Genomic DNA, 144,179 nt, shown 5'->3' with positions numbered 1-144,179 from the left:
AACAGTTTGGAATTTGACATTGTTCAGTATGGGTTTTATATTCACAATATGTTACAGCTTTGGTTTAATAAACATATTTGGCATCACCCCTCCCCTCTCCCCCCTCAGAGATATAAGCAGGTGCCCCTCCGACCCTGATCCTAGTGTACCAAGACCAACTGTGCTTTCCTAGCGTGTAGCAGATGGACTCAGAATCAATGGGTATAGTGTACTCCAGTCCTGATAGCAGTTAGAGACGGATCAGATTTCAATCTGATGTCAGCCTCTAGTACATATACCCCTGCAGGAAGTGCAGCTCTTCAGTATTTTCTGTCTCCATAGCAGTGAGGGACTCTATGCACACTAGCACAGCATTAGAGAACATTTTACAAAACAAACCCAAATTAAGAAGAAATCTTACCTCTACAGACGAGCTCCGCTCTCCTGCGGTGACACCCGTTGGGTCCCTCCCCCAGTCGAGATTCCCGAGGTGATTTCCACGATCCCTCGGAGGTGAGCCTTGGTCCGGCGGCCGACCTTCGGCGAGCACCTAGCCCCCAACATCGGGTGAGGCTGGAGGCAGCGGGTGCGACCTCGAGCGCGGCGGTGAAGGTATTTGCCCTCTCCCCCCGCAGCCGGAGACCACCTGGAACGAAACTGGTAAGCGCTGACAAGGTAAGGTAGAAATCTATTTTAAAGTCTCCGGTCTCCGAAGCTCGAAGAGATGCACAGGTCGCCAGCCGGGAACAGTGCCACCGGGTTGATCGGTCCTAGCTGGGCCAGACCCCGGTCAGATCCAAGGGTTCTCCCCCTCAGGGGGTCCCCATCTTGTCCGCGTGGTCGCCTTGCCATCCTAGCCCTGCTCGCCTTCCTGTCCGCTGTCTCGATCCGTGTGCACACAGGCGAGCAGTGCGCACAAAATCCTTGTGCGCACAACTTTACACGCACAAGTGCTGGGCGCACAAGTTAAGCGCATAACCACGAGCTTACCGGGCCTGGTGCACAACTCCGACCCGTGCACACAACTGTATTATACGCGCATAAAACCATGGCTCCACCTGAAATTAAGCCCAAAGCTCAATGCCTTTGCCCAGCATGCCATAACAGAGCGGCACAGCATGAGGAGGCCATGGCCCTGTGCATTCACTGCGAAGAGGCCCTAGAGGACCCAGCTCATGGCCCTCCCCAGCCGGTACTGGACCCCACCCCTTCCAGCGGTACGCCAGACCTGGCACCACACAGTGGGACCCCCACTCAAACGGGGCTCCCTAGGGACCCGGCGCCCCTTAGTCTAGACCCAGCTTCGATCTCCTGGGTGGAATTCTTCAAAGGTCTGCATAACTTCATCCACATGCAACTGGGACCTCCTACAATGCGGCCACAGGCACCACCAGAGGACCCCAACATACCAGGGCCCTCTAAGCCCAGGGAGGTGAGCCCACTGCCCAGAAGCCCCACCTTCGGGGACACAGACATTTCAGAGGATGAGCCAGAACCCCTGGAGGAAGGGTAACTCCCTCCGGGGACAGAGCCTCATCGAACCATGAGATGATTCTTCACCAAGGATGAACTTCCAGACCTAGTCACACAAAGCTTGAAATTGCTTGCCATCTCAGGCACAAGCGCTTCAGGGGAACCTAAGCCGAACCCATTTTTGGAGGGACTTCATCAGACCTCACATCACTTCCCACTATTACAAGCAGTCCAGCAACTAATTGACCTGGAATGGGAGGCCCCAGAAATCACATTCAAAGGGGGCCGGGCTCTGGCAACGATGTACCCTCTGGACCCCGCCGCCAAAGATCTCCTGGCATGCTGAAAGTGGATGCCATGGTCTGTGCGGTCTCAAAGCTCACTACGATCCCAGTGGAAGGAGGAGCAGCGTTCAAGGATGCTCAAGACAGACGTTTGGAATCTATCCTCAAACAGTCTTTTGAGATCTCGGCTATGTCCTTACAGATCGCGGCCTGATGTGCCGTGGTGACATGCTCCTGCTTAGCACAAACTGTTATGTAGCGGGTGATTTAGTGTGCCCATGGGCCTCAGCCCGGTCCCAGAGCTTCAGAGCCAAGCCGAGGGTTGACGGTGGGCTCCGCATGGCTGACGGTCTTCCCTCTGCCAGGCCGGCAAGCTCCCAAAGGCCAATATCCAAGGATGTTGGAAGTTGAATGGTCCTCCGACCATTCTGTGCCCTTTCGGACCTGCCACTAGGATCGGCATGGAGCAGCAGGCCTGGCCTGAGGTTGAGGGCAGACGGAGACCATGACACGAAGACAAGATTATGAAGATTGATGCAACAGTATCACATGACACGAAGACTTGGGTTGATTCGACGGCATCACAGACGAGACTTGGGTTGAAGACATGACAACAGGACTATTGAAGACCTGACACCAAGGCTGATGCGAAGACATCACGGACCAGTGGTCGATGCGACGGCATCCCGGACCAGGGTCGATGCAACGGCATCAGAGACATGACGCTGAAGTGCAGACATAACGAGGAACTTGGAATCCAGTCAAGACGAGAAGTAGGGAAGGCGGACATTGGCACTGGATCTCAGGGCACCCTACTCAGCCCACCTTCACGGGTGGACCCAATGGGCTGGTCGCGGACCACCCTGTCCCACTGCGCGCCCTACACAGCCCTTGGAGGCTGGTCACGGACCACGAGGAGAACGGGACGAGCGCAAGGAAGAATCCAGCCAAGGCAGAACTTCAACGACGGAGCCATAAGTCGCCCGAAGCCCCACAAAGGCTGGCTGGACATGTCGGCTCAAGAGCACAGGGACCCTTCCCTCCTGCAGACCACTCCATTCCCGGGAAAGAAGTCATCTGAGAATCGCAGCCAGATAGGACATGAAGGCTCAGGAGCACCAGACAAAGACACAGGAACGAACATCCAGGAAGGCAAGAACACCAGGACGTAGAAGATCATGACGAGACACCAGGACACCTGGACGAGGACCTCAGGCTATGAAGACATGACATGGCATGATGAGAAGACAAGACGAGATGAGGAGCTCCACGAAGACAATAGAAGACCTGACGGAGCTCTGGCAGGCAGGATCCTCCAGAGTGAAGTAACTCCGATGCAAGGCGAAGAACAGACTGATGAGACAGCTCTTTATAGGGCTAAAGCTGGAAGTCCAATGACAGGTGGGGCCAGCACACTTCCTGTGCCTGGCCCTTTAAATCTTGCAGAGAGGCACGCGCCGGCTCCTAAAAGAAGCAGGAGAAGCTGTGCAGGACCGCGGACAGCGGCCTGCACCGACGTCAACGCACAGAGGAGGCAGGACTGGCCTGAGACGCAGGCCCAACATAGGCAGTGGCTCCAGCCATTGCAGGAGGCCCTGGGGGTGGCTCCGGCCACCAATCCAGCCCGGGGATGCAGCCTTAACGCCACAAAGAAGCTGACAACATCGGGGGCGGTCCCAGCTTCGAAGGAAGGCCATGGCTCCGCCCGCGGAGCAGAAGAGGATCCAGAGCGGCCTCTGGGCCGTGAGGCAGGATAGCCCACGGCTCCAGCCGCACCAAAGGCCCGACAGCGGCGTCCTGCCGCGTCGGGTGAAGAACGTGGGTAAGTGAGCCTGCTCGCGGGGGAACCCGCGGGCAGCATTCATAACACAAACCAGGAACAACACTCCTGGGGAAGCCCTGGAACCAGCCGTATCATTTCTCGTGGATGCTGCTTTGGATCTGGTACGCACGGCAGCTAGAGGAGTCTCATCCGCAGTGGCAGCCAGAAGACAAATCTGGCTCCGAAACTGGTCAGCCGACGCATCCTCCAAAACAAGGCTCACAAGGATGCCCTTCAAGGGACAACTCCTATTCCGAAGCGAACAAGAGAAACTAGCCGACAAGTCGGGCGAGTCCCCACTGCCGCGGCTACCGGAGGACAGGAATAAGAGAAACCAGAAATCCTTCCCTCGGACCTCCAGGGGCAGAGGGTCACAGCGCTTCAACCCATATAGAAGCTCATATCAGGCAGCCCACCCTGCAGGCCGGAGTCAGTCCTTTCGGAACAAGCACAATAAAAGAGGGGCCAGCTTGGGCCCAGGCCCCAGCCGCAACCCACAATGAGAATCAGATGACCCATCCAAAGGAAGAAGCCAAAGGGGGGGGCAGACTGGCCGTATTCTACCAAAGATGGGTCGAGATAACTTCGGAGCGTAGGGTTTCCCTGCTTCCGCAGGGAAACCCTATGCTCGGTAATAAGAGTGATACAACCGGGAGAGTTCCTTACCTCCCAGGATCTGTCGGAGGCCTACCTACACATCCCGATCCATCAAGAGCATCAGCATTTCCTACGCTTCTCGATCCTGGACCGCCACTACCAGTTACAGGCACTACCCTTCGGGTTAGCCACTGCATCCTGGATGTTCACCAAGATCATAGTGGTAGTGGCAGCAGCACTGAGGAAGGAAGGAATCCGCGTGCACCCTTATCTAGATGATTGACTGATCAGAGCAAAATCCCCAGAAGAAAGCCACCAAGCCACCAACAGAGTCAATACAAACAAAAGCTGCCTGCAGCCTTCCCAATCTCTAGAATATCTGGGAGTCCGATTCGACACCAAACGAGACAAGGTCATCCTGACACCGACAAGGAGGTCAAAACTGATGACCCAGTTACGAACCTTGTTGAGCAATCCTCGCCCCACAGCATGGGATTACCTACAAGTTCTCAGCCTCATGGCATCCACACTGGAGGTAGTCCCATGGGCTCACATGAGACCCCTACAATGCTCACTCCGATCACGATGGGATCCTCTGTCCCAGAACTGCACCGTGCGGCTCCAGCTCCCGGACAGAGTTCGGACGCAATTACGATGGTGGCTACTAGAAGCCCATCTGAGCCAGGGAACGAGACTATCCTCCCCAACCTGGATCCTACTCACCACGGATGCCAGCCTATGAGGATGGGGAGCACACTGCCAGGAGCTCACTGCCCAAGGGCAATGGAACGAACAAGAGTCGGGATGGAATATCAATCGCCTAGAAGCCTGGGCAGTCAGACTAGCCTGCCTAAGCTTCGCTCACAGACTCCGAGGCAAAGCGGTCAGAGTAATGTCAGACAACGTCACAACAGTGGCCTACATCAACCGTCAGGGAGGAACCAGAAGCCAACAGGTGTCTCTGGAAATAGACCCCCTAATATCATGGGTAGAAGTGAATCTCCAAGAGATCTTGGCCGTCCACATTGCCGGGAAAGACAATGTCGCAGCGGACTACCTCAGCAGGGAAAGTCTAGATCCAGGAGAATGGAAACTGTCAACCACAGCATTCCAACTGATAGTAAACCATTGGGGAATACCAGCCATGGATCTCCTGGCAAGCCGGTCCAACGCCCAGGTACTCAGTTTCTTCAGCCGCAGGCAGGAACCCCAGTCCCAGGGAATCGATACCATGGTACAGACCTCCACCTTTTGGGCGCGATCATCCACAAGATAGAACACCACAAGGGACCAGTACTTCTAGTGGCCCTGGACTGGTCAAGAAGACCATGGTACACAGACATGCAAAGACTGCTCGCAGGGAACCCCCTGCCACTCCCTCCGCACAGAGACCTGCTCCAACAGGGACCGATCCTTCACGAGGATCCAGCTTGATTCTCTCTTATGGCCTGGCCATTGAGAGGGCTTGCCTAAAGGGGAAAGGTTACTCGGGAGCAGTAATTGATACCCTACTCCGAGCATGCAAATTCTCCACATCCCTAACATACATAAGGGTTTGGAGAGTATTTGAAGCCTGGTGTGAGGACCTCAGCGTCGTGCCACACAGTCAAAATTCCTGCCATTTTGGAATTCCTACAGAACGGACTGCAGAAGGGATTGTCCCTCAACTCCATCAAGGTACAGGTGGCGGCCTTGTCATGCTACGGACCCATGAGCGGGAGCGGTAGCATTGCCTCTCACCCCGGATGTCTCCCGCTTCCTAAAAGGAGCCAAGCACATCTGACCACCCCTAAAGTGGCCGGTGCCTCTTTGGAACCTCAACCTAGTCCTAGATTACTTAGCAGGATCCTCCTTCAGGCCTCTCCGCGGCCTGTTTCTCTGACTATTAATATTGAAAACAGCCTTCCTGCTGGCAGACTGTTCAGCATGTCGTATATCGGGGCTATAAGCACTGTCCTGCTGGGAGCCATTCCTCAGGCTCACCCCGGGAACCATCCAGCTGCGCACAGTTCCGTCGTTCCTCCCCAAAGTGGTCTCTTACTTCCATCTCAACCAAAGCATCTTGCTATGATCGCCAGATGAACAGAAGAATTCATAAGAGGCTCGAAGTCTATGACATCTCAACATCGGCAGTCTCCTAGCCAGATACCTGGAAAGGTCAGAGTCCGTACGAAAGATGGACCATCTATTCATCCTCCACAGTGGAAAGAAGCAGGGGGAAGCGGCCTCGCGGGCAACCATAGCCCGCTGGATCAAAGAAGTCATCAAGGCGGCCTACATGGAAGCAGGCAAGCCACCGCCTTTACAAGTCAAAGCCCATTCTACTAGAGCCCAGGCAGTGTCCTGGACGGAAACCAAGATGCTGTCACACGCCGAGGTCTGCAGGGCGGCGACATGGTCCTCCATCCACACCTTCTCCAGGTTTTACCGCCTGGATGTTAAGGCTCGAGAGGACACAGCATTTGCAAGGACAGTACTAAATGGGCCACAGGCAGCCTTCCACCTGGTTCAGGAGTAGCTTTTATACATCCCATTGGTTCTGAGTCCATCTGCTACACGCTAGGAAATGGAGAAATTACTTACCTGATAATTTCGTTTTCCTTAGAGTAGACAGATGGACTCAGCATCCCACCCACGGCTGCCGTTACTCATGGAATTCTCGGGGGACATCCCCGGGAGTGAGTGAATCAAGGGTAGGCCATGCTTTCCTTCATCTAGGACACCCATCCTACCGGGTGTCGACGTTTCCCGGTTGAGGGCATTGGCAGTCTCCAGCTATAGCCAAGTCAACCAGTTCAAGTTAATCAAGTTATTCAAGTTATGAAGTTATTCTAGTTAGTCAGTCACACATATATCCACAATGCTTTTCGAGGAGAATACTGAAGAGCTGCACTTCCTGCAGGGGTATATGTACTAGGGGCTGACGTCAGATTGAAATCTGATCCATCTCCAACTGCTATCAGGAGTACACTATACCCATTGGTTTTGAGTCCACCTGTCTACACTAAGGAAAACGAAATTATCAGGTAAGTAATTTCTCCAATGGTTTGGCTGATACATGGACTAAAACCTAACCTCCTCCCTCCCAGTTATTTCTCCCCTCCCACCAGCCTTCCAAGCTCTTATCTAAACGCTTAGTTAAAATGCAGCACATGGACTGAAATGTGAATGTAGCCGGAAATGAAATTCAGGAAGAGAGAAGTCCATTAAAAAAAATTGATATTTCAAGCAGTGGCAGCGTTCTGTTATTGGACAGTGAAAGTTTGCCACCTGCTGGAGATGTGCTGAAACTGCAAGAGAGATCCTGAGCAGAAGCTTTCTGCTCTTTGCTGTCTCCACATGCAAGCTGTGCAAGTAGAGGGTGTGAGCTTATTTGTATCTATAAAAATAAAATACTTAACCTTACTTAGGACAAGAAGAGTTCTACAGCTCACATCCCCACTTCATGACACAGCGAGCTTTGTACCTGGTGGTGTTTAATCTCAGCAAAGGAGCTACAGAGGTCGATGCTATTAAGCCATGGCTGTTTAATATAAAGGTAATGGGCATTTTTAAAAATTTAATTTCACATCCACATAGGCTTGAAAATGTAGCACTGTTTTAACATCATAATACTGTGACGTGATCTTTAAGATATTTTCTTCCAAACTTCACAGTTATTTTAATGCATCCTTTTCGTTGCCCGGGGCCTCCCCTGTTATCTTTAAGGCAAAGAGGGTTATTCGCCAACATTCCCTGCATGTAGGGAGTACAAGGCAGGGATGCCCCCAACTGCTCTTATTCGCATTGGATTTGGAGCCTTTAGCAGAGCTGATTAGACGGTTACTGGGGATTCAGGGTATACGAGTAGGGGAGGGGGAATACAAACTATCATCATTTGCGGACAGCGTTTTGTTCACAATAGCTCATCCAGAGACTTCACTAAATCCCTTGCTACTGGAAACAGAGAAATTTGGCAAGGTATCAGGGTATGAAATTAAATGAGGAGATTTCAGTTCAGGAACAGCACATGGCAGAGATCATATGCAGGCTCCCATTTAAGGCAGTAAAGGAGAGGGGGGTGAAATACCTTGGGGTAGGAATTAGAGTGCAGTTGGATCCACTATTCCAGCTGAATTATATGGGTTTGTTGAAGAGAAATGAGCAAGACTTACATCGCTGGGAGAGAGGCGTCTTCAAATGATTTGGCAGAATAGCGATTATAAAAATGAATATTCTGCCGAGATTTGATTGTTACTTTCAAATGCTCCCCATAAGTATTCCAGAAGAATCCCATAAACTATGGCAGAAAACATTTGTTCAGATTTATTTGGTAAAGAAAGCCACCAAGAGTGGCAGGGAGAGTGATGCACCAAATGAGGAGTAGGGGGGACTGAGTGTACCATGTCTCCAATGGTATTATGTATGAGCGATTGTTGACTGACATAAGAGAAACGAGATTAAAAGGTGGGTTCAGCTGGAAAAAGGCATGATGGGAGGAGCAATACTTGAGCTACTACCCTACATCCCAACAAAATCTAGATATCTACCAGCAGCGATGCCATCCACTTCTGGTCTGATATTGGAGATATGGCAGAAATGGAAAACTATAATAGTAGGAGACAAATATTTTCTCCAAATTCTTTCCATTTCAATAGGGAATTTGAAATGGGGACCACCAAGGCTGCTTTTGCTAGATGGAAGGAGAGGAGTGTTATGACTCAGGTGGTGGACCCTTGGTCCGACGTAGTACTTCAAGTTAACGTCGGAAGGCGAGGCCAACTCGGAAGATCTTGTGAGGTAGCAGAGGAAAATCTGGATGCAGGCGCCTCCTGCCGGTCATGTGGTCCAGATAGCTGGCGCCTCCAGCAGGTCGTGAGGTGTAGATAGTTGGTGCCTCCAGCAGGTCGTAACTGCTCTGGCTCATTAACACAGGTAGTCGAGAAAAGTCCAGGGGTAAAGAGACAAAGGATAATCCGCAGCCAGTCCAAGAATCAAGAACCAAAGGATATTCCACAGCCAGTCCAGGAATCAAGAACCAAACGAAGTCAGCAGCCAGTCCAGGAATCAAGAACCAAACGAAGTCAGCAGCCAGTCCAGGAATCGAGCATGGGAGGACAATCAGTGGAACAGGAACAGAACTCAGGAACAACAAACCACAGGAGCCAAGAAGCCAAGGCAAAGTCTGAGGCGCAGACCTTGCCTTAAATAGTCCCCTGGAGATGGAGCTTACAGGAAGGAGCCCAACCCTTATTCCTGTAGTGGCTCCTTTAAATTCAGGCTACTGCTGCATGCGCAGCCCTAGGGGAACCCAGCGGGGGCGGAGCAGGACGCGCATAGGGGAATGCCGCGGCCATCATGGTCGGGCAACAGGCACTGCTGCAGGAAGAACCCGCCGACGCCGAGCCTTCAACGTCGACGGGACAGCCCATCGCGCTGGTGAGTGGCTGGCCCCGGTCGCGGCTTGCCGTGGCCGGTGGCCATAACAGTACCCCCTCCTTTAGGCCTCCCCCTAGAAGGCTTGGGCTTTCCTGGGTGAGTAGGGTTAAAGTTCTTAAGAAGATCCTTATCTAGAATGTTTGCAGCAGGTTCCCAAGAATTCTCTTCTGGCCCAAATCCTTCCCAAGCCAGGAGATATTCCCTTCTATGACCTCGTCTCCGAACATCGAGAACCTCCCAAACTTGATAAGTAGTGTCTTCCTCAACCCTCAGTTGTGGAGAAACAGGAACCTTCCGAGAGGGCCAATTGAGGAGCAAGGGCTTTAAAAGAGACACATGAAAGGAATTGTGGATACGTAGAGTGGCGGGCAGGCGTAGTTGATAGGTCACGGGACCTATTTGTTTAGTCACAGAAAAAGGGCCGATGTAGCGAGGGGCCAATCGCATCGAGGGAACCCGTAGATGGATATATCTGGTGCTGAGCCACACCTTTTCTCCTGGACGAAATTGTGGTGCTGGTCTCCGATGTTGATCAGCGAATTTCTTTGCAGTATGAGCTGCCTTCTGTAGCATCCGTCGAGTATGTATCCAAAGTTGCTTTAATTGAGTGGCGGTAAGCTGGGTCGCTGGAGAAGAGACAGGCAGAGGTAGCGGCACCAGTGGTGCAGGTTGTTGATCGAAAACAATTTGAAGTGGGGAGGCCCCAGTCGAGGTACAGGTATGAAAATTATGGGAAAATTCTGCCCAGGGCAGCAATGCCACCCAATCATCCTGTCAAGCATTAATGTAGGAGCGCAAGAATTGTTTCAGAGCCCAATTAGTTCTCTCTGCCTGCCTGTTGGCCTGAGGGTGAAAGGCGGTGGTGAAGTCTAGTGCAATGTGAAACTTGGTGCAGAGGCTCAGCCAGTATCGGGCCGTGAATTGTGACCCTCAGTCAGATGTGATATGCTGGGGTATTCCATGGAGACGAAAAACATGTAACATAAATAATTGAGCCAGACGGGGAGTGGAGGGGAGGACGGGTAGTGGTGTAAAGTGGGCCATCTTAGAAAATTGATCAACCACTACCCATATCACCGTGTGTCCTTCAGAAGCTGGAAGATCCAACAATGAAATCGGTGGAGATGTGTGTCCAAGGTCGTGTTGGCGCCGGAAGTGGTTGTAACTGCCCCCAAGGACTCCCTGCAGGATTCTTGTGCTGCGCACAAACATGACAGGTGTCTACATATGCGCGAATGTCCTTTTTCATCCCAGGCCACCAGTAATGTTGTTGAAGAAGGTCCTGCGTTCATCTACGTCCTGGGTGCCCAGCCAACTGGGAATCATGTCCCCATTTCAGTACCTTATTATGGAGTCTCCTAGGCACCACTGTCTTACCGACTGGGACCGTGAAAGTCGCCGAGAGAATGATGCGGGCTGGGTCGATAATATTCTGTATAGGCTCTTCCACGTCTTCACGACAAAAGATCGAGACAATGCATCGGCTTTAACATTCTTACTTGCTGGTCAATATCTTAGCTCGAAATCGAAACGTGTAAAGAATAGTGCCCAACGGGCCTGACGTGGGTTCAGGTGTTGAGCTTGTTGTAAGTATATTAGGTTTTTATGGTCCATAAAAATTGTAATACGGTGTTGAGCCCCCTCTAACCACTGTCGCCACTCCTCAAAGGCAAGTTTGATGGCTAACAATTCTTTGTTGCCAATGGAGTAGTTGCGTTCCGCAGGTGAAAATTTCTTCGAAAAATAGGAGCATGGATGGGACGTTCCTGCTGCATTGGTCTGGCTCAGAACCACTCCAATGCCCTCCGTAGAAGCATCAACCTCCACTGTGAATGGGCGACTAGGATCAGGGTGGCGGAGGCAGGGTTGCTGTAGGAAGGAGTCTTTGAGAGCTTGGAATGCTTCTATTGCTTCTACTGGCCAGGTTTTGATATTAACTCCTTTTCATGTAAGTGCAGTAAGTGGCGCATCCAGTTTGGAAAAATTCTTGATGAAATGACGATAGTAATTAGCAAATCAAAGAAACCTTTAGAGTGCACGTAGTCTGTTGGTTTGAGGCTGTTCTTGTATGCATTTCACTTTGGTCGGGTCCATTTGGAAACCTTGCTTGGAGATAATATATCCCAAGAAAGGTAAGGATTCTGTTTCAAAGATACATTTCTCTAGCTTGGCATATAATCGATGTTCTCTTAAGCGTTGCAAAGCTTGCGTAACATGTTGGCGATGCATCTGTAAATCCTTAGAAAAAGTCAAAATATCATCAAGATAAACAACCACACAGATATATAATAAGTCTCTAAAGATCTCATTAATAAAGTGTTGAAAAACAGCAGGAGCGTTAGTTAACCCGAATGGCATAACAAGGTATTTGTAGTGTCCATCTCTGGTGTTAAACGCCGTCTTCTACTCATCCCCTTCCCGAATCCGGACCAAGTTATAGGCTCCTCATAGATCTAATTTGGAGAATACTCGGGCTCCTTGCAGGCAATCAAACAATTCTGCAATAAGAGGCAGGGGATATCGGTCCTTGATGGTGATAGCATTGAGTCCGCGGAAATCAATGCAAGGGTGTAATGTCCCATTTTTTTTCCGACAAAGAAAAATCCAGCCCCCGTGGGAGAGGTGGATTGTTGAATAAATCCTTTCTGTAGATTGTCCTGGATGTATTTGGACATTGCCCGAGTTTCTGCAGCAGATAAGGGATAAACTCTCCCTTGAGGTGGAGTGGACCCCGGAATCAACCTAATAGCGCAGTCAAAATCTCGATACGGGGGTAATGTATCTGCGGCCTCCTTGGAGAATACATCCGCAAATTGTTTGTACTGAGAGGGTAAATTCTGCAAGATGGAGGTGCAGACAAAACTAGGAGTGGAAGTAGTTCCCTTTAAGCAAGTCTCATGGCATCCTGGTCCCCAGCGAATAAGTCTTAAAGAAGTCCAATCAAATTGTGGATTGTGGCGTTGCAACCAGTGAATGGCTTTCTTGAGGACGTAAAAGGTGATCTGTTCTGTGTGGTCGGGCGCAATATGGCAATCTAGAGGTTCCGTGTGGTGAGTTATTCTTCCTGGTAAAGGTTCGCCATGGATAGAAGAGACGATCAATGGCTTTGAACAGAGACGAGTAGGAATCTGGAGTTGATCCACTATTTCTTGTAATATTTATTTATTTATTTATTTTAAGTTTTTCTATACCGGCATTCGCGATAAAAATCTCATCATGTCGGTTTACAATTAACAAGTGGATAGGGAACAAAGTCAAAAAATAACATTTAGTAATAAATAATAATAATAATAGTAGTAAAAAAACATAAAACAAGAGAAGGCTAAGGAATGCAGTTACAATAAAACAAGAAAATAAAATAACTTGGATCGGAGAAAAGAAGCAGGGGTTTAAATAGAAAGAACATATATGCCAGTCAATGTGCTTATAGCATTGATGAATTGCCCTTATGAGGTAGGGATGTTAATTACCATGATTAAGGCAAGGTCTGGGCGACTGGTTGATAATGGAATAGGTTCAGTTTAGTTCAGGAAATGCTTTCATGAATAGCCACGTTTTAAGTCTTTTCCTAAACGTAGGAAGGCATTGCACCGGAGTCCACTAAGGCCAAAGTTGTAAATCCATGTCCTTTAATGTTGAGAGTAACTGGTAAAGTGAGTGGGGGAGCTGGAGATATGAGGCCTAGGGTGACTCCCCCCATAGATCCTAGGCTTTGTAGTTTCCCGGACGGATAGGGCAGGCGGTTATACGATGGCCGGACCCTCAGCAGTATAGACAAAGGCCTGCCTTGCGGCGTCTCTGACGTTCTTTGGGTGCTAAAGATCCTCAGCCTAATTGCATGGGTTCTGCTACCGACCCTTCATTGATAGAAGACTCTCACGAGGTCGTGGAGGTGGAAGGTGGAACATAAGAAATAGCCGGGCATCTCCTTGATCCTAAGGTCTCGCGAGCCCTTTCTTGTAGCCGTCGATCAATTCTGGTGGCTAGTTCAATGAGGGAATTTAAGGAGGACGGAAGTTCCCGAGCGGCCAGCTCATCCTTGATCCTGGCAGATAGTCCCTCCAGGTATATTGTTCGCAGGACGTGTTCCTCCCAATGAAGTTCTGTAGCTAGGGTTCGGAACTCAATATTGTAATCCGTGAGGGATCGCCCTCCTTGACAGAGGTGAAGAAGGTAGGAACTGGTGGTTGCTTGTTTCCCGGGTTCCTCAAACACTGTACGAAATAATTCCAGAAATCGTGGAAAGTCTTGCAATACTGGGTCCGAGCGCTGCCACAGCGGAGAAGCCCAGGCCAGAGCTTTGCCTTCAAGTAAGGATAAAATATAAGTGGTCTTGGTTATATCATCCGGAAACAGGGGCTTTTGCAGACGGAAATGCATACTGCACTGGTCTAGAAATCCCAAACATAATAGAGGATCCCTGGCATATCGGGGTGGAGCTGGTAATGGAAGAACTGGTGGGTTGTAGCCTTGTGTTGCTGGCGGAAATGGTACAGGCGGAGGGGTTGAAGTCAGAGTGCCAGAGTGTGTAGCGACTACTGCGTCCAGCCGAGCATTGAGTCGCTCTATGGAGGCTGCCATAGATTCTAACACACTTTGTTGCTCCATGATCTTCTGAGCCAAACCAGGAATTGCTCTTAGTGCGGAGGCCTCTACCAGGTCCATGGCCTTGGCTTGCTGTTATGACTCAGGCGGTGGACCCTTGGTCCGACGTAGTACTTCAAGTCTCTAACGTCGGAAGACGAGGCCAATTCGGAAGATCTTGTGAGGTAGCAGAGGAAAATCTGGATGCAGGCGCCTCCTGCCGATCGTGTGGTCCAGATAGCTGGCGCCTCCAGCAGGTCGTAACTGCTCTGGTTCACGCACACAGGTATTCGAGAAAAGTCCAGGGGTAAAGAGCCAAAGGATAATCCGCAGCCAGTCTAAGAATCAGGAACCAAAGGATACTCCGCAGCCAGTCCAGGGATCAAGAACCAAGGATACTCCGCAGCCAGTCCAGGGATCAAGAACCAAAGTATATTCTGCAGCCAGTCCAGGAATCAAGAACGAAACGAAGTCAGCAGCCGGTCCAGGAATCAAGCATGGGAGGACAATCAGCGGAACAGGAACAGAACTCAGGAACAACAAACCACAGGAGCCAAGGAGCCAAGGCAAGGTCTGAGGCGCAGACCTTGCCTTAAATAGTCCCCTGGAGACGGAACTTACAGGAAGGAGCCCAACCCTAATTCCTGTAGTGGCTCCTTTAAATTCAGGCTACTGCCGCGCATGCGGCCCTAGGGGAACCCAGCGGGGGTGGAGCAGGACGCACGTAGGGGAACGCTGCGGCATGATGGTCGGGCAGCAGGAACTGCTGCAGGAAGAACCCGCCGACGCCGAGCCTTCAACTTCGATGGGACAGCCCATCGCGCTGGTGAGTGGCTGGCCCCAGTCGCGGCTTGCCACGGCTGGTGGCCATAACAAGGCGATGTACCAGACCAGATCAGATGTGAGAGTGTAAAGAGATGAAACCGTTAGATTCAGTCCAAAGCACTTTATTTTTTTTTTGCCAAGTGTGGATAAGTATTATTATTTGCAGGTACAACATTATATGAAACAGAAATGGATACAGATTTATTAAAAAGGAAAACAATTTTTGAAGAGTTTTGTAACCATGCTAGCTGAATGAAAAGGGTAATATCAAACATCTAGACCATCCTCAATGCTGAATTTAAAGAAAAACCTGGATATATGATAGCATGGGAGCGTGACTTGGGGCAGATACTGGATAAGATTTGGAAATGCTGCTTCCAGTACACTGGGAAGTGCTCTATTTCGTCTCTCTTAATGGAGAGCAATTACAAAGTACAATATCATTAGTATCTGACCCCAGAGGGCATGCCCAAGCTAAATCCAGACGTGGAGAATACTGTTCGAGACAATGTGGTGTAGAGGGTTCATAAGAACATAAGATATGCCATATTGGGTTAGACAAAAGGTCCATCAAGCCCTGTATCCTCTTTCCAACAGTGGCCAATCCAAGTCACAATTACCTGGCAAGTACCCAGACATTAAATTGATCCCTTGCTACTAATGCCAGCAACAAGCAGTGACTATTCCCTATTGATTAATAGCATTCTCATAGGACAAGCAGGATGGTAGTCCTCACACGTGGGTGACATTATCAGATGAAGCCCGGCATGGAAAACTTCTGTCAAAGTTTCTAGAGGCTCAGCATGCTCTAATCCACGTGTCTCTTTTTTTCCACAAAGCTGTCATCTCACGGTCTTGGAGCTTGTGCTCTTTTTTTTGGGAAACAAATCCAGTTTTTGGCTACTTTTTGTCATGATCCTGCGCTGGGTCCTTCTCAGTTCCTCCTGGCCTTAATCAGTCTTGCGGCGCGGTAAGTCTCATTCACAATTGGTTCCCCGTGTTGGAGTGCTTCGGGGCCCGCAGGCCATTGTCCGTTTGTTGGCTCTGCGTTTTGTCATGCCGTCATCTGGTTTTCGTCTGTAACTCCAGTGCCCCATGACTATGTTGATTACAGATCACAAGAGGTGTGCATCCTCTGCCCGGGGCCCTCCCATGACGTTCAGAGGTGCTGCATCTTGTCACTAGATGACCCTCGAGGGCCAGCGAGCCTGCCTGGACAAGATGGAGAAGCTGTTCACCCCTAAAAGGTCCAAGCCTTTGGCATCGGTATCCTCGACACCGAAGGATTGGGGGGGAACTGATGGGTGCCGCTCCTCACCCTCCAACCCCCTCCCCCCCAGTGACGCCGGAGGAGCTGGGGGTTGGGAATCGAGCCTCTTCAGTCTCTTCTAGATCAAAGACATTGGGATTTTCACCTTCCACCTTTGCATTGGGGAAAGACCGGGCTGAGCATTGTGGGAAGTCAAGAAAGCATCGACATCAGTCGCTCTTGGCACATGGAGCAGGGCTCGGGATGGAACCGGCTCTTGCTGTAATACCTCCGAAGTATCCCCGAGGTGAGGAGGTTATGTCCTCCATTGATGCCGGGGCTATGGGGCAGTCCCAACTGAGTCCGGTGCTGGGTACCGACCTCCTTTGAAGCTCCAAGGAGGATCGTGCCACCCCTCTTTCAGCACAGCTGGTTCTAATGTTTCGACCTTCGAGGAGGGGCTGGAGAACAGGGTTCAGTTGGTGGTGGACTGAGCTCTGCAGAGCATCGAGCCCATGCCACCGCTGGCCCCGGTGGCCATGGCCTCCCTGCTGGAGCCACTGTTGGAGTGCCTCAGTGTTCTTCTTGGCATACTCCCTACTCAGCTGGTCTGGTGCCATGGGGGCCATTGATGCCCTGTGGGCCACCATTGCTCCCTCAGCCCGATGTCATCCTCAATCATGGCTCCTCGGATGAGGAAGACCCTTCGAGATCAGTGGCACCACCACACCTTCCCGCTCCTTGGCCCTACCAGGTTTGCCAGTGGGTCCGTTGATGCCTGCGATGCCTTGACCTGGAGCATGCCCAGGCCTGTGTCCCCAATTCAGTTTAGTGAGGATGATGGCCCTTAATGACTCCTGGGATGATGACACCTCTGATTCTTCCTCGGAGGATTCTGAGGGCCTTCCTTTAGACTTGTCTGCCCCAGAGGAACGGTGGAAGTCCCCGCCTGAGGACTTAACCTTTGCAGGTTTTGTGCAGGCCATGGCCGAAGCCATTCCATTCCAACTGATGACTGAGGAGGATGCTAGGCACAAGATGCAGGAAGTCCTCCAGTTTGTGGATGCCCCGAAGGAGGTTGTGGCTCTTCCAATCCATGACATCTTCAAGGAGCTGCTCCTCAGGATCCGGGAGCACCCCCTCACGGTTCCGCCTGTGAATAGGAAGGCGGATGGGGTGTACCTGGTCCAGCATGCCACTGGTTTTGAAAAGCATCAGCTCCCTCTCCAATCGATGGTGGTTGAGTTTGCTATAAAAAAGGCAAGCACTCCCGGACCCATGCCTCTGTTCCCCCGGGGAGGGAACACAGGGCACTGGATGCAGTGGGTAGGAAGCTTTTCAGGGCGCCATGCTGATAGCCCGAAAAGCCTCCTATCAGCTATATATGACGCAGTACGCCTGTATTCTCTGGAAACAAGTTCAGGAGTTAGCCAACTGTCTTCCCCAACAGCATCAAGACGCTCTATTGGTGGTCAGGCATCAGGACCTTGAATGCGGGAAGCATGAAGTACGCTGCACATACAATATCTTTGAGATGGCGGCTGCCGGGACTGATGCCCACAAGTTGGCTTGGCTCTGGGCCTCGGACCTCTGGCCGAAGGTGCAGGAGAGACTCGCTGACTTGCCATGTACTGGCGAAAATCTTTTTGGCGATAAGGTGAGAGATGCAGTGGCTCAGTTCCGAGACCACCATAAGACCCTCCAGTATTTTTCTGCCAGTACTTCTGACCCACCATTCTCAGCCAGGACGTCAAAGTGACAAGGACCACAATGATCGGGAGCAGAAGTATTACCCACCTGCTTCTCACTCCCACCCACAGAGAATGAGCTTTCAGGGCCGTTGAAGGCAGCAGCGAGCTCCCAAGCCAAAGCCAGCTCCCCAGCTCAGTCCCGCTACGTGGTTTTCACTGGTGAGGAGGGAGCAGGAGCCAGCCACTTGTTCCCGTGCTGTGGGACCCTCTGGTTGGATTCTTTGTGGATTGATGGCCAGGAATCATCTTGGACAGGTGGGATTTGTCCATAGTGCGGCAAAGATACCGGCTGAATCTGCTGGATGTCCTGCCAGATTCTCCGCTGAGCCTCTTGCAGGAGCTCTCTGCCCTAGTAACAGTCAGGACAGTTGGGACAGGGTTTCTACTCCTGGTATTTTCTGATTCAAAAGAAAGCTGGGGGTCTTCATCCCATCCAGGATCTGTGGGCCTTGAACAGGTTTCTAAAAAGAGAAAGGTTCAAGATGGTATCTCTAGGCACGTTGATTCCCCTCTTGCAAAAACGGGACTGGCTATGCTCCCCTGACTTAAGACGCCTATAACCACATCTAGATCTTCTGAGGTCACAGGAAGTATCTCCAGTTTATGGTGGACGAATACCATTTTCAGTATTGGATGTTACTGTTCGGCCTGGCCTCCGCACCACGGGTCTTTACCAAGTGCGCAGGCTGGGAGTGCAGGCTTTCCCCTACCTGGACAATTGGCTAGGTGGGGACGATGTGTTTCCTGTGCTTAACCATTCGGGTTCTGGAGTCTTTGGGGTTCATTATCAACTGTCTGAAGTCTCACCTGAGCCCATCAATGTGACTGACTGTATCGGAGTCCTACTTGACACGACACAGGCAAAGGCCTTTCTACCCTACAGCAGGGTGCTGTCTCTAGCATCCTTGGCGGGAGAGGTAAGCAGAGCCAGCGAGTTTCTGCCAGGCAGATGTCGAGGCTGCTTGGGCACATGGCCGCTACTGTCTATGTTACTCCTCTTGCCTGCTTGCATATGCACAGGGCCCAGTGGACTCTGAGGTCTCAGTGGCGTCAGGCCATTTAAATCTTCAGGGTCCGCATAGAGGTTACACAGTCTCTCCGAACTCGCTATCCTGGTGGGGGACTCTCACTGACCTGGAGTGCGGGGTGCCATTTCAGTCTCTCCCTGTCCAGGCTGTGCTCATCACAGATGCCTCCTTTTTTTGTGGTGGAAAGCCCTTGTTCAGGGGCTCCACACTCAAGGCCTGTGGTTCACCCAGGAAGCACAATGCCAAATCAACTTCCTGGAGCTCCAAGCGATCAGGTTCGCCCTCTGGGCTCTGCAGGATTGGTTGGCCAGCAGGATGGTCCTGATCTAGATTGACAACCAGGTTGCTATGTGGTAGATCATAAGAAGGGAGGTACAAGATTGTTCCTTCTGTGCCAGGAAGTGGTCCAGATTTGGTCCTGGACCTTGTCCCAAGGAATGGTGCTCTGAGCCATGTACTTGGCAGAAACGGACAGTATGATAGTGGACCGGCTCAGTCGTGTCTTCCAGCCCCTCAAGTGGTCCCTGAACCAGTCAGTGGCGAACCGGATCTTCCATCTCTGGGGCATTCTGGACATGGATCTGTTTGCATCACCCTGCATCAGCAGGGTGGCTCAGTTCTGCTTTCTGTATCGAGTGGACAGAGTCTCAGCCTCGAATGCCTTTGCCCGCAGCTGGGGCCAGGGCTTTCTGTACGTGTGTACCCTTTGATCCCACTAGTGATGAAGACTCTCTTGAAACTTCACCAGGACCGGGGGACCATGATCCTGGTGGCCCCATATTGGCCAAAGCAGGACTGGCTCCCGCTTCTACAGGATCTCTCCCTTCGAGAAATGATCAGCCTAGAGACTTCCCTGGATCTCATCACTCAGAATCAGAGCAGATTGCGGCATCCCAACTTCTGGGCTGTGTCTCTCATGGCCTGGATGTTGGGATGAGTCTGCGAACCCCCCCCCCCTTGACTTTTTAGATGATGTTTCTCGGGTCCTGGTAGCTTCCAGAAAGCCTTTCACTCAGAAGTCTTATGGGCTGAAGTGGAAGAGGTTTTCGGTGTGGTGTGGGCAACGTGGCCTAGATCCATTTTTTTGTTCCATTCACAAGCTGCTTGATTACCTCTTCTACCTCTCAGAAGCTGGTTTAAAAACAAACTCCGTTAGGGTGCACTTGAGCATAAGAACATAAGAACATGCCATACTGGGTCAGACCAAGGGTCCATCAAGCCCAGCATCCTATCTCCAACAGTGGCCAATCCAGGCCATAAGAACCTGTCAAGTACCCAAAAACTAAGTCTATTTCCTGTTACCGTTGCTAACAATAGCAGTGGCTTTTTTCTAAGTCCACTTAATTAATAGCAGGTAATGGACTTCTCCTCCAAGAACTTATCCAATCCTTTTTTAAACACAGCTATACTAACTGCACTAACCACATCCTCTGGCAACAAATTCCAGAGTTCAATTGTGCGTTGAGTGAAGAAGAACTTTCGCCGATTAGTTTTAAATGTGCCACATGCCAACTTCATGGAGTGCCCCCTAGTCTTTCTATTATCCCTCGGTTATGTGAAATAACCAATTCACATCTACCCGTTCTAGACCTCTCATGATTTTAAACACCTCTATCATATCCCCCCTCAGCCGTCTCTTCTCCAAGCTGAAAAGTCCTAACCTCTTTAGTCTTTCCTCATAGGGGAGCTGTTCCAGTCCCCTTATCATTTTGGTCGCCCTTTTCTGCACCTTCTCCATCGCAATTATATCTTTTTTGAGATGCGGCGACCAGAATTGTACACAGTATTCAAGGTGAAGTCTCACCATGGAGCGATACAGAGGCATTATGACATTTTCTGTTTTATTCACCATTCCCTTCCTAATAATTCCCAACATTCTGTTTGCTTTTTTGACTGCTGCAGCACACTGAACAGACAATTTCAATGTGTTATCCACTATGACGCCTAGATCTCTTTCTTGGGTGGTAGCACCTAATATGGAACCTAACATTGTGTAACTATAGCATGGGTTATTTTTCCCTATATGCATCACCTTGCACTTATCCACATTAAATTTCATCTGCCATTTTGATGGCCAATTTTCCAGTCTCACAAGGTCTTCCTGCAATTTATCACAATCTGCTTGTGATTTAACTACTCCCACCAATTTTGTATCATCTGCAAATTTGATTACCTCATGCATCGTATTTCTTTCCAGATCATTTATAAATATATTGAAAAGTAAGGGTCCCAATCCCGATCCCTAAGGCACTCCACTGCCCACTCCCTTCCACCGAGAAAATTGTCCATTTAATCCTACTCTCTGTTTCCTGTCTTTTAGCCAGTTTGTAATCCACGAGAGGACATCGCCACCTTTACCATGACTTTTTACTTTTCCTAGAAGCCTCTTCCTAGATGGCTCATCCATCTCCTTACAAACTTTGGTGGGTTGTTTCATGCGAGGTCGGCTTCAGTTGAAACCTCGCCTGAAGCCTCCCGCTGTGTTTTGGGACCTCAGTGTGGTGTTGGCCCAGCTAATGAAGGCTCCTTTTGAGCCGCTGAGCTCCTATGACCTGAAACTTCTGACCTGGAAGGTCATCATTTTGGGGCACCTCGGATGCTCTTTTTATAGGGGGACGAGCCTAGTAGTGCTGTACCCCCTGGATCTGGTAAAGGGGTACAACGAGTGAGGTGATCAAATTTGTGGATGACATAAAATTATGCAGAGTAGTTAAATCTCAAGTGGATTGTGATGAATTGCCAGAGAAACTTGCAAGACTGGAAGATTGGGCTTCCAAATGGCAGATAAAATTTAATGTGGACAAGTGCAAAGTGATGCATATAGGGAAAAATAACCCTTGCTGTAGTTACAGTGTTAGGTTCTGTCTTAGGAGTTACCACCCAGGAAAGAGATTTAGGCATCATAGTGGACAATGCACTGAAATCGTCTGCCCAGTGTGCTGTGGCGATCAAAAAAAGCAAACAGAATGTTTGGAATTATTAAGAAGGAATGGAAAATAAAACAGAGGATGTCATAATGCCTCTGAATCGCTCCATGGTGAAGAGGATAAATATATTAAAAAGAACCGGTCCAAGTATAGATCCCTGAGGCACTCCATTGTTTACCTTTTTTCACTGTGAAAACTGACCATTTAATCCTACTCTCTGTTTCCTGTCTTTTAACAAACTTGCATTCCCTGTTCGTACCCGGATCAGTCCAGACAGTGGGTTGAGCCTCCTGTCCAGCAGATGGAGTCAGAGAAAAACTGAAAGGGTATCCTATATCAGGACAGAACCTACCCTGCATCCCTTCAGTATTTCTCTGTCTCCAGCAGATGCAGGCAGCTGAACCTGCGGTTCCCTTCCTTTCTCAAATTGTTTCTCCCTGTGAGATTGTTTCTTCTTGTCTTTGCAGGATCAAGCAAATATTACTTATAATTCTATAATTTAAAAAAAAAAAAAAATACACAAAGCCCCTTGTCAGAATTCAAGACTTCTGCTTTAAGGGAGACAGCTCTGTCTCCCCGCTCTTATGGGATCCTAGGGGGACTTGCTCCTTGTTTATTCAGCCTAGGAATCCCTTCCCGGTGACCTGCTTGTATTGGGGCGATACTGGTGGTCCAGTCACTCCCCGTCTTTGCCTGCGCTGCCCTTGAGATGTTCTATACCAATTCCCCTGCTATCGCTAGAGTAAAATAAATAAATAAATAAATAAATATATCGGAAGGCAAAGACAAGCTAAATTTAGCCCTGCTCTGAGGACAGGGAAAGCAGTGCAGCATGGTTCGTTCGCCTGCTCCCGCTTGCTCGGGCAGCCCAGCTCAGCTGATTCCCTCTCCGCGGCGATTCCTGCCTTTCATCATGCCGCGGTCTAATTGCTGCCTAGCCTGTGGGAAGCCTGCGATTCGGCTCTCCCGCGATGAGCTCTGTTCTGATTGTTTGCCCGGTGGGGAGGATCCCTCCGCGGCGGCAGCGAAGTCGGCAGCCCATGGTCGACCTCCTAAACGCGTGGCTAGGCAGTCCCCTTCATAAACAACATGGGAACGGTGGCCATTTTGGGGGCAGGTTTTTTATCAGACTCTAGGCTGCAGGGCTTAGCAGAGCCTGACTTCACCATTTCTCCACCGGATTTAAGCCCAGTCAGAGCCCTGGAGGGGGTTTTTAACCCTACTCCCTCTCCCCTTCCTCCCTCTTTACCCGGGAAATCCAGGCCTCGTTTTTCTACTGAATTTGTGCTTTTAATGCACAAATCCTATCTGGCTAGCCTGCAGGAAGAGGATGACCCCTCCACAGATCCCCCCCCCCCCCACCCAACTAAAATCCCTCGGGTGCCTGCTCCACAGCCTCCTCCTGTTCCGGAGGGACAGGGCTCCGTCAGGGTCAGGGTGGTGCCGGGAGCCCCAGCCCTTCCAGACCCCCCCCCTCCCCTAACCAGACACGGTCCCTGATCCTGATCCGGACTCTGACTTGCTGCTTCCAGGTCCTCCGCTCGAAGGTGACGATCCACATGTTCTCCTTTTGTTCCAAAGAGAAGAGCTGGATCCACTCATTCCCTTTATTTTGGATGAGCTGGGAATTGAAGTGCCACCCTAGGATACCACTACGGCCTCTATACCAGCTAACATGGACCTGGTCCTAGCGGGACTTAGGGCTCCTCCACTTACATTTCCGTTCCATCCTATGCACAGGCAGCTGTTCCTCCAGGAATGGGAGTCTCTCGAGGCGGGGCTCTGCGTGGGTAGGGCGATGGACAAGCTCTATCCCCTCCCTGATCAATGCCTAGAGATGCTTAAAGTTCCCAAGGTGGACGCTTCCGTCTCTGCTGTCACCAAACACACCACCATCCCAGTGGTGGGAGCCTCAGCCCTGAAAGATATTCAAGACCGCAAACTCGAGCTTTATCTGAAGCGCAGCTTTGAAGTCTTGGCCTTAGGGGTCTGAGCGACAATCTGCAGCAGTCTCATGCAGCTGGCAAGCGTCAGGAGGGTTCAACAATTGTTCACCCAGGACCTCCCATCTGCAGAGGCGGCATGGCGTATGGGGCTGATGCCCTCTATGATTTGCTCAGGGCAATTGCTCAGGGCTATGGTTTCAGCGGTGTTGGCCAGGTGTCTCCTCTGGTTTATTTATTTATTTATTTAACAGTTTTTCTATACAGACATTAAAATACACATCATGTCGGTTTACATGATAACAAAAAGGTGGAAAATACAAATAACGGGGGGGGGGGGGGGGAGATGGGAAGCTAAGAGTAACTGGGGGTCGGGAGGAGACCCCAACAAGTAGGAGGAGAGAAATGAGAGGAACAGAAACATCTAAGTAACAAGGTTAACTATGGTTCAAGAGAAAAATATATTGTTATTGTTAAAGGAGTAGGAGTTTAAATATACAAGGGGTGAATATACAAGGGGTAAATATACAAGGCGCGTACAGGGGGTAGTGAGGAAGCTGGGGAGTCAAAGGAGGTTAATCCGGGAAGGCTTGATGAAAGAGCCACGTTTTTAGTAGTTTTCTAAATTTGAGAGGGCAGGGTTCCATGCGAAGACTGGGTGGTAGGTCATTCCAGCGCGTGGGGTCGGCAATAGAGAAAGCACAATTTCTTGTAACTGAGAGGTGGGCTTTTTTAAAGGGGGGGGGATGAGCAGGGTACATTTGTGGATTGTTCTGGTAGGGCGGGAGGATTGTGTGAGTTGGAGGGGTTCATTGAGCCAGGAGGAGTTGTGTTTGTAGATAGCTTTGTGTAAGATGGTGAAGGTTTTGAACAGGATGCGGAAGGAGATGGGGAGCCAGTGTAGGCTTTTAAGGGCAGGGGTAATGTGCTCAGATTTACTTGTGTTACTAATGATCCTTGCTGTGGCATTTTGCAGGATCTGGAGAGGTCTGATGGTGGAGGAAGGAAGGCCAAGATAGAGGGAATTGCAGTAATCTAGCTTAGATGTGAGTGTGGCATGAATGACAGTTTTGAAGTCGTGGGTGTGGAGGAGTGGCTTGAGCTTTTTCAGGACCGAGAGCTTGTAGAAGCCTCCCTTAATAACAGAGGTGATGTGGTTTTTGAGGTTCAGATGAGGATCGATAAGGACCCTTAAATTTCGAACTGAAGGTTGCGAGAGGAGGGATGTGGTCAAGGGGTCAGTGGGAGTGGCCAGTTTGAATGTGTGGTGGTTGTGAATGAGGAGTAGTTCGGTTTTGGTAGAGTTGAGGGCAAGTTGCATTGAGGTGAGTAAGGTGTTGATGGCAGAAAGGCAGTTTTCCCAGAAACATAGAGTAGCAGCAAGAGAGTCGCGGGTGGGAATAACGATCTGGACGTCGTCAGCGTAAATATAGAATTTGAGTCCAAGTTCTGTTAGAAGATGACAGAGGGGGAGGAGGTAAATGTTAAATAGTGTAGAGGACAGGGAGGAGCCCTGGGGTACACCATGTGAGAGAGTGAAGCGTGAGGATTCAGAGGAGCCAAGTTTAACAGAGAAGCATCTGTTAGATAGATAGGATTTAAACCATAGGAGTGCAGTACCAGAAATGCCAATGTCGGTTAGGCGGGCAATGAGGAGGTCGTGGCTTATGGTGTCGAAGGCGGCGGATATGTTGAGGAAGGCAATGAGGAAATTGTGTCCGTGGTCGAGGCTGGTGAGGAGGAAGTCTGTAAGGGATAGGAGGAGGGTTTCGGTACTCAAAGTTTTGCGAAAACCAAACTGTGCTGTGTGAAGTATGTTGTGGTCCTCAAGGAATGTCATGAGCTGTGTATTGACTACCTTCTCCATGATTTTCGAAATGAAAGGAGATGGGACGGGAGTTCGTAGGGTCTTTGGGGTCTAGAGAGGGCTTCTTGAGCAGGGGCTTGACTATCGCATGTTTAAGGGGGTCAGGGATGGAACCTGTGGAGAGGGAGCAGTTGATTAGGTCAGCTAAGGGAGACGCAATGGTATTGGGGATGGAAATGAGATTTTTAGTGGGTATAGTGTCAGAGGGGTGGGATGCGAGCTTGGATTTTTTAATTATAGCCTCAATTTCCTTGGGTGTGGTGAGTTCTAAGGAGTCGAGGGGGGAGGGATTATGGTGGGTTGTGAGGGAGTGGGGGGTTTGGGGGGTTGTAGGGGGAAAATGGAGGAGTATGTTGGCGATTTTATTGTGGAAGAAAAGAGCAAGTTCTTCACATTTCGTGCTGTGTCGTCTTCAGTAACTTTGGGGGTGAGGGGGTTGGTGAGGGTTGCTACGTAGGAGAAAAGGGCTTTGGGGTTGAAGGTGTATTGGTAGATTTTGGAGGAGTAGTAGTCACGTTTGGTGTTTTGTATGGCTAAGCGATATGTGTGTAGGAGAGATTTATAGGAGATGGAGCGCTGTGGGGTGGGGTCTTTACGCCAAGCTCTTTCTTTCTTTCTAAGGTCGTGTTTCAGGTTGTGTAGTTCTGTAGTGTACCAGGGTTTATGATTAGAGTGGGGGTTGTGTTGTTGTCGAGTGATAAGGGGACAGATTTTGTCAGCTATGTCTTGGGTGGTCTTGACCCAGGAGGTGAGGGCAGTGTCAGGTGAAGAGAGATCGAGATTAGACAGGGTGTCGGAGGGCTGTGGAGAGCTCATCCGATGAGCATGCTTTGCGGTATGAGAAGGAGGTGTTGGTGAGAGGGGGGTTGCAGGAGAGGGATGTGTCAAAGGTGAGGCGAGTCTCAATGAGGGCATGGTCGGACCATGGTACAGGGGTGCAGGTAGGGGGAGAAGGGAGGTGAATATAGGAATTGGTGAAAATGAGATCAAGGGTGTGTTCCATTTTGTGTGTGGGGGTTGAGATGGTTTGAGAGAAGCCAAGGGCTTGGAGGGCTGTAAGGATGGTCTCACAGGAGGGGGAGAGGGAGGGGGGAGTCTACATGGAGATTGAAGTCTCCCAGAAGTATGGCGGGCTTTTCACAGTTTATGTTCTTGGATACAAGTTCAATGAGTGGGGAGGGGTTTTGTTCTAGGAGGCCGGGGGGGGGGGGGGGGGGCGTAGATGAGGCAGACTTGGAGGTTGGAGGATTTGAAAATACCAGCTTCCAGTTTGGATGGAGGGTTAATGTTCAGGGATCTAAGTTTGAGGGGTTTTTTGGCAATAAGGAGGATACCACCCCTTTCTTTTTGGGTCTGGGGAGGGAGAAGATGTCGTGGGAAGAGGTGGGGAGCTGGTTCAAGATGACGGTGTCAGTGCACTTGAGCCAGGTCTCAGTGACTGCACAGATGTCTGGTTGATGGTCTTGAAGGAGGTCGTCAAGGATATGGGTTTTTTTGGTAAGGGAGTGAGCATTGAAAAGCATGAGGGATAAGGTGACGAGGCCGATAAGTTGTGTCAAGGGGGAGACAAGGATGGGTATGAGGGATTTACGTTGGGCTGGAGGGTGGTAGAAGGGCGAGGGTTGTAGTCTGCACAAGGGGAGGTGAATACGGGGAATAGGGAATGAAATGGGATCGGGATGGGCAAGGGGGGGCATGGTGGGGGGTGCAAGAGGGCCTGGGGTTGGATTAGGTGGTCAGAGAGGAAAAGGCGTGGACCAGGCTCCCAGGTAGAGCGGTAGGGTAAGAGGGAGGCAGAAAATGCAATAATAAAATGATGAAAATGGTACAAAATAGTGCAAAATTGCGCAGGATAAGCAAAGGTATGAGGCTTGAAGGAAGCGCACAAAGGGGTGGGCCCCTTTGTCGCGCTCCTTTGGCGCACGACGCTCGGCGCGCGGTGCCGAGAGGAGCTGGGCTTTGAAGCCCTAGAAGAGGATCCCGATTGGCTGCACAGGCCAGTCCCTGGATTGGCCGGCTCTTTCGCGGAAGGGCGGAGCACTGCACACGGACGGCGGACGGCTTCGGGCAAGCGTCGGAGGGAGCCTCGTGGGCGGCCGAGCGGACCCGCTGGGGTAAGTGTTCAAAGTTTAGGCCTTACCCCGGTGGGTTCCTTGCACCGATCGCACAGGCCTGCATGCTCTCCGGGTCAGCAGGGCGAGAAAAGGATGCAGCGCCGAGAGGAACTGGGCTTTGAAGCCCTAGAAGAGGATCCCGATTGGCTGCACAGGCCAGTCCCTGGATTGGCCGGCTCTTTCGCGGAGGGGTGGAGCAATTGGTCTGCGGATTCCTCCTCCAAGTCGCAGTTAGGCACTCTTCTCTTCAAGGGTAAGTTGCTTTTTGGTGAGGACCTTGAACAGCTTATTAAATCCCTAGGAGAGAACAAGGTTCATAAGCCGACGGAGGACTGCCCGAAACAGCCTAAGTTCTTCTTTCCTTCATGCTCTTGCTTTCAAGGTCACGTTGGTATAATAGCAGAGCGCAGGTATCCTTCCCAAGAGGTAACTCCTCCAGATCCCAGTCCTGGTCTCATTCCTTTCATGGCAGTCATCCCTCCCGGGATGGTAACCCACAACTCTTGACCACAAAGTCTTCTCTCCAATGAAATATGGCTGGCCCATTCCTCCATTCCAGACTTAGGTGGATGTCTGACCCAGTTTGTCGAGGAATGGGTCAAAATTATGACGGATCAGTAGGTCCTAGAGGTGATAGAGAAAGGTTATGCATTAGAATTTACTCGGGACCTGCCGGATCTTTACATAATCTCTCCCTGCGAAAGCGGCCAGTGGTCTGCCAGACTCTTGGCAGGCTCCAAGAGCTCGGCGCCATAGTCCCAGTCCCGGTGGAGGAACAAGAGTCCGGCCAGTATTCCATCTACTTCGTCATTCCCAAAAAGGACAGTTCCTTCCATCCAATCTTGGATCTCAAGAAAGTCAACCGGGCTCTCAAGTTTCCCCATTTTTGAATGGAGACCCTGAGGGTGGTGATAGCGGTGGTTCGCTCAGGCAAATATCTGGCCTCGCTCGACTTATTGTAGGCTTACCTGCACATCCCGATATTCCACGACCATCAGAAGTATCTCAGGTTCAATATTCTGGGACAACATTTCCAGTTCTGGGCGCTCCCGTTCGGCCTCGCCACCATGCCCCGCACTTTTACCAAAGTCATGGTGGTGGTGGCAGCCGCTCATCCTTTCCTGGATGATTGGCTCATTCGAGCCAAGTCGGAGACTCTCTGCAAGTTGGCGGTCGACAGGGTCTTGGCTTTCCTAACCTGCCTTGGTTGGATAGTCAACTTTTCCAAGAGCAATCTCCAGCCCTCCCAGGTCCTGAGAGCACGCTTCGACACCCGGGTCGGCAAGGTGTTCCTGCCAGACACTTGGGCGCTCAAACTTATGGATCAAGTGCGCAATTTTCTCTCGCTCTCGCTACCCACGGCCTGGGATTACCTTCAGGTCCTGGGGTCCATGGCTTCCACTATCAATCTGGTTCCTTGGGCTTTTGCGTATATGCGACCATTACAGAAAGCTTTACTGTACCGCTGGAAGCCGGTGTCTGAACAGTTTCGGATGCTTCTCCCTCTCTTCGACTCTACCATCGCTGACATGCCAATGGTGGCTCTTGCTTGCTCACCTCCTGAAAAAGATGCCTCTACAGACTCCTCAGTTGATCATTGTTACGATGGACGCCAGCCTTTCAGGCTGGGGAGCAGTGTGTCAAACTCAGTCTACTCAGGGATACTGGTCCCCAGTTCAATCCCGCTGGCACACCAATTGCCTGGAGACCTGAGCGGTCCATCTGGCACTCAAGGTATTTCTTCCTCTGATCTGTCGCAAGGCGGTGTGGGTGCTCTCGGACAATGCCACCATGGTAGCCTATATCAATCGACAGGGGGGCACCAGAATTCACCTGGTGGCTCTAGAAGCCAGCAAACTGTTCGCCTGGGAGGAGCATCACCTGGATCACTTGGCAGCTTCCCACATTGAGGGGAAGGAAAATGTTCAAGCTGATTTCCTCAGTCGTCGGAGTCTAGACCCCGGAGAGTGGGAGTTGTTCGACGGAGCGATGGATCTGATTGTCCGCAGATGGAGTCCGCCCCACTTAGACTTGATGGCCACTCTGAACAATGCAAAAGCTCCCAGATTCTTCAGCCACAGAAGGGAGCACTGCTCGGAAGGAGTGGATGTCCTGGATCTTCTCTGGCCTCACGACGTTCTCCTGTACGTATTTCCCCCTTTGGCCCCTGGTGGGAAAATTACTCAGAAGAATAGAACTTCATTGGGGACCCATCATTCTCGTGGCACCCGAGTGGCCCCGCAGACCGTGGTACGCGGATCTGGTGAACCTCGTGACAGACGGTCCTCTTCGCCTCGGCCATCTTCCACACCTCCTCTGGCAGGGTCCGGTATTTTTCGATCAGGCGGATCGCTTTTGTCTAGCGGCCTGGCTTTTGAACGGCGGCGACTAAGAAAGAAGGGATATAAAGAAGGGATATAAAGAAGGGATATAAAGAAGAAGAAGTTGCTGGATGCTTGCACCCAGCAAGCATCCAGCAAGCTCTCCAGCAAGCACCCAGCAAGCACCCAGCGGTCATCCACGCTCCAGCAAGCACCCAGCTCTCATCCTTCCACTGCCAGCAAATGTCCAGCACAGAGATGGACAAAGAAATGCTAACACACTATATACCGGTCAGACATCACCGTCTCCACAAAAACATTTATTCTGCGCTAGAATTATCGCCAAGAAGGCACAGATCTCTCATACCAATTATGATCACACCTCTTACCCAGTTCCTAGGGCTCTCCCTACTCTCAGTAACCCTATTCAATGCACAATCCCTAACTAAAAAGACACACATTCTCAACGACTATCTACTTGACTCCGACCCAGACATCTGTGCCATCACAGAAACCTGGTTAAAAAACTCAGATATTGCGTTAATTAACCAATTACCCTTGCACAAGTACGACATTTTAACTACCCACAGACACAAAAAAAGAGGGGGAGGTTTACTTCTAGCTACCAAAAAAGAACTCAGGCTTAAACCTCTTACTATAAAGTCTGAGTCCAATCTGGAACTGGGCTTAGTCAAATCACAACAACTCCAATTACTACTAGTCTATGCCCCACCGGGTTTACTTGAATCTGACTCCTCTCCCCTCATTGAATCCATAGTGAAACACATCGATTCAGACATCCCTACCATGATCATGGGAGACTTCAACTTACACATAGATGCCTCTCCCCGCTCCTCCAATTGCGAAACTCTCCTCAACTCCCTCAAAGCCTTGGGATTCTCGCAGATCATCAACAACCCGACACACAAAGCAGGACACACGCTGGACCTGATCTTTATCAACTCAAATTTCACCTGCTCTATAGCACCCTCCTGTACTCCTGTTCCATGGTCAGATCACTTTCTGATAACCACCAAGGTCTCCACAATACAACAGTCTCACAGCACACAGCACCCATCTACCATCCATTTCAGGAAAACTTGCGCATCTGAGATCCTCAGCGACCATCTTGCGAAAAAACTCTCTAACCTGGATCTATCCAACCCCGATTCAGCTGTTCTCTCATGGCCCAACATCACAGAAGCAGTTGCAAACAACTTATGCCCCGCAGTCTCCAAAACAATAAACCCAGAAAAAAAAGGAAATCAACCTTGGTTCTCCTCTGAACTCAAACGGCTGAAACTAGTCTTACGTCACAAAGAAAATAAATGGCGGAAAACACCAAACTCCTCTACACTATCAACATACAAAGGAACCCTCCATCACTACAGGACCGCAATCCTAAAGTCAAAAAAAGAATACTATGCAAACAAAATTCACCATCTCCAATATGATGCGAAGGTGCTATTCTCGTATGTGTCTCAAATCACAAAGCCTTCCCCATCAACGATACCCGATGATCAGGCACAATCGAAGGCCAATGAGCTCGCTTCTTTCTTCCAACAGAAGATTGCAACTACACTGGCACTCTTACCAACCAAGACTACCTCAAGCTCTACATTCACCAACACTCGCACCCACTCTGGAATCAAGCTCAATAATTTCGAACCAACGTCCTCTAGTGAGATCGAATCCCTCCTCAAGAGACAGAAACCATCTAGCCACCCAGCAGATAACATACCTTCCAAACTTCTGCTACTGATTCCTAACAAGATCTCTGGTCCTTTAGCGAACATCATAAACTGCTCGTTAACCCAAGGGAAGTACCCAGACAGCCTAAAAACCGCGTCTCTTAAACCCCTCCTCAAGAAACACAACTTAGACCCCAAAGAACTGGCCAACTTCCGCCCCATCTCAAATCTCCCCTTCTTAGCCAAACTAACAGAGAAATTGGTTAATACTCAGCTCTCAGAATATCTAGAAGAACACAATATCCTATACCCATCCCAATACGGATTCCGCAAATCTTGCAGTACGGAAACGCTTCTCATATCATTAACAGACCATATCATTATGGGATTAGACAAAGGCTACTCCTTTCTTCTAGTACTCCTAGACATCTCGGCGGCATTCGATACCGTCAACCACTCCATCCTCCTGACTTGCCTGGCAGACATAGGTATAGCCGGATCAGCCCTCAGTTGGTTCACGTCATTCCTTAGTAATAGAAGCTTCAAAGTCAAAATCAACAATAAAGAGTCGGCATCGACTAGTTCCTCACTAGGCGTTCCGCAAGGATCCTCTTTATCACCTACTCTCTTCAACGTCTACCTCCTCCCGCTATGCCAACTTCTAACGGACCTTAACCTAACACATTATCTATATGCTGATGACGTGCAGATTCTGATTCCGATAACAGAATCCATCACAAAATCACTCACGCACTGGAACAACTGCCTAAAATCGATCACCATCCTTCTGAACAGTCTTAATCTGGTTCTGAACGCATCTAAGACCGAACTTCTCCTCATCTCCTCCAATCAAGACAACCATCCTCCTCAGACCATCCTCAATACCCAGCTCACGCACACCCATGTAAGAGACCTCGGGGTCCTACTCAACAACCGCCTAAACTTAAAGAAAACGATCAACAACACAACCAAAGACTGTTTCCATAGACTCCAGGTTCTAAAAAGACTCAAACCTCTACTATTCTTCCACGACTTCAGGACAGTCTTGCAAGCCTTACTATTCGCTAAAATAGACTACTGCAACGCTCTCCTCCTGGGTCTCCCCAGCTCATCCACTAAACCCCTACAATTAATACAGAAAGCTGCGGCAAGAATTCTGACTAGCACCAACCGTGGAGATCACATATCACCTATTCTCCGTAATTTACACTGGCTCCCGGTGAAATACAGAATCCTCCACAAATCACTCACTCTAATTCACAAAGCCATCTACAATCATCTGCATCTGGACCTCAAATTCCCTCTCAATCTCCATAGCACCAACAGACCGACCAGAGAGGCTTATAAAGGAACCCTGCAGGCCCCACCTACAAAAGCTACACGTCTCACCTCGACCAAAGACCGAGCCTTTTCTACAGCAGGTCCAGCTATCTGGAACAACATCCCATCCGACCTCAGACTGGAACCCTGCCTCTTAACATTTAGAAAAAAACTCAAGACCTGGCTTTTCCGCCAGGCCTTCTCAGATCCGCCAGACACTCATTAGACGACAAAAAAGCCATCCCCAAGCTCGATATAAGAGCCTACCCTGACTCTTAAAACAGTTGTTATCATTATCCTAAGCACTTCGTTCCTTAGTCTTTTTCTTTCCAGCAATCTTTGCTTCCAAGTTTACCTCCCTTGTTGAATGTAACTTTGTTCTTCCTGTTACCTACGGTTTCGTTACAGTTCCCCCTTTTTGATGTAAACCGACCTGATATGGTCCCTACCATGAAGGTCGGTATAGAAAAGTGTTAAATAAATAAGTTATATCCACCCTGTTGCGGGCCCGTAAGCCTTCTACCTCTCTCGCTTATGTCCAAGTTTGAAGAGTCTTTGAGACTGTGTGCGCTGAGTCCGGGATGTCGGCACGCAAGGCTCCAGTATCCCAAGTCCTCTCCTTTCTCCAGAATGGTCTTTCCAAGGGTTTGTCTTTCAACTCCTTACAGGTACAGGTTTCTGCTCTTGGGTCCCTCTTAGGCAGTATCGACGGTTACGCAGTGGCGGCTCATTTGGATGTCGTTCGATTCCTCAAGGGGGCCAAACATTTAAATCTGCCCTTCCTGGCTACTTGCCCCTCGTGGAACCTTAACTTGGTACTTCAAATTTTTTTCAGGCACCCTTTGAACCCCTCCGGTGGGCCACGCTTAAGGATCTAACTCTTAAGACAATTTTCCTTGTTTCTGTTTGCTCCACCAGGAGGGTGTCAGAGCTCCAAGCGTTCTCTTGTAGGGAGCCTTTTCTCCGTTTTTCTGATTCATGGGTCTCCCTTAAGATGGTACCATCATTCTTGCCAAAGGTTGTGTCTTCTTTTCACGTCAGTCAGTCAGTGGAGCTCCCTGCTTTTTCTCCTGAGGACATTGCGAACACGCCTGGTGGTGACCTGCGGCGCGTTGATGTAAAAAGAGTACTACTGCGCTATTTATAGGTTACAAACCAGTTTCGAGTCTCTGATCATCTCTTTGTCTTATGGAGTGGTCCAAATGGAGTAAAGAAGGCTTCTAAGGCTACGATTGCTCGCTGGCTAAAGAGGCGATTGCGTTGGCGTATATCTGTCGGGGCTGGACGGTTCCGGAGGGCTTAAAATCCCACTCTTTGCATTCACAGGCTACTTCTTGGGCGGAGAGTCAGTCGGTCTCTCCACAGGAAATTTGCAGAACAGCTACTTGGAAGTCTCTGCATACTTTTGCTCGTCATTATTGCCTCGATGTGCAGGCGCCAGTTTTTGGCTCCTTCAGAAGGCAGGTACTTCGAGCGGGACTGTCTCGGTCCCACCCTATTTAGGGAACCTTTGGTACATCCCACTGTCTGGACTGGTCCGGGTACGTTCAGGGAAAGGAAAATTGGTTCTTACCTGCTAATTTTCATTCCTGTAGTACCACGAATCAGTCCAGACTCCCTCCCGTGCACTGAGTGCTTCGTCCGCTCGAAGCTCTTTTCCTTTTGTTTTTTTACAGTTTCTTGGATTTCTCTGCTTCCTCTCAGAACCTTAAGGCACTGGAAGCATCTACTAGATGGATATAGATATATATGTAAGAGGGTTATTTACAGAGTTTTGAATTGTTCAAATTATCAGTTATTTGTTGCTTGCTTGATCTTATGCTGGTTATCTTTCTATTTATATGCTTTGATTAGGTTTATACTGAAGGGATGCAGGGTAGGCTCTGTTCTGATACAGGATACCCTTTCAGTTTTTCTCTGTCTCTATCTGCTGGACAGGAGGCTCAACCCACAGTCTGGACTGATCTGTGATACTACAGGAACGAAAATTAGCAGGTAAAAACCAATTTTCCACCAAAAGACATCACCTCCTATCCCATGACTTTTTAGTTTTCTTAGAAGCCTCTCATGCAGGACTTTGTCAAGCGCCTTCTGAAAATCCAAATACACCACATCTACCAGTTCACCTTTGGACTCATGTTTATTCACCCCCTTCAAAAAAATGTGTGGCAGTTCTGGTCACCACTTCTCAAAAAGGATATAGCTGCACTGGAGAAAGTGCAGAGAAGGTTGACCAAAATGATAAGGGGCATGGAATGGCTGCCCTATGAGGAAAGGCTAAAGAAGTTAGGGCTGTTCCGTTTGGAGAAGAGATGACTGAGGAGGGTTATGACAGAAGTCTACAAAATCATGAAAGGGCTTGAACAAGTTAATGTAAATCGGTTATTTACTCTCTTAGATAATAGAAGGACCAGGGGGCACTCCATGAAGTTAGCAAGTAGCTCATTTAAAACAAAATGAAGACAATTCTTTTTCACTTGGCACATAGTTAAGCTCTGGAATTCATTGCCAGAGGTTGTGGTTATAGCTGTTAGTGTAACTGGGTTCAAAAAAGGTTTGGATAAGTTCCTAGAGGATAAATCCATAAACTGCTATTACGGTAGTTAATAAGCAATAGTAGCTTGTGATCTGTGTAATGTTTGGGTACTTGCCAGGTACTTGTGACTTGGATTGGCCACTGTTGGAAACAGGATACTGGGCTTGATGGACCCTTGTCCTTACCCATATAGCATTTCTTATGTTTTTATGTACCTTCCCGCTCTTGGCTGTCAGATGGTGGTGTTATTGTACTCCTGAGTGTCTGTGTTTCCGGGAGTTACTGGTAAATGTCAGATCCAGTCCCTAGATTAGTAGTATTACACTCCTTGTCTAACCTCAATGTTTTTTTTGTGTTAAATGATTGTTTGAATGGTTGTCTTAATGGTTATGATCATATATTTTTTAGTTGTCAACAGTTGGTTTTTTCAGACAATACTGGTGGACTGATGACTGTGCAGAGGTATATATACCATGACATCAGCTTTGCTCCGTCTCTATCTGCTGGTAGAGGTGCAAAGCCCAATAGGGATGTGAATCGTTTTTCAACGATTAAAATTATCGTCCGATAATGTTAATATCGTCTTAAATCGTTATAGAACACGATACAATAGAAATTCTAACGATTTATCGTTAAAAATCGTTAAATCGTGTTAGTGCGCACTAACGGGAGTTAGTGCGCACTAACTGAAAATGATACAAATAAACACTTTCCAGGTCACTGAAGGTCAGTTAGGAATGAATATGTGTTCCTATTGGCTGGCAGCCCTCTTATCTATTGATGTTACCAAGGTTACCACTGAGGTGATGGTTGGGGGGATGGGAAATGGAACTGGAAACTCACGAACACCAACAGAAAATGAAACAAAGTGTTCACACTTCCCAGGTCAGTAAAGGTCACTTAGGAATGAATATGTATTCCTATTGGCTGGCTGTGCTCTTATCTATTGATGTTACCAAGGTTAACACTGAGGTAATGGTTGGGGGGATGTGAAATGGAAACAGTTGGAAGCTTGACAAAAAAAGTAATGTGATGATCAGCACTCACGTGACTAGAACTTGTTTGTTTATTATTTTTGTTAGCAGGCACCTGAAATGCTAGTGCATGTTGAATTTGCCAATCACTGTGCATTTTAGAAAGGTGGTCCTGGCTGGAACTGTACACAGTTCAAATATATGTAATTGATTGTTGGTAAGTGTATTTTTTAAGTAGCCACACTGGCACCAGTATGTATACTTTTCCTCCTACTTAACTCACTAGCTCAGCTTTGTAAGAAGGGCTTCTCTGCTTGTGTGTTGCTTTTGTTTGGTGTGAGGAGAGCAGAAACATCACATCTTTATTCAATCTACTACAGTCATCTCTTACAGTGCCCTATCCCTATTAATACCAGGAGTGTTGTGATCTTCCTGCACACACAGTGCCCTAACCCTGGCACCAGGGGTGTTGTGATTTTCCTGCACACAGTGCCCTAACCCTGGCACCAGGGGTGTTGTGATCTTCCTGCACACACAGTGCCCTAACCCTGGCACCAGGGGTGTTGTGATCTTCCTGCACACACAGTGCCCTAACCCTGGCACCAGGGGTGTTGTGATTTTCCTGCACACAGTGCCCTAACCCTGGCACCAGGGGTGTTGTGATCTTCCTGCACACAGTGCCCTAACCCTATTAATACCAGGACTGTTGTGATCTTCCTGCACACAGTGCCCTAACCCTGGCACCAGGGGTGTTGTGATCTTCCTGCACACAGTGCCCTATCCCTATTAATACCAGGGGTGTTGTGATCTTCCTGCACACAGTGCCCTATCCCTATTAATACCAGGAGTGTTGTGATCTTCCTGCACACACAGTGCTCTAACCCTGGCACCAGGGGTGTTGTGATTTTCCTGCATACAGTGCCCTAACCCTGGCACCAGGGGTGTTGTGATCTTCCTGCACACAGTGCCCTAACCCTGATACCAGTCTGAGACAGCTCCCTCCCTGCATTACTAGTGAGAGGCTGGCTTCACAGACAGGGGGGAGCTGCCTGACCCTCACTCCTGACTTCCCCCATGTCCCAGCTAGTGAATGGTGTGTGGGTGAGGGGGGGGGGGAGGGAGGATGGTGAAGTCTGAGACAGCTCCCTCCCTGCATTACTAGTGAGAGGCTGGCTTCACAGACAGGGGGGAGCTGCCTGACCCTCACTCCTGACTTCCCCCATGTCCCAGCTAGTGAATGGTGTGTGGGTGAGGGGGGGGGGGGAGGATGGTGAAGTCTGAGACAGCTCCCTCCCTGCATTACTAGTGAGAGGCTGGCTTCACAGACAGGGGGGAGCTGCCTGACCCTCACTCCTGACTTCCCCCATGTCCCAGCTAGTGAATGGTGTGTGGGTGAGAGGGGGGGGGGGGAGGATGGTGAAGTCTGAGACAGCTCCCTCCCTGCATTACTAGTGAGAGGCTGGCTTCACAGACAGGGGGGAGCTGCCTGACCCTCACTCCTGACTTCCCCCATGTCCCAGCTAGTGAATGGTGTGTGGGTGAGGGGGGGGGAGGATGGTGAAGTCTGAGACAGCTCCCTCCCTGCATTACTAGTGAGAGGCTGGCTTCACAGACAGGGGGGAGCTGCCTGACCCTCACTCCTGACTTCCCCCATGTCCCAGCTAGTGAATGGTGTGTGGGTGAGGGGGGGGGAGGATGGTGAAGTCTGAGACAGCTCCCTCCCTGCATTACTAGTGAGATGCTGGCTTCACAGACAGGGGGGAGCTGCCTGACCCTCACTCCTGACTTCCCCCATGTCCCAGCTAGTGAATGGTGTGTGGGTGAGGGGGGAGGATGGTGAAGTCTGAGACAGCTCCCTCCCTGCATTACTAGTGAGAGGCTGGCTTCACAGACAGGGGGGAGCTGCCTGACCCTCACTCCTGACTTCCCCCATGTCCCAGCTAGTGAATGGTGTGTGGGTGATGGGGGGGGGGGAGGATGGTGAAGTCTGAGACAGCTCCCTCCCTGCATTACTAGTGAGAGGCTGGCTTCACAGACAGGGGGGAGCTGCCTGACCCTCACTCCTGACTTCCCCCATGTCCCAGCTAGTGAATGGTGTGTGGGTGAGGGGGGGGGGGGAGGATGGTGAAGTCTGAGACAGCTCCCTCCCTGCATTACTAGTGAGAGGCTGGCTTCACAGACAGTGGGGAGCTGCCTGACCCTCACTCCTCCGGGGTGTTGTGATCTTCCTGCACACAGTGCCCTATCCCTGATACCAGGGGTGTTGTGATCTTCCTGCATGCAGTGCCCTATCCCTATTAATACCAGGAGTGTTGTGATCTTCCTGCACGCAGTGCCCTATCCCTAATACCAGGGGTGTTGTGATCTTCCTGCATCCAGTGCCCTATTCCTGATACCAGGAGTGTTGTGATCTTCCTGCATGCAGTGCCCTATCCCTGATACCGGGATGTGTGCAAGAAGATCCCAACACCCCCGGTATCAGGAATAGGGCACTGTGTGCAGGAAGATCACAACACCCCTGGTATTAGGGATAGGGCACTGTGTGCAGGAAGATCACAACACTCCTGGTATTAATAGGGATAGGGCACTGTGTACATGAAGATCACAACACCCCTGGTGCCAGGGATAGGGCACTGTGTGCAGGAAGATCACAACACTCCTGGTATTAATAGGGATAGGGCACTGTGTGCAGGAAGATCACAACACCCCTGGTGCCAGGGTCAGGGCACTGTGTGCAGGAAGATCACAACACTCCTGGTATTAATAGGGATAGGGCACTGTGTGCAGGAAGATCACAACACCCCTGGTGCCAGGGTTAGGGCACTGTGTGCAGGAAGATCACAACACTCCTGGTATTAATAGGGATAGGGCACTGTGCGCAGGAAGATCACAACACCCCTGGTGCCAGGGTTAGGGCACTGTGTGCAGGAAGATCACAACACCCCTACAGGAATTCCGGTATATAAAAATTAAAAATAAATAAATAAATAAAACACTCCTGGTATTAATAGGGATAGGGCACTGTGCGCAGGAAGATCACAACACCCCTGGTGCCAGGGTTAGGGCACTGTGTGCAGGAAGATCACAACACTCCTGGTATTAATAGGGATAGGGCACTGTGTGCAGGAAGATCACAACACCCCTGGTGCCAGGGTTAGGGCACTGTGTGCAGGAAGATCACAACACTCCTGGTATTAATAGGGATAGGGCACTGTGTGCAGGAAGATCACAATACCCCTGGTATCAGGGTTAGGGCACAAGTTCTAGTCACATTGACTGATCACATTACTTGTTTTGTCAAGCTACCAACTGTTTCCATTTCCCATCCCCCATATACTGTCAGTGGGAAGCTTGGTAACATGAATAAATAAGAGGGCAGCCAATAGGAATACATATTCATTCCTAAACTGACCTTAACTGACCTGAAAAGTGTCAAATTGTATCATTTTCAGTTAGTGCGCACTAACTCCCAGTTAGTGCGCACTAATCGGAAAAAACGATTTTTAACGATATTTTAACTAAAAAATCGTGCCTAACACAATTTTCTTGCCCTGCCACACGATTTCTATCGTTAAGACGATATGGAAAACGATTCACATCTCTAAAGCCCAATGGTGTGGAATCGGATTAAGCTGTCCTCATTAAAGAAAATAAAATTATCAGGTAAGTAATAATTTCTCCATATTTGTCTTAAAATGTCCTCGCTGCTCAACAGCCTTGCACTTTTCAGTGCTACCGTTTTTAAAAATTCTTTCATTTTTTTTTTCTGACCTTCAGGCTGTATTCAAATATATTCTTTCTCAACTTTCTTGGCAGCCTCTCTGCAGAACTTAATGCTGCAAAATAAAAAAGAAATGAATTAATGGAAGAAAAGAAGATGAAGACAAGAAAGAATGAACACTTATCTCTAGAGAACTGCTCTCTGTAGCTTCTAAGATTTGTCATCTGGGGCATCATCTTCTCCCCATGCCACTGGATTCTGAATCTGTCATGGCCTTTGGGTTGAGCGGGCTGTGGGAGCACACCGCACCTTCCGGTGCTTCGGGACGTCCAGTGCAATCAATGCTTCAGCCCTGTTGCTCAGCCAATCTTCATCTGCTTTTTTCCTTAAGGCGCCCTTGGCTCACAGTGTTCAGAGACATGACACTTTTAAACCATGTGCTATTGGGACCTCATCAAGGGTATGCCATTTACGGTGCTGTTGGAACCTAGAACACGTGTATTCTCTGCAGCTTCGCCTTTGATCCACCTTTGATGCAAGTGCCATTTATGGTGCAGCTGGTGTAAGTATCTTTCTCTGTGCTGATGATACATGCCAATGCAAGCAGCTCTTCGCTCCTCTGGAACCTAGAAAATGTGCATTCTCAACATTTTTTATGCAACTTCAATACAAGCCCTATTTGTGATGCCACTAATATAAGTGTTATTCCCTGCGCCAATATGATGCGTTTGGCATTCTTGATGCATATTAGGGATGTGAATCGTGTCCTCGATCGTCTTAACGATCGATTTCGGCTGGGAGGGGGAGGGAATCGTATTGTTGCCGTTTGGGGGGGTAAAATATCGTGAAAAATCGTGAAAAATCGTGAAAAATCTAAAAATCTAAAAATCGCAAAACCGGCACATTAAAACCCCCTAAAACCCACCCCCGACCCTTTAAATTAAATCCCCCACCCTCCCGAACCCCCCCCAAATGAGTTAAATAACCTGCGGGTCCAGCGGCGGTCCGGAACGGCAGCGGTCTGGAACGGGCTCCTGCTCCTGAATCTTGTTGTCTTCAGCCGGCGCCATTTTCCAAAATGGCGCCGAAAAATGGCGGCGGCCATAGACGAACATGATTGGACGGCAGGAGGTCCTTCCGGACCCCCGCTGGACTTTTGGCAAGTCTCGTGGGGGTCAGGAGGCCCCCCACAAGCTGGCCAAAAGTTCCTGGAGGTCCAGCGGGGGTCAGGGAGCGATTTCCCGCCGCGAATCGTTTTCGTACGGAAAATGGCGCCGGCAGGAGATCGACTGCAGGAGGTCGTTCAGCGAGGGTTCCGGCGCCTCGCTGAACAACCTCCTGCAGTCGATCTCCTGCCGGCGCCATTTTCCGTACGAAAACGATTTGCGGCGGGAAATCGCTCCCTGACCCCCGCTGGACCTCCAGGAACTTTTGGCCAGCTTGTAGGGGGCCTCCTGACCCCCACGAGACTTGCCAAAAGTCCAGCGGGGGTCCGGAAGGACCTCCTGCCGTCCAATCATGTTCGTCTATGGCCGCCGCCATTTTTCGGCGCCATTTTGGAAAATGGCGCCGGCTGAAGACAACAAGATTCAGGAGCAGGAGCCCGTTCCGGACCGCTGCCGTTCCGGACCGCCGCTGGACCCGCAGGTTATTTAACTCATTTGGGGGGGGGTTCGGGAGGGTGGGGGATTTAATTTAAAGGGTCGGGGGTGGGTTTTAGGGGGTTTTAGTGTGCCGGCTCACGATTCTAACGATTTATAACGATAAATCGTTAGAATCTCTATTGTATTGTGTTCCATAACGGTTTAAGACGATATTAAAATTATCGGACGATAATTTTAATCGTCCTAAAACGATTCACATCCCTAATGCATATGACTTCAAGGTGCGCTCAACACAAAAGTCCCAAAGGGCCATCAATACATAAGTCCCCATGGTTCTTTGACAGGGTTAGTATGAAAGAAAAATTTTCCCTCCCCCTTTTGTCATTCCAGTCACTGAAGTCTAAAGAATGTGGACCTGGATATTAGAAGTGTATCAGAGATGGAGGACTCTTAATGCCCTATATGAGCACCTTAAGAAACCCTAATTTGAGTAGTAGAAAAATAACTTCTTTATAGTCATTCTCCTGAAAGATGCTTATTACCTCCCACAAGGGGAAGTCCCACCCTCTCCATGGCTCCGGCTGTGAAAGTCAGCTCAGACCATTTCGGGAGAATCATCTTCAATATAAAAAGCGGAGCATGATTGACCTTGTTTTTTTCTTCCTCTAAATCTTTCCCTCTAGAAGGGACCAAAGTCTCTATCCTGATCTCCATGTGCCTCACCCGCAAGAGGGAAATGAGTTCAGAAATCCCTGGGGTTTAGAATAGTAACATTACCCCTTACTTCAATTGTATATTTCTGACCTTTTCTGTAAAATGGTATATAATGCTCACAGTAACGGAACCCTTTTCTTCATGACAGGTGACAGCAGGATCTCATGACCTTACCCATTCTTAGATGCTAAAGGGTGTTTATGCATTTTTATTCCTTTCCTCTATAAGGTGTTCCATACCATCATAAAATGGCCTGCTTGAGAGCCAGCAGCCCAGGTAAGGATATCCATGAAAACCTGGCGGATGTACCTGTTGCGCGGACCCTTGGCTTGAGGTGGGGTTGATGCTACCCGCAGGGCAAGCTCTACGGTTCCCCACCGTCGGGTGGCGGAGCACGCTAGGAGACGGAAGCCGACTGGAGCTTCACCAATTCCAGCCCACGTTCCCCTTAGGTTGAGCCCTTGGGTGCCAGGGTCGGCTGGACTTAGGTGGACCTCTGTGTGACGACTCCCAGTTGATGGAGACAAGGGTACGCAAGGAACCAGCAGAGGTATTGGAGGGTCAAGGATGGTCCGGACGAGGCAGGGATCCAAAGACCCAGATGCCATCAGTAACAGAGGAGAGCAGGGGGCGACCAGGTAAAGATAGGCCGAAGCCTGAGAAACCAGGTCCATAGGAAAACAAGGAGAGTCCAAGGCAGGCTGGAGTCAGGGCAGGTGGCAAGAAGGCACAGTACTGGAAGCAGAGCTGACATCAAGAGTCAGGTGTTATGGTTTTGAGGTGTTGGAGTAGATTCTTGGTTTGTGCGGGGATGGCCATTCCCATGGGGAGGAGCCCCGTGAGGAACCGCAGTACTAGGGTAGACTTGAGACATGCAAACACAGAAGATTTGTCTTTATTATACAGCTGAATGATACCACCAGAGGTGGCAGTAGTGAGGTGATCCAGTAGTAGTAGTAGTTCAGAGGCCCTCGGCAGAGGAGACCTGCCCACAAAGGTAGATGTTAGCAGTACACTGTAGTATAGGGAGTTCCAGATGCAGGTCCCCAGTGCTGAGCTGTAGATGAGACAGACTGACAAAGGTTAGATTACTCGCTAAGTTGGTAGCTGTATTGATGGAGATCTGACAGGCAGAAGTAGTTGGATTGCAGACACCAAGGCAGAGAGAGCAGGCCCTCAAGGAGCAAGTACCTGGTTTCCCAGATAGGCACCTGAAAGAAAGCAAAGGGCCCCAGAGGAGCAGGTACCCAGGTTAGATGAATATCCCCGAAGGGCAGAGAGAGCTTCCAGTGTGCCTCACGGAAGCGGCAGAGTAGCTTAGACCGGGGGCATTCCAATCCTTGCTAACTCGAGTTGTTAGCAAATGAAGGGCAGGCTAAATACCCAGATGGCATGACGTCACTCAAGAGGGACGCCCCCGAGGTTCCCGCCATGATGTGGATAAAGACGTGGGTGGCATTCGCACACGCACCCTAGGAGGCCCTCAGGAAAAACATGGCGGATAGCCTTGCCATTGCCGTTCTGGGGACGCCAGAGAGAGCGGCATGAAGACGTGGCAGCAGCCATCTTCCCAAGGCTAGAGGATTGAGCAGGAAGAAAGGTGAGGCACAGATGTTGAAACTGTCTGAGACCAACGGACGCAACATCAGGAGATCAGATCAAGCGTAGTCCAAATGAAGCAGGGCTCAATACCAGGGAATCAGTCCAAGCGTAGTCCAGAAGAAGCAGGGGTCAGTACCAGAGAATCAGTCCAAGGGAACAAGGATCAGGCGAAGGAACAAACAAGAACCAGCAACGAGCACATGAGGAATCATAGAGACCTGTTGCCAAGGCAGTGAACAAATGGCTGGGCCCTTATACAGAGGCCCAGTGATGTCATCAATCGGGGCTGTGAGCTACTTTCCTGCCGCTGCCCCTTTAAAAATGAGTGAGTCGCGCGCGTGTGTGCCTAAGCCAGGGCCCAGAGGAAGCGAGGCGGCATTGTCACTCCGCGGCCCACGCAGGGAAACCTGCTGGGTGCAAGGAGGAACCGCGCAAGAGTCAGGAACGGCAGAGGTGGCTGCAGGCGCTCGGGGACGGAGGCGGTTGCCCACCGCCGCGAGGGAACGTGAACCGGAGCTGGCAGCTAGATACCTGGGGTGAGTAGGCCTGAGCGTGGGCCTAGCACGGCTGGGACGCGTAACACTACCCCCCCCCCCCTTTATGCCCCCCTCTTGGAAGTCTGGGCTTGCCTGGATGGGCACAGTGGAACTGGAGGAGGAGTCTTTTGTCCAGGATGTTACTGGCCGGTTCCCAGGCGATTTCCTCAGGTCTGTAGCCTTCCCATGAAAGAAGGTACTCCCAATGGTGACCTCTTCTCCAGACATCAAGTACCTCATTAACCCAATAGGTAGTATCAGTCTCAGTGGAAACTGGAGATGGCACAGGAGTTCTCCGAGATGGCCAAGAGAATATCCCTGGCTTGAGCAGAGACATGTGGAAGGAATTGTGAATACCCAAAGTGGGTGGTAACCGAAGTTGGTAGGTGACTGGTAGGGGTGTGCATTCGTTTTGAACTTATATGTAAAACGCTACTTTTTTTTTTTTTTTAACTTAAAAAAGTGATGAGGCGAAAACGATCGGATTTCCAACTTATTCAACATAGCTATGTTGAATACGTTGGAAATCGCGATCGTTGATCCTAAATAAAAATTTAAACCCCTCACCCTCCTTAATCTCCCCCAAGACTTACCAAAACTCCCTGGTGGTCCAGCGGGGAGTCAGGAAGCCATTCCTCTATTCCTTTGCGAGGAGCACGTGACGTCCGCATCACGTCGGAGTGACGCGGCCGTCACGTGGTCCAGCTTGGGGAGGTCAGGAGGCCCCCCCAAGCTGGCCAAAAGTTCCGTTTGTGTCCAACGAGGGGTCCGGGAGCGGAACCGCGGTGGACCACGTGACGGCCGCGTCACTCCGACGTGAAGCGGACGTCACGTGGTCCACCGCAGTTCCGCTCCCAGACCCCAAGCTGGCCAAAACGGAACTTTTGGCCAGCTTGGGGGGGGTCAGGAGGCCCCCCCAAGCTGGCCAAAAGTTCCGTTTGTGTCCAACGAGGGGTCTGGGAGCGGAACCGCGGTGGACCACGTGACGGCCGCGTCACTCCGACGTGACGCGGCCGTCACGTGCTCCTCGCAAAGGAATAGAGGAATGGCTTCCTGACTCCCCGCTGGACCACCAGGGAATTTTGGTAAGTCTTGGGGGGGGATTAAGGAGGGTGAGGGGTTTAAATTTTTATTTAGGGAACCGGTGCACATATGGACATAGACTCAACTTATGGAATTCTCCATATGTCCATATTGACCGAAATTGACCCCCCTTTTCGACTTATGGACTTATGAACATAAACTTTTTGTCTGCACATCCCTAGTGACTGGTCCAATACGCCGGGTCACAGGGAAAGGACCAATATACCTAAGATTTAACCTTTGAGAAGGTAATTTCAGCCAGATATAACGGGTACTCAACCAGACCTTTTGGCCTGGCTGGAATTCTGGGGCTGGACGGCGATGTGAGTCTGCGGCTTTCTTGGCTTGAGTAGCTGCTTGATGAAGACATTGATTTGTTTGATTCCAGAGGGCTTGCAAGGAGGAACCTCGCAGGAATCAGGAACGGCAGAGGTGGCTGCAGGTGCTCAGGGATGGAGGCAGCTGCCCACTGCCGCAAGCGAAGGTGAATCAGAGCTGGCAGCTAGATACCTGGTGTGAGTAGGCCCGGGCGTAGACCTAGCACGGCCGGGACGCGTAACAGTACCCTACCTGAATGGTAATCTTTTTCGGGAATAAACTCAAAGAAACTAACTCAAATTAAGGAAGAGCACATGGTGGTACAGTCCCTATATATAGCATCGCAGGAACAATCTGCAAAGCAGTCCTTGCTTTAAAAAAAACATTTTTCAAAAGATACCCCTTTGGTTAATTCCAGCGATACTGGATGCTGACTACTTCTGCGACTCCAATAACTTCAGCCTCGTCACAGTTAACTTGAGCCATAAACCACACAACAAGTCCAGCCCAAACCTGGACAAGGTTTTTAACCACTTTCCAAAAGCAACAACCAACCACTCTTGTAGGAAGGACAATCCAGCATTACCTGGAGGAGTGGTGCAAAATCATGAAAGACGACTAGGTTCTCAAAATCATGGATACCACTTGCATTTTTCCCAGGTTTTCATACTCCCTCATTGTTTAGCTTTAAATCTGGATCCAAATCACTCAATGCATCTCTGCTCGGAGATAAGTCACTTCTCAAACAACAGGCAATAGAATCAATTTCTTCCCATTTATATGGCCAAGGGTTCTACTCCTGCTATTTCATCCTCTCTAAGAAATCTGGGAAACTGAAACCCATTCTGAATTTAAGAAGTTTGAACAAGCACATACTCTCAGAGAAATTCAGAATTAATTCCCTCCACATGATCCTCACCTTCATTCAGAAGAAAAAGTGGATGTGTTCTCTGTAATTAAGGTGTGCATATGCTCATTTTTCTATTTATCCATCACTCTGGAATTACCTGTATTTTATAGTGGATTCCTCTCACTACTAGTACAAAGACTGCCCTTCGACTGTCATCAGCAACAAGGGTCTTCACAAAGTGCCTAGCTGTAGTAGCAGCACATGTGCAATCACTGGACATTCATTTCTTAACTTACTTGGACAACTGGCTGGTGACATCAAATTCTTAGGAAGCTATACTAACCTAGTTCATGTCTGTCAACAACTAGTAATTTTATTTGGCTATTTTTGACGGCCCCGACTCACGTTAAAAAGCTAAATACAGCAGGAGGGATGGTGGTCCACTACATTCTACTAATATAAGTACAGTGATTGTTATAAATTTGTATACCAGGAAGTTGGGTTGATTGAAAAGGAGAGCAAAAGTTGGCAAGTATTACACAAATCAAAGACTAAGGACTATAATTAAATCAAAACATTTTTTTTTTTAAAAGGGGATTTTGAGAGACATATTTTGCATTTTGAAATTAAAAATGGTACACACTATTACAATTGTTATAACCACAATATGGTTATCACACTCATGAATGCTACCGAACACCAGAACACATTACACTAATTTAATTCCCCGTTCAGTTTTATTTTTTATTTCAGGCAACATTGACTTGTCTAGGTAAGGTGGGAGGAGACAGGAATTTGATTGATGAGCTTCATTTACCTATTTGTATGTTTGTGTTGTCTTTTGAGTTTTAATGGATATTATTTTATGATGTTTTTGTAATTTTATTTTTATTTTTTGTACAATGCTTTGGGTGATAATTTCTATCTGTAAAGTGATTAATAAATGTCAAATAAATAAATCTCATTGCAAACAGCCATACAACATCTGTAGTCCATGGGATTCCTAATCAATTTTGGGAAATCAATTCAAATTCCCACTCAGAGAATCAAAATCATTAGAGCATAGATAGATTTCCTTCAGAACAGAGCGTTCCTTCCCTTAGATGAAGTGATTACTCTCAAATCACTAGTACACAGGCTGCTGTACACATCAGTGGACAGCCAGAGACTTGGTGGTTGTTTTGGGCCACATGGCAGCAGTGATCCATGTAAGTCCTCTATTCAGTGGAGAGATTCATTCACTATGGGACCAGCTGACAGCTTTGACTACAAAAGTACAGATTTCAAAAGAAACAAAACAGCATCTACGCTGGTGGTAGACTCTCTCACCATTCAAGAGGGGGCACCATTATGGTTCCCTCCTCACCAAATGACGTTGGTGATTGATGCTTCCTCAAGAGGTTGAAGAGCCAATACAGACCCTTTTCAGACTCAAGAGACTTGATCATTTTCAAGAAAAAACATTTCAAATTAATCTCCTGGAATTAAGGGTGATCAGATATGCTCTAACATATGTTCAAATTCATGAAAGGTTTAGTTTGCTATAAACCTTTTGTGAATTTGGACACTTAACAGATGAGTGGAAATAGGTTTACTCTCGATCTGAGTATGGTAATAGGCTATAGCACTGAGATGTACACCTGTTCCATGGTTTCTAAACATGGTTCCAGTGCAACTCATGAAGCTGCTGTTTGAATCACTGAAGTGGTTCCTAATATAGGAAGTTTTATTCCTGATAGCAGTAACATCAGCTAGAAAGTCAGTGAACTTCAAGCTCTAATTAGTTACTTGCTCTATACGTAGTTCTTCTGCAATAAGGTAGTGTTCTGCAGCAACCCAAAATTCCTATCAAAAGTAGCATTAGCTTTTCAAATTAATCAAGCCATCATACTCCTATGTTTTTCTCGACACCACATACATGAAGGTGATAAGGCCTTCACATCATAGACTGTAAGAAGGCCTTGGCTTATTACAAAAGAAGAACTTAACCACATCATCCAATTTCGCACTTCTTTATCTCTTATGATCCTAACTGACTAGGCATAGCATTCGTCAAACTCTTAACAGACATTCAGATTACGGACTGTATCAAAGATTATCAAGTCAGAACTATGGCTGCATCAGTGGCTCATCTATGACCTGTACCTATCGAAGACAGCTGCAAAGATGTGTCCAATTACTGTCTAGACAATTTATCAAAGAATGTCAGTAAATTTGGACAAGCAGTTTTTGTGTAGCTTGTTCACCCAGCAGTCCACTATCCATGGTGGGATCTGGGTTGCTTTTTCAGTAAACGCTCTGCTACAACCTTCAGCTTGGGATTTCCCACATGACATGGCTAATTCAGCCCTGCATATTGATGGAAAAAGTAAGTTTGCTTATCATAAATGGTATTTTCTGTAGACAGAAAGAATTAGCCATGCTAAATATCAGCCTGCCTCCCTGGAGAGTCGACTAGCTAGATTTAGCTCGACTGAGGGGGCTCACGAAGCAATGCCTGAGTGGGAATTTCCACACATGCTCAGTAGAGCAAAACCTCTATTAGCTTAGAGCGAGGGGTCTATTTGATGCTGTCAGTGTTGCGATCCCCCCTGTTGCTGTGCTACAGGAGGTATCTTACCTTCCTCCCGGAGGCCGCTGCGAAGCCAGGGCCTCTCCTGTGCACCATTCGGGACTTGCTCCAGGGCCTGGGAGGCCTAGCTGTTCCTGTGGCCTGCCTGTGGCTTGCAAGCGTGCGTTAGGACTTCCTGTTTGGCGACGCCCTTCTCCTAGGGGCCGGCCCGCAGCTCTCTACCCCACTTATAGGGCCAGCGAGGGGCGGTCCTGGCAAACTCCTCCCAGGGAGTTGCCTACAACCTCCAGTATATAAGGACTTTCTTGTCACTTGCAACTTGCCTGCAGATTGAATGCTACAGTTGCCTGTACCTCTTCCTCGATCCAGGTCTTCCGTGGTCTGCCTTGTATTGATGGCTCCTTGTCCTGTCTCTGTCCGGATGTTTGCTTCCTGATGTTACTGACGTCTGCCTTGATGTGTTCCTGATGTCCTGATCCTGTTCCGCTTGTTCTGCCCTACGTCCTGTCTGGCTCCTGAGCCTTCTGGCCTGTTGGGCCCTGGAGTGGCCAACAGGTGGGATTCTTCCCTGTGCTCTGGAGCTTCCCTGCCTGCCAGCCGAAGGGGCTTCGGATGTCAGTATCCCAGCATCGGAGTTCCTGCTCACCTGGATCTTCCCTGCGCTCTCCTGTTCTCAACGTGGTCCGCGACCAGCCTTCCTGGGCTGTGTAGGGCGTGTATGGGACGGGGTGGTCCGCGACTCAGTCCCGTGGGTGGGCTGAGTAGGGCGCCCTCAGGGTCAGTGCCCGTGTCTCCTTCCAGCCCTCCTCTTTGATGTCTGCACTAGCCTTTGTCTACGATGTCTGCACCTGCCTTGTCTACGATGTCTTCAGTGTAAAGGACTCTGTCTGCCCTCGCCTCTGTCCGGCCTGCTGCCCATTGCCGTTCCCAGCGGCAGATCCGAAAGGGCCGGGAACAGTCGGAGGACTGTTCATCAGTCAACTTCCCAGTGTTGGCTACCATGGGCGTGCAGGTCCGGCTGAGGGTCAGACTCCGTGCCTGCTCCCCTGCTTCTGTACCCGCCTGGCTCACCATGCCTGCCCAGCTCACCTACCACGGTGTGGCTTGGGGCTCCTCCTTGAGTCCTGCTGTGGCCCAAGGGCTCACCACCCGCTTGAGACGACCGCGCCCGCGCGTGCTCGTAACAGTCAGATGATGTCATTCACATGTCTTCGCTAATTCATCCTGCTATGTGTGGAGAACACTGTTTATGATAAATAAACTTGTGTTCTGGCAAGCTCAAATAATATTGAAATCCATGCAGTTTGAGTTGGATCTAGAATTTTCTGCATCCCTCTTCTTAACTGCCTCAGAAGCCTAGGCTCGGGTTAGCCTTTGTGCCTTGTCCTGTAATACTTAAAAGAAACATTGGTGATGTGATAAAGGAGTCAAAGCCTTAAATCCTCACATAGAGTATCATGCTTGCAATAAGAACCTGCTTGATATTTACTTTTCAATTATGTACCTACTATGTTAACCTTCTTTAACTCCTCTTTTCCTGGTCAAACATATTTTTAGCAGGAATCCTGTCAGTTACAAGTAAGAGAAAGTCTGTCTGTTTCACAAATATGAATTGGTTTTCTTAAATTACAGCAATGGTTCTCAACCCGGTCCCCGAGTCCACCCAGCCAGTCTGGTTTTCAGGATATCCATTATGGTTGTATGTGAAATACATTTGCATGCAGAGCCTCCACTGTATGCAAATATATCTGGTGTGGATATCCTGAAAACCTGACTGGCTTGATGGGCCTGGAGTACTGGGTTGAGAACCACTGCATTAGAGAATGATCTGTTGTGTACTGGTACCTGAAAAGATAAGAGATTTTGTGGGCCGGGAAGACTTTTATTGGAAAGCGCAAGGCAGCTATGTTGGTGAATAATCTGAAACTGTGTTACTACTTAACTGGCCCCTGAGGCAGACAATTTTGTGTCTGGCTTTCCAACCCCCATGATTACATGGCAGCGAGACCAGCACTTAGTAAATAGTAAAAAGTTAAGTTTTACTTTTATTCATTATAAGTTCACAAGTTTTTGAATGATGCCAATGTCTTGTATTAGACTAAGCAAAAAAAAAAAAAAAAAGTGATGCACAGGTGGTGGTGTCCATGAGCTTCTGGGGCCTGAGAGGCTGTTTCATCAGAGCAAGGGCATGATTAAATCAGCCTGTTAATACTATGTAGGATTTAGGGAGAATAGCTATACACCATATAAACTGTGGCAGTGTGACTTGTTTTCAGTCTTCCCTCCCAATGATTGTGACTGGAGAGGACATGAAAACTTTAGTTGAAGGAAGATTGCAAATTTATCTGGCAAATGAGTGGAAGGTAAATAGTAGAAGTTTCTAGTATGCCCCAGATGACTCCATTCCAGTGATGAGAAAACAGACTGCTTTCACCACTACATCATGCTTGGTGTTCTATGACGTTAATTACTAATTACTTGTTCCCACAGGGACACATTTCATGTTTGTATTGCATTCATGTAGCTACTTTAGAGGGATCATGACAGACTGAGGGTTCTACAATGCAGTATTGACAATTTCTATTGATCATTTATCTCCAAAGACTTACAGATGGAGACATGGTATATTGTAGGGCTGATTGTATTTCAGAGGGTAACTTTTTATGGGTAAAACTGTGTTTTATGTGCAGAAATGACTTTTCACAAAATTGCCTACCCGATATGTGGGTAAACTCAGTTTACCTAGACTGAGTGGAGAGGTTCTCTGGGGGGCAAAATTGGGAAGGGTTTGCAGTTAAGCACATGCACATACTTATGGATTTTTTTTCTCAGAAACTTTATTAGGACATTTTAGCTGGTGTAACATTCTTAGTGGCACATCAGCCACAGAATTTCCAACTTCCTTCACTTTTCAGAATTGTAAGTAAAATATTGCCATAGTCAGACAAAAACCTAGAAGTACAATTCAAATCCAATCTATCGCTAAAATAACAAATAAAAAGCATAGCAACAAGCACATTCTACAGATTAGATTCTTGCATCCTTTGAAACCATTTTTGACCAAGAGCGAATTTAGGACCATGTTTCAGTCTCTGGTTCTATCAAAACTTGATATTTGCAACTCCCTTTTTCTAGGGCTTCCAACATACATGTTCAAGTGTCTACAGGAGGCTCAAAATGCAGCAGCAAGACTCACTACAGGCACACGGCTATCTTATTACATGCCAGTTTTACCTACTCTACACTGGCTCTTCATAAAATGGAGAGTCCAGCTTAAGATTGCAACTCTAGTGCATTGAGCACTTAGCCATGAGACCTCCTTGTATGTCATTTCAGTGTTCAAGATATATAAACCTCAATTAGCGGGCCGTACTCTGTTAGACATTCCATCAGAATGCCAAATTCGTTTAGATAAAACCAGGGAGAGAATATTCTATGTAGCGGGACCAACCATATGGAACTGCCTACCCGATGAAATTATTTCATAGAAACATAGAAACATAGAAATGACGGCAGAAGAAGACCAAACGGCCCATCCAGTCTGCCCAGCAAGCTTCCCACACTTTTTTCTCCCATACTTATCTGTTTCTCTTAGCTCTTGGTTCTATTTCCCTTCCACCCCCACCATTAATGTAGAAAGCAGTGATGGAGCTGCATCCAAGTGAAATATCAAGCTTGATTAGTTAGGGGTAGTAGGGGTAGTAACCGCCGCAATAAGCAAGCTACACCCATGCTTATTTGTTTTACTCAGACTATGTTATACAGCCCTTATTGGTTGTTTTTCTTCTCCCCTGCCGTTGAAGCAGGGAGCTATGCTGGATATGCTTGAAGTACCAGTTTATTCTTCTCCCATGCTGTTGAAGCAGAGAGCCATGCTGGATATGCATCGAAAGTGAAGTATCAGGCACATTTGGTTTGGGGTAGTAACCGCCGTAAGAAGCCAGCTACTCCCCGCTTTGTGAGTGTGAACCCTTTTTTCTTCTCCCCTGCCGTTCATGTTAATGCACTTTTAGGAAACAACTGAAAGCATTTTATTTCTCACAAGCATTTGCCTCTTTGACAGCTTGATTACTTTATCATGCTGTTATACAATGTGAGAAACTGTTAATCTGTTTTATGATGTTTTACTGCATTTATTTTGATTTTATTATGTATATTATATGTGTTAAATATAACCTTGCATCATGTAGGATATAAATCCACTAAATAAATGTGCAGGTAAATGTGTCCGCTTTGAGAAATAGTGAACCTGAGTGCATTTTTTGCTGACTTTCTTATGCATGCTGTTTGGATCCCATGGGGGTTGTCATTTTCAATTATTTTGAGAGCCAATGATTTGTCAGTTTGGGCAAGGCTTTAATTTCTTGCAGGAGGAGCAGGGTGGTGGTTAGAGCAACAGCCTGAGAACCGGGGAGGCCGGGTTTCCAATTCCGCATTTACCCACCAACACTTCTTTTCATCTTTGGCAAGTAAATTTATCTCCCATTGTCTTAGGTACCCACTTAGCTTGTAAGCCCTCTAGGGAAAGGACTTAACCGCATCTGAACATTTATGACCACTGTACAGTACTGCATACGACCAGAGGTGCTATAAAACAAACAAAAAAAACCCCGTACTATTGTGAGATACAAGAAGTCGATCAGCGATTGGAGACCTCTTGGGTACTCGTGACCCGGACTGGCCACTGTTTGAGACAGAGTCCTGGGTTTGATGGGTCATAGTCTGTCCCAGCATGACACTTCTTATGTTCCTATTTCTGCTTTTCCCTGACAGGCTCGAGCCCCATCTTCTCCTGTAATCCTTGTGGGAACTCATGTGGATGGCTCTGACGAGAAACGTCGCAAGGCCTGTCTGGCTAAAATTCAGAGCGAGCTGTTCAATCAGCGAGGCTTTCCTGCAATCCAGGGCTTCCATTTTGTGAATGCAATGGAGGAATCGGAGTCCCTGTCAAAACTTCGGAAAACCATCATCAAGGAGAGCTTGAATTTCAAGGTAAACTGTCTCAGTTTGCTTGGCCATTGTTAGTGTTAGGTTCAATGTGTTTTGCTTTCCGGAAGTTATTTTAAACATTGCAGGTAATGGGAGATATTTCAGCTCTTGTATTCAACCACAGTAATTGTATGTTAATATTTTAATGTGATCAGGAAAGAAACAAGAGGGCATGCAACCCTGAGTCAGCCCCACAGAAAGCAGACCTGCCAATAAAGTGGAAGGGAAGCCATTAGGGATCAAACTGAAGGAACATCTAAAATTAGCAGTGGCAATTGGTGATATAGAGTAGGCAAATTTATATTTTTTGTAGGGGGGAACCAGAGAGTTATGTCTTCCCTGCAGCTCTCTAGTCTCCAGCATGGATCCTCATTCTCTTAACCAAACCTCAAGTTATGCAGGAAAATACAGCTGATCCCTTCCCTCCCCTCACAGGTCTCCCGCTATTGCTGTAGTCTTCCCCCTAGTGGAGATGCAGCAGAGATGCAGGATACTTGTGTGTGTGGCTTTGAGGCAGGCGCCAGAGCCTAGGTTGGGGCTGTTTAAACAGCTGACTGGCTACAGCATAACTCCCTGGCTGGAAGCTCAAGCATCAGGGAGATGGTGAGCAGGTAAATAAAAAAAATACTTAACCCCTTCAGACATCCAGGAAGTAGAGTTGTCAATGTATGAGACTTTTATTGATTTATAGGAAAGTTGCATGACAGAAGAAGTTGATAAGGCTTGGGATCAGAGTGGTGAGTGCTGTCTATGTCCTTCATCAGCTGCCACTGAAAAAAATGTGTGAAAACCCTGCAAGTCAGTTTGGGCAAAGTTTTTATCTATTTATTTGTTTGTTTGCAATTTTTTGGTAAAAAGTTTATTTGCCAGAAAGCATAAATTTAATGATCAGCCCAATCGAAGTCCTGCCTACATGCATTTTTCTGTGGAATTGTTTTTCCTTCTAAAAGTTTCAGTAAATTATAGCCTGGGGTAAGAGTATGCAGACAGTGATGGGGTTTGTTTTTTTTTGGGGTCCTGCTTTTGGCGAAACTTAAATTTGGTACCGAGCCTCTATTGATTCCTCTTTGAAGGTGAACAAGAGGCGATGCCAAAAGAGAACACATCCATAAAACTATTTCCTGTCAGCAAATGTAATAATTAAAGTGAATTTGACTAATGGTGGAACCTAGTGTCAGCCGAGAAACTTATTTATTTGTATTCAATTCGCCACCTTTCGATGAAACAGCAAAGTGAAGTGCAGTCAAAGAACCAGTAAAAAAAAATACAACTTACAAAATACCACATGACGGTAATAAGATGGGCAGCATTAATGACAAGTGATCTCACTTTTGTAATCTAAATATCTTCCACTATTCTCTGTGAGGTCGATTTTAAAACGAGCACACGTGCGTCCAACCAGGTGCATATTGGCACGAGAGCAAAGGTATGCTGGGATTCGTAATTGTGCGTGCACTTGCGCGTGTATGTTTTAAAATGCACCAACCACCAGTAAGTATGCTCCTAATTTTAAGAGGTTACATGAGGTACAGCTAGCACGTGTGTGTCTTCGATAGGACTTTTGCGGCTTTTTAAAATCTGCATTGTTTGTGCATGGCCCACGTAAGAGCATCTGTGGGCATTTTTGCGCAAGCAGCGCTTTTAAAATCGACCTATATGTTTTAAGATAATATTCTTGTTGTGAAAATAAGATTACGGTTGTGTCCTCAAACTCTTAAGCTGCCCCCCATAGAACAAACTCTTGTGTAGATGTTGGCATTCTAAAGTCTTGAGCCTGACTTGGTTTTTATCAGCTGAAAAGCCGAGTTATTCCATGGCTCCCGGAATTGGAACAGGGTTACCAAGCCTTTAATCTCTCTAGATCATTGGTTTCAAGCTGATTCAGGTTGGTAATGGCCAAAGGCCATTAGCACCTGGAAGCCATTTGATGGCCTGTGTAGTCAATTGCTGACGTTGGTTCATTTCCCTGTGGACAAGTGTCCACATCGCTCTTCCTCATACCTTACCCCCTTACAGATCAGGGCTGAGATACACTGGCCAGGGCGGGTGGGGGAGAGCTCGTGTGGAAGCTGGCCCTGTCGCCGCCAGTGCTGCACCTGCTTCGTGGATAAACAAGAACCGGGGCGAGGTTCTCGGTGCTTGTTGACTTGCAACCTTGGAAACAGCATCAAATGTACAACTGCACAGCAACTCAAAAAAAGTGTGCATTTTATGTCTGTGTGACCTTGGTCAAGGCTTGTTGCTGAGATTGCCGAGCCGGGCAGGGCAGGCGCAAAGCCAAATCATCAGCTGTGCATGGACGCTGATGGCAACATTACTTCAGCACAAAGTGTTCCTGATTGAGCTAATTCCTCCTTACACCAAAGACGGAAACTGGAGGGCCAAAACAAAATACAAGATGAGAAAAATCTGTGCAGATTATTATATTTCTTTTACTATAAATTACAGTCATGTTTTCGTATTTTCTTATTGCTGTACAGCTTTGCCACAGCAGCTTCATACCGCTAAAGGTTTCTTGACTAAGCTGAACCATATTGTCCTAAAGCCCTTACGAATGATCAAGTAACGCTCGTGTTGGTTGCCAGTGAGTGGCTCACTTATTTATACATCTCCATTTCCTTTTGTTATAATTTTGCGGAAGGCCTCGATATGGGAATTTCAGAAGTTTGCCTAACTGTTCCCAACAATCAAGCTTAACATACACACTTTATTTATAATTATGAATTGTTACCGTACAATGATGGCACTTAACAAGTTGTAATCTATACCACCCATATGTTTATTGTTGTGCCCCTATGTAAACCGTTGTGATGGTTAACCAACTTAACGACGGTATAGAAAGGTTTTTAAATAAATAAATAAATAAAATGATGCATTACGTCCCTGAGCCAGCCTGAATGCCTCTTGCAGAATGACAAAGCATGGTGTGGATTGAGTATTTTTAGATATTTGCTATTTACGTGGCTCAGGAATTTAGCAAAAAGTACTTTTTTGTTACACATGTTTTATAATGGTAAGCTTTTAGTTTTGGGGATTTTGCTTTTTAAGGTTTTAAAGCACTAGCTTGTCTTTTATTTTTTATTTTGCGTTCTGGTTGCACAGATCAGAGACCAGCCGGTGGTGGGACAGCTGATCCCGGACAGCTACCTGGAGCTGGAGAAGAGAATTTTACAGGAACGCAAGAACGTGTTGGCCGAATTTCCTGTGATTGACCAGAAAAGATTGTTGGAGCTGGTGCAAGAAAGCCAGTTACAGCTGGATGAAAACGAGCTTTCTCACGCTGTTTGTTTTCTCAATGAATCGGGTAAATATTTCAGTTTATTGGCAGTACTGTTTACATTAGGGAACCTGTATTCTTAGTTTTTCCAGGTTATGTGTTCTTTAGGAGGAAGTTGTGCAGCCAAAAAAAAAAAAAATCTATGCTGTACTTGCTAGACTGAAATGGTGGCTTGATCTAAGGTGAAAAATTTGCCACTACTAAGATCCAGAAAGGAATTTACCTGGGGTTCCTCGCTTTCTTTGTCTAGAAACCACCGATAAAACACATTTATGTGATAGCAGAGGCTGAGCTGGTCTCTGCTTTCGAAGCATATCCAAGCCTTCTGCTTGGTAGAATGGCCAAAAGACAGGTCAGGCTGGGCCTGCCCAAAGCCCCCCCCAAAAAGCCATGCGAGCATTAAACTGCAGATGAGGCTTTTATCTCCCTTCCCTGCTTCTTTTTGTCTAGGCGTGCTGCTGCACTTTGAAGACCCGGCGCTGCAGCTCGGAGATCTGTACTTTGTGGATCCTCAGTGGCTGTGCAATATCATGGCGCAGGTTCGTGATGCGGTTTTTTTTTGTTTTTGTTTGTTTTTCCATGAAGGGGAGAGAAAGGGAAAGCAGCAGACCATGAGCAGAACTTTGCTCGTTGAACACTGAGAACAGAAATAGAGCAATGCTTCCTTGACCCTGCGAGCTGCTGGCTTTCCAGAGGCAGCAGTGCTGTCTGTCAGTGCGCTGCAGTTTATCTGTGAATCGTGGCGTATGCATCTCACAAGAGAGCCCACTGTCTTCTAGAAGAACCAGTGAGAGACCGTGATAAAACAGCTAGTTACAAAGGTCTGCAGAAGGAGGAACCTCTCATTTTTTATTCTTTGTTTGTAACAGAATCAGTAGTAAGTAATGAAAAAAAAAGTCACATCCAATATATATCATTGATGACACTGAAAAGCACTAGGTTTCTTGAAAGTTTAGTATTTAAAGCCCTCTCCCCAGCGTTATTTTAAAATGTGTGTTTGTGTGCACATGCTATTGCATTGAGGGCGAACATTACTGAGCATGTGGAGCATGGTTAAGGTGAGCAAGATGGCTCTAGGCCATAAGGGACTGGGCCCTGTTTTTATCCCCACGGCATCTAGGAACGCGCGAGTCCCTAGCTGCAGTGGGGAGAGTACAGATCCTTTTATGAAAGGGGACTGTCTGGCTTCTTCAGAGTAGGACTTCTCAAACCAGCCCTGGTGATCCATGCCCTTTCCTTCCCGCAGCCGTTAGGTCATCAGGATCTCCGCCTATGATTATGCAGAAAATAAATTTGCAAAGGTTGGAAACCCAGCCTTGTACAAATATCTCATGCATATTCGTAATGGATAAAACCCGACTGGCTGTGGGGGTCATCAGGACAGGTTTGGAAAGCCCTGCCTTGAGTGTAGTGGTAAAGCTTGTTAGAAAGACATAATGTCCATGAGCACTGTAATTGACTTTACTGAGAAATCATCAGTAAACTTGGAAGTTTTCCTTATCGCTTGATGCAGGGCTTTCCAAACCTGTTCTGGTTTTCAGGATATCCATAAGGAATATGCACGAGATTTATCTGCATGTATACGGGTCTCCGGTGCTTTCAGATTTATCTCGTGCATATTCCTTGTGGATGTGCCAAACTCCTGGCTGTAGGAGGAGCTCCCGGCTCCTGCGATTGTGTGACCATGGTAAGGGCCACAAAATGTGGCCCTTCCAGCGGAATTGGCCAGTCCTGGATTGGTGACAGTAGATGGCGTGTTTTCCTCCTCCTTCCTGCTCGCCCTCCATGGATGGCGTAATCTACCCTCCCCCCCGTCTCCCTTCACTCACCGGCTTCTATTATTTTCAAACAGGAATAGGAGGAGACCCTTGCACCTCCTCCCTCCTTCCCTTCTGGGGCCTGAATGCTGTGCTGTGAACCACATGGATCAAAGCCTGATGCTTGAACCCCAGCAGGGGAAGATGGAGGAGGTGCAAGGCTGTCCTCCTCCTGTTTGAAAATAATAGGAGATAATAGGAGTCGGTGAGAGAGGGGGTACAGAGGAAGTGAACTGGGAGTGAAGGAAAAGAATAGGGATGGCTGAGGAGTGAATGAACTGGGGAAAGTGAGAGGTTCTTGAGGTGGGGAGGGAGTGAACAAGAGTGAGGGGTTTGTGGAGGGCAACCCAGGGTAAGTGAGGGGTTTTAGAGAGGAATGAATCGGAGTAAGTGAAGGGTTTGGGGGGGAGGGGGTGCAATGAACCAGGTGAGTGAGGAGTTTGTGTGGAGGGAAGGAGTGAAGCAAGGTTAAGGGAGTGGTTTGTGGGAAGGGAGTGAACCAGGGTGAGTGGGGTGGAGGGGGAACTAAGGTGAGTGAGGAGTTCGTAGGTGGGGGGGGGGAGAAAAGAAAGAGGGAAAGTTAGGGAATCTAAGCTGCTTTGGAAGGGGGTTTAAAGGAAAGAAGGGAGGGGGATAGGGTGTGATGGGAGGTCTGTGGCTTGCTTCCTTACCCCCATCCCTGTTCTTCCCTCTTCTTCATCCCAGTCTTCCCTCCTCTTCCACTCCAAACTCTATATTCCCTTGCTTTTCACCTCTTCATCCCTGATCCTCCTTCCTTCTGTCCTCTCCTCCTATTCCGTATCCTCTCCTTCCTCCCTGCCTCTCTGTCCTCCTCTATCCTTTATCTCTCTACTCCTCCCAAGATTCCTTCTTCATTTCCCTCCTCTTCCCGGTCTTTCCATTCTCAGACCCCATTCCCCTTCCTCCCTTCCTTCCCCTCCTTCCTCCCCAGCCCCAATCACTGAGATCCCTTTTCCTCTAATAAAGAAACCAATAAATTAACTGGACACAGAAATGTCAGAATAGGACTTTATTTGTGTAAAGTCAAAACAATTGCATTATTTAAATTGCAAATAGATGCAAAATTATGCAAGTGTGCCGCAGAATTGCCTGCTGAAACTTTGAAAAAAAATGCGCTGCAGGAAACTGGGAACTCTGGCTGTAGGGTCTGCCCCGTCCAAATGCCCCCTGCTTCTCTTCTCTTTATTTAGATTTTGACAGTGAATGTGGCGGGCTTTCCCAGGCATCCTATGGGCATCATCCAGCGTTCGGACGTGGAGAAGTTCCTTTCCCAGAAAAGCAGATTCCCGAAGAACTACATGTCCCAGTATTTCAAGCTGCTGGAAAAGTTCCAGATTGCTCTGCCCTCCGAGAAGGACAATCTCCTCATCCCAAGCAGGTACCGTAAGGCAGGCACAGATGTTCCGAGCACGTATTCAGCTCCAGCGGACCTAGGGCTGCACGGGGCCAGAAACAGTAGCAAAGCTTGCTGTCCGTAAAGAAGCTCTGGGGTTGTTTTGTATGTTTTCAGATGTTAGTAGGGTGCCTTGAAAAACAGAGCATTTCTTAAGAATACTTTTTTTTTTCAGGAGAATTATTTCTGCACCGCTTACGCTGGAGGTGGAATAAAATCTAGAACAGGGCTTCCCAAACCTGCCACAGCCACTAGGATAACCACAAAGAAATTCACATACATTAGAGACCCAGCATATGCAGATTTATCTCATGTGAATTCGTGATGGGTGTCAATAGGACAGGTTTGGGATGCCCTGATTTAGAATGTGATACAGGTTTGAATTTTATTTCCTTATCATTTATGAATAGCTCGGCTGCTTCAGAGGAACACTTTGTCTCAGGTATAGCATTCGTAAATCTAACAAAGCATTTATAATCGCAACATACCAGTGTAGGCAGGGTCCGACCACAGTTAGGGTCACAAAATCTGGCCCTTACAGCCAGGGCCGGCGGAAGCACTAGGCAAACTAGGCGGTTGCCTAGGGCGCCAGCTTCCCGGGGGCGGCACTGCCCCGGTAAAATTAAGAGAGCCGCGCTCAGCCGCTGCCCCGGTAAAATGAAAAGAGCTGCATTAAGCCACCGCCCCCCCGATAAAAATAAAAGAGCCGCTGCTGGCAGCCCACCCCAAAAGACCCATCTGACCTCCCCCAGCGGTTCGCGTGCTCCCGGTCTCTCCCGCTGCTCTTCCTTCCCTGCTGCCGTTGCCGCTGGGCTATCAGCACGTTCAAGCCCAGCGGGAACGGCAGCAGTGCAAAAAAAAAAGCTGTGGCATCCGCGGCTGCCCTTTTCTTCCTCCCGCCCCCCCCCTGACCCGGAACAGGAAGTGATGCGCGGGAAGGAGAAAGAGCGGTGCCACATGAAAAAAATAGCGGCGACAGCAGCATCGGCCCCCGAGCAATTGAAGCAGCCGGTAATCGGGAAAGGAGTCAGCAGCACGAGCCTCCCGCGGCCGATGGGATTCTTCCTTTTTGGCCTGCGGGGGCTGGAGGAGGAGGCTGCTGCAGCTACCATTTGTGCTGGGGGGGAGAGGAAGTGAGTGAGAGAAAGAGAGAGAAGCAGCCAGACAGCCTGTGTGTGATTGAGAGCCTGTGTGTAAGTGAGAGAATGTATTTGATCGAGAGCATGTGTGTGATTGAGAGAAACTGGTCAGAGAGCTGATGTGTGTGTATATGTGAGAGACAATGAAAGTGACTGCTCAAGGAGATGACTGATGTGTGAGAGTGTGAGACAGTCAGGGATGTGACAGATGTGTGTGTGTGTGTGTGTGTGTGTGTGAAAGAGAGAAAAAGCATGGAAGTGAGAACTCTGGGTATGTGAGAAAGCATGGGAGTAAGAAGCCTGGTGTTGTGGGGGTGTATGTGAAAGAAAGCATTGGAGTGAGAAGCCTGATTATGTGAGAGAGAGCATGGGAGTGGGAAGCCTGTGTGTGTGTGCATGTATGAGAGAGAGACTGGTTGGTAAGGTGACGGTGTGACTGGTGTGTATGTGAATGTGAGAGAGAGAGAGAATGTGATTCAGGGAATGAGAAGCCTGTGTACCTGGAGAGCAAGCATGGAAATGAGAGAGAGACTGGTGTATGTGTGTGTGTGTGTAACAGAGAAAGTGATTATGGGAATGAGAAGTCTGTGCATGTGAAGAGAGTGAGCATGGGAGTGAGAACCTGGGTGTGTGTGAGACACAGCATGGGAGGGAGAAGCCTGTATATGTAAGACAGAACAGGTGACTGGTGTATGTGTGTGGTGTGTGTGTGTAACAGAGAGAAAGTGATTATGGGAATGAGAAGTCTGTGCATGTGAAGAGAGTGAGCATGGGAGTGAGAAAGCTGGGAGTGTGTGAGATACAGCATGGGAGTGAGAAGCCTGTATATCTGAAAGAGAACATGGGAGTGGGAAGCCTGTGTGTGTGTGTGTATGCATGAGAGAGATCAGGTGACTGGTGTGTGTGTTTGTGTATGTGTGTGAGAGAAAGAAAGTGATTATGGGAATGAGAAGCCTGTGCATGTGGAGAGAACAAGCATGAGAGTGAGAGACTGGTGAGTGTGTGTGAGAGAGAAAGTGATTATGAGAGTGAGAAGCCCATATATGTAAGTGGAACACGGGAGTGGGAAGCCTGTGTGTGTATGGCATGAGAGAAACTGTTCAGGAAGGTGACTGGTGTGTTTGTCAAAGACTGTTTGGGAGATGATTGGTGTGTGAGAGACAGAAACTGGTCATGGGGGCATGACTGATATGGTGTGTGTGTGAGAGACATGGGCCCTAAGGAAGAGGACCATGAGTATAGAGCTTAGCTACTACTGCTGCTTCTGGTGTGTACTACAGCCTGCATGGAAGAGGAGTAAGAGAGCTGCTGGAGGGGGTAAGTAAAGATGGCTTTTTAAGTTTATTTTTCTTGATTGACTGCCATTTTAATTATTTAATATTATGTGATGTGTCTGCTTTTTTTGTTTGAGCAACAAGTATAGCTTTGGTTTATGTTTATTTTATTTATTTTTATTTATTTATTTATAAAAGTTTCTATACCGTTGATAAGACAAATCATCTCAATGGTTTACATGGCATAAAAATGTCAAATAAGTGTTCTGTTATAAATACAGACTTCGTTATTTTCATTAATGCACAATGTAAGTTAATTGTGTGTGGAGGCGGGGGGGGGGGGGGGCGGCATAGCTGACGTTTCGCCTAGGGCGCCTAATACCCTTGCACTGGCCCTGCTTACAGCAGAATTGGCCAATCCTGGCCAAATTGCTCTGGGAGACTGGGAACCCTTTCAAAAGCATTGGTGGCAGTGGATGGCACTTTTTTTCTCCTTCCTGCCCGCCCTCCCTGGAAGAAAAACCTTGGTGGCAGTGGATGGCGTAACCTACCCTCCCCCGTCCCATCCGTATTCCCTCACTCACAGACTCCTATTATCTCCTATTATTTTTAAACAGGAGGAGGAAGACAGCCTTGCACCTCCAACCTCCTTCCCTTCTGGGGTCTGAATGCCCCAGCAGGGAAGAGAAAATAATAAATTGTTTTTGGTTTTAACATTTTATTGAGTTTGCCATAATAATAATAAAAAAAAACCATAACCATCACAGAAATAATACATAAATACATAGTTAATACTCTGTAAAGCAGTGATTCTCAACCTTTTTCCCATCGTGACACACCTGACGGACAACGCTCACACACTGCTCATTATAATCCACGGCAGAACTTAAAAAAAATTGCCCTGTATTACTTTTATTGTTAAGAAAAGGCACTCTTACTGAACAGAAATTACATAAATGGTAAATCTTCCATACCAGAAAAGCACCAACTTCCAGCATTAAACAGTAACCACCTTACCTAAGAAAAAACAATACTGAAAATATTACACCAGGCCTTAAAACCCCATTCCCTGTACATACCCGGATCAGTACAGATTCCTGGGTTTATTCATCCCTTCCAGCAGATGGAGTCAGAGAGAGCTTCATTGACACTGCTTGAATAAGCCCTGTTCCCACCTGCAGTACCTCAGATGGTGCATAAACCTGTAGTCTTCAGTTACTTTTCTTTATTTTTTTAGGGTGAGCCTTCCTCCCAGGGCTTCTCGGAAAAGTAAAATGTCATGGGATAGGTGACGATGTCCTTTCGTGGATTGCAAACTGGCTAAAAGTCAGGAAAGACAGGAAACAGAGAGTAGGATTAAATGGACAATTTTCTCAGTGGAAGGGAGTGGGCAGTGGAGTGCTACAGAGATCTGTATTGGGACCCTTACTTTTCAATATATTTATAAATGATCTGGAAAGAAATACGACGAGTGAGATAATCAAATTTGCAGATGAAGCAAAATTGTTCAGAGTAATTAAATCACAAGCAGATTGTATAAATTGCAGGAAGACCTTGTGAGACTGGAAAACTGGGCATCAAAATGGCAGATGAAATTTAATGTGGATAAGTGCAAGGTGATGTATATAGGGAAAAATAACCCGTCTGGACTGATCCATGGTACTACAGGAACGAAAATTAGCAGGTAAGGAATCATGTTCTTTTCTTTTTCCTGTATGTACCAGGATCAGTCCAGACGGTGGGATGTACCAAAGCTTCCCTAAATCGGGTGGGCTCCTGAAAGCCCTGCTCAAATGACCCTGTCACCAAAGTACCCAGAGGTAGACGACGGAAGGTGCAGATGATAATGTCGTGCAAAGGTGGGCAGAGACTTCCAAGTCGCCGCCCTGCAAATCTCTTGAGAAGAAACAGACTGGGATTCCGCCCAGGATGCTGCCTGAGAATGGAGTGATTGACACCCAACGGAGGAGTCCGACCCGTTCCAATGTACGCCACCACTATGGCTTCCTTGAGCAATCTAGCGATCATTGTCTTTGAGGCCTGAGATCCCTTCCTTGGTCCCTACCAAAGAACAAACAAATGGTCCGAGACCCTGAAGTCGTTGGTGACTTCCAAGTAGCAGATCAAGCTGCGCTTGACATCCAGGTGATGGAGAGATCTTGACTCATCGGCTGTGAAAGACGGAAGCTCCACCGTCTGATTCACATGAAAAGTCGAGATGACCTTGGGGAGAAAGGAAGGCACTGTACGTAAGGAGACCCCGGCGTCCGTAAAGCGGAGGTAGGGCTCCCTGCATGAGAGCGCTTGGAGTTCCGAGATGTGGCGTGCGGAGCAAATGTCCACCAGGAAGACTGTCTTTAGGGTGAGATCCTTGATGGTGGCATTATGTAGGGTCTCGAAGGGAGGACCTGCCAGAATCTTAATCACCAGGTTAAGACTCCAAGAAGGACATGGATCCTGAACCGGAGGCCGTAGATGCTTCACCCCTTTGAGGAAGTGGGCGATATCCGGATGAGACAAAAGAGAGGGCTGTTCGGTTGACTGAATGAGCGAGTCCAGCATGGAAACTTGTACTCGCAGGGAGTTGTAGGTGAGTCCTTTCTCCAGGCCATCCTGTAGGAACGCAAGGATCTGAGGAATCGAGACCCTTCTGATATGAGTGCCATGGGCGGTGCACCAAGACTCAAAGACCTTCCAGACCCTCACGTAGGCGACCAAAGTCAAGGTCTTCCGAGCCTTGAGGAGGGTCGAGACTACTGCGTCAGGGTGTCCTTTGCGCTGAAGCTGGTGCCTTTCAAAAGCCAGGCCGCAAGACAGAAGCATTCTGCCTGATCGAAAAATACTGGCACTTGATGGAGCAGGTGAGGAAGATGGCCCAGACATAGCGGGCCGTCCACTGCGAGGTTGAGTAAGTCCGCAAACCAAGAATGCTGTGTGTCCATTCCGGGGCCACCAGTATGATGGGACCATGATGTAGTTCTATTCTCCATAGTACCTTGCCCACTAGAGGCCGAGGAAGAAAGACGTATAGGAGAAGATGACCCGGCTAAGGGAGAACCAGAGCGTCTACGCCTTCTGCGCCGTGTTTCTGCCTGCGGCTGAAAAATTATGATGCCTTGGTGTTGTGAAACATTGCCATAAGATCCAGGCGGGGTGTCCCCCAGCGACGAATGAGGAGTTGCATCACCTCATCGGAGAGGGACCACTCTCTGGGATCCAGTCTCTGTTGACTCAAGTAGTCCGCCTGAATGTTGTCTACGCCTGTGATGTGGGAGGCTGCAAGGCGTGTGAGGTGTCTCTCTGCCCACGACATCAGGTGGGCTGTTTCAAGAGACACTTGTCGGCGCCTCGTACCGCCCTGGCGTTTGATGTAAGCTACTGTGGTTACGTTGTCCGACAGGATCCGTACCACTCGGTTCCGCACAAGAGGTAGGAAGTGTATGAGCGCCAGATGTACTGCTCTTGTTTCCAGATGAATTATCGGCCAGGCTGCTTGTGCCTTCATCCACTGCCCCTGTGCTGAGCTCCGTTGGCACAATGCCCCCCAACCGGTCAGGCTGGCGTCAGTGGTGATCACCATCCAATCCAGAATCTCGAGCGGAATGCCCTATGCAAGATGCAGTGGATCCAACCACCAACTCAAGCTGGTTTTGGCAAGCTGAGGGAGAGGAAGGACGAGCTGGTAGTCCTGCGAGACTGGTTTCCAGTGAGAGAGCAATGCCCCTTATAAGGGACGCAGATGCGCAAAAGCCCATGGTATGAGATCGATAGTGGAAGCCATGGATCCCAAGATCTGTAGGTAATCCCAAGATGTGGGCGCAGGAAGCGCAGCGAAATGCTGAATCTGCTCCCGAAGGGCTTGCGCTTTGTCCGGTCATAGGAAGACCTTGCCCTGAACTGTGTCGAAGCATGCTCCCAAGAAATCCAAGTACTGCGAAGGAATGAGACTGCGCTTGGTGAAGTTCACAACCCAGCCAAGTGACTGGAGGAGTTGGACGACCCGGGTGACCGCCGCCTGCCCCTGGGAGAAAGACTTCGCTCGAATGAGCCAGTCGTCCAGGTAGGAATGAACTAGGATCTTCTCCACGAAGTAGATTGAATAATGACCCAAGCCCACCTCTCCGAAGGGGACGGGAGAGATGGCCCCGAGGTCCAGGAGTCTGTCCAGGGTCTGTTGCACAACCAGTTGCTTGTGACGTGGTCCGCAAGGCGAGAAGAGGAACCTGTCCCTTGGAATGCGAGCAAACTCCAAGGCGTAGCCGCTCCTTAAGATGTCTAGGACCCACTGGTCCGCAGTGATGTGGACCCACTCCTCGTAAAAGAGAGATATTCGTCCTCCGATCCAAGGAGTCGAGGAGTGGGTGAGTCTGGCATCATCGAGGCGGTCTGCGGCTGCGAAAGGAACGGGGCCACGACTGAGATCTGGAAGAAGATGTTTGGGGCACCGGCTGTCTGGAACCGCGTCTGCGTCCCTTATAAGGGGCATTGCTCTCTTGCTGGAAACCGATCTCGCAGGACTACCAAAGACTTGATGATCTGGTCGAGATCGTGACCGAAGAGAAACTTGCCCTTAAAAGGAAGACATCCCAGGCTGGACTTGGAAGAGGAATCTGCCGACCAGTTGCAAAGCCAGAGGAGGTGCCTCGCCAAGACCGCAGAGACCGCAGAGACCACGGATCTTGCCAGGATGCGGAGCAGGTCATACAGAGCATCCGCCCCGTAGGCTATGACGGCCTCTAGGTGGTCCACCTGGTTTGCTTACTCCGTCGGCAGGTCCTGAGAAGTGAGGAGCTGCTGAACCCAACTGAGTCCTTCCCTCTGCGCTAGTGAACTACAAATGGCAGTGCGGACTCCCAAGGCCGAAACATCAAAGACTCTCTTGAGGTAGACTTCCAGCTTCTTATCTTCAAGGTCCCGCAGGGCCGTGCCACCAGTAACCAGTATTGTTGTCCTTTTGGTAACCGCTGAGACTGCTGAGTCCACCTTTGGAACCTTGAGAAGCTCCAGGAAATCCTCGGGGAGCGGATAAAGCTTTTCTATTGCCCGGCCGACCTTGAGAGAGGCTTTGGGAGTATCCCATTCCCTGGCAAGTAGCTGGAGGAAGGTGGAATGGGTGGGAAAGGCCCGGGACAATGGGCGAAGGCCAGCTAGGACTGGGTCCCCCTTCTTGCTGGATGAGGCAACGAACAGAGCGGAGGGTCCTGGAGGATCGAGGGGGGGGGGGGCTCGGGGTCCAGCTCCTGCAGGATATGAGGAATTAGAGCGTCAAGCTCTTCTCTCTGAAAGATGCAGAGAACCCGTGGGTCATCTCCTTCCAGTTGCGCTGCCAGGAGAGGATCATCCAGAAGTGGCTACGGTGGATCCCCCCCCCCCCCTGGATCTGGGACAGGGCCCGCCCTTCCCGCCGGAGGGAGGGCAAAGTGTACCCTGGGCGCCCCTTGGGAGGTCACTGATGCCCCCCCCTCTGTTGTGTCCTGGGCCCCTGGAGGAGGCTCCGATAATCGGGGGGCCTTGGCTGGCAGTGGCCCTAGTGCTGGAGCCCTGGGATGTTCCAGTCATTGTAAATAGGCATTGTGCATAAGCACAATGAACTCCACCGAAAAAGCTGGGCGGCCTGGGGGGGCAGTAGTGGAGGGTCCCGGGGGGGACTAGTGCAAGAACCGGAGTCAAAATCAGTGGAGACACATCTAAGAAATCCTCCTCTTCACCCTCTGATGGCTGCTGCATGCTCTCCTCTGTGTCCAAGATGGCTGCCGTTCCCGCTGAAAGCGGAGACGGGGCCGGCCCCTGCTGCCTGAGGCTCGCTGAAGCGTGGGAAGAAAATTTATCCTGCGGCCTGGTTGTGCCCTCCTCACCAGGGAGGCACCTAGAACATAGACACTCGCGGGACAACCGTAACCCCGGTTCGCTGCACACCAAGCAGCGGGATAGCTGCGGCATGCTCGGAGGCGAATGGGGGAGAGGAGGGGTGAGCCGCTACGGGGCTGGCAGAGAAAACGTGCCACGGGGAGTGGGAAGATACCTCCACTACACCACTGCCCCCAATGATCGGCAGCAGAGGAATGTGACCTCTCTGCTGCAGCGGCCCCAGGGAATACGCGTCTCGGGGCCGCGGGGCAGGATGCGGCGAGGGGGGGGGGGAGGCTGGCACCACCAGCATCCACCTCCCTGAAAAACAGTGTGAAACCAGAACCTGTGAAAAATTAAGAAATGGACAGGGAAATCAAAAGGACCACTTACCCCTCGGAGGGAGGAATGGGGGAGGGAGGGGTGACTGAACAGCACTACCTGCAAGCCACAGAAAACTCCAACCAGAGGATCTAAAAACAACTTGATCCAACCTTAAAGAGACAAAACAAAGAAATAGAAGCGGGGAGGAAATATCCTCCAGACAGGGAAGCACCAGGTTCCCCTACTCCAATCTGCTGGAGTCAGAAAGATACAGAGGTCTTACAGAGGGTGCACTAGTTAATATGGCAGCACCCTCCAAAGCCTTGTCTGACTCCATCTGCTGGACGGGGGACATAACCCACCGTCTGGACTGATCCTGGTACGTACAGGGAACATATAATATAAAACATTACAGCAAAGAAGCAAAGCTTAGTGATACCATCTCACAGAAAAGAAAAGAAGGTTATGCAAAACTAATGATCCTAAGAAGACTAAAACCTCTATTAACGATTAACAATTTTCGCACAGTTCTACAAGCAATGATATTCACTAGCACAGACTATTGTAACTCCCTGCTTTTAGGACTACCTCAATCTACAATTCGGCCTCTGCAAATATTGCAAAATTCCGCTGCCAGAGTTTTGACAGGCAAAAAAAAGAGTGACCATATTACAGGAACACTTGCTAAACTCCACTGGCTTCCAATTGACAAAGAATACAATATAAAGCACTTTGTTTAATCCATAAACTAATCCACGATGAAAAAGCCGACTGGCTTAACACGGCACTGCGTGTGCATGTACCACAAAGAAACCTGAGATCTGCAAATAAAGCTCTACTAACTGTCCCCTCTGTCAAATCAGCACATCTCACGCAAGTAAGGGAAAGAGCACTGTCACTGGCTGGTCCTGTACTCTGGAATACCATGCCACTCGAAATAAGACTAGAGACAAATCTGAAATTATTCAAAACTAATCTGAAAACCTGGCTTTTTAAACAAGCATTTTATAAAGATAAAGAAAAAGAGAAAATAGTTGAGAGATAAGGATGCACCAAGCTAGAAGTTTTTAGTGACCTACATAAGCATATTAATGTTAAAATCAAACTGCTTAATTTGTTCCTAACAATCAGGTTTAACTTACACACCTAGTTTATTATGTTAAATTGTTACCGTAGTATGATGGCACACGAGTAATTTGTAATCTATACCACCCACATTTCTCTTTATCGTGCCCTTCTGTAAACTGTTGTGATGGTATTTAACTTAACGAAGGTATGGAAAAATGTTTAAATAAATAAATAAATAAATACCCCTTTAGGGCCGATTTGGGAATTCAGGATTCTAAGTGATACCTCACTTCCCTATCCCTTGGATCCAAAGGATATTCCATGTCCTTACTCAGCAAAATGAAAAAAGGGAGATCGATTCATTTATTTTATTTAAAAAATGTATAACCCGCACTCCTACAAATGTGTTCGAGTTGGATCACAGTAAAACATACAGAAATCCAAAAATAACAAAATTATTACAATAGTAAAATTAAGACCAGCATTATTCCAATAAACATAAAGTCCTGCACTTCATTTGGAGTTACTGGACAGTCACTGGAAACAGTTTACCTAAAGGCTTGAGTAAAGAGAGAATTCTTTAGAGCCTTTTTAAAGGTTTTTATACATGGCAATGTTTGCAATTCCTTGGGCAAAGTGTTACCGATGTTCGGGCCAGCTACTGAAAAGGCTTTTGCTCTCTAATTGCCCAAAGATGCATGAACTTTCTAGATGGAACATCTAAAAGATCCCAACTCTGCTCTAGTGGCTCCCTCAAATCCCATGTTAGACTTTCCCTTTCCATCAGTGATTTAACTTGTGGCAAATGTAAGAGTTTCCCCGACTCCCTACCCCAGCCAGACCCCTCCTAAATGGCACTGGTTGCCGGGGCTACCTTACAAGTATACTACTGTAGGCAGCGCCATGCGTTACTACTGGTGTTGCTGTCAACGCATGATGTCGCCAAGAGCGGTATGCAGTCGGAGACACTTAGGGCGTGATGAGGGAAGCAGGAGGGGGAACGCTCACATTTGCTACACGTTGAATTGCCGGGTGGTTGCTGGCCCCCTATGTTTTAAAAACTTTCCTTAGTGGGAGGGAGAGCTGCCCCAGCTTGTACCGGCAGTATTCAGAAGTCACTACTTACCTGGATAATTCCAAGGTTATCCGGATAAATGCCTTTGAACATCGACCTCCTGTTTCCACACTGCTGACCAAGAGGACCTTTGATGGAGGATTTTATACTGGTAAACCCACTTGTATCTGCATAAAACTGGCCTTTGAAAATTGTCCCCCTCTGTGTGGGTAAACATGCATGCTGTTTCGTAAAGCGCTTACTTTTGTCCACAGAAAGTAGACAGGGTCCGGTTGGGGTGATGGACAGCGGGCACCGTGATTTCATTTTTAAATTGCTGCATGTGCTTTATCCCTTCTGCAAAGCTAAGTTTTGCAACCTCTGTGCGTGCGTCAGCAGATTTTCACCAAGAAATTACCCGGGGGGGGGGGGGGGGCGTTTCCCTTACAAAATGAGTAAGCCCAGTCAGCCCAAGGAATCCAAACATCACTCCCCTCAATAAAGGTCTTCAAATTCTTTGCCTCAAAACCCTTCAAATACTTGAAGCAAAATTATCACTAGCTCAGCAAAGGCCTTGTGGGGATAATGCACTGGGGCAAGATCAGTGGAATATGCATCAGCTTTCAAAGCAAAAGTGTGTACATGCTCTTGTGTCGAAGCTTGCTGCAGTTGTAAAGGAGCCATGGACATCTGTCCCTGTGATTTTTGCATTATCCTTCCCCCCAACCTAAACGCTCCTCCCCTCCCCCCCCCCCCTTGAACCCCCATCTCTCAGTATGGCTAAATGAACACACAGTGTAGAGCTATATTCATGCTTTTATAAATGCATGCATATAATTAAAAAAATGGTCTTAAGAAATTAAGAACATGCCATACTGGGTCAGACCAAGGGTCCATCAAGCCTAGCATCCTGTTTTCAACAGTGGCCAATCCAGGCCATAAGTACCTGGCAAGTACCCAAAAACTAAGTCTATTCCATGCTACCATTGCTAGTAATAGCAGTGGCTGTTTTCTAAGTCAACTTAATTAATAACAAGTAATGAACTTATCCAATCCTTTTTCAAACACAGCTATATTAACTGCACTAACCACATCCTCTGGCAACAAATTCCAGAGTTTAATTGTGCGTTGAGTGAAAAAAAACTTTCTCCAATTAGTTTTAAATGTGCCACATGCTAACTTCATGGAGTGCCCCCTAGTCTTTCTATTATCCGAAAGAGTAAATAACCGATTCACATCTAACCGTTCTAGACCTCTCATGATTTTAAACACCTCTATCATATCCCCCCTCAGCCGTCTCTTCTGCAAGCTGAAAAGTCCTAACCTTGTTAGTCTTTCCTCATAGGGGAGCTGTTCCAGTCCCCTTATCATTTTGGTCGCCTTTCTCTGGACCTTCTCCATCGCAATTATATCTTTTTTGAGATGCGGCGACCAGAATTGTACACAGTATTCAAGGTGGGGTCTCACCATGGAGCGATACAGAGGCATTATGACATTTTCCATTTTATTCACCATTCCCTTCCTAATAATTCCCAACATTCTGTTTGCTTTTTAGACTGCCGCAGCACACTGAACTGACGATTTCAATGTGACGCCTAGATCTCTTTCTTGGGTGATAGCACCTAATATGGAACCTAACTTTGTGTAACTATAGCATGGGTTATTTTTCCCTATATGCATCACCTTGCACTTGTCCACATTAAATTTCATCTGCCATTTTGATGCCCAATTCTCCAGTCTCACAAGCTCTTCCTGCAATTTATCACAATCTGCTTGTGATTTAACTACTCTGAACAATTTTGTATCATCTGCAAATTTGATTACCTCACTCGTTGTATTTCTTTCCAGAACATTTATAAATATATTGAAAAGTAAGGGTCCCAATACAGATCCCTGGGGCACTCCACTGTCCACTTCCTTCCACTGAGAAAACTGTCCATTTAATCCTACTCTCTGTTTCCTGTCTTTTAGCCAGTTTGCAATCCACGAAAGGACATCGCCACCTATCCCATGACTTTTTACTTTTCCTAGAAGCCTTTCATGAGGAACTTTATCAAAAGCCTTTTGAAAATCTTTATCAAAAGCCTTCTGAAAATCTTCCTCACAGCCTAGAGATCAGACCTTTTTAATTTAATAATATACTTTTTTAAAATCACATTCACAAAGTAGGACAATAAAAGATCATCATTTGAGGTAAACTGTACTTGAATGTTTCTTTTTTAACTGCTTTGACCAAATAGTGAAAGAAGAGAGTGAGGCGAGGACCTGCGGGGATGGTACAGGCTGTGTAAATGCTGCAGATTATGGACGGCAGTCTGCCATAGGCACCCCCTTCTCTCTGGCAGGCACTGCTTATAGATTGTCAACAAATTCATGCAGAAATGTTCAGCTTATTAGTGATTTGCACGACAGGCTACATTTTCAATGATTCCTAACTGCCAAATTACATGCGTGACTTTCAACCTGCACAAACTCGTCTGATCGTAAACACTGTGCATCTGGACACATTGAGGTCCATATTCCGGCTATCTTTGGGGATATATTCATTGGTGAAACCTGCACTATTAAGTATAACTTTAAGTCAGCTCTTTGGCCTGACCAGACTTCACCGGCTAAGCCATCTGGCTAACTCAGAAGATTGGAGTTAGCCGGTTAATTTAGCCGGCTAACCCAACTCCTCCCGGTTTTGCCCTTGGAATGCCCTAACTTGGCCGGATAAATTATTTCCATCTAACTTACTAGGTGGCTAGAATTTAGCTGCTTATTTGCCCAAATATTCAATTAACTGGCTAACTTCTGAGTTAACCGGCTAAATGCTTTTGAATATGGACCTCGTTGTTTGAATATTGTCTTGTTATGTGGATGAAAGTACACGTAAGCGATGTAGCACAAATGGACTAATGTACACGTACATAGATTTGTAGCATGGCCAGTGTGCTGCAAGAGAAGATGGTGTTACCGATTTGAATGTCTGTGAAATTTTGCTGAGCGTGACACCTGTGTGACAGGGAGCCCATGAAAAGGATCTCTGGAATAAGGTTGGCTCAGTCTCTTTGGCTAGTGACAAAGTCTGGAACTATTCTGAACGACGAACCAACATCTTACCCTCTCCAGCAAGAATGACTACAGCAAGGGGACTGGGTGCTGAAAATAGAACTGAAGGGTAATGGGGTGAACTCCCATAACACAGCAGAGAGGAAGAAGAAGCAAAAAATACAGAATCAAAATGTTAGCTGGGAAGTCTGTGTTGCAATATGGAAAAAATGCCCTTGTGCTCATGTAGAGAGCCGCCTGCAAGGCGCCGTTTCCTCCTTATAAGATTATGGCTGTGAGACACATCAGTTGGTATTATGTAAGTGATTTCTGTAGACCTGGCCTGATTTCCAACAAGCAGCAGGATGTGTCAGGCTTATATCATTCAAGGTACTTTGCCAATATTATCTTAATAGTGGAGCTGAGAGCGTCTTCATGGCCAAAGTTTTGCTGAAGGATATCCTGAATGTGCAATTTGAAAATGATTCTCATCATGCTGTATAGGGGCTCTTTCTAGGCCTCACTTCGGTATGGGGTGCAGGTCTGGACCACAGAAGGATGGCTTCAGGAAGGATATTGAAGAACTAGAAAAGGGCAACAAAATATATCAAAAGGTTGCCATTGCATTTACAAATACATGGGGTGGGTAATTTTCAAACAAAGGAAAATCTGTTGAGTATTTTTTACCTGCAGACTTTCCACTAATCTTTGAAAACAATAGTACATGTATTCTTTGGTTTTAAAAATGAGCCGTGACAATGCGCACCAGCTTGCTGGCACAGAGTTGCAACTGCTATTAGGCAAAGCATAACTTGTGCGAATTAATTTAAATACATGCTTTTGAAAATCAAAAGTGCATATGTAAACAAACTCCCCCCCCCTTACCCAAACACCTCTCTCTTTTTTGTGCACATAAAAGTATGTGCAAACTTGAATTTCATGCATACATTTTTGTGTGGAAAGACTGGCAAATTTTCTAATGAGCTGTCAACGTGCACAAAACAGAGTTTATATGCGCATAGAGGGTGTCAAAAATCAGGCCCTTAGCGAATCATTTTCTAACATTGCCGATAAGTTAACCTGAAAATACGTGCATAGCGACATCAATTTTCATAGCTTCTGTGCACAAGTCCGCTTTGGAAATTAGTCAGGGATAACTGTTTGCCTGCAATTTACACCAGCTGTTTGGCTAGTTTTGCCAAGAGAATTTACATCCCTACATTTAAAAATAAAAAATGACGTGCAAGTCCCAACCCTGCCCACACTCCACCCCGGAACACCTCTCACTTCTGCGCTTAAACAACCCAACTTTCAAAACTGTCCACTGTACACACATATAAGTGGTGGGGTGGAGATTTTTGCTAACGTTTTATAAACTGTGTGGCAAGAACGGCACTGTTGATAAAAATAGTATGTATTTCTGCCCTGTACATATGCCAGTTTGTTTGTAATGCAGGAACATCCAAACTTTCTCTAGCCATTTAAAAAAAAAAAAAAATGATGCACCTATATTTTACATGCGTAATAATTCTAACAATTTGTGTGTAATAACCCAGAATTAAACACAGAAGTAGATATTTTATAAAGCGTGCGCTTCTGAAAATACCTGCGTGCATACCAGGAATTGTCAGTTTGCCAATACCTCAACCAGTTCTTCCAGTCCAGTTCACCTAGACCCTCCAGCACTTCATCCTGAACTCCCACCGGTTCACCCAGACCTCCCATCCAAAGACTGCTGACAAAAGAGAACTCCGATTTCAATTGCACAAATCGTTTAGCAGGCATAAAGGCATTTGGATGAGATCGGTACCGTATGTGCACGTATATCACTTACAAAATAGCAACTTGTGCACGTATTTCTGAACCCCGCCCTGGAACGTCTTTAAGCCGCACCTTTTTTAACCCTGTAAGGAAGATACTGCAAGTACAGGCGTCCTCTCGAGGTTTATAAAATAGCCTATACGTGCGCACATGCTACTTACACATGTATGTGCTAATTTTACCCATGCAATCCAACGTAATTCTTTGAAAATTACCTCCAGACGTCTGCACATATAGTGCTCATATACGTAATTTTATGAGCGAATTGGTGGTCCAGTTTTCTAAAGGACCTTTTCTGTGGTTAAATCACTACTTTACCCGCAGAATCCCTTTGAAGATTTATCCTCTCTAAGGATGATTTTCCTTTCCAAGTGGAAATGGACTTTTTTTTTTTTTTTTTAAATTGCCCTGCATGCAGATGGATACGCACATGGGAGACAATTTTCAAAAAGATTTACATGCATAAAACTGGGTTTTACGCGCATAAATGGACTTTGGAAAATTGCTGCTTTTACGTGCATAACTCCTTTGAAAATTCACGTCATGGGGCTTGACTTGTCAAGAGGTTTGTAAATGGGCTTTTGAAAATTGCTACCATATATGCTGCTCTTGCACGTGTAACTCCTTTGAAAAATGCCTCCAGTGTTCCACTACACTGGAGGCATTCCTGGGGGGGGGGGGGGGGGTGTACTTTGGTGCACAACCTTTTGAAAATTCAAAAAGTGCATGTGTAATTTTTCTTGAGAAAACTACCGGCTTAAATTAGCAGGCGTAAATACGTCTGTCTGCTTTCCCTTGACAATGTGTGTAAAAAGTACCTGCAGACTTTGCACCACTGCGGGCAGTTATAAAATTATCCCCTAAAATGTTACAGGAAAGATCTCGCAGGGGAACCTTTCCCCTCCTTGTCAACCAACAGTAAAGGAGTAACCCTCTGTGTTTCATTATCTGTTAAGCATCTGCTGGGTGAGTTTTTTGGATCAGTGGATCCGAGACTTTTGCTTCAGAACTGAATCAGGAAGATGTCCGTGTGTGTCCATAGAGTCATTCTTCCTCTGGGTGACTAATCGTCTGTGACAGGGTTTCGTTATGCCTTGACTTGGACTGCAGCTAACAAGCTGTCAAGAGGAGCAGCTTAAATTCTGTAGGTTAATATCAAAAATTGTAGTGAGGTGCCACTGTTTGTAATGTCTTCTGTTCGTGTAACAGAACAGAAGACATTCCCACGATGTTCACCTTCCTCGGCGAACATCGTGGGAATCAGCAGCTCGGGCCTGCGTGGTCGGCACTGTAAACCCGTCGGGGTAAGGCCCTCGAGTTCAGCCTTCCCCCAACGGGCCCCCACGCCGACCATGGGGCTCTCTCTTCTCAGCCATCCGACTCCCAGGGCCTAACTTACCCGGCGACCTCCGTTGCAGCAGCCAGCCAACCACTTCCGGACACAGCGGTGACATCAGCTTCCGGCGCCTCTTCAGGGCTTTAAATCTGTGCTCCTCTTCCGGCGGCTCTCTCTTCCTCGACGAACATCGTGGGAATCGGCAGCTAAGGCCTGCGCAGTTGGCGCTGTAAGCCCGTCGGGGTAAGGCCCTCGAGTTCACCCTTCCCCCAACGGGCCCCACGCCGACCACGGGGCTCTCTCTTCTCGGCCATCTGACTCCCAGGGCCTAACTTACCCGGCGACCTCCGTTGCAGCAGCCAGCCAACCACGTCCGGACACAGCAGTGACATCAGCTTCTGGCGCCTCTTCAGGGCTTTAAAACTGTGCTACTCTTCCGGCGCCGCACGCCAGGCGTCGCGCGCCGAAGGCCTTCCCCTTTGTGCGCCCCTTTGTGCGTCCCCTTACAGATAATCGTTGAACATTTTGCATAGATCTACCTTAAATTGTGTCTGCCTCTCATCATTTGTTTTTTCTCCCCAGCAAACCCCTACAAGCCATCTTCTCTACAATGCCACCGCATTTCTGCCTCTGCTCCTCCAATTACCTAAACAGATACCCATCAAAACTATCTTTCCCCCCCTCCAGCTCCCCCAATGCTCAAAAAAGCATATCTCCCTCCACGCAAGCCCTTACCCTGTCACTCATCTCACTTCTCCTCGTTAATGCCCAATCCTTGAAACAAAAAACACACCTTCTCCATGATATCTTAACCGACTCCAAACCAGAAATCTTTGCTGTAACTGAAACTTGGTTTAAACCCTCTGACACCCCACTATTCAACCAATTGCCCATTGAAACCTATGATATTTTCTCTGTCCCCCGCAAAAAGAAAAGAGGAGGAGGTCTACTCCTGATCGCCAAGAAAGAATTCCAACTCACCCCACAAATCTGCAATATTCCCAACCAATACGAAGTAGGCCTCTTCAAATCGAAATCCCTTCAAATCTGCCTGATCTACACCCCCCCCCCCCCCCCGGGTCTGCTAGAAAAAGACCCCTCCCCTCTCATCAAATTTCTTACTATCTCACTCTCTCCCGACATTCCCATGATTCTCCTTGGCGACTTCAATCTTCATGTTGACACCATACCACAATCCCCGCCATGCGAAGTATTCATCTCATCCTTAGATGTGATGGGCTTCACACAAATCATTCACTCCCCGACCCACAAAGCCGGTCATACCCTTGACCTTATTTTCACTAACTCACTCATAAATACCATCCACTCCCCTGCATGCCTCCCTGTCCCCTGGTCTGACCACTCCATCATAAAGACAACCCTTGCTCTGCAACTCCCACCCCTCCTCCACTTGTTCTCAGCCTAAATCTTTCCATTTCCGCAAGACCTGCCCCATAGACACTCTCTCAACAGCATGCTCCAACATTCCCAATCACCTTGACCTAAAGACAGCTGACAGCGCTGTCTCCTCCTGGGCAGAGACTACCCTGAATATTGCAAACAATTTATGTCCAGTCACCCAAAAAACGATTACACAATCTAAATCAAATAAAAAACCTTGGTTCACCCACGAACTCAAAATCCAAAAAATCCATCTTAGAGCAGCTGAAAGACGTTGGTGAAAACACCCCACCCCTGCCAATAAAACCATCTTCTACCAACTTATGCACGCATATAGAAAAGCTATTTAAAAAACAAAAAAAGAATACTATGCCAAGAAAATTCACCAACTACAATTTAATCCTAAGACCCTATTCACCTTAATCTCAAATCTTACCACTTACCAAACCCAATTTGACGTTACCTCAGGGTCCCCCCCACACAGTCACGCTGCAATGAAATTGCTGTGTTCTTTAAGAATAAAGTCTCCAACATCACTGCCAAATTGCCCCAAATACCAACAATATAACCCTCCCTACCCCACACACACCTACCTTCCTCTCATCATTTGAACCTTCCTCAACTCTGGAAATAGAGAATATCTTAAAAAAGATAAGACCCTCTTCCCATCCCTCTGAAACTATTCCCACCAAACTACTACTCGCTATTCCTAAAACCATAGCTACCTCACTCTCCAAAATTGTGAACTGTTCCCTTGAACAAGGCCTGGTCCCCAACTCCCTAAAACAAGCTGTTGTCAAGCCTATCCTAAAAAAAACCTCCCTTGATCCCTCCAACCTATCCAACCTCGTCCCATTTCCAACCTCCCTTTCCTTTCCAAAGTCCTTGAGAAACTAGTAAACTCCCGCCTTTCTGACCACCTTGAACAATTCAACATCCTCCCACCAACACAATATGGTTTCCGAAAACATCTCAGTACGGAAACCCTACTCCTCTCCCTAACAAATACCCTTATCAAAGGAATGGACGCTGGCAACTCCTATCTCATTGCTATGCTGGATATTTCTGCCGCATTTGACACCGTCAATCATAACATCCTTTTCAACACTCTCATCAGCATTGGAATCTCCGGCACTGCCCTATTATGGATTAAGTCATACCTCCAAAACCGTAGTTACACAGTCCTCACTGACAACATTCAATCCTCACCTGTAAAGCTCGACTGTGGTGTCCTCCAAGGATCCTCCCTTTCCTCCACCCTATTTAACATTTATATGCTCCCTCTCACCAACCTTCTTTCCAACCTTGGTGTGACACACTTCATCTATGCAGATGATGTGCAAATCCTCATCCCTTTCACAAATTCCATTCTCACCGCACTCCAAAACTGGGACACCATTCTTGCTTCCATTAACCAGCTCCTCACTGACATGCACTTATCCCTCAACCCCCAAAAAACTGAACGCCTTCTCATCTCTTCCAAACATTCATCAACACCCATACCCTCTACCCTCTCCTCTACCACTTTCCCATTCAATACACGAAACCTGGGTGTTATACTTGATAACCAACTCAACTTCAAACCTTACATCAAATCTATCCTCAGTAGCTGCTATTACAAACTACAAACCCTTAAAAAAACTCAAACCCCTTCTATATTTCTCTGATTTCCGTACTGTACTCCAATCTATTATTTTTTCGAAAATTGATTACTGCAACTCTATCCTCCTTGGCCTTCCTGCCACCTACATCAAACCTTTACAACTCCTTCAGAATGCCACCGCACTCATCCTCACAAATGCCAATAAGAAAGACCACATCACTCCACTCTCATTGATCTCCACTGGCTTCCCTCTTCCTCTGTGTAGACTCCCTGAAACCCCAGCTGGGAGCACCATAGTGTCTTACCTGCTCCCAGCCACTTCCAGCATGGACCTGACAGCAACACTGGAAGTGTGTGTTAAGAACGTTGCCAACAGAGAGAGACTGGAAGAGGCCAATATATTACTGTGCTCCCTACAGGGTTTCAGGCACTGTGGTGGGAGGGAGGCTCTGGGGAGGGTAGAGAAGAGAGGTTGTGGGTCAGGAGGGTCTTGGGGACTTTGTCAGTAATGTCCTGGAAGGAAGTAGGGAGGTCAGCCTTGGGGCACCTTGGCTGCTTATTTTTTTAAATTTGGTAGGTTGGGTGGGTAATGGGAGGCATCGGGTGCTAGCTATCACTTATTTCAAATGTTTTTTGTGGGGTGGAAGCTGCAAGATTGAAAGCCCACAAACTTTGAAAAAAAATGTCCTTGTCACCATTTAATCAGCTATATCATTTGAATATAGCCAGTTATGGTAAAGTTATTTGGGAATATCCAAATATAAAGAAGGAGCAGAGAATGCAGTCCAATAAATACACAGATAAATCCACAAGGAGTGCTCAAGAATTATCGGTCCAAATGTAATTTCATCAAATGCAGTTATTAAAGCTTTAATGTGGCAACTCCTTATTTCAAAAACAGTGAGAGTAAATAATTCTTTCAGGGTCCCCCGACACGGACCCCGTGTTTCGCCCGAAGGCTGCGTCGGGAGGGACAAGATTATTTTACAACAACTTGAAAATAGCTGAGGAGTTCATACAGCTAATGCGGCAAGGAGAACTCCTCAGCTATTTTCAAGTTGTTGTAAAATAATCTTGTCCCTCCCGACGCAGCCTTCGGGCGAAACACGGGGTCCGTGTCGGGGACCCTGAAAGAATTATTTACTCTCACTGTTTTGGAAATAAGGAGTTGCCACATTAAAGCTTTAATAAACTGCATTTGATGAAATTACATTTGGACCGATAATTCTTGAGCACTCCTTGTGGATTGAACAAAGTTATTTGGGAACACATCTAGACACATCTAAGACATGTCTAGACTTAGCCGAATAATTTATTTGGCCAACTGTGCCGCTTAGGTTATTTGGCTAAGTCCACTCCACCCCAGAACACCTCCAAGTTATTAGGATACGTTTTATCTACATAAGTGGTCAAACATCAGCATTTATCCAATTAACCCAAACATTATCCAGATAAATCCATTTGAATGTCATCTTCCTTGTGTTTTCCATTACTGGGCAGATGATAGGACCTGGTATGTAGCCCTAGTGAGGTTTTCCACCAGTAAAGAAAAAAGATTTTGATAATACAGCTTGAAAGTGAGGACTCTTCCACACTTGCTTTGTGGATTAGCAAGGATTAGATGAAGAGAACTGTTGAATACACAGTCTGCCTCTTTTGTGGGACCAGAATTATTCAAACATAATCAATGTGACTAATCTTCACCTCTTAAAGAACCCCTGATTGTACTATCTGTCTGTTACTAAGAGGTCTAAGTTTTACTAATTTGGAGATACAGTACTGAAAAACTGTCAGTCTTATATTTCATCAGAATTATAATGAAGCAGATTGGATGATTTGGGGAATTGCCTTATACAGTTTAAGATTTTTCTCTGCAGCAGGCCCAGTTGCATTGTTAGTAGGATGAAAAATGAAACACTGGGAGGGCAACTTCCAAAAGCTGAACATTGCCCACCCTCACGGCGAGGAAAAGTCAGGACGCATTAGGAGGAGGTGTTCTCGGGGGCGAGGTTAGGTCAAGGGAGGAAAGTAAGTGCATAGATGGGATTTTCAGATCTGTGCATTTACTTTGACGTGCAAACTTCATCTGCACAGAGAGCAGGTTTGTGGTACTTTGTACCTGTAGCAGTCTTCAAAAGGAAAGTAAGCGCGTTATTGGCCCTATTAACAAATAGCGGAAAGTCAGCGGGCTAAAAATCCCTGCAGTCTCTGCATTGATGCAAGCAGTTTAAAAACTACCCCCTTGTGGAGGGGTTAATTTTCAAAAGGATTTATGTGCCTAAACCTCGGTTTGTGTAGGTAAATCGACTTTTATGAAAATTATGCAAATATCTCGATTAGGTGCGTATTTTGCCCTGCACTGGCATTAGGTGATTTGGGGGTTGGTAAGGGTGGGGTTGGGACATGGCAAATATTTACGTGCATACTTTTGATGTTTGAAAGGATGCCCATAAATATATAAGCAGAAAGTACACCTGCCCAGGAGGGGAAATCCACAATTTTTCAAAGCGGGCTTGGGCCATATTCAGGCTGCTGAAAGTTAACGTCCGGATGTTTGTTTGTTTTTTTTTAATTAACCACGTTAACTGGAGCCTGCATTCTGTATTACGTTTACAGAAGTCTGAAGCTGGCTTGGATTCAGACATGTCTGCATAGCATCTCTGATCCAGATACTGCTCTTTTGAAAATTTGGTCCCTCTAAAGACATAGAAGAGCTTTCACAAACAGATAATGCAGTGTTTTTTAGATATCAAGAGTGTCCAGTGTCAAGTCTTCAATAACTTCTATTTAGGGACGCTAATTGCAGGCAGACAAAAGTCCATTTTATTATTCCATGTTTATTGTTTGCAGTCTCAGCCCTGGGAGGCCTTTTAAAATGTTATGCAGTTCACGTTTTCTTCTCATTTTTTGTTAGCTTGATGGATTTCTTGTCCTACTTGAGCTTGATGATGAACGGAGCTCTACCAGCTCTCTGGGCAGAAGGTGGTTGCGTAACTCTCTGCTTTGGCTCTTGCAGGCTGCATTCTCCTGGGGCAGGTTGTGGATCACATAGATTCAGTCATGGAGGAGTGGTTTCCAGGCTTGCTTGAAATGGATGTGTGCGGAGAGGGCGAAACTCTGCTGAAGAAGTGGGCTCTCTATAGCTTTGAGGATGGTCAAGAGCACCAAAAAATATTACTTGATGATTTACTTAGAAAAGCTGACGAAGGTATATGGTTTTTCTTTTTTTTTTTTTTCTGTTTTAATTGCTTGCCTCATCAGTATTCAAATTTGGGGACCAGGAGTTTTGCGTATAGAGGACAAGACAAACATTTTAATGCAGCCAATGTAGTGGATGCCTTCATGCACCAGGCCAGCAGCACTTTTAACAGGTACACAAACACCAGGCCAGTCTTTAGTAATACCAAACACCAACACAACCTCTGTTTCCTTCCACTGTCAACATCAACATTCAGCCATCAAGGAAACTCCCCGATTTGTGGTAATGTGCGGTTGCTATCTATGAGGAAACCACTCTGTGATCCCCTCTTTTAATAGCTACCGGCTTTATTCTTCAAACTCTTATTTTTATTTTATTTTCCTCATTTTTTATTATTTTTTATATTTTCATCCTTATACTTCTTGTAGATAGCAACCGCACATTACCAGTCTTCAATAGTAGCAAGATTTTATTAGCTGGTTCTCTGCTCAGAAGGAACTTCTTAATAATTGACATCAACTGTGTTTTACAGAAAAACACAGCAAGTAATCGTATAGTGGATTTAAAAAAAAAATAAATTTAAAGTAAAGCACACAAATCGGAAATGAAGTGCATTATATTCCCCCAGGTAATCAAGCCACAGAAATGCAGCCATGCAACCTTCTAAAATCCAGCTGCATCCTGAGCTTCCCTGAGTTACCTCCCCATCCAGTCAGAATTAAATGCAAGCAGACTTTTGGAGAAATTAATTGGCACATTTTACCTGCTCAAAAGTCAGAAGAAACTTAATGATCTCTGACCCAGGCAGCTTGAAGAGCGGAGAGAGAAAGAGGAGGGAAGGATATCCTCCCAACAAATTACTTGTGCTCAAAATTGATTTAAATCATCAAAGTTACAAGATGCTTCCAGTATTATAACTTCCAAATTATCAAGCAGACCTTGTACAAAAGGAGTAAGGCCATTCCCTAAGTCAACTTGATTAATAGCAGTTAATGGCCTTCTCCTTCAAGAACTTATCCAAACCTTTTTTAAACCCAGCTACACTAACTGCCGTAACCACATCCTCTGGCAACAAATTCCAGAGCTTTATTGTGTGCTGAGTGAAAAAGAACTTTCTCCGATTAGTCTTAAATGTGCTACTTGCTAACTTCACGAACTGCCCCCTAGTCCTTCTATTATCTGAAAGTGTAAATAACCGATTCACATATACTTGTTCAAGACCTCTCATGATTTTAAAGACCTCTATCATATCCCACCTCAGCCATCTCTTTTCCAAGCTGAAAAGCCCTAACCTCTTCAGCCTTTCCTCATAGGGTAGCTGTTCCATCCCCTTTATCATTTTGTTTGCCCTTCTCTGTACCTTCTCCATTGCAAATATATCTTTTTTGAGATGCGGTGACCAGAAATATACATAGTATTCAAGGTGTGGTCTCACCATGAAGTGATACATAGGCATTATGACATTTTCCATTTTGTTAACCATTCCCTTCCTAATAATTCATAACATTCTGTTTGCTTTTTTGACTGCTGCAGCACACTGAGCCTACAATTTCAAAGTATCATCCACTGTGATGCCTAGATCTTTTTCCTGGTGGTAGCTCCTAATATGGATCTTAACATCGTTTAATTACTGCAAAGGTTATTTTTCCCTATATGCAACACCTTGCATTGTCCACAATAAATTTCATCTGCCATTTGGATGCCCAATCTTCCAGTCTCGCAAGATCCTCCTGCAATGTATCCCAATCCGCTTGTGATTTAACTACTCTGAATAATTTTGTATCATCTGCAAATTTGATAACTTCACTCGTCATATTCCTTTCCAGATTATTTATAAATGTATTGAAAAGCACCGGTCCAAGTACAGATTCCTGAGGCACTCCACTGTTTACCCTTTTCCACTGAGAAAATTGACTATTTAATCCTACTCTGTTTCCTGGATTTTAACCAGTTTGTAATCCACGAAAGGACATCGCCTTCTGGCTAAAAGACAGGAAACAGGAAACAGAGAGTAGGATTAAATGGGCAATTTTCTCAGTGGAAGGGAGTGGGCAGTGGAGTGCCTCAGGGATCTGTATTGGGACCCGTACTTTTCAATACATTTATAAATGATCTGGAAAGAAATTCGACAAGTGAGGTAATGAAATTTGCAGATGATACAAAAATTGTTCAGAGTAGTTAAAATCACAAGCAGATTGTGATAAATTGCAGGAAGACCTTGTGAGACTGGAAAATTGGGCATCGAAATGGCAGATGAAATTTAATGTGGATAAGTGCAAGGTGATACATATAGGGAAAAATAACCCATGCAATAGTTACAAAATGTTAGGTTCCATTTTAGGAGCTACCACCCAAGAAAGAGATCTAGGCGTTATAATGGATAACACATTGAAATCGTCGGTTCAGTGTGCTGCCGCAGTCAAAAAAGCAAACAGTATGTTGGGAATTATTAGAAAGGGGAATGGCGAATAAAACGGAAAATGTCATAATGCCTATGTATCGCTCTTTGGTGAGACCACACCTTGAACTGTGTACAATTCTGGTCGCTGCATCTCAAAAAAGATATAGTTGCAATGGAGAAGGTACAGAGAAGGACGCCCAAAATGATAAAGGGAATGGAACAGCTCCCCTATGAGGAAAAGACTAAAGAGGTTAGGACTTTTCAGCTTGGAGAAGAGACGGCTGAGGGGGATATGATAGAGGTGTTAAAAATCATGAGAGGTGTAGAACGGGTTAATGTGAATCAGTTATTTACTCTTTCGGATAATAGAAAGACTAGGGGGCACTCCATGAAGTTAGCATGTGGCACATTTAATACTAATCAGAGAAAGTTCTTTTTCACTCAACGCACAATTAAACTCTGGAATTTGTTGCCAGAGGATGTGGTTAATGCAGTTAGTGTATCAGTGTTTAAAAAAGGTTTGGATAAGTTCTTGGAGGAGAAGTCCATTACCTGCTATTAATTACGTTGTCTTAGAAAATAGCCACTGCTATTGCTCAGAACAGTAGCATGGAATAGACTTGGTTGTTGGGTACTTGCCAGGTACTTATGGCCTGGATTGGCCACTGTTGGAAACAGGATGCTGGGCTTGATGGACTATCTGTCTGACCCAGCATGGCATGTTCTTATGACTTTTTAGTTTTCTTAGAAGCCTCTCATGAGGGACTTTGTCAAACACCTTCTGAAAATCCAAATACACTACATCTACCGGTTCAACTTTATCCACATGTTTATTAACCCCCTTCAAAGAAATGAAGCAGATTTGTGAGGCAAGACTTCCCTTGGGTAAATTCATGTTGACTGTGTTCCATTAAACCATGTCTTTCTAATATGCTCTGTGATTGATCTTTAGAATAGTTTCCAATATTTTTCCTGGCACTGAAGTCAGGCTCACTGGTCTATAGTTTCTCGGATCACCCCTGTAAAAGAGATTTTTTTGCTATGGTTTGTGAAAATATAGAGCATTCTTTGCTTTCATTTTGGCTTTTATATAGGGTCCATAGCGTACCTTCAAATTCATCTGTGGTAGAAATAGAGTTGAGAGGTTGAGTGAGAGAGATGGTAGGGAGCTGGTGTTGGTTTAACCATGGGAATGTATATGGTTACCTGCCCAAAGTGATAGAGAACCAGAGAGGAGGAATCTCAAGTGAGCAGATTGGATGAGCAAAACTACTCTTTATCTTCATTTGTGATGTTATTTTGTGCAACAGTCCTGCAGTTATCCTAACAACATATCTGAATAAAAACTCTAATCCCCCCCTCTACTGCTCATGGTTGGATAATGTAATACACTTCCAGGTTAGAGACTTAGATTTAGGGTTTGAATTTATTTATTTTATATACTGACATTTGATCTGAGATATCACATCTGTTTACATTCAGGTACTGTAGGTATTTCTCTATCCCCACAGGGCTTGCAATCTAAGTTTTGTACCTGAGGCAATGGAGGGTAAAGTGACTTGCCCAAGGTCACAAGGAGCGACAGTGGGACTTGAACCTTGGTCTCCTGGCTCATAAGCCCACTGATCTAACCACTAGGCTATTCCTCCTCCCCTAATTTAATTAACTGTTCACCTTTCCAAACCTGTGCTCAAGGCACGTTACGATTCAGGTACCATAAGTAGGTCCCAGCCCCAGAAGGGGCTTTATGATCTAAATCAGGGGTGCTCAAACTGGTTCTATGGGGCCCCCCCCCGCCAGCTACTTATGAGGACATCCCTCATAAATATGCATGAGAAACATTTGTATGCACAGGAGGTACTGCATGCAAATAAATGATGGCAGGTAAAGACTAGGGATGTGCAGAGCAAAATTTTATGTTCATATTTTTTATGTCCGAAAGGGGGTCCCACTTGCGGCCAATATGGACATAAAAAAAATCCAATGAGTTGGGTATATGTACATATGTGCAAAAAAAAAATTTAAACCCCCTCACCCTCCTTAATCCCCCCCCCCAGACTTACCACAACTCCCTGGTGATCGAGCGAGGAGTGAGGACGTCATTTCTGCAATCCTTGGCGAGAAGCATGTGACGTTGGTGGCACGTCGAGTGACGCGGCGTCACGTGATTCCCGGCTCGTTCGCGCCGGACGGCTCGTTCGGCCCAAAAAGAACTTTTGGCCAGCTTGGGGGGGGCCTCCTGACACCCCCCAAGCTGGCCAAAAAGAACTTTTGGCCAGCTTGGGGGGGTCAGGAGGCCCCCCAAGCTGGTCAAAAGTTCTTTTTGGGCCGAACGAGCCGTCCGGCGCGAACGAGCCGGGAATCACGTGACGCCGGCGTCACTCGACGTGCCGCCGACGTCACATGCTTCTCGCCAAGGATTGCAGAAATGGCGTCCTCACTCCTCGCTCCATCACCAGGGAGTTGTGGTAAGTCGGGGGGGGGGGGGGGTAAGGAGGGTGAGGGGGTTTATATTTTTATTTTGGCTCAACAATCGCGATTTCCCACATATCGAACATATCTATGTTCGATATGTGGGAAATCCGATCGTTTATGTCGAATCAATTTTTTAAGTAAAAAAAAAATATGAGTTGCGTTTTACTAATGCGGTCAATCCGAATGCACACCCCTAGTAAAGACCAAGGTCCATCTAGTCTGCCTAGCTGTGATTTTATGTGCTTCTACTCAAAAATAGATCAAATTTCCACATTGAACCCAACTCCCAGTTCCATTGTGTCCCCTACAGGGTTGCACCTGCCACTCTGTGCAGGTTACACTTTGCCTTCCAAGAAGCACAATGCAGTCATGTCACTGCGGCCGTGGGCTGCAACCGTCGTGCAGTAAAGGTTGCCCAATGCTTCATTACCTTTCTCTTGCCAGTCGGGATCCTCTGTGTTTAACCCATAGTTTTTGAAGTCTGCCACAGCCCTGGTCATCTCATCCTTGAGGGCATTCCAGGCATACACTATCCTCTGTGGAAAAAATCGTCCTGCATTGTTCCTGAGTACTCCATTGGATCGTCATGTTGTGACCCCCTAGATATACAGCTTCCTTTCCATTGAAAAAGCTGTGTAACTAGGGTCACAAGTTGGCTTCCAGTGCATCAATACTTTCTGGTATTTAAATATCTATATCATATCCTCCCTGGCTTGCCTCTTTTCTAGGGTATACATATTAAGCTCCTTTATTCTCATCTCAGGCTTTTCGTACAAACCTTGCACCATTTTGGTTGCCTTTTTTGGGCCATCTCTGTCCTCTCTCTATCCTTTCTGAGATATGGCCTCTGGATCTGAATGCAGTATTCCAGGTGAGGCCTTAACCAATAACCTGTAAAGAGGCATTATTACCTCTCCTTTTTTCTACTGGTTATGTCTTTCTCAGTGTATCCAAGCATCCTCCCAGCTCTGACCACTACATTATCACACTATTATCACCATTTTGAGGTTAATCTGACAATATTAGACCAAGGTCCCTCTCCTGGTTGGTCACATCAGCTCTTCACCATTCACTATATACCATTCTCATTGATTTCTACACTCCAAGGGTCAGATTTTCAAAGGGTTACGCGCGTAACATATGTGCATAACCCCCGAAAAGCTGCCCCAAGCTGCCCCTGCGCGTGCCGAGCCCCGGGATGCATGTATGTCCCGGGGCTTCGAAAAAGGGAAGGGAAGGTTGCGGGTCCGGGGGCATGACTGAGGCCTCCTTCGTTGCGGCCGTGCCGGGGAATTGCGCGCCGGCAGCCGGCCGGCACGTGCAAGTTACACCTGCCCAGAGGCAGGCGTAACTTCTGCAACAAAGGTCAGGATGGGGGTTTAGCTAGGGCGGGGGGGCGGGTAAGGGAGAGGAAAGTGGGGGTGGCAGAAGGAAAGTTCCCTCCGAGGCCGATCCAATTTCGGAGTGGCCTCGAAGGGAACTGGGAAAGCCATCGGGGCTCCCTTAGGGCTCAGCGCGCGTAAGGTGCACAAGTGTGCACCCCCTTGCATGCGCCGACCCTGGATTTTATAACATGTGCGCGGCAGCGCACACATGTTATAAAATCAGGCGTAGATTTATTTGCGCCTGGTTGCGCAAACAAATCTATGCCAGCGTGTATCTTTTAAGATCTGGCCCCAAGTGCACGACTTCCTTTTTTGGCATTGAGTCTTAACTTGCAACTATTAGACACACTTCTTGTACTTTTAGTTCACTTTTCATTCTGTCCACATTGTGGATCTTAGTATCATCTGCAAAAAGTCAGACCTTTCCCTTTAACTTGTCTGATATCACTGACAAAGATATTGAACAGAACCGGCCCTAGGACCGATTCCTGAGGCACTCTCTCCTGAAAGTAAATTCTGTTTCTCACAGGAGAAGCAGGATGGTAGTCCTCACATATGGATGACATCAGGATGGAGCTCAGTCACGGAAAACTTCTGTCAAAGTTTCCAGAACTTTGACTGGCCCCTACTGGGCATGCCCAGCATGGCATTAACCCTGCAGCCAGCAGGGGTCCCCCTTCAGTCTTCTTTTTTCCGCACAGCAGTAGGCTCGCAGTAAAGGAGCTCTTCAGAGATTCCTGACAGGAATTTTCCTCACGGAATTACTAAAAGTTAAATTGGCCCACAGGGGTCCCCCCTCTAACTTTTTTCAGACCGCAGTACTCCAGTAAGTTTTTACCCATTTTTCGGTCGATTACCATCGAGTTTGGCCCTCGCGGTCTACTGGCCGTCGACCGTACCGCGGCTCGATTTTTTCCATGGCGATGCATCGGGGTTCCATCGGTGCCCGAACTGTACTCACACCATGTCTATCACAGACCCTCATAAAGTCTGTGTTTATGTGTCTAGGACGTGAGCACGATGTCCTAACCTGCACCAAATGTGCCCTAATGACACCAAAAGGTCGCAAGGCCAAAATGGAGAAGATGGAACTTCTCTTCCGTGCTCAAACCCGACTCCGTCCATTGCATTGACGTCGTCAGAGCCGGCACCGCCAACTTTGCGCCAGCATCGGCCACCGGCCGGTGACCCGCCCAGCATCGATGACTTCTCGGCCATCGACACCCTCTCCTCCCCCTCAGGACTGAGGGGATCATAGGGACAAACATCGCCTTCAACACCGTAAGTCTTTCGACCATCAAGGGACCAAATCATCGACCTCTCCATCGTCCAAGCCATTGTCGAAGAAACCCCCATCCAGAAAGGTACCGACCGTTTCTGCGACTGGGTCACCGAGGCAACCCTCACCCCACAGGGGATCGGGAGCTGCGGACTCCACCTTTAATGGTGGTCCCTCCGGCTATGCCTCTGCCTCCTTCTTCTGTTCCGGAGCCGGGGGCTGCTTGCTCCAGGTCTCCGAGAAGAACTGGACTGGATTGGTTCAAGAGGCCATCGACAAGGCGATGCAATTGACTCCAGGTCCCTTTGGCACCGACACTGGTACCAATTGTGGAACCAATCACCGAACCGATTCCGGCAGCACTGGCACAGCTGCTATCCAGGATGGAAGCGCTAATGGCCGCTTTTCCATCGATGGATCCCGGGTCTCCGATGGCTCCGGTGCCCTCCCCACTTACATGTCATCGGGAGGAGAAACATCATTCCGCATTCCTTCATCGGGAGTTCTGCCTCAGCCATCGACGCCGATACGTCCCATCGCCACCGATCCAACCATCGTTGCCGATACATCCATTGGCACCACCGAGCCATCCATTGATGCCCTCGATGCCTGCGCCGGTGCCTTAGATGCCTTCATCTGGGCCTACGATTAATTCCTCCGATTCCTTCGGAGCCTAGAACCGGGTCCTTCAGTTATCCCAGCATCACATCCCCCTTTAGTTCCTAGAGGGATAGGTGCTGACCCTTATGATACCTGGACTGATGATTCTCTCCAGACACCGATGATTTACCTTCACCATCTTCACCCACTGAAAGTAGGAAGCGTTCTCCTCCAGAGGACCTTTCTTTATAAATTTTGTGTAGGAAATGTCTGAATTGGTTCCCTTCCAATTGCAGACTGAACAGGATGTCAGGCACCAGATGATGGAGTTGCTCCAATTCCTGGATGCCCCTAAAGTAATCACCTCTATTCCCATTCACCAAGTTCTTTTGGATCTCCTGAAAAAGAACTGGGAACATCCTGGTTCCATTGCTCCAGTCCACAGGAAAGCAGACACTACCTATTTGGTGCAGTCAGCTCCAGGCTTTCAGAAATCACAGCTAGATCACCACTCTGTAGTGGTGGAATCTGCACAGAAGAGAGCAAATGGTCCAAGGCCTCACTCTTCTGTTCCACCTGGCAAGGATCAGAAGTTCCTAGATACCACTGGTCGCCGAGTCTTCCAAGGGTCCATGCTCACCTCCCAGATTGCCGCCTATCAGCTTTATATGATCCAATATAATAGGGTCATTTTCAAGCAAATACAGGACTTCTTGGACTCCCTGCCTCAGCAATTTCAAGAACTGTTGCAAACCCTAGTAAATAAGGGTTTTGAGGCAGGCAAACATGAGATCAGAACATCTTATGACATCTTTGATACCTCTTCTAGAGTATCTGCAGCTGCTATTTTGGCGAGAAGGTGGGCCTGGCTCAAATCTTCTGACCTTCGCCCGGAAGTACAAGACAGGTTATCCGACCTGCCTTGTGTCGGAGATAATCTGGTGAACAGATTTCAGCGGACGGTGGCGGAACTAAAGGACCATCATGAGACCCTAAGACAGCTCTCTCTGATGCCGTCCGACTTCTCTTCAAACAGCCCTTCAGGAAGGACTCTAAGAAGTCCTTCTACCGCCCAAAGAAGTCCTACCCGCCACCAACTAGATCCCGTGTCACGAGACCTTATCAAAAACTGCAGGCCTGCTTCAGGTTTTGACTTCCACCTAGAGAGCAGCAGCCATATTCCACTGCCTCACATACCAGTGGGAGGTCGATTGTGCCACTTCCACAGCATATGGCACTTAATCACCTCAGACCAATGGGTATTGGCAATAATTGCTCAGGGTTACTATCTGAACTTTCTCTCCAAGCCTCTGGACTCCCCTCCTCTACCAATATAGAGAACATCCGATCAATCCATTCTTCTGGATCAAGAGGTCTCCCTCCTTCTCCAGTCCAAAACAATAGAACCTGTACATACTCTCAGCAACGGCCTAGGTTTATATTCCTGGTACTTTCTAATCCCCAAAAAATCGGGAGGCGTTCGTCCTATTCTGGACCTACGTGCCCTCAAGTACCTCCTGCGAGAAAAGTTCAGGATGGTCACCTTGGGCTCCCTTCTTCCTCTTTTACAAAGAGGAGACTGGCTCTGCTCTCTGGACCTCCAGGACGCATACACTCACATTGCGATAACTCCATCTCATTGCAAATATCTGAGGTTTCTAGTAGACCCCAAGCACTATCAATACCGAGTGCTACCATTCGGCCTAGCTTCTTCACCACGAGTCTTCACAAAATGCCTCGTAGTAGTCACAGCCTACCTCAGAACCCAAGGTGGTTAATCAGGGCTGCCACTCAGCAAGCTACTCTGTCGTCCCTCAATCTAGCTTTGCATACTCTAATTTCATTAGGATTTCTCGTCAATTACGACAAATCCTGCTTAGTCTCATCTCAAACTTTGTCATTCATTGGGGCAGAATTGGACACCTTGCAAGCAAGGCTTTCCTGCCTCGACAACGAGCACTCACTCTTCGTGTTTCTTGCTCACCAGCTGCAGTCTCAGCACTCTGCGATTGCACACCAATTTCTCGTCCTCCTGGGACACATGGAGTCCTCAGTCCATGTCCACACCAATGGCCCGCCTGGCCATGAGACTCATGCACTGGACTCTAAGGTCTCAATGGACTCAATCCATTCAGCCCCTGTCAATAGTAGTCCATGTCACCGACTCACTCTGTCTGTCTCTCGCCTGGTAGAAAAAATCAGATCAATCTCCTCCAAGGCTCCTCAAATCACGCCCACCACCGAAGCTTCCAACCTCGGCTGGGGAGCCCATGTGGCCAACCTGCAAACACAAGGATCTTGGTCTCCAGAGGAAACCAAACACCAAATACATTTCCTGGAGCTTCAAGCAATCAGATATGCTCTCAGGGCTTTTCATGATCGCCTCTCAAATCAAGTCATCCTGATTCAGATGGACAACCAGGTGGCCATGTGGTACATCAACAAGCAGGGATGCACAGGCTCCTTCCTTCTGTGTCAGGAGGCTGCGCAGATTTGGGCGGAAGCTTTCTCCCATTCGATGTACCTCAGGGCCACCTACCTGCTGGGAGTGGACAATGTGTTGGCAGACCAGCTGAGTCGCGTCTTTCAACCGCACGAGTGGTCTCTCAACCCCTCGGTAGCGAACTCCATCTTCCAACAGTGGGGATATCCCCAGATAGACCTCTTTGCATCCCCACAAAATCGCAAAGTGGAGAACTACTGCTCTCTCATTCGCAGCAAACACTTTCAACCCCGACTTCAGTAGCACACCTACGATTGGTGCCGCTTCCTGACATTTTCAGGGCTGCAACCTGGAGTTCTCTCCACACCTTTGCAACCCACTATTGCTTGGACAAAGCCGGAAGACAAGATTCCATCTTCGGCCAATCTGTCCTTCGTAACCTATTTACAACGTGACGTACCAACACCCTTCTGCCTGCCCGGTAGGGTTCAGGATGCCCTCTACCAATTCCACCCCAGTTGTTGTGCCTGTTGCATGCCTTTCGGTACATTTGATGCATGTTCAGACATCCTCAGCTCTGGTACTCACCCATATGTGAGGACTACCATCCTGCTTGTCCTGTGAGAAAGCAAATGTTGCTTACCTGTAACAGCTGTTCTCACAGGACAGCAGGATGTTAGTCCTCATGAAACCCGCCCACCGCCCCGCGGTGTTGGGTTCGTAACATTTTATTATTTTATTTTTCGGCACTGCCTGTAGCTTGTAAATAAGACTGAAGGGGGACCCCTGCTGGCTGCAGAGTTAGTGCCATGCTGGGCATGCCCAGTAGGGGCCAGTCAAAGTTCTGGAAACTTTGACAGAAGTTTTCCGTGATTGGGCTCCATCCTGATGATGTCACCCATATGTGAGGACTAACATCCTGCTGTCCTGTGAGAACACCTGTTACAGGTAAGCAACATTTGCTTTTACCATTACTCTCTTGGCTATCACTCAACCAGTTTCTAATCCAGGCTACTTCCTTGGCATCCACCCCCAGGCTGCTCAGTTTATTTATGAGCCTTCTATGCAGTACAGTATCATAAGTTTTGCTGACATCTAAGTAAATCATATTCAGTTCATGTCCTTGATCTAATTCTCTTGTCAACAAATCAAAGAAAGCATTGAGATTCATTTGACATGATCTGCTAGGATAAAACCATGCTGTTTCAGATTCTGCAATTCATTGGATTGTCGATAGTCCACTATTAGTCTCCATCAATTTTTCTGCTAAAAAGCTAACAGGCCTGCAGTTTCCAACTTCCTCTCTGTAAACCACTTTTATGAAGCTGGACCTCATTCGTCTGTGGGACCATGCTCATCTCCAAAGATCTATTGAAGGAGGTCCTTCAGTGATTAGGACATCTCTGAATTTCCTTAAAGAAGCAAATTTTCAAACGGAAAGAGAAGATATTAAGACACTAAAGGGTGGGAGGAAGCGAGGGACGTGGAAGAACAGTGGGCTAAACTAAAAAGGAGCTCGAACACCTTGCCACCTGCAATCAGACTAGAGCAATGTGCAGTTAAATTCAAATCAAAATTAAAAACATGGCTCTTTAAACAGGCATACCCCTAACCCCCCTTTCGATATCCACTCAATCGGATACTTCCTCCTGGCCCTCCCACTTTTCCCATAGAACCCTGCTGCCGCCTCCCCCCCTCCCTTCTTCCTACCTGTCAGGTTCGCCTATGTGTACTTATTTGTCTGTACCCACTGTGCTGCCTCCCAACATTCATGTGCAAGTAATCCTGCAATGCTGTTAACCTGTCCACACTTTGTGTGAGATATTGAATATTTACACTCCCATATAACCTAATATCATTGAAGACTCAGATCTTTTATATAAGTTTTCTACTCAGTTTATGTACTTAAGTTAGCTACTTAGTTTTCATGCCTTTAGCTTTCGCTCCTTCGTGCACCTATCTTAGCACCTCCCAGTTCCCGTATAACCTGTTCTTTGTAACTGCTCTCTTCCTGCTTTGTTTTTTAACCCTGTTATATGTAAACCGGCATGATATATTATGCTTAATATGAACTGTTGTGGCGCTCACTTTTCTCAGTAGCCTGATTCCTATGTACTTCCTAATCTACGCTCTCACAGTTCCTATCTCTCCATCCCCACCACCCTGTTTTATGTAATTTCCAATCTTTATGTTTTTGATGGAAACCGATATGATATCCCTACTAATATCTGTATAGAAATTCAAATAAATAAATAAATGATGGCTGGTCAAGAAAAACCTCAAATAAATAAATATTCCTCATTGTGTGTTCCTTCGTGCCTCAGGCTTCCCATCGAGGGGCCCTTTCTGAGCTCATTCCTAGCAGTTTTTTTTGTTTTAATTTTTTGTATTCTGTTTTTTGATTGTCTCTGGATATTTGTCTTTTTTTGTTATATATTGTGGATTATGCAATGTTGTGTTTTTGTTCTTGTACACCGCCCTGAGCTCACTAGAAGGGTGATATAAAGCATGAGAGGTACATAAGTGTATGCATTGTTTTCCTTCACATGCCCTGCTGGTCAATGTTCCCCAAGTTAGCTCCATCTTTCTCCAAGTCATCCAAGAACTTCATAACCTTATCCAGGCTTGAAAAAGCAGGCCAAATGCCCTTAACCTGTACCTTAAGTTTTGCAGGGTAAGTTACCTGAAATCATCTTTTCCAAACAGCAGGAACATCAGACTTCTTTCTATTTCCTTGTCTCGCAGCTATAATCTGTATATGTAAACATTCTCTGCCCTTGATAACATAGCTTGCCCCAGTTCTCTCTTTCTTCGTAGTGTCCACTCCTTTCCCTGTAACCTATGAAACTTGAGCAAAAGAGCTGGCAGCTGCTGCTCACCCCCCCCCCCTCCCCCCAGGCTTCTGTGCACTCTGCCCAGACTCAAATTTGGAGAACTTTTGCCTGCTTGAAAGATCTCTGTACACAAATCTATATCAAGATCAGATCTCTCTGACCCCATTAAATCCACTTTATCTGAAAATGAGGCCACTCCTTTTATAGAGCTCAGGTACAGTATTTGCCATATCAATCTCCCAGTCCTTCAGATCGCTAGCTGTCTACTTCACTTTTGTTATCCACAAATCCATCTGATTGAGCTTCTCATTTAGGCTCCCTATGGAGTCTTTAACAGCACGGAGATCCTCGGAAAACTGAAAATGGATGGCTTTATTTTCATTCTATCTTTCATTCTTTATTTTCTTCCTATCAGTCTCCATAGCAGATGGCCCAGGGATTGGAGAAACAGTGACCAGAGCCTCAGTCTCTACTACATCTCCTGATTCTATAATAATGATTTTCCCCATCTATTCTGAGAGATTCTGAGGCCTTCATATGGTCATGGTCTTCAAGGATATTGTCAACCATGAAATTAAAGCTTTGTGCTAGTTATTGGAGCATTTGAAGGAGAAAAAAGATGATTAATTGAGCTTCTGGTCGGAACTTCATTAATGTACTTCTGACACAAGCACAAGAGTTTGCATGATTTTTTTTTCTAACAAGTTATTTAAAAATGAAATCCTTGGGCAAAAGCTGCTGTATTTCAAAACTGTACAACCAAGTTGACTTGTAGGGCTTATTTTTGTACAATTTTTGGTTTTTAGTCTTTGACCTTTAGTCTTTGCCTCTATCACCTTCCAGAATTTAGAAATGTATGCTATAGGAACATATACTTGGTCTGTTAAAGTGCATGTGGGGTTCATTAGGATACATATCAAGTAATACTACTGAGTAATGTGCTTCTTCTCTATCCTCATAGGAGACCTCTTGGTGAATCCTGATCAACCAAAATTAACAATTCCAGTATCTCAGATTGCACCTGATCTAGTATTGGCTGATTTGCCTAGAAATATTATGCTAAATATCGACGCATTAGAATTTGATGACTCGCCTGAATTTCTGTTGGGTAAGAATATTTTTTCTCGATTGATGTGGTTTCCAAACTGTACGTGGTGGTGAACTCACTGGCAATGTAAAAGACTTATTATTATTTTTTTATACAATATTGTTTGCTCTTTGAGTTTCCATAGGGCAGTTCATCACTTTGCTTTATATTAAAGAGATGTAATTTGAAAAAGAACACTTTTCCAATAGTGCATATGAGAATTATACTAATTCTTTTGGTATGGTATTAAGATGCATTAAAGGAAATTACTCAGGGTGTCATGATGATATCACTTTTTTTGTGGGATATCAGACTAAGCAATTTCAAATATTCACCTCAATTTAGTAAAAAGTAAATATATAAAAAATGATCATGTATATGTAGCTATTTAGATTGAAAGAAAGTCAGAGGGCCGTTGAATATCCCACTTTGCAATTGATTAATAAGGATCCCATCATTAGTAACGTGGAGAAAAGTGAACAATAACTCGGCTCTGCAGCAGCAAAAATAAATTCCTTTCCAATCCCAAATCGGCTTAAGTCCCTGAATCGCTTCTAAAACAGGGATGAGTCATTCTGGTTCTCAAGGGCCACCAACCAGTTAGGTCTTCAGTATATCCCTATGGAATATGCATGAGAGAGAGATTTGCATGCCTCAATTGCCTCAAATACATGCAAGTCTTTCTTGCATATTCGTTAGGGATAGCCTGAAAACCCAACTGGTTGGCTGTCTATTCCTGGTTTAATGATGCTGTTGGACTCACCCAGCCCTTTGTCCTTCAGAAACATGTCCTATTTTCTTTGTCGTCTGTTGACCACTCTGAGGTCAATATTCAAAACTCATTGGTGGTATTTAGCTGTATAAGTATAACTTATGTTGTTAAGTAGCAGCCACTGAATATGCGTCTAAGTTCAACAGCCACAGCATAAGTTGTGCGGCTAAGTTAGACCTGCTGTTTGAATTTCTATCCCTCTGAGTTCTTAGGGTCCATTTCCACTTGGCCTTAATGGAATTTCATGCCTCATGGCTTTTTATTATTGACTTCAGTATTCATTTAAATATCTGCCATAGTCCTCCACTAAGCTAATGCTGTAAGCAAAATCCTTAGCAAAATCCTTTTTTTTTGTCTTGAGTTTTATTTCATTTCTGAGGAGATGCTAAGTTGAAAGTGTTCAAAAACTCCTCCTACCAAGCCACTGCCACAGATACGAATCAAAGCAAACTGGAGTGCTGCTGTGCTGATTCTCATACAAACTCATTCATGCAATCTGCTTTACATAGAGAGGGTCATTTTCAAAGGGACCTCTCTGGGTTAAAGAGTGTTTTTATGCAGAATTGGCATTTTACAAAATTGCCTGCCTGATAAGCAAGTAAACTTAGGCATATACCCAGACTTAACAAAGGTGTTCCTGGGGGAGGAGTTTGCCCATAGATGCATACGTTAGAAAATTCAAACGTGTGCACATAAATTTTCCCTAAAAATGTATACGCACATCCTAGCAGGTGTAAATTATGTGTGGGCTAATTTCCAAAGTGAACTTACGTGCCTAAGTTCACTCTGAAAATTGGTGTAACTTGCACGCGTCTTTGTAGCGTAAATTTAGGTGTGATGCTGCAAAATGACTCCATAGCTTTGATACAAATAGCTGTAGAATAGAAGCAGGAAAGAAGACCTTATTTAAATGGGACATGGCCATAATAAACGAGTCATCCCTTTGATTAGAAAAATGTAAGAAATTTAAATAAGTTGAGACAAAAAAGAAAGGAGACCTTGGAATAAGACCACAAATGGAAGCATTCTTGACAAGAAGGGAGGCAGCTGATATTTTGCAGGCTGTAACTGTAATAGTGGTTTTACAGGATTTAGTTTCATATCTCAATAGGTGATGGAGGATTTGGGTCGGTGTATCGGGCATCTTATCAAGGATATGACGTGGCTGTTAAGATTTTTAACAGACACACTTCTCCCAGGCTTTTGAGACAGGTAAGACATTTTCTTTAATGGGTTTCAGGTCGTGTTGCCACCTGGTCAACTGTGGGCTAAGCCAGTTTCTGGTTTTTGGCCCGTCACATGCATGGGTTTTGTAGTTCTGATCTATCCATCGGATATTCCCTCAGAACATCACAAGCCAAGATCTGCAACAGGGCAAAACCAGGACTGGATCAAGCTGTTGAGTTAACCCAAGAATCTAAATAAATAAAATGTGGCAACCCCAGTATGATGTTTTGCAACTTAATGTTTTTTTGCAAGTTGGTAATGCTGGTAACTTCATTGCCATGGTCACTCAGTACAGCAAGAAGAAACAGCTTTTATTCTATGGAATAAGAACTACAGCCACATCAGGTGCTGTTAGCTGAGTAGACCCTGAGGCCCATTTCAAGCCCTAAGAGCTGTTGCTTATTTCTCACACCAAAGATTGGATTTTCCTTCACTACTTTCTCTTTTTCTACCACCAGAGTTTGAATCGGGCCATGTGTACTAAGAAATATTAGAAAGTTTAGAATGGCTGGGGTCCCTTCACCTATAAGCTCTAGTGGATAGCAGCTTTCAGTAAAGTCTAAGGCTATTTTTAAATGATGTAAACAGCAACAACTGGGGGTCAGCTGTGACCCATCCAGGCTCGTCCCTTCCTCCCTGCCCACATCCATCCCACACGTGACTTGATCCACAGTCAATACACAGACAGGGCTTGATCAAGTGGAAAATATATGGCTGTAGCTTAATTAATGACCAGGTGTAGCCACAGGAAAAAGGGGCAATTGCAGAGGGTGGAGGGGAGGGAGAGTTCAGGGCAGCTACAGTACATACGTGCATACTTTCCCTCACATATCCTGCCTGCAGTTAACTCAGCCAAAAAGCCCACCGGAGCCTAGGTACTGGCAGACCTTGCAAAAGCAAATTTTCAAAAGGAAAGAGAAGATATTAAGACACTAAAGAACGTGGGAGGTGGGAGGAAGTGAGGGAAGTGGAAGAACAGTGGGCTAAACTAAAAAGGAGCTCGAGGAAGGGCGAGATATCTGTATGTCGGGAAAGTTAGAAATCAGAAACGAAAACTGGTATGGTTTTCTGAAGAGATGGCTGAAAACGTAAGGTCCAAAAGATTGGCACTGAAAAAGTACAAAGGATCAGAAAAAGAACACAGGAAAGAAAATCTAGTTAAGCTGCACGAAGTACGAAAAGAAGTCAGATCCCCCCCATATTTTAGATGAAATCCTTAGTGTCCGGAGGAGCCTAGCGTGCCCTCTGGGATCCGGGCTGGTCGACGCCATTTGGGACTCTGGGCCCCACTAGATACTAGGGAGTTCGTGTAAAGGTATGAGGGTGACTCCGGGGGGACGGGCCTCTAGACACCAGGGACTTGTGATAAAGTATGAGGGAGGGTCTGCAGGGATCCTGGGGGGAGAGGGGGGCTAGGAAGCCCTTGGAGGGGTGAGCCTAGAACTGGGGAAGGGGAGATAGTTTTCAAAAGGAGAAGGGTTTGGGGGGAAAGGGCGGGGCATTACTGTCAGCCTTGTTTTTTTGTTTGTTTTGCTGGAGGGCTTCCTTGAAAAGTGATGGGGATGGGAGGTTGGGCAGGGGTCTGCACAGAAACCCCAGGGGGGTGGATTTTGGCACTTTAGGGAGTAGGTTAGGGCCGATACTGGCCTGTATAGAAGATGGCAGCCCCCATTGCCATCACACGTTATTGCCGTTTCACAGTAATATTTTTCTCGTAGAATTTTTCCATGAGAAAAAATGTTGCAGACAACCCACTGTGATCTTTTCTCATGAGAGTGGCAAAACAAGGGATCTGTCTCCCCCATGCAATATTTTGCACCTCCAGTGATAAAATTCCAAGGCATCGTGAATTAGGCCCTTGGTCACAGGTGGAGTTAAGTTCCTGCAGTCAAGTGTTAGTTTGTGGGGCTGAATCTTGAAGTCATGGTGCAGGGTTCCTGTTCTCCAGATTTATGTTCAGAAAACCTGATTTGTGCATAAATCCTGCTTTCTGCACACAAAATCTGTTTTATACACACAAAACTGGATCTGTGTGCAGCAAATATGCTCTGTTCACAAATCGTTTTTTCTGCCCATAAATCATGTTATATGCACAGAAAAGGGTTTTGTGTGCAGAGGTCGTTTTCTGGCCAGAAAACCTGGTTTATGAGCATAAATATTTTTGTGTGTGGTAACCCTTTGTGTGCACATTTTTATGTGAACATTAGCCAATTAGTGCACTTTTCTAAATTCCTGATGCATTAGCATACCATTAGCTTACTGCATCAGGACTTGCTATTTTATTTTTAACTCATGTCTTATTTAATCGGCCCAATAGTTTCTTGAAAAGTTTTTTTTTTGTTTTTTTTAATAGTGGAGGGAAGGAAATTGTTCCATTATGTTGAGATGTTCCACACACCCACGCGAAGGCTCACAAATTAAAATGCAAGAGAAGCTCTGAGCATGGTGCCCTGTCAGAGCTGAAAGCAGTGGTGAGACCGCAGTAAAAGGGACTCAGGAATTTGATTCAGTCTTTCATAATAGATAGAGAAGGAGGTTTAAAATGCTAATTGCAGCTGCTAAAGGCATTTACCACGAATATGGAAAGCCTTGCCAGAGTGTTCCATTAATACTGCACCTTATTCAGCTAATACCTTGAAATTCACAGGAACTTACAATGCTCAGTCACCTTCACCACCCAAGCTTGGTGTCTTTGTTGGCTGCTGGTGTTCGTCCAAGGATGTTAGTAATGGAACTTGCCCCCAAAGGGTCTTTGGACAGCATGCTTCAACAAAAGAGTACCAGCTTAACTAGAACTCTTCAACATCGGATAGCTCTGCATGTTGCAGATGGCTTGAGGTAACTGGCTTTTGTGAACAGGGCCATTGAATCTTACCCATGCTCTGTGTGGACAATTTCCAAAGGCATCTAGTCCACTAAAAAAAAAAGAAAAAAAACTGTATACCTGCTGAAAGCGTACATAGATGTTTTGCATATAGTTAGCCAGAGGTGCAAGAAGGTGCTTCCTGGGGCATGTGTACCTCAGGGGAGGGAAACAACCCGCATAGGTCTGATTTTTACAGCTAGGTGCATTATTTTACACCTGTTTTGAAACCCACAGAAAGAACAGATGCAACATCTGCAGGTATAGACTTTTTAAGCGGAAATTACCCTGTCTACTCAAAAATTTCCCCATAATGTATACTGCTTTTCCACAATTCTTGTTCTCATTTTGTAGGAGGGTTTGAAGGGATACAGAAAATTCAGGGTCAGAATTCAGTCTTTGATATCCCCATTTTCCGTGTTCAGTTGGCTAGCAAAGTTAGCCACATAAACTTATCTGGCTAGCTTAGCTGGGATATTCAGCAGCAAGCTTATACCACCAGCTAACTTTAAGACTATACTTGGAAGGCCTAAAGTTAGCCAGGTAATGCCGAAAATTGGCCGGATACTGCTTTCCACCCCGGAATGTTCCATCCCACGCCCGAGTTAGCCGGATAACCTTTAGCTAGATAAACAGTTATCTGAGTATCTTGGGGCCAGTCAGCACAGCAAGATTTTCAAATCCCACCATGCAGCTAAGCCTGAACTTCGACAGACAAATGGCACTAAATATGGATCTCAGTAGTTATAAAACCTAGTGCTAGAGCAGGAGTCAGCAGCATGTTCAGGGTCTGTCTGGCATTAAAAACTGACATGTAAAGAGAGAGAAATTTACACCATTGTGCACAAATAAAGGATAGCTTCACCTGGATTTAAATATGTAAGTTGCCGTGATACATATAATAAATCTGGTAGTGCACTGTGATCTGCTTCTTGAAGTCCTCCTCTATAGTCATGGCAGTAAAGCTATTATTGAGGCAGGGAATTTATTTTCTGTTGCAGAAACTTCATGTGGTGCTTTTTTATTTTACAGCCTTTTTTCAGGTTCAGGTCTACAGAATAGTTGTGCTTTTTAAAAGTCCCCCCCCCCCCCAAAAAAAATCACAGTTTGTGTAAAATGTAGAAAGATGCTCGATTATGCCATTTTATTTTGCAGGTTGGTATATTTTGTGATGCTTTCCCAGGTTGAGTGTCCTTTTACTGTAATGAACATGGATTTTCTCTCCAGGTATCTCCACTCTGCCATGATCATTTACCGACACTTAAAGCCTCATAATGTCCTGCTCTTCACCCTCTATCCCAATGCAGCAGTCATTGCCAAGATTGCAGACTATGGGATTGCTCAGTATTGTTGTAGGATGGGGATTAAAACTTCCGAAGGCACACCAGGTAGGAATGCAGAACGCTCTGAAAGAAAAAAAAAGTTCCTGAAGTATCTTGATAGCAGGCTTGCAGATGGTTGCCGTAAAATGTTTTGCCTCAGCAACTATGTTAGACTAACCAAAACATTTTGAGCCAGAGTTTGCATGGCCCAAATCTTTGTATCTTTGGGTGTATTATTTGTGATGCAAGTTGCTAATATTTTCCTTGATACATTTTGCCACTATGCAAGGCCCTTGCTAGGCCACGTGTGAGAGAATGGTTTATTATTTTTGGGTTCACCATTAAACAATTAATTACTAGAGATGAGCTTCGTTTTTTAGTACCGTATCGATTTTTGAGTCGGATGCTTTGGGGTAAAGTTCGTTTTTCCTCGGTTAGTTTTTTGGAAAAACGAACAAAAAACTAAGCAGGGAAAATGAAACGGTCCCAAAAAACGACATGGGAAAACGAAGCTCAAAAACACCCTCCTAAGCATTAAAATTTACTATAATACATTAAATACAACCTCCCCCCACCATCCTGATCCCTCCCCAAGACATACTAACATCCCTGGTGGTTCAGCGGAGTCCCATGAGTGATTTCTCCCTCCGTGCCGTCGGGCTGTTGGGCCTGCCTCGCATCAAAATGGCGCCGATAGCCTTTGACTACTATGTCACAGGGGCTACCGGTGCCATTGGTCAGCCCCTGTCACATGGTAGGAGCAATGGATGGCTGGCGCCATCTTGTGCCATTTTGAATACTGGCAGCCGACGGTGCCAGCCATCCATTGCTCCTACTATGTGACATGGGCTGACCAATGGCACCGGTAGCCCCTGTGACATAGTAGGTCAAAGGCTATCGGCACCATTTTGATGCGAGGCAGGCCCGACGGCACAGAGGGGAGAAATCACTCACGGGACCCCACTGGACCACCAGGGATGTTAGTAAGTCTTGAGGAGGGATCGGGATGGTGGGGGTGGGGTTGTATTATAGTAATTTTTAATGCTTGGGGTGGTTTTTTATTTAAAAAAATAAAATGTGCCCCTCCCCCTGTACAAACCCGAAAAACACATTTTCCCCGAAGTTCGGAGAAAATCTGTTTCGGGTTTGGGGCCCCCAACCCAAGACGAATTAGGCAATTTTGTTGAAATTGCCTAATTCGTGATAAACGAATGCACATATCTATTAATTACTCAGCCATGAATGGTAAGAAAGGATTGAACCGTTTGTAGTAAACTCTTCTTTTATCCAATGAAAAAGTTCATTACATGTTACTGCACTCAACTCTCTTTAAATACTCAGGATCTCGTGCATTGCCATGAATTTCCATAAGCACGTAGGATAAGCTGATAGACTTGTGAAACCAGATCTGAGCAATCTTTGGGCCTGATTCATCAAGCTCTTTTCCCATAGACATAGAATGGGAGAAAAAGCTTTAGTGAATCAAGCCCTTTGTTATTTGCAGTAGATTCTCCACACACTATAATCGTAGCACAGACAGTGCTCTCCTATCGTCCGTCATGTATGTCTATCCCGTCTGGTCATATCAGGCTGAGCTGGGTTTGTTTGTTATTGCTTCTTATTACTTGATGGTATATATCTTTTTATTTCTTTTCTCCTATTTTATATTTCCCAGTAGACTTCTGTCCACTGTCTGTCATTTTACAAATTCCGACCCCCCCCGCCCCCATTTTCTGCTATATTTCCTCTCTTAAATAAGACAAGTACTATAAATAATCTCATAGAAGTCCATATTCAAACACAGTCCAGATAGCAAAGTTACCCCTAGATTCATCAAAATGCTATAATATCACATGCATAACACCTGGGGCGTATGTAGGGTAATTTTTAGAATTATAGCGCTTTGCATAGTGTGAGAGGGAGAGAGACTGAGACTATTTATAAGGCCCTCATAGTAGTCAATTATTTATATCTCTTTCCCTGTACGTACCAGGATCAGTCCAGACAGTGGGTTATGTCCCCCTTCCAGCAGATGGAGTCAGAGAAAACTTCGAAGGGTGCTTCCTTATAAGGCAGTGCACCCTCTGTTAATCCTCAGTATTCTCCTGACTCCAGCAGGTGACAGTGGCTGAACTTTGTTCCCCACTGAGATTTCTGGAAAGCTAATTTAGGGATCTTTCTCTATTTTTCTTTGGCTTTCTCCTGTTTGGATGGATCAAGTTTGATTACTTACAAAAAGAAAAAAAAAAGAAGGACTTACATTTCATTGTTTGTAGAGAGCTATACTGTAGCCTCAGCTCTTGGTTTAGTGGGGGCATTCTATAGCTTGAGGCAGAACTATTTGCAGCTCTCCCCTTTCCCTGACTGTTTGCGGGGATAAGTTGTGTTTATTTCCTTCTTTACAGGCTATTTCCTCGCTCCCTCTCTCCGGGGTGCAAGATGGTGGTCCAACCTCTCCCCCTTTAGCTGCTATTCGACCTGCTGCCCTGAGACGCCGTTTTCCTCAGGGCAGCCTGCACAGAGAGGCATTATTCCTCTGTGCCTTTGCATCAACAGCTCGCTGAGGGTTAGAGAGAGCAGGACTGAAGCGGTGGCCCCTACCCGCTTCTCACAGCCACGAGCCTGGTGAGAGTGAGGGAGAGCAGGCCTGAAGCGGAGGCTCTTCCTGCTTCTCGCAGCCTGTTTCTCGCGCAGAGAAATCAGCTGATTCCCTCGTGGCTCCTTCAGGGATTCTCATGCCGCGATCGTCCAGCTGCTGTGCATGCGGGGAGCCCGGTTTGCGGCTCTCCCGCGAGGGGATTTGCACAGGTTGCCTCCCTGGTGGGGAGGGTCCATCACAGCCGGCGGGACGCTCTTGTTCCCATTTTCAGGCGCGCTTCGAGGAACAGGGACCGGCCCGATCCTGCCGAGTGCGGGAATGGCGATCATTTTGAGTTCAGACTCTGCTGCCCCCGCACTGCCTGGAGAGAATCAGGATGCGATTTTTTCATCTCTGCCGCCAATTCTGATGCCCGTTCATCCTCTGGAACCTTTTCCTCTGACAGGGGATCCCCCCCATGTTGCCTCCCTCAGGGCCACCTCCGTTTTCCACGGACTTTGTTCTCCTGCTTCGCAACGCTTACCTGGCCAGGATGGGTCAGCACCAGGATTTACTGGCAGGGCCTCCCCTTCCCAAGGTACCCAGGACGGCCAAACCCCCAGGTGCACGGCCATGCATTAGAATTTGCTCAACCTCTAAGAGACAAGTTCCTCTTCTCCTCATGCGGCCCGGTACAGAAGCAACTCATAGTACGGCAGACACTCGACAGGCTTCTGGCTCTCAGAGCGATTCATCCCGTTCCTCCAATGGAAGTAGGAAGGGGCCATTATTCGGTCTACTTTGTAGTCCCCAAGAAGGAAGATTCCTTCCACCTGATCTTGGATCTCAAGATGGTCAACAGGATCCTCAAGGTTCCCCATTTCTGGCTGGAAACCTTGCACTCAGTGATAGCGGTGGTGCACACCGGAGAATTTTTGGCCTCCTTGGATCTGACAGAGGCTTATCTGCACATTCCCATCCTCCAGGTGCATCAGCGTTTTCTTCGGTTCAAGATCCTGGGACAGCATTTCCAATTCCAGGCCCTGCCCTTTGGACTAGGACCTTTACGAAAGTGATGGTCGTGGTAACCACAGCCCTCAGGAGGGGGGAAATTTTGGTCCACCTATACCTGGATGACTAGCTCAGAGCCATATTGGATGCCAAGGCGGCAGGATACTCCTCGGTACACCTCGGTGAAGATTTGAAGTCATTTGGAGTGAGGAAAGTCTCACAAAGATGAGATTTATATTATGTTATCTCAGCCTAGCTTGATGGTACTCTGGCCCCAAACCCTAAATTGGAGGTTTTATATTTGTCTACAAAAGGTCCCTCAGCTAAGGCAGGAGGAGGACACAAGCATACCATCCTGCCGCCTTGGCATCCAATATGGCTCTGGCATGACATTGTCCTGTGTCCTCCTCCTGACACGGCTTGTGGACTTTCAGCATGGGGAGGCACATAGGGGTTTGTTTTTTTTATGGTGGGAGGGTGGATGGCCACCAGACAAGTTTGTTTTTTTTTTTTTAATCACAGTGTGGATGGGAAGTTCAGAAGGGACAGCTGCTGGACATTTTGTTTTCTTTAATGCAGGAAAAAATGTTGGGGGGATTGTTGACTTTGTGTTGTTTTTTTACCTATGTAACTAGTTAGCACTTATTTTTAATGCTAATCAGCAAAGCTTGCTGAATCTAGCTGATCAGATATTAACCGACTAGATTTCCAGCAGAACAACTAGCCGGCTACCTTTGCTGCTCAGCAGCTGTTTGAAAGTGTTATAATGCAAAACTTCCTTTCAGGATTTTGTGCACCAGAGGTTGTCAGAGGGAACGTTATCTACAACCAGCAAGCTGATGTGTATTCGTTCGGGCTGCTTCTATATGACATCTTAACTGCAGGAGCTTGACTTGTAGAAAGCATTAAATTCCCAAACGAATTTGATGAAATGGTTGTTCATGGCAAATTACCTGGTAAGTCCAAACCAAACAACCAGAGCTCCAAGTGCACTTTACAACGTAAATTATCCAGTCAACTAAGTGCACAATAAATTTGATTTGGTCGTGGTTATAATAACTTCATTTATTTTAAATGGTGACTCCTTCTTTACATCCAACACAGATAAGGCATACAGTTTAACAGCAGTCCCCGACACGGTCCCGTGTTTCGCCTGTCGGCTGCTTCGGGGGGATTCTTAGTATATCTATAACATAACATAGTGACATAAAGACCAAATTCTAAACATAAAGGCTATCCGAAAAACAGACGAAATTCTGATGTCACATACCTTAGTGGTTACAATCTTACAGGTCTGCAGGAGCACAATGACTCTGCAGCACTAGCTCAATATAAACCTTCACTCTGACTGTTTGGCGCTCAAAACGGCATTCAGCACAGATACCCGTGATTACCCAATTACCCAACATTCCACAGATGTCAGATCAAAGTCCCAAAAAGTCATTGTGTATATAGCTCCAGAATTCACAAAAAATGATGCCACTCCAATTCAGCATTAAGTCCATTAGGAGTTAGAGTGTTTAAACTAAAAATCCACTTCTGTTCCCTTTTAATTAAAATCGAGGAAAAATCACCTCCTCTACTCGGGTTCGATACCACGTCAATCACAAAAAAATGCAGTTCTTCTACTGAGTGTGGCACCTGAGCCCAGTGAGCTACCAAAGGTGCTGTGTCTCTCCCCGTGTTTATATTAGACTTATGTTCGATTATCCTTGTCTTAACTTTACTCATGGTTTTGCCTACATATAGTTTGTTACATGGACATTTAATGACGTAGACCACTCCTTGTGTATTACAGTCTGATTTAGCAAAGAATCCAAATATTTTGCCTGTGGTTGGATGTGTAAATTCTGACAAGGTTGCTGTGTGTTTACACACCGAGCAATGGTCACATGGTTTGTGTAACCCCCTCTCTCGTGTACTGATTTGCTGTGTAAATATAGAGTGAACCAACCTGTCTTTGATATTGCGGCCCCTCCGATATGTAAACCGTATTGTACTTCTCAATAATGCATCCAACTTCAATTCATTCCAATACTTTTGGATAATTCTAGATATATCATTACTGATTGTTGAAAAAGGCAGAATACAGTTAGTTGTTGGAGTATCATCTTGCCTATGAGGTAAAAATAATAGGTCCCTATTCACGTTATACGCTCTTTTAAATGCCCGTTTCAAAACTTTACTGGGGTATCCCCTCTGCTTAAACCGTGCTGACATCTGCTGAGCTTGACACACATAATCTGTTCTGGTTGAACAAAGCCATCTCAGCCTCAAAAACTAACCTGTGGGAATGTTATTCTTCAAATGGTAAGGGTGAAAACTATACAAAATTTTTCTGAGTGCTCTTCCATATCTTTTGGGATTGCTTGGTAAGTCTTTGAACACAGAATGATGATTTTTACTCCATGAAAAAATCTAAAATTTCAGGTCAGTTTTGTGGAAATGGCCATCCAGGTGAAATGAGCTGGGAGAGAGGAAAATGATACCTGCAACAAAACTGCTAAGTCTGTGAACTCAAGTTTCCCAGCAATGTATACAGTATATATATATATATATACTTTTTGGAGTTTCATGCAGATTTCATGCTCGTTAAATTTTCTCGCCTGCAGTTATTTTTGCTTGGCAAGATTATTTGATCAGGCCTTCTGTCCCTTTGAAGACAACTAGATTTTTGAGGAAATTGAGATGATCAGGAGCTGTGGGCAGGCATAGCAGAACTTAGGAAGGAAGGATTTTGAACATGGTGGGGGAAAAGTTAAAAGAAGTCACGTTTTGAGGGAAGAAAAGAGGATAATATTTGAAAGTTATGAAGCCCTGAGGAGGCAAATTTAAAAAAACTGCTGGGCAGGTAAGATTATCAGATCATTTTATTTGGTGATCTTTAGCTGGATATTCGGCCAAAACTAACAACCTCGTTTTTGGGCTGACTATCCAACTAAATTGTCTGGTGCAATTTATGCCTGCCATCTGAGCATCAGGCTTTGATCCACTAGAAACCTGTGAAAAGACTAGGAGGCAGTTTTCTTACAAGTCCTTTCACCTTTGAGGCCTTCAGGTTGCAGAAATGCTCATGGGAATGGTGAAGACAGTTTTATTTGTTCTGAACTGTCTAGTGGGAGCCGTAGAATCCTATATGTAGGTGCATAGCAGAGGAATCATTGTAGCAAACTGCAAGCATGAAATCTGATTGAACCTAGAAGCCACTGGAGTGGATTGGTGGACTCAGCCCTGTTCCCAATGAAAATGTTACTTTGTGTTTAAACAATTTTTATTGAGTTTGCACAGAACAACAAAGAACAACATTGGTAGGGGAGGGTGGTTTCAGATCCCCCCCCCCCCCACCCCAAGCCTTAACAGATACAGCAGTTTTTTCTCCCAACCCCTCCCCCCCCCCTCCCCTCTACCCCCACAGTTAGCAGGTCACAGTGATGAGTGGATAAAAGAGAAGGGCCAATCCAGGTGAACACCGAGAGCCGCCGGGTCTGTGCACACCTGTGACCTATAAATCGTTCAGCACAAGACTTCGCGTCCTGGGAGATAGCTGTTGAAGATATAAGGTCCAGACACTTAAGAAGAGACGCCGTCGCTGTGGAGAGCCTCGCGCCGCCATGCTTTCCATCGTCATCAACGAGTGCAGTTGGTTCCTCCACACCCAGAAAGACGGGACATCCGGGGAGCGCCAAACCAACAATATGGACTTCTTTCCCACAAGGCTCGCCTTCTGTAAAAACAGGCGCGAACCAGGATCCCGGACTCTAATCGGGGAGATGCAGCCAAATAAAAACCACATGGGAGAGACGGGTAACACTATATCTAGAAGATCTTCCAAATAGGCGATCACCTTGCGCCAGAATCTATAAACCGTGGGACACGTCCAAAAAACGTGGGAAAGGGTACCCACGACTCCCTGGCAACGAGTGCACAAAGGTGAGGGGGCAATAGTCAGCCTAAAGGCCACCTGGGGAGACACGTAGGCCCGGCTTAAAAATTTAAATTGCATCTCCCGAAAGTACATGGTGGCCGAGATCCTGGTGATACGCCGAAAACAGGTGCGTAAAATACGAACTGTTAAACAAAAATCCCCATCCCGATTCCAGCGGGCCACAAGGCACGAAGCAACGTCCACCTCCGTGCGACGCCGCAAGGCCCCATGATAACCGGAAAGGGAGGGGGCACGAGCACTGGCAAAATGGAAAATGCTGTCCAACGTTTGAAACTGGGTTATGGTCTTAGAAGCTTCCGGCAGAGATCGGGTGTAGTGGTGCACCTGCAGGTACGGGAAAACCTGACTAGCCCCCAAGTGGTAGACGGCCTGAAAATCAGGAAATGGCATGAAAGTCCCCTCCGGAGTCCACAAGTGGCCCAAGTGAGTAATGCCCTTGGTCTCCCATCCCCTAAACAGGGCAGATTGTGAGCCCGACGGAAAGTCGTCATTCCCACGGAGTGGTAGGAGATAAGCACAAATCGGATGGATCCGCAAGAGCTTGGTAAGACGTACCCAAGACTGTCGCAAAGGTTTAAGGAGTGCGGATTGAGTGAGACACGAAGGAAGGCGACCAGAGCCCGCCTGCACCACGTAAGAGGGGGTCCGAGGATACATACGAGCGTGGTCTACTGACAGAGAAGCATAGTGCGAAGTCCCCAAAAGCCAATTACGTAAAAGCCGCAGATTACAAGCTAAGTTATAGCGAGCCAGGTCGGGAACACCCAGACCCCCCGCCCTCCAATCATTCTGTAACCACCTTAAGGGAAGACGAGCCCTCCCGCCCCACCACAAAAATTTACGCAACGCGCTTTCCAAGGTAGGAAGGTCCCGCCGTCTGAGCCATAAGGGCAAGTTTTGCAAGAGGTATAGCCACTTCGGGAGGAGGACCATCTTGAATAGCGCAACCCTCCCCGTTACCAAAAGCGGCAAGGACCGCCAACGAGCCAAGGTCTCCTGGGTTTGACGAAGTAAACGGGGGATATTAGCCTGATAGACAGCGTCGGGAACTGCCGGAAGATATACCCCCAGATATCGAAGGCTATCACTCGCCCACTGCAAAGGAAAAGGGGTTGGCCAAGAGTCCCTCAAGCCCGGCGGATAGGCCAGCACCGAAGACTTGGATTCGTTAAGTTTCAACCCCGAGAAAGTCCCAAAGGTCCCAATTAAGCGGAGGAGCGGAGGTAATGAAGAATGGGGGTTGGTAATAAAAACTAGTAAATCATCCGCGAAAGCAACGTATTTAAAAATGTCAGAGCCCATACGAATACCTCGAATCTCCCGAGTTTCATTGATGGCGTGTAGTAAGGGTTCCAATTGTAGGAGAAATAACAGGGGCGAGAGAGGACAGCCCTGTCGGGTGCCCCGTTCTACCAGAAAGGATTCGGATTGGGCACCGTTAGCAACGATGCACGCCCTGGGTGCGGAATAAAGGAGCTGGACAGCTTGAAGAAAGAAACCCTCAAATCCCAAACGGCGCAACACAAAAAAAAGGTAATTCCACTCCACCCGGTCAAACGCTTTCTCCGCGTCGAAGCTGATAGCCAGGTAAGGATGGGACATCCATTGGCTCATGGACATTGCTGACATAATTTTCCGGATGTTTGCGAGGGCATAGCGCTGGCGGACGAAACCAGCCTGGTGGGAGCCAACCAGCGCAGGCAGCAGAGGCGCCAACCGATCCGCCAGTATCTTAGCCAGCAACTTGTGATCGTAATTAAGAAGAGAAATTGGGCGGTATGAGTCTGGCAGAAGGGAGTCCTTACCGGCCTTGGGTATTAAAATGATGTGTGCTAGGTTAGAGTGCTCTGGAAAGGACCCCTGAGCCACCAGCGCCGAAAACATAGAAGCCAACGGCGTGGCCACGTGGCCCACTAAGGCTTTAAAAAATTCCGCGGTAAAGCCATCAGGCCCTGGGGCTTTAAAATTCTTAGAGTGTTGAATGGCAAGACGCACCTCCGTGTCGGAAATGGGGGCATTTAATAAGGCCCTCTGGTCCCACGTCAACCGAGGGAGGGGCAAATCATCGCAAAACCCTTGACAACTCTCTGGGTCCCACCCTCCCGAAGCATAGAGAGAAGAATAATAATCCCGAAAACTTTGGAGAATAGAGGGCGTGTCCCGCACCACCTCCGTGGGGGACCGACGTACTGCCGGGATAAACCTACTGGACCTGGAAGATTTGATGAGGTTGGACAGCATTTTCCCCGCCTTGTTACTATGTTGGTAAAGTTTGAACTGATAATAAAGGTAACTTTTTTTGGCCCGCTGGTGTAGAAGGGAGTTAAGTGCATGTTGATAAGACATATAAGAGGCTCGTGCTTCCTTCGTACGTAAACGAGATAAGTGGGCCCGGGCCTGAGTCACCTGAGAGTTTAGCAGCAAAATGCGACGGTCCAAAGCCTTCCGCCTGTGGGAAACATAAGAAATTATTTCGCCCCGTAATACCGCCTTAGCAGCATTCCAGAATAAAATTGGTTGCGAGACATGATCCTTTGTTAACAAAATTAGTTAGATTTTTCTAACTATCGAGGCCAAACCAGTCCAGCTGAGTGGGTTATACCCCTTGCCAGCAGATGGAGACCGAGAAAAAAAAAGCTTAGAGCTGATTTTACTAACTGGTACTTCCTTTTTGGGGTCTATTGCAACCTAGAAGATTGAGGTACATTGGAGAAGCAAATAGTGCCTGTACTGTGCCCTGCTGAACTTGTTCTGTGGTTACATGAAGGACCTTGGATTCCAGAGCCCTCAATCCAGCACGTCTCACAAGTGCTAAACTCACTCGAAAAAGCTGGCATTGTGTCAGCAGTTACACTAATCTGAGTAGTAGCTTCATTGTTTCAAGCCATGGCATAGTGACTTATGGATCTGTTTGATGTTATTGATTCTTTGTTTTCTTTTACTGAACCCGAGTCCCAGAAGAAGTTTCACTACTCAGAGTCAATTTACCTAACTATTTTGTGCATGAAAACCTCAACCCTAATTGTAACAATGTTTTGCAGTAGAAGTCTATACAGTGTTTGTTTGCTATTTCTTGCAGACACCAATTGGACCTGCAAATGTGTTCAACCTTGCAAAATCTGAAAGGATGGTAGTGAGATGTGCAAGGGAATTAGTAATGACCGGGACCCATTTTTAATGTTCATGCTATATCCATAGCCTCAGAAAGAGAGTTGTTAGGCACTATGGCTCAGATTTATCAGATTTTAACTATTATTTTATGAGCTGTGACCTTGCAAACAGCATCACTAGCTTTGGGTCTGTATTTAAGAAGGAAACTCTTGGTCACTGTTTCTTCAAGTTAAAACTAAAGTTTGTCTATCCTTGACATGTGATATTATATCTGTTGACAATCTAGAGTGGGTTTCTGAATGCCAACCTCTGTAGTTACTGGCAGCATCCAGGGTCCTTTTCTGTTTGTATTAGCCATTTTCATCTTCAACTACCCATCAGGACAGGATGCTGAGCGCGTGGACAGGATGCTCTTCTGGTGACATAAGAGCTAACTGGTATATTGATTTTGTGGGCTGCAGTTTTGGCCGTCTTTGATCTTGTTTAATGTCATATGGTTATTTCATTAAGAGATTGGCAGACTTGGCACTGCAGGATGGGCACCAAACAATCTTACTTTAATTAAGATCAGGCTAGGAGTCTTGGTGCCTTGTTGAGAGAGGGCTGTTCTCCATTCTGTGCCTAGGGAAAAAACATTGAATAAGGTTCATCAAACAGTCTCAGTATGAGGAGGAAGGCTGAGGCTGGGCAGTCTTGTAAAGGAGAATAACAGGAAGGGAAATGTTTAACCATTACAGCATTAATCCTCTCTCTGGCAAGCTAAATAGATTTTAGGCGCTGTTGAAGAATATGCTTTTTGATTGATAGGTTCTCTGGTACATCTGATTACATTTTTTATTTTTTACCTTATATAACTTTTTCTTCTGTGCGTTAGCCATTGCAGAATGTTCTGTATATATATTTTTTTGCTTCATTTATCGCCACAAACTTAAACACTTTAAAGTATCATTAGCTTTCTTCTCATAATGGCATTTGGAAGTATCTGCTGACAGTGTGCAGTTATCAAGGTGTACAGAGGGTCTCCCGGAAGTGGCATACAGAAGGGCCTGGTTGATGGGGCTTGGGACGATTGGAGAAGCTGTGCTCTGAGCTCCCAGGTGGAAGGGATGAGACTGGCACAGCTTTATGGCAGCATCCGCTGGCCAAGAAGATGCCCTCGAACACCCATTCTCCCAACTTGAGCAGCACTTCTGCTGGAGCTCTAAAAGTAGCAGCAGCTGCCGCTGCATTTGAGCAAAAGTTTGTTAGTCATAGTAAAGATCTTTCTTTGTACCAGAGGACTGTTCTGAAATGCTAAGTTGTGATAGATAAAGAGGAAAACAGATTATAAAAAGGAGAAAACCCAGAGATGGGGAATGATGACTCTGTGATGCATAAGAAAATTAGTTCTTACCTGATAATTTTCGTTCCTGTAGTACCACGGATCAGTCCAGACCATGGGTTATGACTCCGTTCCAGCAGGTATAGATGGAGAAAAACTTGAAAGCACCCATAGTTAAGCTGGTGTACCTCCTGCATCCCTTCAGTATATATTTATTCTTTATTATTTTTGAATTTTAAGTATTTTGAAAACCATTGTGATGGAATATTTCTTAATGATGGTATATAAAACTTGATAAATAAAAAAATATAGAGTATCAAAGCAGAATAAAACTAGCAATGAATCAAGCAAGAACTTTAAGAACATATAAACATGTAACTGTAGCTTTCTTTCTTAGTATGTTGCAATAACATAACCTGAATATGCATGCGTGGACTTTATAGATCCCCCTATTACCCACTCCTAATCTTTGGGCGTCTGGACTGATCCGTGGTACTACAGGAATGAAAATTATCAGGTAAGAACCAGTGTTCTTTTCCCTGTATGTACCCAGATCAGTCCAGACCATGGGATGTACCAAAGCTTCCCTAAACCATGTGGGACCTTGTGAGACCCGCGTGCAGTACGCCACTGCCAACATCTCCAGGTGCCTGAACATTCAAGCGGTAGTGGCGAGCAAAGTGTGGAGCATCTTCCAAGTAGCAGCTCTGCAAATCTCCTGAGTCGATACCAACTGGCATTCGGCCCACGAAGCTGCTTTAGAGCGAATAGAATGGGCCTTCAATCCCTCAGGAACAGGTCTTCCTTTACAAATGTATGCAGACAAAATGGCTTATCTCAACCATCGTGAAATTGTCATCTTAGACGCCTTGTGACCCTTCCTGGGACCGCTCCATAGGACAAACAAATGATCTGAGAGTTTGAAAGAATTTGTGACTTCCAGGTAACGCAACAAGGAACGCCGAACATCAAGCCAATGCAGCTCTCATGTGTGTTGTACATCATTTGACAAATTAGGAAAGGCCGGAAGCTCAACTTACTGGTTTAAATGAAAAGATGAGACCACTTTGGACAAACAGGACAGAACTGTTCGAAGAGAAACCCCCGAGTCAGAGATCCTCAAAGGTTCCCTACAGGAGAGCGCCTGCAACTCAGATATCCAGCAAGCTGAGCATATAGCCACCAAAAACACCGTTTTCAAGGTGAGATCCTTCAATATTACCACTTTAAGCGGTTCAAACAGCAGATCACACAACACTCGAAGAACCAAATTAAGACTCCATGATGGACATACTGGACAGACAGGGGGGCTTCAAATGCCTCACTCCTCTGAGGAAACGCACCACATCTGGATGTGACGCCACTGAGTTACCAACCAGAGTGCCTAGGGCCGCCACCTGTACTCGGAGGGAGTTAAAGGACAAGCCCTTGGCTAATCCATTTTGCAAAAAGCTTAACATCTGAGCAATCATAGAGTATCTGGGAAGAATATCTCTCTCACGACACCACATCTCAAAAACTCTCCATACCCTAATGTATGAGAGGGAAGCAGGCATTTTCCTGGCTTGTAGCAATGTAGTGATGACCTCCTCAGAATAGCCCTTCTTCCTCAATCTCCTCCTTTCAATAGTCAGAAGCGAGCTGCCTGGTTGAAATATATAGGCCCTTGATGGAGAAGTTGTGGAAGATGCCTGAGTCATAGTGGGCCATCCACGGTCAGATTGATGAGATCCACAAACCACGGACATGGGGGCCACTCGGGAGCCACTAGGATTACCCTCCCTGGGTGGACCTCTATCCTGCGAAGCACCTTGCCCACCAGAGGCCAAGAAGGAAACATGTACAGGAGAACTGAAGTTGGCCAGGGAAGTACTAGCACATCGACCCCCTACTGCACCATGATCCCTCCTGCGACTGAAGAAGCGAGGGGCTTTGGCATTGTTCCACGTTGCCATCAAGTCCATGTGGGGAGTCCCCCATTTGCGAGAAATGAGATCCATTGCTCCATCCGAGAGTTCCCACTCTCCGGGATCTATGCGCCTTCGACTGAGGAAGTCCGCTTGTATGTTGTCCTTCCTGGCGATTTGAGACCCCCTAACATCACTAGATTCCTCTCCGCCCAAGCCACAAGCAGCTCCGCTTCATCGGCTATTGCTTGACTTCTGGTTCCTCCTTGACAGTTGATATAGGCCACCGTTGTTGCATTGTTGGAGAGGACATGAACCGCCTGATGGCGTAAGTGGGGAAGAAAGTTCTGCAATGCCAAGCGAACCACTCTGGTCTCCAGGTGATTGATTGACCATCCAGACTCCTCTGGGGACCAACTGCCCTGTACTGAAAGATGCTGGCAGACCACTCCCCAGCCAGAGAGGCTGGCATCCGTGGTCACCACTGTCCAGTGTGGGACTTCCAGATCCACTTCTTGAGACAGGTTGAGCGGGTAAAGCCACCAACCAAGACTGGACCTGGCATGTTCGGTAAGTGGCAGAGGGAATTGGAAATTCTTTGACTTGGGATCCACCAGGAAAGTAATGCTCGTTGTAATGGTCTCATATGAGCAAATGCCCAAGGAACCACCTCCAGCATTGATGCCATTGAACCGAGAACTTGAAGGTAGTCCCAGGCCTTGGGCAGTGGAAAACCAACAAGCAACGAACTTGTCCCATCAGCTTGTTCCTTCGATCCGTCAGAAGAAATACTTTCCCGACCGAAGTGTACTCCCAGAAATTCCAATGTCTGAGAGGGAACCAGGTTGCTCTTGGTATGACTGATTTCCCAGCCAAGGGATTTCAACAGAGCGCAGAATTGGAATGCATTCCCAGGACCATAAAGCGAAGGAACTTCTGATGATCCTCGCAAATGGGAATGTGCAAGTATACCTCCATCAGATCCAGAGAGGCCAGGAATTCTCCCTTATGTACTGCTGCGATGACTGAACGCAGAGTCTCCATGCGAAAATGTGGCACCTTGAGAGCCTTGTTTACCTTTTTTAGGTCCAAAATTGGCCGGAAAGACCCTATTTGCTTTGGAACTACAAAGTAAATGGGGAGTACCTTCCTGTCCTTCAGTGTTCTGGAGGGACCGGCTTTACCGCTCCCAAAGCCAAAAGACGTTCAAGAGTCTGATGAACAATCTGCCGTTTGACCTGTGGACGCATGGACATATTAAGTAAAAGTCTCTGAGAGGCCAAGCAAATTCAAAAGCGTAGCTTCGTTCTATTATGCTTAGCACTCACTGATCAGAAGTAATTCTGGCCCATGCCTCATAAAATCGGGAGAGGCAACCCCCTGATCGAGGGACGAGCCCGCCCCATCTCATTGTGTAGTCTTGGAGGCAAAAGAGGATGAAGAACCACCCTCTCAGGTGTTTCTGCATCCCCGAAAGGACGAGGACCATGTTTGATACCTGGCCACCGATAGGCACTGCATAGTTGCTTGTTGCCTGTTCTGCCAAAAACTCCACTGTCCCTGAAAAAGAGAGTGGGATGATGGGAACTCTCTGGAGGGTCTCGGTCTGGTAACTTGTGAACTTTGTTCTCCCCCAGGGACTTTATCAACTGCTCCAAATCCTCTCCAAATAAAAAAAACACCTTTAAATGGAATAGCACCAAGCTGAGCCTTGGATGAAACATCCACTGACCAGTTGCGAAGCCACAAAAGCCGTCTTGTGGACACTGCCGATGACATGGTATGAGAGGAAGAACGGAGCAGGTCATACAGCGCATCTGCCCCATATGCCACCGCAGCTTCCAAATGCTGTGCCTGCTCCAATTCATACGGAGGAAGATCTTCTCTGGACATCAGTAATTGCTGTACCCAGTGCAGGCTCGCACGCAGCATATAGCTGCTACACACCGCTGCCAGGGCCGACACCTCAAAAATGTGTTTAAGCAGTACTTCCAGCTTGCAGTCCTGAAGGTCCTTGAGAGCCGACGAGCCTGCGACTGGAATAGTAGTCCACTTGACAACAGCCGAAACTGAAGCGTCTACCTTAGGGGGACCGTAGGAGTTCCAGGAATTCATCCACTGGCGGGTAAAGCTTATCCATAGCTTGACCAACCTGCAAACCAGCATCCGGAGCATCCCACTCCCTGGTCATCAGCTGCTGAAGCAGCAACTGATGATGGTAAAAGCCTGGGTTGGCATTCAGAATCCTGCCAGGACTGGATCCACAGAGTCCTGCAGTGGAGCATGCGGGGAAAGCTCCACCCCAAGCTCAGAAAGAACTGCCGGAATGAGAGGTTCTAATTCCTATCTGTGGAACAGATATACCACCTGAGGGTCATTGTCATCCAAGGGGGTCTGTTTCTCTGGCTCATCATCCACCCCCCCCCCCCTCAGGGGGGGGAGGAGAGGCCCCTGGAACTGCAGCCGCACTGCCCAGCACCACTGGAGCGGCTGAGCCTCCTGAAGCCACAGCGCCTTTTAACTTTGTGACCCGTAGAGGCGCGGGCACATTCGTGCACTTGGCTACCTTTGGAGGCAGACCCTGCACAAGTCTCACAGGCAAAACACCACCTTGCAGAGACCTGGAAACCAAAAATGCTTTATGCATAAGGAGGACAAAATCTAAAGAAAAAGAATCAGAATCCACATCCTGTCCCACTGGGAAAAAAGGATCCTCCTGCAAAAAATCCTGGTCCTGATCTAAAGTATCATCAGGATTAGCAGGGACCAGAGACAGTGCTGGGGGAAGCTCCCCCTCCCCCAAAGCATTTGCCTGAGCTGTAGAAAATGTGCTTAAGATGGCCGCCATCCCTGCACTGAGGGAGAAAGGATCAGCCTGAAGCTCCCTTGGAGCAGATCGATTTGAAGCCCCTCGAGGCTTGGTTGCTGCTGCAAACCCTGTAAAATAACTGCCTTCCCCTCCAGGGAGGCAGCAGGAGCAAACACCAGCCCTGGAAAACTGCACAGCTGGTTCTCCACATGCCACACATACAGATGGCCATGGCATCGTTGGGGAGGGGGGGGAATGGCCCGAAAACCGTGGCAAAATTCGTCAAAAACGTGGTGATTCCGATGGGGAGGGGTCCTGGATTGCAGCAGACCAAAAAAGAAAATTTGGGGATTTTTTTTTTTACATACAATGCTCAGGAACAGCACAAGGTAAGAGAGGGACTGGACCACCAGTAATCTCTTCCCCTACTCCTTATCTGTCTGGAGCCCCGTGGGGTTACCATCCCCAGTTCCAATAACCTGCCACCCAAGAGGATGACCCCACAGGATCTAACAACCCCCTGAGAGGATAGGGAACTCTGCAGAAGAACTTTTTTCTGTCGTCTTCTTCTTTTTTTTTTTAACTTGCTTGATTCACAACTTATAGCTAGTTCACTCTTAGTTACTTTTAAGGGATAGCCTACACCCCAGAAACATGGCAAGACTGCAGGGTTTGCATGACCTCCATCTGCTGGAGACAGAGAAATATTGAAGGGATGCAGGATGTACACCAGCTTAACTATGGGTGCCTTTCAGGCTTTTCTCCGTCTCCACCTGCTGGAAGGGAGGCATAACCCATGGTCTGGAATGATTCGGGTACGTACAGGGAATGGGTCTTCTTGTCTTAAAGGGAAATCTAAAGCTAGCACAGTGGTGGAGAGAATTAAAAAAATAAAAAATAAAAATAAATGAAAATGCAGATCTTTCAGTGGAGCTACCCGTAGTCAGGGTAGGCAGAAATCTCATTGAGCAAAACAAGAAGAAGGGGAGACATATCTCAACTATATGTATGGGGTAAGGAGGAAGATGTTAACAGGAAACCAGTTATGAAAAAATGACATTGGTGTTAGGTGCTATTCTATGCGGTTCAGTGTCACATCCCAGTTTCAAAAAGACATTTCTAGCATGATTTTCTCTGAAAGTATTCAAAAAAACCAAACAAAACCCCCCTAACCCATGTGGCTCAAACTGCAGAAGTTAATTATCTGAAGGGGCCGGAGCCGACATGCTCAAGTCCAGGGCAGGATGGAAGGTGATCCTTCTACCATCGCTGCCCCTGCCATATTCCCTGAATATGAATCAGGGAGGAGGAATAGCCTAGTGGGTCACAAACCAGGAGACCAGGGTTTGAGTCCCACTGTCACTCCTTGTGACCTTGGGCAAATCACTTTACCCTCCATTGCCTCAGGTACAAACTTAGGGGGTCATTTTTCAAAATGCGATAAGGTGTTTTCGCATGCGATCGCACCATATCGTATGCTGCGATGCAAATTCCAAAAATAGGAGGAGTTAGGGGCAGAGAGGGCTGGGTTAGACTGCCTGTGAAGAGCTATCGTGCAGCCATAATGTCAATTTAACTACACCTCTTTCAAATGCATTAGGCTGCGCGATAGCTGCTGTGACGAGCAAGCGAGCCTGGCCATAATATCATGGCCCATAGGTAGGTATTTGTATCCCTATGGTAGGCCCACCTAGTAACTCGAGGTGGGGTTTAGGTAAGAGTGTACGGGGTTAGGGGCCACTTTGACATTCTACGTGACACCTACGAACAGAACAGTGGTCTCTTGTGAAGATTTGATGGCCTTCGGAGTGAGGAAACTCACTCCAAGATGAGATTTGGGCAAGGTTCTCTCAACCTAGCTTGATGGATTCTCTACCTGGGTAACATCCAGTTAAGTTAATCAGAAGTTAGACCTGCTATAGAGCACGTCACTGATTGACAGCAGCTCAAGGCTTTTCAAGGCTCTTCAGCTATATTTGTGCTATTTAGAATGTTGTTGTAAATGGCTAGACAGGGTTGATCTTCTGTTGTACACCACCCTGGGTGACCTTTTGAAGGTTTGATGGGTGGTCGAGAAATGTAAATAAAAACTGGTAGGAAAAGATTTATTAAAAAAAAGATTGAAAATCCCTGAAAAAATGCAAACATAAGACTAGTCTAATGGCTCTGTTGCTGGCTGTCATATGGGAAATCTGGGTTTGCTTTTTGAGCATGCTCCTGCTTCTTGGCCAGCAGGGTTGGGGATGCTACAGAGGTGGTGTTCAAAGCCCTCAGAAGAGAGCCCACTTTATGAGTGACACCTACTGGCTGGCTTTAGATATGCTTTATTCCGGAGGGAGCCAAAGTTCGTGCCTATTAGTCAGAGAATGGTCACCACAAGGACTGGACTAAATGGGAAGAGGGATTAAACATGGTGAAAAATCCTCTGCTAGCAATGATGGAAAGCATATGGCACCAGTTGGGACAAGTTCTGAATGCCTGGAATCTCAAAAGAGTTAAAGAGACTACTGTAAAAAAAAAAAAAATAAAATAAAAAAAAAAATATATATATATTGCAGATTTTTAGAAATTTAAATATTTTACAAATCCTAGTATGACGTGCCTATTTAAATAATAGGTGAATTTTCAAAGGACTTCTATAAATAAATGTAGCAATTTTCAAAAGCCAATTACGCACGTAAAGTGCACTTACACGGGTAAATCCTATGGACAATTCAATGACATGTATTGTAGCAATTTTCAAAAGCACACTTAGACGAGTAAAGTGCATTTACACAGGTAAAACCAGTTTTACAAAATAAATGTTTTTGAAAATCAGTCCCTAAATGTGGACAGCCAAAAGAATCAAAGATTTATATTAAAGAAATATTCTGTATATAGCCCACTGCCCTTAATAAAATGCATTGAATTGAGAAGGCAAGGACATATTGTGCCAAAAGAGTGACCCTCTGGTTCAAGGGTCAGCAATCTATGGCATATGTGCCATCGGTGGCAGTGCTGCCACAGATTTATTTATTTATTTATTTATTTATTTATTTATTTATTTAAATGCTTTTAAATATACCGGCATTCATAGGACATATCATGCCGGTTTACAATCAACTTTGTAGAAGTGAAGGAGAAATTACAAATAACAGGGAGGGGGAAGGGGAGCAGGATTGGAAAAAGGAGAAGATGGGGGCCAGGTGAAAGCAAGCGCACAAGTAGCAGGAAGAACAAAGGTAGTCAAATGTAATGGGAGAGAGAAAATATAGGAACTGTGTTAACAAATAATATATAATAACAATTTACAAATTTACATAATCAACATTTCCATAAGATGCATCAAAAGATTATTCTACAGCGGCCAAAGAGAGAGAGAGAAGGAGAACCCCATCCCACTGGCAGCTGAAGGAAGAGGCCCAACCCCTGAGAGTATATGTGTGTGAGCCTGTGTGGATGTTGTGAGCCAGTGTGGGTGGGTAGATATCTGCCTGGGAGCCTATGTGTATGAGATTGCATGTCAAAGAGAAAGCGTGTGTGTGTGATTGCATGTGGGACAGAGAACATGTGTGAGTTTGCATGTGTGAGAGAGAGCATGTTGTGTGCATGTGGGGGATAGAAAAAGCATATTTGTGCTTGCATGTGGAAAGAATGTGTGTGATTGCATGCGCGAGAGAGTGCATGTGTACAATGCATGCAGGAGATTGATAATAGAAGGACTAGGGGGCATTCCATGAAGTTAGCAAGTAACAAATTTAAGACTAATCGGAGAAAATTCTTTTTCACTCAACGCACAATAAAGCTCTGGAATTTGTTGCTAGAGGATGTGGTTAGTGCAGTTAGTGTAGCTGGGTTCAAAAAAGGTTTGGATAAATTCTTGGAGGAGAAGTCCATTAATTGCTATTAATCAAGTTTACTTAGGGAATAGCCACTGCTATTAATTGCATCAGTAGCATGGGATCTTCTTAGTTTTTGGGTAATTGCCAGGTTCTTGTGGCCTGGTTTTGGCCTCTGTTGGAAACAGTATGCTGGGCTTGATGGACCCTTGGTCTGACCCAGCATGGCAATTTCTTATGTTTTTATGTTCTTATGTACTCTGTTATCATCGGAAGGGCAGCACCCTCCCCGGAAGGGAAGTACTTTTGAATTAATTCATTCATTCTAAAAATGGCATGCAAATTTTATTTCAATGAAAAATGAGAAAAATTGGTAAAAAACAAAAAATGAACAAAAAGTGACTTGAATACAAGTGAATTCATGACCTATGATTAAAGATGATCCCAATAGCGGCTTAACAAAGAACAGAGATGCCCAAAGAGACCCCAGGATGTTATGACGGTCAATAAATCACTTGTATAAATACTATATAGTGGGATTCTGTACCGACTATTTATTCTTTGAAATAATTTAAGAGAAGTTGATGTACAATTACAAATCTTCTTTGAAGTGTCAGAACAGACGAAATATAAATAAAAATAAGTGCGTCTTACACATCTTCATCATACAACGAATAAAGCTTGTCTTCCTTTTGCTGATTTTGTTTGTTTCCTAGCTTGTTGTAGACACTACAGTAGGATCCTGTGTCTTGCACTTGTGTCGCTTCCGGAAGAAAGGGAAAACTGGGTTTTGGCAGGCACCCAGTCAGGTCTTCTGCTGGCTGTGAATGCCGAAGATATGAAATCTACGCATCATCTTCAGAAGATGTCGGATTCTGTCACCTGTTTGTACTGCGGCTCTCATTCCAGGAAGAGGTTAGAGGGTTGACGGTCTTCTGCATGTGCGTTCCTTTGAAGAGCGACATTCCGAGGTCCATATTCAGTCCCTGTCTGGGTAGCAAAGTTAGCTGGATTAGCTAACCCGACTAATTTTGGAGGTATATTCAATAGTGCAGCCGTATTATTGAATATAGCACTTTATCTTGCTAATTTTAGGCCAGCTCTTTGGCCCAACCAGACTTAGCCGGAGTTAACCAGATAACTTATCCAGCTAACTCAACTACCATCAGTTATGCCCCCAGAACGGCTCTAACTTAATCCAGCTAAATTCTAACTGGCTAACTTATTATCCAGCTAAATTCTTTTGAATATGGACCTCACTGTGTCATTTATTTTAGCCAGATGAGGCAATGACTTACTGTTTAAGGGCTTGGCAGTCTTTCCTTGGAGTGCTGTGGACAGAAGGGTGTTTGGAAGAAGTAAAAGATTGAAAAAGCAGGATCCATGCACATAGTATTTTGATGCCCCAAACAGAACAGTTTGAGATCCATGGTGTCACAGGGGCCAGGGCTGGTGCTTTCATTAGGCAGACTAGGCGGTCGCCTAGAGTGTCAAAATTTTTGGAATGCAAAATCCCGCCAGTATGAGCCCCAGAGGGGGAAAGCCAATACTGCCAAAAGGAACACTGTGCTGGCGCTGTTGTTAATAGGTAAGTTAGGGGTCATGGGTGTTTGACCAAAGTTTTGCTTAGAGTGCCAAATATTCTTGCAGTGGCCCTGGTGGTAACAAAGTTTTACTTTTATACCTTGTTAAAATTTCTATGTGCACATTCCCTGTTAATAAAATGTAGTTTATTACCTAAAGAGAATGACATTTGTAGAAATTTTTGTATTTGAAAAGCATGTCCTTTGGTGATTTATTTCAGCAAAGAGAAGAATTTTGTTCTGGTGGGGACAGCAGATGGGAATCTAGCTGTTTTTGAAGCTGCATCAGTAAAGGTAAGAAAAGTGTATGGATCCTATAGTCAAGCTGTATGTTCCCATTTTGTGGTTTTGCAATTTTCTTTTGGTGAGGGACTGGATGACTGAGCAGATAGACAGTTTTTACAGTACCCTTTACTTATTTATTTGTTTATGCATGTATATATTCCAAAAATAAATCTGTTCCATGGAAATTGCAAGCATAAAATTCCTAAAATCACATTAATTCAAAATACAACCTAAACACTGAAGCATAAAAACACACAAATCAACATACTCATTTAAACATACTAATCTCTATCCCGACACTCTTTAACATCTACCTTCTACCACTTTGCCAACTCCTCACCAACCTCAACCTAAAACACTTTCTCTACACAGACGATATCCAGATCCTGATCCCCATCAAAGGCTCATACTCGAAAACCCTCGACTACTGGGAATCCTGCCACCAAGAAATTAAACGTCTCCTCAATAACCTAAATCTAGTACTAAACTCCTCCAAGACCGAAATACTACTCATATCTCCAGAGAACAGCAATCTCACCGCTTCTCATCCAACCAACCCACCAACCACACAAGTGAGAGATTTAGGAGTGATAATTGACAACAGGCTGAACTTCAAAGCCTCCATCAACAGAACGACCAAAGACTGCTTCCACAAACTCCAAGTTTTAAAAAGGATAAGACCTCTCTTCCACGCCCAAGATTTCAGAACGATCCTCCAAGCAATTATTTTCTCAAAGTTAGATTACTGTTACGCTATCCTACTTGGCCTCCCTTCCTACTACACCAAACCGCTCCAAATGGTACAAAACACAGCAGCTCGTTTACTAACAAACACCAGGAAAAGAGACCATATTTCCCCAATTCTAAAAGACCTTCATTGGTTACCAATTCACTTCAGAATCATCTACAAATCCATATCCTTGATATACAAAATCATCCAACACACCACAATTGACCTACAATGTCCTCTCCGCTTACACAATTCCACAAGACCTACCAGAGACACATACAGAGGATCCCTCCATGTACCCCCTACTAAAACCACTAGTCACATTACCTTAAGAGATCGAGCCCTCTCCACAGCTGGCCCACTGTTATGGAACTCCATCCCTCCCGATCTCAGACAGGAGCCTTGCCTCCTAACCTTTAGAAAAAGACTCAAGACTTGGCTGTTTATGCAAGCTTTCCCGGACTTAAATTAATGCACCTCGCCATCAACATATCCAACACAGCAGCTGCACCTCTTCTCCTTGTATATAATTTAGTCTCTGCTAAACTATCCAGTTGCCATTGACACTTGGCTCCAGTTCTGGTGCAGTGCCGGCGACTGCCACATCACCACCGAAGTGATCCCATGGTACGGAAGCCCCATTCTCCGATAAACCCGGGAGTCCCAGGTGTTCCCCACCGACACCAGTGATGCCTCATTCCCCTTCCTGAGCCTGGCCTCACCAGATTTTCAGGAGGATGTGGACCACAGGGTGCAGAGAGCGGTGCTTTGAGCTCTGCGGAGCACTGAGCCGCTCCTGCCACCAGTCCCTATGCCGGTGCTGGAGCCTCCACTATATATCTTAGCACCCCTGCTCGAGTCTAGAGTCTAGATATCTAGATGTCCTCCTCGGCTCCCTCCCAACATAACTGGCCACCAATGCCTCCATCAGGAGTGATCCCCATCATTGGGTCTTCTGAGGAGAAAGATGCGGCTGGTGCCGCGGCTCCGAAGCCTCGGTTCCCCGAGCCTTTACCTGGGCCCTCTGGCCTTCTGCAGCCCTCTATTCTCACGGTTCCCTTGGTGCCTTTGAGACCCTCGGAGCCTAAGGCCAGGTATTTCCTCAGGCATTACCCACACAGGGATGGCCTCAGTGAGGAAGAAGGCCCTTATGACTTGTGGGGAGACGACTCTTCAGAGTCTTTGTCCAAAATCTCAAATGACCTCCTTTCAGAGCCTTCCCCACTGCAGGAAAGGCATTGGTCCCCCTCGGAGGACATCTCCTTTGCGGGGTTCATTAGGGCCATGGCTGAAGCTATCCCCTTCCAGCTTCTCATGGAGGAGGATGTGTGACATAACATATTGGAGGTACTCCAATTTGTCGATGCTCCTAAGGACATAGTGGCTGTTCCCATTCATGACATCTTTAAGGAGCTTTTCCTTCGAATGTGGGAACACCCGATCTCCATCTCTCCAGTGAATAGGAAGGCCGATGCCACCTATCCGGTGCAGCAAGCATTGGGGTTTGAGAGGAGGCATCTCCCTCACCAGTCTGTGATTGTGGAGTCTGCTCTCAAAAAGGCCAAGCTCTCTCACACCCATGCCTCTGCCCCCCACCCCCCACCCCGGGGCGGGAGCACAGGGAATTGGATGCTTTGGGTTGGAAGGTTTTTCAGGGTGCTATGCTTATCGCCCGTATCGCCTCCTACCAAGTGTACATGACCCAGTACAACCGAAACCTGTGGAAACAGGTCCAGGAACTCGCAGAAAGCCTGCCCCAGCAGCAACAGGAGTTGTTTTCTGCCATTGTCCAGCTGGGTCTGGAGGCCGAGAAACATGACGTTAGGTCCACCTATGATGTTTTTGAGACAGCAGCCCGGGTAGCTGCCATGGGCATTGGCGCCCATAGAATGGCCTGGCTTCGGGCATCCAACCTCAGTCGAGAGGTACAGGAGAAGCTGGCTGACCTCCCATGTATGGGTGATAACCTTTTTGGGGATAAGGTCAGAGATGCGGTAGCTTAGTTAAAGGATGACCACAAAACCCTCCAACAATTCTCTGTTAATGCTTCAGACCCACCCTCCTCTGCCAGGAAATCTTCCAGGCCAGGTTCCAGGAAGTCCTTTTACCAGCAGCGGAAATATTACCCCCCTGCCTCTCGGACTCACACAACCTGTTGGGTCTGGATGCTGAGACACAGGGGCCGTTCCTGTCAACAGCATGCACCTAGGCCCCAGCTGGCTCCTCAACAAGCCCAGACTACTGGCTTTTGACTGGCGGTGAAGGAGCATGGTCAGCAAGATGTACCTCCGGTGTGGATCCCCCAGTGGGAAGCCGGCTTCTTTACTTTGCCCACCACTGGGGAACCATCACTTTGGACCAATGGATCCTTACCATAGTTCATCAGGGGTACTGTCTCAATTTCAGAAGGATTCCAGAGAACGTTCCCCCATGTCCATCGTGGGGTTTATCCGCCCAGCAGGTCATACTTTGGACAGAACTATTTGCCTTTCTCACGGCAGGAGCAGTAGAGCCTGTTCCTCACCCTTAGCAGGGCCAGGGGTTCTATTCAAGATATTTCCTCATACCAAAGAGGACTGGGGGTTTATGCCCCATTCTTGACCTCAGGGCATTGAACACATTTCTCGCAAGAGAAAAGTTCAAGATGGTTTCTCTGGGCACTCTGATTCCCCTCCTCAAAAGATCTCAAGGACACCTACGCCCACATTGCCATCTTTCCAGGGCACAGAAAGTATCTGCACTTTGTAGTGGGGAAGGCTCACTACCAGTAAAGCGTACTGCCTTTTAGTTTGGCCTCAGCCCCTCGTGTCTTCACCAAGTGCCTAGCAGTGGTGGCCGCTGATCTCAGGCGCTGTGTGGTGCAAGTCTTCCCATACCTGGATGACTGGTTGGGCAAAAGTGACTCATGCATGGGGGCAGTGGATGCTTTAACCCTGACGATGCAGATGCTGCAGTCCTTGGGTTTTGTAATCAACTACCCAAAATCTCACCTTTGCCCTTCTCCCTGGCTGTACTTCATAGAAGCTAGGCTGCACACTGGACAGGCAAAAGTGTTCTTGCCATACGATAGGGCCCTTGCCCTTGCTTCATTGGCAACTTTCGTGCGCAGCAGTCAGAATGTAAGTGCCTGGCTTTTGCTTCGCTTGTTGAGCCACATGGTGGCCTCAATCCATGTTACTCCGCTTGCCCGCCTTTGCATGCGCAGGGTGCAATGGATGTTGTGGTCCCAATGGCAGGACCTCGAGGCCCGTGTCTCCATCACACTGCCTCTGAAAATCTCTCTATCCTGGTAGAAGAGTCTCTCCAATTTGGAGCAGGGGATCCCCTTCCAAGGCACCCTGCTCTAAGTAGTCCTTACTACTAATACCTCTCCTCAGGGCTAGGGAGCCCATATGGATGGCCTCCACACACAAGTTTATTGGACTGCTCAGGAAGCTCTCTGCCAGATAAACTTCTTAGAACTTCGGGCGATTCATTACAGCCGCTGGGCATTCCAGGACCGGATGTCACACAAGGAAGTCTTGATTTGGATTGACAACCAAGTCATAATGTGGTATATCAAGAAACAAGGAGGGTCGTTCCTCCTATGTCAGGAGGCAGTACAGCTCTGGTCCCTGGCCCTGTTGCAGGGGATGTTGCTGCAGGTGACGTACCTTTTCGGGACTATGAATGTGCTGGTGGACCATCTAAGCCGCTCTTTTCAGCCACACGAGTGGTCCCTGAATCCGATGGTGACGGCCCGGATTTTCCACCGGTGGGGAACCCCGGATGTAGACCTTTTTGCCTCCCTATACAACTGCAATGTGAGCAATTTTTGCTCCCGGTTCACACAGGACGATCATCTGGCCTCCGTCGCCTTCTCCCTTTACTGGGGAAAGGGCCTCCTGTATGAGCATCCTCCTCTCCCGCTCCATTTGACTTTTTGAAATTTCAATAGGACTGGGGGACCATGATACTTGTGGTGCCCTTCTGGCCCCGGCAGGTCTGGTTCACTCTTCTTTTGGATCTGTCAATCAGGGATCCCATCAGGTTGAGGACCACGCTTGATTTGATCACTCAGAACCAGGGTGTGTTGAACCATCCGAACCTCTGGGCATTGGCCTTGAAGGCGTGGATGTTGAATGCCTAGTCCTTCAACTCCTGCACCTCTTGGAAGACGTCTACCAGGTGCTGGTGGCTTCTAGAAAGCCTTCCACCAGGAAGTCTTACAGATTAAAATGGAAGAGGTTCTCCACCTGGTGTGAGGGGCATGGCTTAGATCCATTCTCATGCCCTCTCCCCAAGTTTTTGGACTATTTGTTGCACCTTTCCGAATCTGGGCTTCAGACCACCTCAATCAGGGTTCATCTCAGTGCCATTAGTGAGTACCATTGGGGTGTCACTGGCACTCCCATCTCGGTATGGGTTGCTTTATGAGGGGTCTGATTCAGCCGAAGCCCCTTCTTCGGCATCCTGTTTTGTCCTGGGATCTCTACATTGTCCTAGCACAGCTCCTGTCTCCTCCCTTCGAGCCTCTGAGCTCCTGCAACCCGAAGTTCCTCACCTGGAAGGTTATATTCCTAGTGATGATCACTTCGGCTCATATAGTCAGTGAGCTTCAGGCCTTGGTCATGGGCCTGCCATACACAAAGATTTTTCATGATCGTGTGGTCCTGTGTACGCACCCCAGTTCTTATCTAAGGTACTGAGTGACTGACTTTCACATCAATCAGTCCATTGTTTTGCCCACCTTTTTTCTGAGGCCTCATTCCTATCTGGGGAACGGGCTCTTCATAATTTGGATTGCAACAGGGCTTTGGCTTTCTATTTGGAATGCACAACAGCTTACAGCCAATCCACTCAGCTCTTTGTATCCTTCTACAACAACAGGCTGGGAGTTGCGGTGGGTAAACACTCTATCTGATTGGCTGGTGGACTGCATTGCCTTCTGCAATGCATAAGCTTGGAAGCCGAATCAAAGCTCACTCTGTGAGGGCCATGGCGGTGTTGGTAGCCCACCTGCGGGCAGTCTCCGTTGCCAACATTTGCCGAGCAGTGATGTGGAGTTCTCTGCACATGTTCACTGCCCAATACTATTTGCACAAGGATGGATGACAAGACAGTGCCTTCAGACAATCTGTCCTCCGCAATCTCTTCCAGGTTTAGACCCAACTCTTCCTACTTAATCAGGCTGTCCCCCAGTTGACCAACAGCACTACCGTTGTTGTGTCCGTTGGCACCTTGATCGGTAACTTTGGTCTTAGTTGTTGCCAGGAGCAGCCTGGAGCTTGGTATTCTCCCATTTGTGAGGACTACCATCCTACTTGTACTAGGAGAAAGCACAGTTGCTTACCTGTAACAGGTGTTCTCCTAGGACAGCAGGATGTTAGTCCTCAGGAAACCCACCTGCCACCCAATGGAGTTGGGTCATCATGTGTTTTGCTATTTTATTTTTTCGCTCATATTTTTTCTATGTTACGAGAGTGAAGGGGGACCTCGCGGATAGTGGCATGCTGGGCATGTTCAGTGTGCCAGTCAAAGCTTCTGGAAACTTTGACAAAAGTTTTCCATGCCGGACTCCATCTGATGATGTCATCCATCTGTGAGGACTAACATCCTGCTGTCCTAGGAGAACACCTGTTACAGGTAAGCAACTGAGCTTTAATCACTTTCCAGATAAAAATTTTCCAAAACAATTTACAACAAAATAAAACAATCATATAAAATACATCGATCATAAAATAATAATACAATCACTGCCTACTGAGTCACTGCCCATCACTGTCATGAGCCAAGTTCTTAGTTTCTTAAGGAACTTCAGAATTTCCATTTCTTCCTTTGAATTTCAAGAAAGAAGATTCCATACTAACTTCATATAATCACTGATCACTAAAGGCCAGTCATGAGCCAGGTTTTTAAGTTCTTATGGAACTTCAAAATTTCCTTTTCTTCCTTCAGATTCAAAGGGAGGGAGTTCCAAAGAGTAGGAATCCCTACTGTAAATGACCTGTCTTGTAATGACATCAGGCGAGAAGCCTTGATACTTAGGAGCTCGAGGAAGTTAATTTTGTTGAGCACAGATTCATACCTGCCTCATACCATTTTAATTTTTCTTTTAAATGTGAAGGACATGGGTCAAGCAAGGACTTAAATGCAAGCAATAAAATTTTAAATTTACAATACATCTTCACTGAGAGCCAATGTAGGCTCAATGACAGCCTTGCTGAAGATCTTTCATTTTCATTTCATTTCATTTAATAAAATTTATTAATCGCCTGTCACTAAAAGGCCTAGCCTATATACAAAATATACATACATAATAAAAACAAAAACAAACAAAACACACTCACATGTGTTTAGGTTTCATAGAAACCATGTCAAATCGTCAATATCTTAACATTAGATGGTTATCCCAATAGGGAGATTCACAGAATAACATTCCTTGTAGTAGACCTGACAAGGGAGATTAAAAAATAACACTCCATAAGTTCACTTAAACTGACATATTAAAGGTCATTCACATTGCATTATACTGGATGGCGCCGGCCATCCTGTGCTCCTACCATGTGACAGGGGCCGGCCAATGGCACGGATACCCTCTCACATGGTAAGGGCAAAGGGCCATCGGCGCCATTTTTATTAGTGGCAGCTGACGGCCCAAGAGTGGGAGATCGCTCCCGGCGCCCCCACTGGACCACCAGGTAATTTTAAAACATTTTGGGGGGGGGGTCGGGAGGGTGGGGGAGGCTAAGGGGTCAGTTTAAAGGGTTGGGGTGGGGTTTTGTTTTTTTATCCGGCCATCGGCGCCATTTTTATTAGTGGCAGCCGACGGCCCGAGAGCGAGCGATCAGTCCCGGGGCTTCCCCTGGACCACCAGGTGATTTTAAAACATTTTGGGGGGGTTTGGGGGGGGGGGGGGAAGGTAAGGGATTAGTTTTAAAGGGTCGGAGTGGGTTTAGGGGTTGTTTTGGTGTGCCGGTTTTCCCGCCCCCCCCCAAATAACTCCCGTTAGTGGACACAAACCCGATTAACGATTTTTCATGATAAATCGGGGGAATTTCTATTGTATCGCACTCTTTAATGATTTTTGACGATTTAAAAAATATCGGACGATATTTTAAATCGTCAAAAAACGATTCACATCCCTACTTATTTTTTCATTATCAGGATCACCATCATTCAATTTCAATCCTTTTTGAACGCCTTCTGTTCCTAACCAGTTTTGCTAATATTCATGATCAAATTATCATGCTTCAACCACTGAGCTAATTGATTCAGAGATTTATGGGCAAAATATCTTCTTCCACATCTTTGCTTAGTGTGCCAATATCTGCACATCATCAGCATAGATAAATGTATTAAACCTAGCATCTCGAACTAATTGCCCCAACTGTACCAAAAATATGTTAAACATTAAGAAGTAGATTTTAAAAGTCTTGCGCGCACAAAACCAGCCACATACGTGTGTAAGTAGGCTGCATGGGAGCTACGTGAATTTTAAATAGCCAGGAAGGGCGCGCATACATCGATGTATGCGCACCCAGAAAAAGGCGGAAAAGGGGCAGGGAATGGGTGTTCCATAGGCGGGGCCAGCACTGATGCGCGTAACTCCTAATTTTCCTCAGCCGGTGAGCATATGTTATGTGCGCCACTTTGCTATAGCTCCTCAGTAGGCATAAGAGTCAGGATCGAGAGAGAGGGAAATTCTTTATAAGGCTCAGTCTGATACTCTATACATGGACCATTGTAAGGGGGCACTTTGATTCAGGGTGAGTTTTTGGGAGGTGGGTTGGGGTAAGGGGGGTGGTGTTATGGACACATTCAGAGGTATCCATTGAAAAATTGATATCATTAAAGAATTTTAGACCTTATAAGTAATGAAAAGGGGTTGATTTGTACAATGCAGCTAGCAGAAACTGCAGAGTATAAATCAATTCCTCTTATTAGAATTTTCATTGCTTATAAGGATGACCTGTGGGGAGATGATACCTCTGAGTCTTCCTCAGATGACTCTGGGGATCTTCCTTCAGGCCCATCCCTTCCAGTGGAATGGAGCTGGTCTCCGCCTGAGGATCTGATGTTTGCAGGCTTTGTCCGTTCCATAGCAAAGGCCATTCCATTTTGGCTTCTGATGGAAGAGGATGCTAAGCACAAGATGCTGGAGGTGCTCCAATTTGTTAATGCTCCCAAGGAGGTGGTGGCTGTTCCAGTCCATGACATCTTTAACAAATTGCTCCTTAGGATTTGAGAACACTCTATATCCGTACCTCAGGTTAACCGGATGGCTGATGTGGTCTAGTGGGTTCAACACGCCTTTGGATTCGAGAGGCGCCAACTCCCACATCAGTCAGTAGTGGTTCAATTGGCCCTTAAAAAGGCCAAGCATTCCCGCACCCATGCCTCAGCCCCTCCGGGTCAAGAGCACAGAGCATTGGATGAATTGGATAGGAAGGTATTCCAGGGCACCATTTTAATTGCCCATATTGCTTCCTACCAACTGTACATGATACAGTATTCTCGGAACCTCTGGAAGGAGGTCCAGGAGTTATCTGAGCATTTGCCTCAACAGCAACAGGATGCCTTCTTGGCACTTGTCCAGCAAGGCTTATAATCTGGCAAACACGAAATATGCTCCAGCTACAACATGTTCAAAACATTGGCTAGGGTGGCGGCAGTGGGCATTTGTGCTCGCAGGATGCTTGGCTTCAAGCCTCCGATCTCCGGCCGGAGGTCCAGGAGAAGCTTGCAGACCTGCCATGTACTGGCGAGAACCTTTTTGGTGATAAAGTGCGGGATGCTGTGCCTCAGTTGAAAGATCACCATAAGACCCTTCAACATCTTTTGGCCAGTACTTCGGACCCATCATCTTCTGCCAGAAAATCCACGCAGCAGAGTTCACGAAGGTCCTTTTATCACCAGAGGAAATATTATCCTCCTGCCTCTCCTGGCCGTTCTCAACATTAGAACTCTAGGGGCTAGGGATGTGAATCGTTTTAGGACGATTAAAATTATCGTCCGATAATTTTAATATCGTCTTAAACCGTTATGGAACACAATACAATACAGATTCTAACGATTTATCGTTATAAATCGTTAGAATCATGAGCCGGCACACTAAAACCCCCTAAAACCCACCCCCGACCCTTTAAATTAAATCCCCCACCCTCCCGAACCCCCCCCAAATAAATTAAATAACCTGCGGGTCCAGCGGCGGTCCGGAACGGCAGCGGTCCGGAACGGGCTCCTGCTCCTGCATCTTGTCGTCTTCGGCCAGCGCCATTTTCCAAAATGGCGCCGAAAAATGGCGGCGGCCATAGACGAAAAAGATTGGACGGCAGGAGGTCCTTCCGGACCCCCGCTGGACTTTTGGCAAGTCTCGTGGGGGTCAGGAGGCCCCCCACAAGCTGGCCAAAAGTTCCTGGAGGTCCAGCGGGGGTCAGGGAGCGATTTCCCGCCGCGAATCGTTTTCGTACGGAAAATGGCGCCGGCCATACGCGTATGGCCGGCGCCATTTTCCGTACGGAAAATGGCGCCGGCAGGAGATCGACTGCAGGAGGTCGTTCAGCGAGGGTTCCGGCGCCTCGCTGAACGACCTCCTGCAGTCGATCTCCTGCCGGCGCCATTTTCCGTACGAAAACGATTCGCGGCGGGAAATCGCTCCCTGACCCCCGCTGGACCTCCAGGAACTTTTGGCCAGCTTGTGGGGGGCCTCCTGACCCCCACGAGACTTGCCAAAAGTCCAGCGGGGGTCCGGAAGGACCTCCTGCCGTCCAATCTTTTTCGTCTATGGCCGCCGCCATTTTTCGGCGCCATTTTGGAAAATGGCGCCGGCCGAAGACGACAAGATGCAGGAGCAGGAGCCCGTTCCGGACCGCTGCCGGACCGCCGCTGGACCCGCAGGTTATTTAAGTTATTTGGGGGGGGGTTCGGGAGGGTGGGGGATTTAATTTAAAGGGTCGGGGGGGGGTTTTAGGGGGTTTTAATGTGCCGGTTTTTCGATTTTTCGATTTTTCGATTTTTTAACGATTTTTAACGATTTTTCACGATATTTTACCCCCCCCAAACGGCAACAATACGATTCCCTCCCCCTCCCAGCCGAAATCGATCGTTAAGACGATCGAGGACACGATTCACATCCCTACTAGGGGCCACCCTAGAAAGCAGCGGACCCCAGGGCCCCGCCAGCGCCCCAACCAAGCCCCACTATGGGGTTCTGACTGGCTGTGAGGGAACATAGGCCAATCGCCTGTATACTCGAAGTTGGACACTCCAGTCGGGGGCTGGCTGTGGCTCTTCGTGGACCGCTGGCCCAATATCACCTCCGACCAGTGGGTCCTGGACATAATTCGAAAAGGATATCAGCTTAAATTTCTGAGCGTTCCCAGGGACTCTCCCTGTGCCCCTCTTAGGGTTGGTCCTTGCATCAGGAAATACTTTTGACGGAGATCTCTGCCCTCATAATGGCCAGGTCTGTCGAACCCATTTCGCTATATGGGCAAGGATTCTATTCTTGCTATTTCCTGATTCTAAAGAGAACAGGGGGACTCCGACCTATCTTAGACCTGAGAGTCTTGAACAGATTTCTAAAAAGAGAAAAGTTCAAGCTGATCTCTCTGGGCACCCTGATTCCCCTCCTGCAAAGAGGGGACTGGATTTGCTCCTTCGATCTCAAGGATGCCTACACCCACATCGAGATCCATCAGAAGAAAAAAGGGTAAAGCATAAGCATTGACAAGTTAAATATAAGACAATAATAAGACAGGCTAAGAGAGAATATGAAAAGAAGTTAGCCACAGAGGCAAAAACTCACAATAAAAACTTTTTAAAATATATCCGAAGCAGAAATCCTGCGAGGGAGTCAGTTGGACCGTTAGATGATCGAGTGGTTAAAGGGGCACTTAGGGGAAGATAAGGCCATCATGGAAAGATTAAATGGTTTCTTTGCTTCGGTGTTTACTAAAGAGGATGTTGGGGAGATACCCATTTTGGAGATGGTTTTCAAGGGTGATGATTCAGATGAACTGAACTAGATCACGGTGAACCTGGAAGAAGTGATAGGCAAGATTGACAAACTGAAGAGTAATAAATCACCTGGACCAAATGGTGTACACCCCAGGGTTTTAAAAGAACTAAAAAATGAAATTTCAGACCTCTTTCAATTAATTTATAACCTATCATTAAAATCTTCCATTGTACCTGCAGATTGGAAGATGGCCAATGTAACTCTGATATTTAAAAAGGGCTCTGGGGTGATCCAGGAAACTATAGAACAGTGAGCCTGACTTCAGTGTCAGGAAAAATCATGGAAACTGTTATAAAGAATAAAATCACAGAGAATGTGGTTAGTGCAGTTAGTATAGCTGTGTTTAAAAAAGGATTGGATAAGTTTTTGGAGGAGATGTCCATTGCCTGCTATTAATTAAGTTGACTTAGAAAATAGCCACTGCTATTACTAGCAACGGTAACATGGAATAGACTTAGTTTTTGGGTACTTGCCAGGTTCTTATGGCCTGGATTGGCCACTGTTGGAAACAGGATGTTGGGCTTGATGGACCCTTGGTCTGACCCAGTATGGCATGTTCTTATGTTCTTATGAGTAGAGTGTGCCTTAAGACCAGATGGAATCGGACAGCCCTGAAACAGCTATGCCGAAACAATCATCTCCTTTAACCAGTGAGCGTTTGTAGCTCTGGAAGCCTTCTGACCCTTCCTGGGTCCACTCCTCAGAACGAAGGGATGGTCCGAGAGACAAACTGTTCGTAACTTCCAGGTAACGTAACAGCACCCTCTTTACGTCCAACTTGCGTAACTCCCTAGACTCTGGAGTAGCTGAATCTAGACCCACAAAGGAAGGGAGTTCCACGGACTGGTTCAAGTGAAACGAGGACACAACTTTCGGGAGAAAAGAGGGAACCGTTCTCAAGGAAACTCCTGCCTCCGAAATCCATAAGAAACGCTCCATTCAAGATAAGGCCTGAAGCTCGGAAACCCATCTCGCGGAAGAAATTGCTACAAGGAAAACTACCTTTAAGGTCAGATCCTTCAGGGTCACTTGTTTCAGTGGCTCGAAGGGAGCACTACAAAGGGTGTGGAGGACCAAATTCAACTTCCACAAGGGGCAAGGACTCCGGATTGGGGGACGCAGATGCTTAGCTCCTGTCAGAAAACGAGCCATGTCCAGATGAGAGGCTAGCTCAACTCTCTGCACCTTTCCGTGGAAACAGCCAAGAGCCGCTTCCTGAATCCGCAGGGAATTGAACGCCAACCCCTTGGCTAAGCCTGCCTGTAAAAATTCCAGAGCATCTGGGATTGAAGCCCTATCCGGCTGAAACACTCCCCAGACTCAAACATATGCCCTGGAAGTAGAAGTTTTACGGGGATGTAAGAGCGTGGTCACCACCCCATGCGAGTAACCCTTACTCCTCAACCTACGCCGTTCAAAAGCCATGCCGCTAGACAAAAGCACTCTGCCTCTCCGAAACAAATGGGACCCTGACGCAGAAGAGTCACAGACACACAAAACAGCAGCGGACCGTCCATTGCAGATTCAGGAGGTCCGCAAACCACGGGCACCTCGGCCACCCTGGTGCCATGAGAATTACTCTGCCTGAGTGTAGAATTTTGCCGATTAGTGGCCATGGTGGAAAGACATACAACAGAATGTCCTTGGGCCAGGGCAGGACCAGGGCGTCTACCTCTTCTGCCCCTGGCTCCCTCCGACGGCTGTAGAACCGGAGAGCCTTGGCATTGCGAAACGTCGCCATTAGGTCTATGGCAGGCCTGGACCAGGGATGCACAGGAGCTGAAAGGCATCGTCAGAGAGCTCTCACTCCTCCAGATCCAACTGGTGGTGACTGAGGAAATCTGCTTGAACATTGTGCACCCCAGCAATGTGAGAGGCCGCTATCGGGTACAGGTGCCTCTCCTCCCAGGTGATTAAGAGCCAAGCTTCTGTTGCCACCGGGCGGCTCCAGGTTCCTCCCTGGTGATTGATGCAAGCTACCGTTGTCGCATTATCGGAGAGTATTCTCACAGACCTGCCCTGTACCACCGGGAGGAGAGCTTGGAATGCTAACCGAACCGCTCTGGTTTCCAAGTGATTGATAGACCAGGAGGCCTCCGTGCTGGTCCATTGTTCTTGGACTGCCATCCCTCGACAAACAGCTCCCTAGCCAGTGAGACTGGCATCGTGGTCACCACTATCCAACAGGGAATCTCCAAATCCACCCCCCCCCTGCACAAATTGTGCAGCGAAAGCCACCAAGGAAGACTGGAGCGCGCCTCGTCCGTCAGGGGCAGAAGAAGATGAAATTTCTGTGAGAGGGGATTCCATCGGGAGAGCAAGGCTGATTGAAGAGGATGTATATGTGCAAAGGCCCACGGTACCAGATCAAGCGTCGAAGCCATTGAACCCAGGACTTGTAGGTAATCCCAGACCTTGGGTCGAGATAGAGAACGCAATGACCACCTGCGACGTGAGCTTCGAAATTCTCTCTTCTGCCAGAAAAACCTTTCCCAAGGCCGGGTTGAAACGAGCCCCCAGAAACTCCAAATTCTGTGAGGGAACCAGATGACTCTTCTTGGGGTTGACTACCCACCCCAACGAGTCCAACATCAAGAGCACTCTTGCGACCGCGTCTCTGCAAAGGCTTTCTGATTTTGCTCGAATCAGCCAATCATCCAAATAGGGATGTACCAATATCCCCTCCCATCACAGGGCAGCTGCTACCACCACCATCACCTTGGTGAAGACTCTGGGCACTGTCGCGAGACTGAATGGGAGGGCACAGAATTGAAAATGGCGCCCGAAGATCGCAAACCACAGATATTTCTGACGATCCGAATGTATCTGTATGTGCAGGTATGCTTCCGTCAGATCCAGAGATGCCAAGAACTCGCCTTGTGCACTGATGCTATCATGGAGCGAAGTATTTCCATTCAAAACCGGAGCACCTTCAGGGCACGATTCACCCTCTTTAAATCGAGGATGGGACGGAAGGTCCCTCCTTCTTTGGTACCATGAAGAAGATGGAGTAGCGCCCTCGCCTTAGCTGCCCTTCAGGCACTGGAACTATGGCTCTCAGATCCCGTAAATGCTGTAGAGTGTCTCGCACCGCCCGGCGCTTTTGGTGGTATGCGCAAGGGGACACAATATAATTCTCCTTGATCGGATGAGCAAAATCTAAAGCATAGCCATGTTCTATTATGCTTAGGACTCACTGGTTGGAGGTCAATTTGGTCCACTCCTCCTGGAAAAGGGATAACATTCACCCAATCCTTGGGACGGAAGGGTGGACCGGCCTCGCTTCATTGCGCGGCCTTGGAGCCACCATGGGACTGCGGAGCTCCATCTCTGGCAGGTTGGCGGCCCCAAAAGGACTGTTTCCAAGAAGATTGGCAGCCGGTACCCTGGCAAAATGCGAACCGGCGGACCGTGAGGAGCAGAAACGACGATTTCCCCGAAATCTCGCCCGCTGTGGAAAGGACCCTCTTGACCTGGGCCTAACCTCCAGCAACCTGTGGACCTTGTTCTCTTCCAAAACCTTTATCATGTACTCCAGCTGTTGCCCAAAAAGCAGCTTGCCTTTGAACGGTAAAGACCTCAGTTGCACCTTAGATGAAACATCTGCTGACCAGTTTCTGAGCCAGAGGAGCCTGCGAGCTGAGACCGCCGAGACCATTGTCCTGCCCGAAGTCTTTAAAAGATCATACAGGGCATCCACAGTACACTCCACCGCCGCCTCCAGACAGCTAGTTTTCACCGCTGCTGCGTCAGAGAGGGAAGCTTCTGCCTGCCAATCCTGCACCCAACGGAGAGAAGCCCATTGTGCGAAACTGCTGCATATAGCAGCCCGGACCCCTAGAACCAAAACCCCAAAAATCTTCTTGAGTTGTAGCTCCAACTTGCGGTCCTACAAATCCTTCAGTGCAGTGGCCCCTGTGACTGGAATGGTTGTCTTTTTTTGTGACCGATACTGAGGCATCCACCTTAGGGACCTTGAGCAGATCCATAGCCGCCTCCGGAAGTGGGTACAATTTGTCCATAGCTCTACCCACTTTCAAACCAAGGTCTGGAGTGTCCCACTCCTTAAACAAGAGATCCGTGACCGACATATGAAATGGAAAAGACCGAGCTGGACCCTGGAGGCCCACCATGACCGGATCCATAACTCCGAACCAGGAATCCTCTGGGGGAACTTCAATACTAAGCTCATCCAAAATGGCTGATATCATTGGGCCCAGTTCATCCTTCCAGAACAGCCGTACTACCTTGGGATCATCGCCCTCCACCATTGGTAAGCCCTCCAGCCTGACTGGCTGAAGTTGAGGATCTGGATCCACATCCAGCCCCTCTCCCGGAGCTTGCGGAGGAGACTGATACTCATCGGACATGTCCGTATCCCAAGTATCCGCCGGACGGGAACAAGACCGGAGAGGGTGCTTTGCCTTGGGATCCTCTCTGCCCTCGGCCGATTTGGAGCGTTTGCGCGGAGGAGCCCCTCCCAGCTCCCGTGGTTACAGAGAGCGGACATGGCATCTTATTATGCATGCCCTTCGCCGCCTTGTGGGCCTTGAAGACCATGTGCAGCATCATTACAAATTCGGAGGAGAACAAGGAGGAAGACCATCGGAGTCTTTATCCTGCCTCTCCTCTGAGAAACCAACATGATCCTCCAGAGCCTCGGCCCCCCCTCCAGGGGCAGCTGGCCTTGGTGAAAGAGGTGGTGGGGAGCACCCCTCTCCCAGTGATGTTTGTTCCTGATCCCGAAGGGACTTCAGCAAGGCCTCAGTCCCCGCGCTAAAAAGAAAGGGATCCGAGGCCTGTTGCAGCCGATCGGGCCTCTCAGGCTCCTGGCGCAGCCTGGAGCTGTCCCTGTCAGCCTTGTGCTGAATCACTGCCCGAGACTGGCCTTCCCCTCCTGACAGGCAGCCTGTGCAAATCCCAGCGCAGGAAAGCCACACGTGCGCACTGCCACATGCCGAGCAGGCTGCACCACGAGGCATGATCCCCGGCTTGAAAATGTATCCAAAAAAGGAACCGCGGCGAAAACCGGACCCCGGGCTCTAAATTAGTCGGCAAAAATGGCGTCTGAAAGGAGCGATCGCTAGGCCT

General features: G+C 47.1%; 1 protein-coding gene across 1 annotated transcript; it reads left to right on the top strand.

The window, feature by feature from the left end:
* Positions 1–60,204: 60,204 nt before the first annotated feature.
* Positions 60,205–136,313, top strand: LOC115099554 (leucine-rich repeat serine/threonine-protein kinase 2-like). Its single transcript, XM_029617289.1, is given in 13 exon segments — positions 60,205–60,213; positions 60,998–61,185; positions 71,924–72,078; positions 84,117–84,308; positions 98,678–98,824; positions 100,687–100,787; positions 103,450–103,640; positions 104,893–105,053; positions 109,362–109,532; positions 126,205–126,403; positions 127,293–127,398; positions 129,817–130,011; positions 136,032–136,313. Coding segments are annotated over 13 exon segments (2,097 nt in total).
* The last annotated feature ends 7,866 nt before the right edge of the window (positions 136,314–144,179 follow it).

The sequence above is a fragment of the Rhinatrema bivittatum genome, chromosome 9 (assembly GCF_901001135.1).
Source record: "Rhinatrema bivittatum chromosome 9, aRhiBiv1.1, whole genome shotgun sequence".
Classification (NCBI taxonomy): domain Eukaryota; kingdom Metazoa; phylum Chordata; class Amphibia; order Gymnophiona; family Rhinatrematidae; genus Rhinatrema; species Rhinatrema bivittatum.
This window is presented reverse-complemented; position numbering and strand designations above follow the sequence as displayed.